The 144,179-nt window shown below is 42.9% G+C and overlaps 2 protein-coding genes across 5 annotated transcripts; both read left to right on the top strand.

Annotated features, from left to right (window-relative positions):
* The first annotated feature begins 12,076 nt into the window (after positions 1–12,076).
* fgf8a (fibroblast growth factor 8a) lies at positions 12,077–13,984 on the top strand. 2 transcript variants are annotated; one of them, XM_034195905.1, is made up of 3 exons: positions 12,077–12,693; positions 12,782–12,818; positions 13,423–13,984. In XM_034195905.1, exons 1-3 carry the CDS (start codon positions 12,662–12,664, stop codon positions 13,636–13,638), a joined length of 285 nt encoding a protein of 94 aa, XP_034051796.1. In that variant the 5' UTR covers positions 12,077–12,661; the 3' UTR covers positions 13,639–13,984. The 2 variants fall into 2 exon arrangements, with proteins under 2 accessions (XP_034051796.1, XP_034051789.1); XM_034195898.1 differs by having other exon boundaries at positions 13,390–13,984.
* A 10,917-nt stretch (positions 13,985–24,901) lies between these two features.
* fbxw4 (F-box and WD repeat domain containing 4) lies at positions 24,902–141,524 on the top strand. 3 transcript variants are annotated; one of them, XM_034195889.1, is made up of 9 exons: positions 24,902–25,098; positions 30,565–30,660; positions 31,133–31,318; positions 50,950–51,082; positions 51,341–51,426; positions 95,570–95,635; positions 128,525–128,665; positions 141,099–141,240; positions 141,332–141,524. In XM_034195889.1, the coding sequence occupies exons 1-9, from the start codon at positions 24,944–24,946 to the stop codon at positions 141,464–141,466; spliced, it is 1,140 nt and encodes a 379-aa protein (XP_034051780.1). In that variant the 5' UTR covers positions 24,902–24,943; the 3' UTR covers positions 141,467–141,524. The 3 variants fall into 3 exon arrangements, with proteins under 3 accessions (XP_034051780.1, XP_034051768.1, XP_034051775.1); XM_034195877.1 differs by having other exon boundaries at positions 24,917–25,199; XM_034195884.1 differs by lacking the exon at positions 95,570–95,635 and having other exon boundaries at positions 24,917–25,199.
* The last annotated feature ends 2,655 nt before the right edge of the window (positions 141,525–144,179 follow it).

Here is a 144,179-nt window from a genome sequence, read left to right as displayed (position 1 = left end):
ATTCCTGTCTATTCTTCGGACGAACTCAAAATAATGAGCATACCTCCACCCCTCGAGAGTTATCGCTGACTCAGCCATGTTTATGCAGCACTGCACGTGGAGATGTGGACGCGCAAGTCGCGCAGATTACGTACATATAAACCTACAAAGTACTGATATAGTAAATTAAATAATTATTTTTGTGTAGTTGTATATTGCAATAATAACGTATGGTTGTCACAAAATCCCACGGCACACCCGGACTTGCCTCACGGCACACCAGTGTGCCGCGGCACACCGTTTGGGAACCACTGCTCTACGCCTTTCCACCGCTGCGTCTTATTCCCCCACTCCTGGAGGGGGTGAGACGAGAACAGTTGTCGGTCATTCTGGTAGCCCCAGGTCGCCGCTCGGCGCCGTGGTACACAGAAGTGACACAAATGATGGTGGGCCAGCCCTGGACAGTTCCTCATTTCTGGGGGCGCTGTCTCAGGAATCCGCTATCCAGGCAGCAAGAGCGGGATCCACCACAGCCTGTTACAGGACGAAGTGGTTGGGATTCCTACAGTTACTGGAACTGGTGCAGCCGGGCGATTGGTTCACAACCGTCGACCTGAAGGACGCTTACTTTCATGTCAAAATTGCTAGGAAGTATTTGCGTTTTGCCTTCCAGGGGATACGAGTACAACAGATTACCGTTCGGCTACTCCCTGTCCCCACACACTTTCAGCAAATGTGTGGCCACAGCGCTTCAGCCTCTTCGCGACCATGGCATGAGGGTTTTATTTTATCTCAATGACCTCATAGTCATGGCCAGGTCCAGGGAATGGACAGAGGTTCCACACAGCCCAATTTATCTTACATCTAACCAAGTTGGGGGTTTGCGGTCAATTGGAAGAAGAGCAGTCCCATACCTCACCAGCAGGTGGGGTATCTGGGGATTTTGCTCGATGCAGCTCCCATGAGAGCGAGGGGTACGCCCTCATCGAGAGCGAGGTGTAGCCCCAATCGAGAGAGAGGTGTACGCCCCATCGAGAAGGAGGGCAGGCTACGTATCACTCTGTCAGAGAACAGACAGACGTCCCTGCTTCAGGCAGTTTGCAGACTGAACGTTGGTTCGAGGAAAGGAGTCTAGAGCCTCTGTCCGGTACATTGGGCTCTATTCTATCCTATCTACAGCTACTGGTGGACAAGGGGCTTGCTCATGCCACAGTCAAGGTGTATGCAGCAGCCATCTCGTCCTGTCATGAGGGATTTGGTGGCAGACCAGTCTTTAGCCAACCGCTTATGAAGCGTTTTTTGCAGGGGATCAGGAGACAGTGCCCAGTGGTGCATGTCTCCACCCCGCAATGAGAACTGCCATTGGTGCTTGAGGCTTTGGTTACAGAACCGTTTGAGCCTCTGGAGCTCTCCTCCCTGAAGGGTTATACAGCTAGACGGCTTTAGTCTTCCATCCCATAGAGGGGTGGAGGGCTTCCCCATTGGGGTTCGTGCACACTCTAAACGTGGTGTGGCTGTGTCGACAGCCTTGTTCGACGCCGTGAGTGTGGAGGACATATGTACGGCGGCGTCTTGGTCTACGCCAAGCCCGTTCATAAGGTTCTATCTCTTGGACATGTCTGGCTCCTTCTCATCATCTGTGCTTGCTGGGGCAACACATGACTGGTGAAAAGAGGGGGGCTGTGGGTCAGTAAGCTGTATCTGACCCCCTGGGACATAATACACTTATGTTTTCCCATGCTCCTTAGGGACCTGGGAAACGTGGTGCACAGTGTGTTGTCACTTGCGCTGACACTTGCAGGGTTGAGCTATGGGCTTATTCAGACCAATTAGGCTCTACCCAGCCGGTGGCTGTCAACCGAAGGCCGGTCAGGAGCAGTGTGGTGGGGCGACACGGCGTTTATCCATCGGGGTACCCACTTCTGTACCCATAGAGTCCAGTAGAGGGCAGAGCCTGTGTTTATAGAATGGTAGGTTACGTATTGTAACCCTAGTTCTATAAACACAGGCGGAGCCCTCTACCTAGGGGCCCTGTCTTTCCTATGCCGCTCGCTGAAGAGGGTGTAGGATGACAGTCAGGAGGTGTAGCTGCCTTATATACTGTGCGGCCTGCGCGCATTCAGGTAGGCTCGCCGTGATGGCTACGTTTATGCAAATTCAGTGTGTGGACGCTCGCGTATCATTGATGAAGAGTAGTACCCATAGAGTCCAGGAGAGCAGGGGTTCTCAAACTTTTTGTTTATGCGGACCACTATTTATTATCAAGGATTTTCGCGGACCACCTCATATGCAAACCGTAAAAATAAGTACATATATAAACGTAGTGTTAAAACGCAGATATTTTTTTATAGTTAATTATAGACAATCAAAAGTAAATTGAAGCCTATCTGATACTTTTGTGTGACGTGTGACCGGTGTCTGTCTGCGTTTTGTATTTTTCTCAAAGAGGACGGCGGACGGTATTTTACACTGAACAAAAATATAAACGCAACATTTTTGTTTTTGCTCCCATTTTTCATGAGATGAACTCAAAGATCTAAAACATTTTCTATATACACAAAATAACCATTTCTCTCAAATATTGTTCAAAAATCTGAAAAAATCTGTGATAGTGAGCACTTCTCCTTTGCCGAGATAATCCATCCCACCTCACAGGTGTGGCATATCAAGATGCTGATTAGACAGCATGATTATTGCACAGGTGTGCCTTAGGCTGGCCACAATAAAAGGCCACTATGAAACGTGCAGTTTTGCTTTATTGGGGGGGTCTGGGGGGGTCCGAAAACCAGGCAGTATCTGGTGTGAGGGGTAGGGGTAGGGTTGGGGTTAGGGGTAGGGTTAGGGTAATGTTGTGAATCGAGTGGCCTGTGTTCGTCGTCCATACCATACGCCTGCCCATACCATAACCCCACCACCACCATGGGCCACTCGATTCACAACATTACCCTAACCCTAACCCTAACCCTACCCCTACCCCTCACACCAGATACTGACCGGTTTTCAGACCCCCACAGACCCCCCCAATAAAGCAAAACTGCACGTTTCAGAGTGGCCTTTTATTGTGGCCAGCCTAAGGCACACCTGTGCAATAATCATGCTGTCTAATCAGCATCTTGATATGCCACACCTGTGAGGTGGGATGGATTATCTCGGCAAAGGAGAAGTGCTTACTATCACAGATTTTTTCAGATTTGTGAACAATATTTGAGAGAAATGGTTATTTTGTGTATATAAATATGTTTTAGATCTTTGAGTTCATCTCATGAAAAATGGGAGCAAAAACAAAAGTGTTGCGTTTATATTTTTGTTCAGTGTAATTAGGTCATCCCAAACAATGCCACAAGTGCGCACGCGCGCAGTGCACTCACAAAACGGGCAGACAGGTCTACAAAAAACTACCGGTATGCTTTAGTTACTGTACTGCAACAAAAAAAAAGCAGACGGCGCTGCGCTCAACACACACGCAGTCATATCAATCAATGTTAACTTGGAAATCCACAATATTGATATTTTAACTCAATAACATTAGGTGACATTATTGTGGCACAACAGTAGACATAATTGAATGCATTTTAACTGAACAATAACTGAATTAGTTTGTTTCACTCTTAGACCAGGGGTATCAAATGTATGCAGACTGCTGCAATAAGTACATTAATTAACTGTCTCATCGATGTTTGTCTGAATTCATATGATAATATTAACAATCATATTATTCCTATCAGCTGTCAATCACTGTTATGACGCGGCGATTACCATTCTGTTCAGCAAAACGCCTCACAAACGTATTAAGATCCAAAGCTTTAGTGCGTAGCGTTAGGGTTAGGGTTAATGCTGAGTACATTCAAACTTGACTGTCTCTTCTCTGTCATTGTAGACCGTAAATACCTCGTTCATTCCGTCTACAGTATTGGGTCCGGATATTTCTCGTTTTGCGCCGTCCCGTTCAAATGAAATCGCCGCTAATCATATTTCCACGCTCGCGCCAGGGAGGGGTTACAAGGTTCGTGTCTTGTGGTGCATTCACTTGCACTCTGACATTAGAGATGTTCTCTCATAAATGTCCGATGAGCCCAACGACCACTACCCCACTGCCTGATATCATTAGAAACAGTGGTGTAGTGGGCGTTGGACGGGTACCCCCCACTTATTTGGAGCATGATCTTTTTTTTAATAGTCTAATAAATATAAAATCATTGCCAGTGTTATCAGTTGCAAGTGTGTATTTGTTGTAATAATGACAAAAGCATAATACATTTCACAGTAATTATAATACAAAATAAAAACGATTTCCTTAAAAAAATATGATTCGTCATCACGCTCATGACCCCGCAGCGAGCTGGGGGTGTGTCAGAGCCAGCTCGCCGCCCGCTGATTTTTTCGGCAGCTCTTTCCCTCAAGAATGCTAATGAAAAAGCTCTATAATGGCAGGCTAACATGTTTTACTTGACTTCTTGTCACGAACTTGGATACACAAGGGAAAAAAGGACTCAAATGCACGACCCGGGAGCCAGAGATAAAGTACAAGTAATATACTTTATTTGCCAAAAATGATATTAAAAAAAGATAACGGCACTCTTAACGAGGCGAACAAAAATAGGTTTCACAAAGGCACAACAAAAAATCACTCACAACGTGAGGAACACACTTACAATAAGTTTCAGGAGCATGAATAAGGCCTGTAACAAAAATAGCAACCGTTGATGAGCAGAGTTCTGGCATGAGGACAGGACAAGACGAACTGACACTGAACACTGGGAGACTGGGGAATTTAAACACTCGACAACAAGACACAGGTGAAAACAATCAGGGGCGGGGCTGACGCTGATGAGCGCGGGAGAACACATTTAGGAAAGGGAGTCAAGGAACCTGAAATGAGACGTGACAAAACAAAACGAGAAGTGAAAAACAATACAAAAATAACAACATGAAACATGACTGACTAACACTTTTGGCGGTGCACAACACAACACTAAAAAGAATATAATTCACAAGAAGAAAGAGGCTAGCAGCACTGAAGCTACAAGTGAAGCTGCTACTAGTACTACATCATCAGAAGAGCTGCCTAAAGACGTGGATAATGCTAGCACTAACGTTAACGTTAGCTGCGCTAGCAACGTTCCCCTGGCTAGCTCAAGCTCACCTTTCCCAGATGCATGGACGGAGGAGATGTGGCGGAGGAAACAAGAGGCATACCCGTGGATACACTGCAAAGCTGGGAAACTGGGCTGCAAAGTTTGTTTATCAGTCTTCAAAACCCAAGGTGTGTGTGTGTGTGTGTGTGTGTGTGTGTGTGTGTGTGTGTGTGTGTGTGTGTGTGTGTGTGTGTGTGTGTGTGTGTGTGTGTGTGTGTGTGTGTGTGTGTGTGTGTGTGTGTGTGTGTGTGTGTGTGTGTGTGTGTGTGTGTGTGTGTGTGTGTGTGTGTCAGAGATGTCACACATGCTGCTCCACTCAGCATCAGGCCCATTTGCTGCTGTAAGGAATGTGGAGACTGCTCACTAATGTCATTGTCATGGCATGTCATTGTAAGGTATGGGATATGTCTGTATCAGCACAATATAAGTTACGATACGATATACTTTATTGTCCCCGTAAGGAAATTTGTTCTGGACTCCGTCCTGCAGTTCCGCATACATGTACATATACAAACATAGTGGACATGTCATTAAGAGACATACACCGTTTGAACAAACACAATTCCAAGTTCACCTTCATATTATGTATCTCTAAGCCTGTACAAATATATCCAAAACGATCTTCCTTTGTCTATGAGCTGTGTGTTGCACTTTTATCAATGACAGCCCTGGATGACATTAGTAATATGTTTTTATATGAAATTCACAGTCTGTTATTCCAGGGGTAGCAGACGGAAGCTAAGAATGCTCCTTCTGTGTCTTCTCTCTTTGTGGCCCCATGGATGTGATGTTTTCAAAGAACACTGGGATCTGATTCCCATCCCTTTTAACTGGTCAGTTGGTTGACCTGTTTCAATGTTGCAGACCGAAATGAAGCTAGGAAAGATTGGACATCATGTGTGTGAGCTGATTTGTGTGATGTCAGCACTGACGTGATGTTGGAGGTGAACTCGCTCCTGGACACTCCCATCATTAGTGTACTGCTCATACAAAGATGTAGTCTCCGTCCTTCAGTATGACATCAGGGTGACTCTTCAGAAGGGAGTGATGGCATACACAGTTAACATTCATGTGTTTTAGTTCTATATTGCATCTTATAACAATAATAAAATGAAATATCGGAGTGCACATCAAATTGTGGATATATTTATTATTTATTAGTGCAGAGTGTTTGCGTTCTCTCTGGTTTCATATCTCCTTGAAATGCTGTGCACCTTTTTCCTAAAATTAAGACACCACCCGATAACATCATCCAGGTTCCCTTCTACATTCAAGTTTACACTTTATATATTAGTTTGTCATCTTGATTCTCTTTACTGTATGTGTCGTATGATGTGCATATTTAAAAGCCCCTTTAGAGTTCTGATTTTAGTCATATAAATAACAGATTTATGAACTCAATAAAATCGCACTGAAAATAAGAAAACAAGCTGAAACAAAGCAGCTGGAAGCAAGAACGGAAACATGGTTACAAAAAGTTTAATTAACGTGAAGTTTTGTCATTTTATTGCTGTCTTCCATAATAAGAGGACAGAATGGATGCAGGCTAACCTTCTACATCTTCTCATCTAATGAAGAAGTTGGTGGAGAGCACAGCTAGCATCATGGAGCGTGTGTGTGTGTGTGTGTGTGTGTGTGTGTGTGTGTGTGTGTGTGTGTGTGTGTGTGTGTGTGTGTGTGTGTGTGTGTGTGTGTGTGTGTGTGTGTGTGTGTGTGTGTGTGTGTGTGTGTTGTTCCTGTCAGGTTGTCTGCTTCTCTTCGTATAGAACCAGCTCCAGTCACGGAACACATGTGAGGCTCTTCAGAGACTCTCGACCTCTGCACCAAAAAAGCGAGCCTGTGCCACCAGGTCAGAGTCAAAGTCCAGCTCTGTTAACACTGTGTGTGTGGGGGGGGGGCATTGTGCAGGTCTGGGTGTGTAATTAGATGAGTGTGTGTGTCTGAGTCACTATGGGGGTCCTATTGCCTCCAACCATGACACCCACTGACTGGAAGAGCATCACAAACACTTACACATGCATTTTTTTTCATGAATAAGTAAGTGAGTGCGTGAATTTGATTTACCTCAAAATAAATGATCCCCATATTTACAGATGTCTCTTTCCCGATGTCTTTTTATAACCATGTATCTATAAACTGAAAAAACTGAAATGTTGACTTTAATTAAATGTATTATATTTTTATATTTCTTTCAGTGTAGACGTGGATAAGCCGATTTTAACACATTACATGCTCTTTTGCGGTATGTGTCTTTATTATCTTTCAGTGCATTCATATGAAGCCCCCTCCTAAAATAACTGGTTTAAATCATTGTAAAGCACACTTTGAAGGCCTTTATGTCATAAGTGATTTTCTGATAACTTTCATCATACTATGTGATATAGTTTGAAAGGATTTCATTTGAAAGCTAATAATCTCTTCTTTCTAACTGTTTATACAACTCATAAAGGGTGTGGCGCAGTGGGCATTGTGTTGATCCTCAGGTCAGGGGGGCTGGGGAACACCAGCTCCAATCCTGCCTTGACCGCACTGCAGTCAACATGCCGTTGTGTCTAATTTGTTCCTGTGGGTATTGTGCACAGTATTGATGTATTACATGTTGATGTAAAGCGCTTTGAGCACTTGGAAAAGCGCTAAATAAATGTAATGAATTATTCGTATTATTATAATTATAGGATGTGTTGTGTAGAGCAGGTCACATATATATATATATACATAATGAGTACCACTAGCCAAGCAGCTGTGGGTCACCTACTGTCCGTTCAGCCAGCTACACCTTCCTGGCTCCTCAAAGTGATAGTCGTCTCCTTCCATGCTGTATGTACACTTCCATGTGATACAGCAGCTCATCCAAGGGGAGCAGAAAAACTGAAGAAACTGAAGTGCATTTCTTCATCTAAAGCAGGGGTTCCCAACCTTTTTTCCCAAGAGCCCCCCCAAATGACTCCTGTTGGAAGTTCCCCCCCCCCCACACACATACAAGGGGGGGGGGCGCAACAGCGGTAATTACAATTTAAAAGTCTCAAAAATGCTACAAACTGGATGAATGTGAAGTATGTTGTTAAAGGAGGATGAAAGCGTAATTAAGGAGCACTATTGGAGTGACTTTGATGGTTATTGGACTCAGGATTAATTCATTTGGATTCCCGCTGTATGAAGAAATGAAAGGACGGCGGAAGTGGAAACAATTCACAAAGGGATTAAACTGTTTAAAATACATGCTCAAAGTAAGCCGGATTTTGCCGATGTGTTTATGTGGATTCAAAAGTCGTAAATAATCTACAAAATGGAGGAGACCGATCTGATCGGAGCAACTGTGACGAATAATCCAACTGAAACCGGCATGGACAATGACTGTGTTTTAAAAATGCGCTTATCCAGACAAGACTGTTTTTTTAAAGAAAAAATTATACATCTCTGTCTTTTTATGCCTTTAGCTACTAACTTGAATTTTTATTCAAATTAATTAATCAATTATTTTTTATACTTGATTGTAATGTAGAGACAAGGTTTTTAGTGACAATCATGTATTGCGTTACAATTATATGTACAAAAAAAAAAAGTCTAAATATGATATTTGGCCTCAAATCATCTAAGGCCTGGTGCCCCCCGTGTGATCTTTGGCGCCCCCCCCCCCAAGGGGCTCCCCCCCAGGTTGGGAACCACTGATCTAAAGCATGACTCACACTTACAATACTTGTTGCATGTAAGGGAGGGACAGACCATCTCCTCCTTATAACGTTTGTAATTTACGCTGTACACAGGCCCATTCTGTCTTAACACTTATGCGCCCCTGAGTACTACGCAGAGGAAGTCCGGTTAGCATGCAGTCCTCCTGCATTCTGGGTACACACTGCTAAATGAATGTGGTTATATGCGCCTCATAACATATCTTGTTGTGTTTATTAAATACTTAAAACATGTAATGAATGAACAAAAGTGTTTTATTATAATAATAATAATTATAATAACATTATTTTAAAAACTATATATTTTCAAATTATTTGCTTTCAAGGCATATTAGCAAGCACTGAAGGATACTTGTCTTCCATTCTAGTGGAGTTTACCCTTCAGAGAAGCATCAATTGAATGCACACCCTGGACCCTCCACTTCTGTCTGCAAACATCCCCACTGAAGAATGGAGATTCATTGCCATTATGTAACAGCCCAGACCAAGGACAACACGAAGCAGGACAGAAAGAAAGAAAGATAAGGATGATGATGATGAGGAGGAGGAGGAGGAGGAGGAGGAGGAGGAGGAGGAGGAGGAGGAGGAGGAGGAGGAGGAGGAGGAGGAGGAGGAGGAGGAGGAGGAGGTATACCTCCAAGAAGAGAGTGGCTGCCACTGTGCCCGGTTAGCCTGCCGTTCTGGGGACAGTGTAAGGAAGCAGGATCAGCTGATTCACCAGTGTGGACATTCACAACAAAAGCTCTTTGAAGCGGTGCTACAAACTAGTTCATATGAAGCATACTGACACACTAAAGCCCACCGAGGTAAAGGGAAGAGAGAGAGGTGATGGAGAGAGGAGGATGGGGGAGGCAGATGGCTGCACGTTGGAATGCAGAGCATGACTGATGGAGAGAGTGGTGTAACCAAGGTATGAGGGGAAGGAACATGGGGGGGGGGGCTATTAAATAAATAGCAATGGACCAAATTGTGAACAAAGCTCTTCAGAAGTAATAGTTCCAATGGTTTCCCATGCGTCGTGTGCTTTATCCAGAGTGACATGGACAGAAATGCTGTTGAGCTTCCAATGTCATCTTTCAATACTGTGGGCACCACAAAGTCAACTCCACTTGCCAGTATGTGAGGGGTTATTAGCTCACCACTGTGTACAAGTAATGTAACACATCACAGTCAACATTATGGCAGCTTTTCAGTTACACAACCATAAAGTCCCCTTTAATACCCGCAAGGTGATTTCAAAATATATAATAAAATAAATGTGACAAATATCATGTAGAGCATAAATAGTTGCTCCAAATGCTGTTTGGGAATATCATTGAGGAGAAAGCACGGAAATACTGCATCTTGTTTAGCGTAAATATGTTCAAATACTATTTATGTGGTGGTGCTCTGGTTATGGGTGAAGATAGAGGGAGAGTGGGAGCAGAAGGGGAGGGGTGTGTGCCCCCCGCAGGGCTGCTGATGGATGCAGGGTTCCTGGGGAGCAGGGGGGGCGGGGGGGCAGCCGGGCCCTGGGCCAGGAGAGAGTGGCAGAGACAGTACAATGTTCTGTTGCATCTTGTAGAACACACACAGCAGATGCACGTGAGAGCGGCTCCCAGTGCAGCTCCCTCTGGTGGCTGGGTCCTGCAGGACAGGGGGGGGGCTTTGTGATGGCCTGTTAGAGTTCAACAGTTGGGATTTTTCCCTCAAAAGAGTCTTAGACCCCGGCCACACGAGGACGAAAACGGCTAAACGCATTGGATTAACGCAAACGCAATCACAAACAAGCTTCCGTCCACACGCAATAGTTATCCGGATAGTGTCTGCCCACACGAGTCAGCTCCGTTTAGCTCCAACCGCTGGAAAAGCTGCAGTACATATGCAGGAGCCTGTACGTGGCGCTGTAACTTCCTCCACAAAAGCAGCGAAGAAGCATGGTTGTCATGGTTGCCCTTCTGTTTATTCTCCACGGTGGGGGCCGAGGGAACCGGGCAGAGTTTTTCGCCAGTCAACGTGTATTAAAGTTTAAACCTTCCGATAAAATTATAAAAGTGCCGGTCAAATGTCTTCTTTGTTATTTATTGAGCTTTAAAACAAATGAATAACGACTCTATATATTATAATAATAAAATACACGGAGCCTCTCTTTTTCCTCCCTCTCTTCGGACAGCGCGCCAGTGTCTGTTTCATGCAGCAGCTGATCCAGTAATGAGTGACTCGGCCGACAGTAAAAATAAACATATTTATAATTAGTTTAGGTAGTTTGAGAGGTAATAAATAAAATAGCTAAGGGTGATGATCTGACTTGAAGTGTGTGTTTTACTCCGTTCACCGCCGCATCACAGCGGGAGGAGCTGCAGGTGAGCAGAGCTGCGTGTCTCCGTCCTGTCAGATTAGACTTCACTCGCGTTTATGTCCATATTGAGAGAAAGATAAATAATCTGAATTCAGTGTGCAGTTTACTTTGACGCGGGGGTGAGCAGCAGAGGTGGGGAGAGGCGGGGCTATTGCCTCATCATTATCAGAAAATTATCGTATAGGGCGTACACACGGAGCCGTTGGACCCCCCAGAGCTTTGCGTATGCCGTTCTATCCACCTTGTGACCCATTATCGTTTCCTCAGTCGTTTAGTGCCGTATTCGGTCGTCCTCGTGTGGCCGAATGGTCTATATGACACTAAACAGTAACGCAAACGGCCGTTTTCGTCCTCGTGTGGCCGGGGCATTAGATGTTTCAAGTCAACAGACCGTATTAAGATCTGCAGCCCTCTGAATAAACGTTGATGTGCTCCTTGAGTAATGTCTAACCAGGGAGACTGCTCCTTCACAACAGGCCAGCCTCTCCGCTCAGATTATGACCTTTATGAATCACACCGCGCTGGGTTTCTGTTTCCCTGATGGGGCCGATACTGAGTTCTATAATTAATGGTCAAACAATCAATAAAGTCTAACTGATAATGGTTCTTCTTTATTAAAGGGCGCGGTTAGCGGATAATGAATGTGCAGCTCTCCTGTCAGAAACAGAGGTGTGAATGTCCCAAACTATCCATCAGCATGTTTCAGCGTTGCTTTATACACATTTTCTTTTAAGTCTTTAAAGCCTGTTTGTCTCTGCACTTCACTTAAACCCTTCTCTTTATCAAATGACGGGAGGGGGGGGGGGGCGTAAAAACGCTAATCGCCTGTAATCCTTTTAATATGTCTCACACTTTGCTCCGTCAATACACAAAGCTGCAGGGTAGGGAGGAGGTGATCTCTAACTGTATCCTCCTCACTCATCTTTAGACTCCCAGAAAGCTGCTGCTGCAGCCGGCTCCTCCTCACCCTCTCCCCCTGCAGTGTGCGCGCTCCTCAGGTAGAGATGTTTTAAATCAATGGGAGGGAGGGGGTAGCGGGTCAGGGGCTGGACGCTTTTGTTCCTCAGAAAAGGGGGCTTGTTCTTAGCAGATCAGCCTGCCAGCTTTAACCGGGGGTGTGTAGGATTGACAGTGGAGCGGTGTGGGATGAACTGAGAGAGGAGCCTGCAATCCTGCCACAACCCAGCGGAGCAGCATCTATCTACAGCCTGCTCTACAGCGAGAGCACACACACCTGAGGGCCGTAGAGCAGCGAGGATCCGCCGCACAGCCCGGACCAACTGCCCGCAGCTCCCCCCCAAACTTAACCGCGCAGCTCCGCTCCTGCAAGTGCACCCAGCCTGCAGCGCGGAGCCTCTCATGGACATTTATCCTCTGAGGGATGTGTCCTCTCCGTCAGCACCTCTGACCTAACTGTGGACTTCGGAGTCTCGGGTCTCGAGAGTTTGATCAGTGACGAAAGGAGCTCTGAGAGGATCCTGGTGAGAATATACTGGAAGAGCTTTTCACCTCCATCCATCATGAGAGCCCTCCCATCCGGACTGAGCTACCTGTGAGTGCCTCTCCTCCCGCAGCTCCACACTTCACGTTTGTTCTGTTAATGGTGCGAACTAACTTGTATTTTGTCTTCTTATTTTCAGATGTCTACACTTATTTGCATTGTGCTACTATGCTCAGGTATGTTACTTCATTTTCTTTTCATATGCATGTTTTACAATCTTCCTTTTTTTAGGGCAATTTTTATAGGGGTTAGACTCTGAAATATTTAAAGCGAGGATTGATATCAGCACAATATATGATACAGAGTAGTATGCTGGCAGGTTGCTGCTGAACACACCGGGCCTGGCACGATGCGCGCGGCACAGACGGGCCAGGGAAATGTTTGCGAATCCAGTGAGAAATGTCGTGGGGCTTAGAGTCACCAGAGCCAATGTTTCCGTCAGCAACAGTCCTCTCACCGCAGCGCAGAGACCCACATCCACACGGTGGGCTCTGCGGCGGACGCGCAGCCTGTAATCAGCGCGCGGGCCTCCAGAAGCTGTCCATTGTGTTTGGCAGAGGCCTCAGGAACTTGTTACATTTGTCACGCGGGGAAAACAACAACATCCTCCCTGTGTGTCAACCGGCAGACTCTCACTATCATAGCTTAGTTTATTTCCATCTCAGTTTAGTGTCATGTCGTATGGAATACATTCATAAGGCTCGTGTACACATACTGATTACTGTGATGACATCTAATTTCTGACAGGTAACCAATCAGTCCCCGCCTAATTTCACGCAGCATGTAAGCGAGCAGAGCAAAGTGACGGACCGCGTGAGCCGCCGGCTGATCCGGATCTACCAGCTGTACAGCCGCACGAGCGGCAAGCACGTGCAGGTCCTGCCCAACAAGAAGATCAACGCCATGGCGGAGGATGGAGACGTACACGGTAAGAGTTCAACTGGATCACTTTTTATTTTAAAAATGTGTTCTTTAAAAAATATTTGTATAGGCTAGTTAAGCAAAATACGTTTTTTGAAATATTCCAAAAATGCAAAAAGTATTATTGTTCTCTTTTACCTCCACTCCACTGAATAACATCTCTTTAATTGTCCTCTCATCGCGACACTTCAGGCTCAAGGGTTTATACATTTCGCCTGTGGACTGCAATTGTATAGTACTTAACAAAAACATTTCTTTGTTAAAAACAATACTGATGGGTTTACAGGACTAATGTGTCGGTTACTTCTACACTTCCTTTTTTTCTATGTTATCCATGTTTGACTTTTACTGTTTTGATTCACTTTTACTTTTTACTACTGACATTTCAGTGTCTGTGTGTGTGTGTGTGTGTGTGTGTGTGTGTGTGTGTGTGTGTAAATTGGGGGGGTGGTGGGTGTGTGGTGTGGGTGTGTGGTGTGTGTGTTTCATCTTCCTCCTTTCACAGCTTCATTCTGATTGGACAATCACACTTGACTGTGTGTGTGTGTGTGTGTGTGTGTGTGTGTGTGTGTGGTGTGTGTGTGTGTGTGTGTGTGTGTGTGTGTGTGCGTGCGTGCGTGCATGTGCGTGCGTGCGTGAGTGAGTGTTTGACAGTTGGAATTGGTTTTGTTTTAAGCACAGTGACAACCATGATATAATGAATAGGCTTCTGAGTAGATTCAGGACTTTGATAAGATATACTAGTTTGTTCGTGACAAACCAGCTCATCTAAACATAACATAGGTCAGAAAAGATTGGTCAGGGAAAACATTTCCGCTAACAATTATTTATATTTTCAATAAATCTGTTGATTATTTTTGCAGTTCATTTATTAAGTATTGGGTCTCTATAACATAAAAAACAAGCTTGATATAAACCCCAAAGATATTTAGTTCGCTATCTTAAAGGAGTAAAACACACTATACTGCATGGTCGCCCTTATAGCTCATCAGTCGTCAAGTAAATCCAATAGAGTATCTTAATAATAATGAATTATCTTTTTATAATACAAATCTTGTGTGACCTTGCACTTGCTGACAATTCCTTCACTAGTAATTCTTGACCTGAAAAGCAGGGCAACCCACAGCCAAGAATGAAAGGTCTTGACAAAAGTTGACATTAATCTCCTTAACTCCTTCCACATTGGATTAACAGAGGGATCTGTCCCCTAGGACTCCCCACGCTCACTAGCATCCACTCAATGAGTGAAAGCCATCTCCCTGTGATAACTCACTGATGTAATACAACAGTACTGATGACATGCAGCAGTATGGTGGCACATGACTCCGTGAGTTTATGGTGTTGTTGCGGAGCCTCTGTAAGGCAAGTGGACTTTGTGTAAATGGATTCAATTAGCCCCCCCCACACCTCCTCCGGTGTCTGTAAAGTTAGAGTGAACCTCAGTGAACTGACTTGTGGGAAAAATCACACCTTCTGTGTCGCCAATGCTGCCATGCAAATGTGGAGCAATTCCAGTGCTGAAGAACGGGGGTAACATTGCTTTCATCCATTTTATTGAGCCACAACCATCATTCTTAACCCCGGATAAACAAACAGAGCTACCTTCTTCATTTGCTTAGGGAGCAATTTAACCCCTGCCTCGCCCCCCCCCCCCCCCCCCCCCTGTGGAGGCTGTAGAATAGCAGGGGTGAACAGAGAACACGACCCTGCCTCCCTAAGCAGCCCGAAACAAGCCACTACAGAAGCTGGCCCCATCAAAAAGCACTTACAACCTCTAGCCACATACGCTCGGAAACATTTAGGGAGAAGAGTCTATTCCCAGGAAGCACACTGCAGAGTCATGCAAAAATAATAATCTGAATTTCTTCAAGAACCTCATTCAGGAATATCACTTGATCGTCAGGCATGAAGATACCTCCAAAGCTGTTGTTTTTTTAGTACATTTGAATCCACTGTTGACAATTCAGTAATAACAAAGAATATGATAGATTACTAGGTTTTATGGAGTAAACAAGTAAGTTCAAGTCGATCTACTGCTTCAGAAAAACGTGTCATTGAAAGATAATGAGCTGGTGTCAAGGGAAAGAAATTAAAAATGTTCCCCTTAAATATATATGACAGCTAGTTGGATGGTCTTTCCATCCTGAATTTCAGTTTCTAAACTTCGTCAATCCAATCTAAGTGACCATATTGTTTTATCTGCAAAAATGTATTCCTGACAGTCTGGGAAACGAAAACGGAACAACAATTAAACCATCATGCATCAGAGAAACATTGCAGGCTACTCGAATGCATTGCAGCCTATACTCACTAAATATTAATGTTACATACACAGCTTTACTGTTTGGTAAAGTGTTGAGACAGTTGTAGGAAATGATGGACAGACGTTACAAATAAGAGCCATTTAGTCTTATATGGTTATTCTATGTTTCTGTCATCACACACCATATGCTTTTATTGAGTAGAACTACTTGACTACAATCACTATGTAATAAGAGATTTTATACGGTACTGTTTTGAGCTAGTCTTAGGATCAGAAATGACAGGCAGGCCCATTAAATCCAAGCCCCCATTCAGCAGTGCTAACAAAAGCCACCAGTCCGACCAGGCTAGATAATTGAAACGCAAACAACTGATCAAAGTGAAGCTCCAGCTCGACAGTTTCATTGTTTATGTACGGGCCTTATGCGAGACCTGTTGACTCTTCCAATTGGAGCTGTAAACTTTTGTTTGTCCATGCATTTCCAAGACTGATTGTCAGTCTGATCTGAACAATTACTGGCTAAATGTGTTTGCCAGCTCAGGCAGAGCCCCCCTCCCTTTTTGCTGCCCTAAAAACATCAAAAGGGAAGACCCCCCTCCCTTCCATAGCCCCTTAAAACACCCCCACTGCAACCCCCAAATCTCGCCTCCACTCCCGTAACCCTCCTCCCAACCTCTTCATTTCCTTTTACTCATGACAGTTCAGCTGGAAAGCCAACCATAAATGATTTTTTTCGACGGCCCAGTGTTTGGGACATGGCCTTTTAGAAAGCACAGCATTCAACAACGGGACATGTCTTGAAAAACGATCTGCATATTTCAATTATGTGCGGTTGTGCTCAGCTGATCAAAGAGCTACAGGGATGCCACTCCTCACTGCAGGCTTGAGGACCCTCATGATGTGAATGAGCACAAATTGATGCTACTGATGCTAAACGGTTAAGCGCCTAACAAAATGTCCTAAGGTCAATCAACTTTTAGTAGTCATTTGACCGTAACACAACCTTGGCAGTTGTAGTGACTAAACAGGGCCCTACTGAGCTAGACTAACTTTCCTTTTACTGCACAATGTCTGAATAAATCATACGCTGATACATACGGTATGTGTGCCAGGGAATACATTTTAATTAGCTCTAATGTCCTAATCTGCTGAAAGGATTCACACGATTATCATTCGTTGAGTAATCGGTGAATGAAACTGGAATTCAGAGAAGTCAACAAAACTGACTGAATGTTGTTTCTGAGCAAGAAGGATACCACAAGTGCAGTCCGGTAATAACCTAATAAGTGTATTTTGGAAAAAGATAGTTCTGATAGAACTTTTTTTCTGAATCTGAAAGCATCAAATCTACAACTGAAATAAAACCCTCAAATAACAAAATATATTTTTAAATGAAATATACAAAAATAAATCATTCAAAATCATTTCTAAATTAAATCAAAAATAATATTCTGAATACTGTATTGTAATTTGCAAAGTGCAGGAATACAACTTTCGAATGAATCTTATCGTTTTAATGATCAACACTTTTGTCCAGGACCAGGAGGACTGAGCTCCATGGGTGTTACGATTATTGTGTTATGTCACGTTTTCTATGTCTTGTTTTGGGTGTTTTGCTGTTCTCCCTGTCATGTTTTCCTCTTGGTATATTGTCTGGTCCTTTTCCCTGTGTTTTTCCTCCTGTCGTTAGTTTCCCTGGTGTGTCTAGTTGTCTGATTGTTTTCACCTGTGGCCCTTGTGTTTCTCCTCCCCTGCCCGGCTGTGTCTCGTCTTGTGATTACCCCTCCCTGTATTTAGTCTTGTCTCTTCCTGTGTTCAGTGTCGGTTCGTCTTGTGTAATGACTTGGTCTGCGGTGAGTGTTCTGTTCTGTCTCTGTATATTATAGCCTTGAAATAAAGGAATTATTTTTGTCACTTAAATCTGCATTTGGGTCCTGCTTCCTGCACACCGTAACATTACGAACCGACCAATAATGGACCCAGCGGATTCAGCTTTTTTGATGCTACAGGCGGCTGCTAAGAGAAGGAGGCGCAAAGCCAAGCTAGCAGCCATGCCTCCATGCTCCAGTACCGGCCCACGCAGTTTTGCGTCCATACTGGATTACCTGGCTTACACAGCCAGGGTCCAGGCTTCTGCTCCGGACCCAACAGCCATGGTTCCGGCTCCAGTGCCGGTCCCGGCAGCCATGGTCCCTGCTCCAGAACCGGACCTTACAGCCATGTTTCCGGCTTCAGAACCGGACCTTACAGCCATGATTCTGGCTTCAATTCCGGCTCCAGAGCCGGCCCATTCAGCCATGTTTCCGGCTCCAGAACCGGACCTTACAGCCATGTTTCCGGCTTCAGAACTGGATCATACAGCCATGTTTCCGGCTTCAGAACTGGATCATACAGCCATGTTTCCAGCTTCAGAACTGGATCAGACAGCCATGTTTCCGGCTTCAGAACTGGATCATACAGCCAGGTTTCCGGCTTCAGAACCGGACCTTACAGCCATGTTTCCGGCTTCTGAACCGGACCTTACAGCCAGGATTCTGGCTTAAATTCCGGCCCCAGTCCCGGCCCCAGCAGCCTTGGTTCCAGACCCAGATCTGGCCCCAGCTGCTCTAGTCCCTTCTCTAGTCCCATCTCTAGTCCCATCTCCAGTCCCTCCTTTAGTCACTTCTCTTGTCCCATCTCAAGTCCCAACTCTAGTCCCATCTCGAGTTCCCTCTTTTAGTCCCTCCTCTAGTCCCCTCTCGAGTTCCCTTCTCTAGTCCTTTCCCTAGTCCCATCTCCAGTTCCCTCTCGAGTCCCCTCTCCAGTTCGCTCTCCAGTTCCCTCTAGTCCCTCCTCGAGTCCCCTCTCCAGATCCCCTCTCAAGTCCCCTCTCGAGTTCCCTCCTCTAGTCCCCTCTGGAGTCCCCTCTCTAGTTCCCCTCTCTAGTTCCCCTCTCGAGTCTCCTCTCGAGTCCCCTCTCGAGTTCCCCTCTCGAGACTCCTCTCGAGTCCCTACTTGAGTCACGTCTCAAGTCCCTACCCAAGGTCCTGGTCCGTTGGAGGTTCCGCTGGGGGTCCTGCCAACTCCAAGTACTGTCCCGTTGGAGGCCCCCGTCGACTACTCCTCTGCCGGGGGTCCTACCAATCCATGTACTGTCCCGTTGGAGGTCCCGCCGACTACTCTCCTGCCGGGGGTCCTGCCAACCCTTTGTCCTGTGCCGTTGGAGGCCCCGCCGACTACTCTCCTGCCGGGGGTCCTGCCAACCCTTTGTCCTGTCTCGTTGGGGGCCCTGTCGATTACTCCCCTGCCGGGGGTCCTGCCAGCTCCTTGTCCTGTCTCGTTGGAGGCCCCGCCGACTACGCTCCTGCCGGGGGTCCTGCCGGGGGTCCTGCCGGGGGTCCTGCCGGGGGTCCTGCCGGGGGTCCTGCCAACCCTTTGTCCTGTCCCGTTGGAGGTCCCGCCATCTACTCTCCTGCCGGGGGTCCTGCCAGCTCCTTGTCCTGTCCCGTTGGGGGTCCCGCCGACTGCCCTCCTGCCGGGGGTCCTGCCAATCCTGTGTCCTGGTCCTCTTCTGTGGGGGATCCTGCCGAGGTCTGTCCCACCAGCTCCGGTTCCTGTCCGGCCGACACCGGGTCCTGCCCGGCCTCCGGCGCTGTCCCGTCAGCGCCTTCCTGCCCGGCCTCCGGAGCTGTCTAGTCTTCACCCTCGATCCCGGCCCCCTGAGAGCCACGGCCTTCGCCCTCGAGCCCGGCCCCCTGACTTTCCCGGCCGCGGTCCTCGCCCTCATGCTCGGCCCCCTGAGTTAGCCCACGGTGGCCTTCGCCCCTCCATAACCCCCACCTTGGACTCTGTCTTGCCCCCGGGCCGTCCGCCCGAGTCCCCCTTCTCGGCTTCTGCCTTGCCCCCGGGTCGTCCGCCCGAGATCCCTTCCGGGTCCTCCGCGGTGCTCCTGGGTTGTCAGCCCAAACCCGTCCTCCTGACCCCCTCCACCCACCCTGGTGGCCCTAGTTTTATTTTGGAAAAAGATAGTTCTGATAGAACTTTTTTTTCTGAATCTGAAAGCATCAAATCTACAACTGAAATAAAACCCTCAAATAACAAAATATATTTTTAAATGAAATATACAAAAATAAATCATTCAAAATCATTTCTAAATTAAATCAAAAATAATATTCTGAATACTGTATTGTAATTTGCAAAGTGCAGGAATACAAATTTCGAATGAATCTTATCGTTTTAATGATCAACACTTTTGTCCAGGACCAGGAGGACTGAGCTCCATGGGTGTTACGATTATTGTGTTATGTCACGTTTTCTATGTCTTGGTTTGGGTGTTTTGCTGTTCTCCCTGTCATGTTTTCCGCTGGGTATATTGTCTGGTCCTTTTCCCTGTGTTTTTCCTCCTGTCGTTAGTTTCCCTGGTGTGTCTAGTTGTCTGATTGTTTTCACCTGTGGCCCTTGTGTTTCTCCTCCCCTGCCCGGCTGTGTCTCGTCTTGTGATTACCCCGCCCTGTATTTAGTCTTGTCTCTTCCTGTGTTCAGTGTCGGTTCGTCTTGTGTAATGACTTGGTCTGCGGTGAGTGTTCTGTTCTGTCTCTGTATATTATAGCCTTGAAATAAAGGAATTATTTTTGTCACTTAAATCTGCATTTGGGTCCTGCTTCCTGCACACCGTAACAATGGGTCCGTGCTGAGACGCAGCCTGGCTCCCCGGCAGGCAGTCCTCACTGTCCGGACATCAAAGCGCTATTCAGCTGCCGCACACTACCAACATCATCAGCTGCTGTCAGTGACGCCGGTGGCGTCTGTCACTACCATGGATGTATAATAACAACTGGGTTGCATTACAAGTCCATTTAGCTTAGGAACCTTCCTAACGGAGTTAAATGACCCGGAAGTACGTCACTGGCAGCCATGATAAGTGCCGTTCCAATTCTCCAAATGAAAGGAAAGGAGGTTTCAAACTTCCTTTATAACGTCCTTTAGCTTAGGAACCACTGGACCTCCCTAACCGAAAGGAGAGGAGAAAATGCTGCCCCACAATACATTGCAGCCGCAGCATTTGCCGTCACAACAGTCGGCCGTTCACGGAAACAACCGATTATGACGGAGAAATGATATCATGAAAGTTACGGTGCTTATTAAGCATTTTAAAACGTATAGGTAAGTTGCCAAAGTGCTTTTTTCTGAACGTTCATCAGTATTATAATCAAAAAGAGAAATATGAACGTTAGTTTTTACTGAAATGATCAAATAAAGTCAACATCTCACAGTCTTTACTGAGCTGTGTGGGTTTTGTTCAACTTTTAAAAGATGTTTGAATGGTGATATACACAGTGATAGGTGTTAAGGACTAACGTTTATAATAAATACATTTGTATTGATTTTAAGATATTTTCATACAATCATACGTATTGGGATCATTTGTATTAATGTGAACCGGAGGGAGAGGGTGACGAGCATAAGTTTCACTTTCCTTTTTTATTTCAATTCCAACTTTGGTCATGAAGAATATGTTTCTCTGTTGTCCACGTTCATAAAGCAACAGCATCAGAGCACGGTGCAGAGTCTCTAGGTGAGTCCCTCGTTCTTATTAAACATCCATGTTGTAGTCCGCTGTAAAGAAAACTGTAGTTTCCATAGTTTCCCCACAGCAGCAGACGCACATTCATGACGTCCGCTGGCGCATCATAAACACGTCGGATAGTGAAAGTGCATTCGGATTCTCTAGTACCACAGTCTCTTCTCCTAAATCCTTTTGAATTATACTATCCACTATCCCTTAACCCCATGACGTTTCACTCAGAGGTCAAGGAATAGGAGATAGGGTTAGAATTTAGGAGCTGATGTTTGGATTATCGGAACGCAACCCAGGATACAGCGTGGGAGGCGGGGCCTCATTCATTCCTATGAGAGTTGCTCATTAGCGCATGATGACAAAATGGCCCAACTTTTGAGAGAGCGAAACGTCACAGATTACCCGGCATGCCTGAGAAGTACCCGTATGTGCGCTCATAGCGCATGCGCAACTTTAACCACCCAGCCAAAAGGCTAGTTCACATTAAGCACGTGAATTTGCGTACACGTAACAGCACCGCGCGTTCATGACAGCATGGTACTGGATTTATATTAACGAGGCGGCAGTTAGCAGCTAGCGGCTAGCTAGTAAATTATGCTAAGTTACACATCAATCGTTATGTACTTTTATATTACGCTGACATCAGGATCTAGTGATATCTAAGCAACAGAGCTTCATTTAGCATGATACTTGTGTTGGTTGTACATGAAACCACTTGGTAATATATAAAAATGTATGTTGAAGCCTGTTATGATCAATTGTGAGTTAAAACTTTATCTAAAAAGTAAAGCTGATGATGGATTACTGTGGTGGAGTTAAAATAACAATAGCCTATTTCTTTTTGAAATGTGATGGAGTAAAAGGATAGTAACTGTGATTATTCATGTTAAGTAGCCCACAAGTAACTAAAACAATTGCAAGTGCAATAAGAAGCTACAGGAACGTTAATCTACGTCGGTAATATTAACTTTATTTAATACAACATTTACGGTACAAGATTTACATCATACAGCCCATGTAGTATAATATTTTACAAATGATGAATTACAGCAAACATGTGCAATATATCCATTATTACAGCTCCGTGGGCTGGCAGTAAGGCGATATGGTCCGTTGTTATTGTGCATCCATGGGTAAAGAGAAACTCATATAGTACTGAACACGTAACTTGAATGTGCCAGGCAGCGCGGTCCCGTGGGTTAGATGCGCGTTCATAATGCCGAGGGAAATAACTCTCAGAATAACGTTATTAGCACATTTTTACAAATTGAGGAACGAATGTTTTTAATAAGGGCTATACAAACGTTCATACTGGGTAGTTTATTTAGTTTAAAAAAAAAAAAATCCAACGAGTTACAGACCACTCTTTCTCCATGTAAGTCAATGGGAAAAAGTGTTTCCGGGCCCAGCAACCTAAAGGAAGTGTAGTACCGCCGTTTGACCAGCACGAATATTCTCATCAGACTCCGGCGCACTTCCTGGGGGCTTGGTCACTACCCGATCCGTCCCCCTGCCCGATCGGTACTGCACAACTCCGGACGGCAACCCAAGATGGACACTTGACACAGTGGCTTTTAGCAAAGCTCAAAAATAAAACTCGAGAGAGATGAGTTATTGTTATTACAGCCATATGCCATACATTTTTGCATACATTCACAGTAAATATTTATTCAGTATGATAGCTGTCTAACAGAAGTTAAATCCATTTCTCACTTATTCTGACAATGTACTTAACCCCAAATAAAAGAACCCAATAAAAAGAGTTGTTAAATAATAGTGAAGTCACGTTGTAATAAAAATAACTCATCTCTCTTGAGTTTTATTTTTGAGCTTTGCAAAAAGCCACTGTGTCAAGTGTCCTTCTTGGGTTGCCGTCCGGAGTTGTCCAATATGGCGGACCACCTCGCACATGCGCAGTACAGATCGGGCAGGGGGACGGATCGGGTAGTGACTGTCACTACCCGATCTGCAGCATCGGGTAGTGACAGTGACAGCGTCTATCGTTTTTCCAACCCAGTTTAGATTTAACCACGCCCACTTCCGCATTACGCAAGGATTGACGTAGCTTTACGCGATAGCGTCATAGACGCGGCACACCCGCGAAATCTGAATCTGACAAGCGAAATACCATCCTTTTAAACGCCGCATATTAATATACAATATAATAGTGCTTCTTTGTCAATATGACTGACGACCACACTTATGCAGTGCTGAGGTAATGTTAATTCATCATTTATGATGGATATAAGAGGGATACATTAGCAAAACCTATCTGTATAGATAGCCTATATATAATGTTTCGTTTTTTGTTTGTCAAACATATTAACGTTTTGACCTTCTGTTTAGGATGTAAAGGTATCTATTTAATATTTTATTTAAAGATAGACATTTATAATATGTTATAAATGTCTATTTTGTTATATAATACAACATATAACATTTGACATTAATAACAGGCATGATTATTACACAGTCAACCCTTATTCAGAGTGCCTAATAAATGTATATATTTTTTTACAGTGCAGATTTTGGCTTTTTTGGGACCATCGCACATGTGTGTGTAAGTAACAAGTATGCTGTATAATTACATTACATTACATTGCATTTAGCTGACACTTTTATCCAAAGCGACTTACAATAAGTGCGTTCGACCAACAAAATACAAACTTGAAGAAAACAGAATCATATAAGTACATCAGGCTTCATAGAGCAAAAACAATTCAAGTGCTACTCAACTGGCTTTAGATAAGCCAGCCCTATAATCTGCAACAACTGTCAGGTGGTGTTATTGATTATCTTTGCAAAAGAGCCCCCACCGATATTGATTTTGAAAAATATCTTTTAATTGAAATATGGGAGCAAAAACAAAAGGGTAGAATTGATCATACCATATTATGTTATTATTATTATTGCAACTCTTTTATATTGTGTTGTTTTGTTTATATATATATATATATAATATATATGTGTGTGTGTACAAATTCATTAATATAAAGTGTATATATGTGAGCGTGTGTATACATGAATGAATACATCTGTGTGTATACATGAATAAATACATATAAGTGTGTGTTTATATATATATATGTTTATAAATGAATACATGTGTGTGTATATATATATATATATATATAAAATAGTATCATTAAATAATGCTGTCAGATAAATGAAGTACACGGTAATAGTCAAGGTTATATTCAATATTCTGCACTTACACCAGCTGATAAGATATTTAAAACGTCTTTTGTTTGTCCTGAAAACGACATTTGAGGATACACACAGGCTATATATAGATGATAAAACACCAGTAATACAATCTCAGGACTCTTCGATATGGCTGTGATTACAGGATCGTTTACTTTCAGTCGACACATCCTTTGGAAAGACTAAAAACAACTATTCAATATCCTGCTTTACCGCGACCGCTATAACTGCCGAAGAAGAAGTCTATGACGCTATCGCGTAGAGCTACGTCGATCCTTGCGTAATGCGGAAGTAGGCGTGGTTAAATCTAAACTGGGTTGGAAAAACGATAGACGCGTCCCGGTGCCGCTTCCTGTATGCAGGTTCTTATTATACATCCATGGTATGCAGAGACCAGACCGACATGCAGCGCTGCCCGCACAGAATGCTGCTGCTGTCCCAGCTTCCGGAGGACGTTCTCTACCATATATTGTCCTATTTGGACTGCACATCCCTCAGTCGCCTCTCTCAAGTTTGTAAAAGTATTTACCGCTTTGTGAGCCGAGACGAAGTGTGGAGGAAGATTGCTAAAGAATGTTTAAACACTGGAATTACTCGAAATGGAACGGACATGTAAGATAACAGTCGCACACTGATGACATCCCTGATGTGTGTGTGTGTGTGTGTGTGTGTGTGTGTGTGTGTGTGTGTGTGTGTAGCTTAGCATTAGCTTGGGCTGTGTTATGAGCAACACACACAAACACACACACACACACACACACACACACACACACACACACACACACACACACGCTAGCTACTCCTGATTCTCCTAAGAGAGATCCTGAGTCAGCCCTCCTGTAGTCGGGGAGCTGGTCTCACAGAAGCAGGCCATCCTGAGTAGACCGTCCCCCCCAGACATGGGCTCTCTCATCACATGTGAATGCATTTAATACTGAGCTATATGAGCACACACACACAATAACTGCCTTGGTATCATTTTCTCAGAAAAGTATTCCTAAGTGAGCAGAAGTAAATCCTTACATGTCAGGCTGTTATCCTCAAACAACTCCCCGATTCTGTATGATGCACAGGGAGTTATCTGTTTTACCTCAAATAGAATAGAAAGCCTTTATTGTCATTGTAGCCTACAAAAATGTACACATTTAAACAGTCATACAGAGTATTGCACTTAATAATAACAATGCATTACATTTATATAGCGCTTTTCCTGGTGCTCAAAGCGCTTTACAAGCAACTAAAGAAGAAACAAAATAACAACTTAATTTAGGAGTGTAAGTTTAACAGCCTTGGGGTAGGGCTGCTCGATTATGGCAAAAATCATAATCTCGATTATTTGGGTCAATAGCCTAATTGTAATTGCGATTATTAAATGTGATTATTCATTGACTTTGAAAACATCCATTTATTGGAGAAATAAATGTGAACAGTATGTTTTTAACAGTTGATTACCCTGAACCTAAGTATAATTCAACTGAAAAACCAAAAAAAAAAAGTAATAATAATTTAAAAAAAATCTTTTTATTTCGATTACGTTGTTTTCGTAATCGTTGGAAGCCATAATTGTAATCGCGATTAAAATACGATTAATAAAGCACCCCTACCTTGGGGCCCATGAGTTGAAACTGTTTGTCTGTGTTTTAACCTTTTACATAAGCTGTGTCTATGTCTCTTGAGCCATACAAAACAAATTGATAAGATACTGTGTTATTTTTCTAATGAGTTTTTTTCATTACTGTGAGCAGTACAAATGAATTTCACCTCCATTGCATTTTAAGGTAGAAATCTCACGGATGGATATATCTCCACCTCAGACCAGAGGCCTGTACTACGAAGCCATCTCAACATAACCAGGGCCCAAGAGTTCAACGCTTTTAATCTCAATCAGATCCGATCAGATTTTGAAATCCCATTTTTTTAGATCCAGGATCAGACAAGTCGGCCACATTTTGTCCCTGGAGTTCAAAGCAATTCAGGATAGGATCAGTCTGATCCAGATTACGATTTTTCAAGATGACTAGATCCTGAATATCAGTGCTTTAATCCTACCGATCGCCATCTAGTGGATATGCAAAATAATACAAGGAAGACAAGAGACCACATTGCAGAGACATCTATAATGTTTAATTATATTTTTAAATACATAAAGGACATCAAATCATAATGAAATTGTAATTAAAAAAAATACTCCCACTAGGGTAACAACAATAAAGCATTCATTGAAAGGCAGCTGGATCATCCAGGCGTGCTTTGAGGAGCTGAATTCTCAGTGAGGTTTCAGTTTGCTGAAGCCGGCACAGCTGTATTTGTTCTTCGGGCAGACGGATCTGCATCTCTGCCCTCTCCGTTTCACGGCTCAGCAGAGTCTCGTAGGCATCATCCTTCTGCTCTGGTTTTCTGGTGCGCTTGCATTTTCTCTTTAGAGGTGGCTCTTGCAGTGTGTCATCAGGCCTGGCTGAAGGTCCAGCTTCTGGATCCACATGGGTCAGGAGGACCTCGTCTTCAATGGTGTGTGTCACATCAGGTGCATTGACGACCTGAAATGAAAGTTTATCAATATACTTTATACCCCTTAATAAGATGATCACAAGCATGCAACCTGTAAAATTGTAGTACTAGGATGCTATGTAAGACATATAGCCATTGTAGTTCTATGAAAATAACAATTATACAAGATAATAATTGTAGTTCTATACGAACAAGGATAAAATCACACATACCTGCGACTCACCATCCAGTACAACGTTTGGTATTCCATGTAAAGATTGTGACTGCTGACCACCAATGATATCAAGTACCACATCTGTGTATTGTCCCCTTTTATGTGGTTTGTTACCCGTCTGTGGGTTTTTAGCCTGGCTGTGCTCTTTGGTAGCTTGCTGCTTCCAATTCTTCCACCTCAACCTCACTTGGTCCACCGTCCTCTTGTGTCCAGATCCTGTGGCATTCACATTGTCTGTAACTTCCATCCATATTCCGCTCTTTACTTTAGTCGCTCCACCCTCTCTGTTAAAGCTACCAACTCGAGTCATAATTGTTCCTTACACCCAGCAGCAGTGCATGGGTCTCAGCAGATGTAAAATTAGGCCCCTTTTTGTCCATCTTTCCAACTCAATGGTTTGGTCAGGTCAGCAATTAGTTTTATAGGTCTGGCCTTGCTATTAATTACATAATTAACCACAGGCCCTAACCAATCTGGACATTCATTCCAGGTGTGTATTTGCAATTAGTTGTTATTCAGAGACTGATGTAGGCCTACTGACTGAAACAACAGTCAGAACACAGTCATGGCAGGGATTGTTCACATCTTCCATGCTGGGAGGAGAGGTTACCGCCAAAGGGTACACACCGAGCGCCCCAAACCTCTCCAACAGTACACAACAGAAGAACTGTACAATCGTTTTCGATTTGGACTTGATGACATCAACTACATTGCTGATCTGGTCAGGCCACAACTGCAGTGCAGAACCTTGCGGAGTCATGCTCTGACTGTAGAGGAACAGGCCCTCATTGCCCTGCGCTTTTACGCATGTGGAACATTCTATGAGGTCATAGCTGACAGCATGGGAGTCCACAGGACAACAGTGGGTGAAGTGGTGACAGCTGTGTCTGATGCACTGGCTCGCCTGCTGGATCACTTTGTGACTTTTCCCACTGATGGTCAGATTGCCAAAGTGAAGCAGAAGTTTTTTCTTCTGGGAGACATGCCCAACACCATTGGGGTGATCGACTGCACCCATGTACATATTCAAGCACCTCGTCAGAGGGAGTGGGAATATGTCAACAGGAAAGGGAGGCACAGCATCAATGTGCAACTTGTGGGAGATGCTGACCTTGCCATCACCAACTGTGTTGTGAGATGGCCTGGGTCAGTCCACGATGCACGTATCTTCAGAGAGAGCCGGTTGTTCACTGAATTCCAAACCAACAGGCCGGATGGAGTTATATTAGCCGACAGTGCCTACCCACTCCTACCATGGGTGATGACACCTTTTCCCACGGCCAACACTCCCTCACAGATGCGCTACAACAATGCCCATGGAAGAACAAGGTGTGCCATTGAGCGCTTGAATGGAGTACTGAAGAGGCGTTTTGCATGCCTCAACTATCTGAGAGTGGAACCCCAAGGAGCATGCCAAATAACACTGGCTTGTATTGTGCTACACAATATCGCTGTCCATCGCAGAGTCCCCCTCTCTGACATCGATGATCCCCCAGAGCCCCTCGCACCTGCTGATGATCAGGCCCACCTATGGATTTCCCTCTAAATGAGAGACTGAGTGGTGGTGCAATGCGAGATGCTATTGTTTGCAATTACTTTTGAAAGGTGATGACAGATGGACTTTTTTTGTTGAAGATATTTTTAATTTAATCTAAATTACATTTGTGATTGACAATCTTTGCTGTGATACTTTTATGAGCATAAACATTTATGTCATCAACATTTGGTTGAAAACAAAATAGGCCACCACAAACGTGAGCAAAAAATGGAAAAATAAAATGTATTTCCCATGAAGGCTAAAAATGGTGTATTATTTCAGTTAACAAACTTTGCCATCTAATTTAAATTGAAACATATTTTAAAATAAATGGTACAGTACATTTTGCTCTGGTAATCCACTGGAAATCCACCCCTCTGGTGGGATCAGGATAATCCAGTTTTTTGGGATCAAACTGATCCCAATCCTGTGTTGTCGGTTTGAACTACCCGTTTTGAAGATTTTATCCAGATTAAAGCTTGGATTGGATTTCCTGATCTGATCGGATATCAAAGTGATCCTAATCCTGTTTTTTGGTTTAGAACTCCCCAAAAGATAAATTTTGATCTGATCAGATAGGGATTAAAAGTTTTGAACTCTTGGGCCCTGGATATGTTTGAGTTAGCTGGCTTACCTAATCCAAAACAAACGCTCTCTCGCTAAGCGGTCCTACGACGCTGGTTATCAACTTGTTAACTCAAGCCAGCTTTGTCCTATCTAGTTATGTGCGCGTTCACATAAAAGGGGCGGGGTTAGCAACATTTGACCAATCACAAACATGGAGAAGCGTACTGACAGTGCAGTGTCATACTTCCTGAATGAAAAGTGAACTATAATATTAGACAAATATGAAGAAGTTAAACTTTAAACATCCATGACTTAAACACTTGATCCAGGATAAAAGCCTGCAAGGTGAATACAGCTGGTAACAGAACAAGTGTTTGGATACGTACATTTAACAGGTTTATGATATCACTAAGACACGATCTGACTTTAATTACATTTGTCTCGAGTGTTTCGTCAACTTAATGTGTTGCTTAAAATAATACTTCTGCATACAGTATGTGACACTGTGAGTGCCAGATACGGCTCAAGAAGCTGACTCAGATAAGGAGATATATGATAGTGATATGATGTGATATGAATGATAATGGGACACATCGACGTCTGCACTCAGTGTACTTATGTTGTGGCAGATATTTAAGTAAGATTTCTTAACGCTAATGTTATAATAGTCAGATTGCTCTGAAGATGGAGGTGATATTCTATTAATGTTCACGTTCACACAGTTGGTGATTTTTGCCGGCCGTCTTTCCTGCGACGGCAGCTTTTCTGTATTTCCTTTCTCCTGTAATATGACTTGATCGCTTTAAACTCCGCACACTGAGCTCTGATTGGTCAGCAGGCGGTGCATTCACTGAGTTGATCTCTTATCCTGGAACCTAACCTGCTCCGGAGCAGGTTAGCCGTTCAGCATCAGTTACCATGGAGATCTAGCCTGCTAAAAAGAGAACCAGCGTCGTAGGACCGGAAACCCAGAGTTTTCCCTAAAGTTAGATCGCTAAGCGAAAATCCGTCTTCGTAGTACAGGCCTCAGAACTGACTGAAAACATGACATAAATATGTAGATATTTTTACATGTAATTAAAAAAAATACTTGAATGAATCCTAAAGGCAGTGTTCAGTATGTCACTAACACACAGTCCCTGTCCCTGCAGCTATCCTGACCTCCAGCTGAAGGAGAGAGTGAAGGTTGCTCACAACTGGTTGGACGGGCTCTGCAAAAGAACAATTCCTCTCAAATGGAAAACAAAGTAAGTATTTGAGAATTTTTCTATAAACGGTGTAAAGGCTTGACTTAAAAAAAATCTCCATATAAAAAAAAAAATACCCCAGGTAAAAAAACAAAACAAGTATGGTCCGGAGGCCGATACTATCTGGGGGTCTCCAGGTGGTTGTGGAGAAAAAGACGGTTTTGTTTCAACCGTCAAGTCTCTTTAATTTTTTATAATTACTATTACTTATTTACTCAGCTAGAGAGAAATAGTCACAAAATGCATCAACCATTCACAGAGCAAGAGGCACATTAGACATCTGCTGATTAAAGCTGTCTTCACACACAAAGCATTCTTTATTTACATTTATTAAAAGTGGTTTTCCTGTCCGCCTGTGGCTTGCATTGAAAGTTCTATATACAACCAAGAAAAGCGCACAGGCTCATACCCTCCTCTCGGCTTCAGAACCTTTTGACATGCATCCCTCTTAAAGCACATATCTTGTCTTTAGGCTGTTGCCATGGCTGCAGCTGGATGGGGACATGCTGTATCTGTCTCAGGCTGCTGATATTGGAGCATTCCATCTGTGCCGAGAGTCTGGGAGGCTCCAGCGTCACCCGTCTGAAATCTTCTCGGGTCACAAGGGTGATGTGTGTCGCTTTGTTCTGACGGACTCTCACCTGGTCAGCGGGGGAAGGTACATCATGCTACATCTGTTTTCCCGAAAAACCACATGCATTAGTCATTATGTAACAGTACTTAGGTAACAATAAATACCTTTCGAGAGATTTTAATCATGCCTTGATATTAGCTGTTTTTAACACTCCTAACAAAAATGCCGGGGTGTCAAGGCTGTGCTTGAAACAAACATCTGTGTATAACGTGTCATTCAAACATGCTTCTAGCTGTTGAAGGTGGGGGTCATTAAACATTTTACAGTGGGCTCATGGACCGGTTACTAAAACTTAAAGCTGGGCCATATGAAGAAAATCAAATGTGATATTTTTGACCAAATCCCATGATATCAATATTGTGAGGCCATTGCACAGTTGACATTTGATGCTTTTAAAACATGGCTACACAATGAGAACTTTGATAAATAATTATTTCTTAAGTGGTTTCATTGACTTGCTGGATAAAGGCAAATAATATAATTGCTATAACAGTCTGGTAAATTCAGAAAATGATTTGGTTTACTGCTTTACAGGCTTTAAAACATTAAGACAACACTCCTATTATTAGGATATCCTAAATCTCAGACGATATCAATTTTTCTAAGGACATTGGTATAATATGGACAAATATGTCACGATCTGTCACACCAGTTTCCTGTTTTGTTTTGAAAATTCTTCACCCCCGCGTCATGTCTGTTTTTTGTTTTTTTAAACAATATGGTTATACATTTTTCGTTCTTTTAAACAACAAGACACGCCATACCTTACACAAACTTGCACACAAAAAAGTGAAAAACAGAGGCAAAGACAAGAAAGGACATAATTTAAAAAAAAGAAAAAATTGAAATATATAATACAAATAAAAGACATGAAATTAAATACAAATAAAACAAAAACAATTGGGCAGTAGCAACATTATCCTAAAAAGTGTACTTAGTCACAGCAGTTTAAGAAGTACTTTACTTTTCCTTTCAACCAGATCGCTCTCATGGTATCCCAATGTTATTGATACATTAACATCACCTAACAGTTGAGTAAACGGGCCCTAAACCCTATCAAAGGTTTCATTTTTCCTTTTCAGAATATACGTTATCTTTTCCACTGAACAGCAATTACTCATTTTCCTCAGCCCACCTGTGGCCTCTGAGTGTTCTTCCATGACAAGGCAATCGAGCGTTTTGCTTTGAGTAAACACATGTTTATGAGATTATTTTTATTCTTTGTTATGACTGGGGCGGAAAATCCCCAAAATAAACAATTTAGGATCAAGAGGTATCTTAACATCTAGCATTTTGTGAATAATTGTATTATTTACTACTCGTATTCACAGTTTGTCTATGTGCCTCTGCACATATCACACCCCAGTCATCCAAGGAAATATCCTCCTGTATATCTCCCTTCCAAGGAGGAGGTGAAGGAGTTCAAGTATCTCGGGGTCTTGTTCTCGAGTGAGGGAACAATGGAGCGTGATATGGGCCGGAGAATCGGAGCAGCGGGAGCGGTACTGCAGTCGCTTTACCGCACCGTTGTGACGAAAAGGGAGCTGAGCCAGAAGGCAAAGCTCTCTGTCTACCGGGCCATTTTCGTTCCTACCCTCACCTATGGTCATGAAGGATGGGTCATGACCGAAAGAACGAGATCGCAGATACAAGCGGCCGAGATGGGTTTTCTCCGCAGGGTGGCTGGTGTCTCCCTTAGGGATAAGGTGAGAAGTTCGGTCATCCGGGAGGGACTCAGAGTTGAACCGCTCCTCCTTCACGTCGAAAGGAGCCAGTTGAGGTGGTTCGGGCACCTAGTTAGGATGCCACCTGGGCGCCTCCCTAGAGAGGTGTTCCAGGCACGTCCAGCTGGGAAGAGACCAAGGGGTAGACCTAGGACCAGGTGGAGGGATTATATCTCTTCGCTGGCCTGGGAGCGCCTTGGGATCCCCCAGTCAGAGCTGGTTGAAGTCGCCAGGGAAAAGAAAGTTTGGGGCTCTCTGCTGGAACTGCTACCCCCGCGAGCCGACCACGGATAAGCGGGAGTGGATGGATGGATGGACTCCTCTGGCATGTGAACTATAGGAGGCTGAAAACACTTGGCCTTGCCATCTTTTTTTTACTTTAGACAAATCACACTGCATCATATGAGATTCCTGCAGGAAAATTATATGAGTGTTTTTGTTTCAATCTACTAAGTACCTGCTTCACTTTAGTTAATTTACCCAAGCCCCTGCAATTCTAAGATGTAACCTTCATAGATTTAGACATACCTCAATCGAACATATATTGTGTTATGTAGGTTGTTCCGTGACTGTACAGTAGTGAGTGGATAAACGATGCTACCCTAAGTAAAAATACATATTCTAACACGTAAGTACACATAAAACCCCAACCCTCTAACATACATTTTCCCCTGAGATCTACAGAAACATCTCCCCTCCCTCTTACCACCTCCGACATGACCAACCTACCACCAGACCTGCACACTGTAGTGGGCTGTCCTTTGTCCCCCCCTTTACCCTCCCCCTGCAACGTGTTACAGATTCCCCCTAAGTTAACACTTTCAGAACAAATACATCCCCCCCATCTCTTTCCCAAACACCAAAAGAGCCTTTTGTTATATTATTATTATTATTATATTATTTGTTATAATATTTTTTCTTTGGCAAGAACAAATATTGTAAACGTTAAACATTAAGGTCCACAGTAACCAGCTTGAATTCAAATAAGAATTATATTCGAACCAATGGAAGGGGGGGGCATCGCTTTTTGCTGTCCACTTAACTCCCTAAGCAAAGAGAGAGAAGCATTGAAAAAAAGGGAAAACATTTAGCGTCCCAACAAATTGCCATGTAAACTGTCAATCGTAAAAATATAAATTATTATCTGCTCCGAAACTCACATATTTAAGCGGTGTTCATCTGGTTAATTTCAAACTCGGTTTAGACAACACAGCCAAAACAATTAGTTATCAGGAAAGAAATATAGGTAAGCTTGGCAACTTGTTCTTCTAGGCTCACGGCTCTCCTCTGCAGGGAGACGACGTCATCTTCGGCGTTCGATATTCGCTCCTCCGTCTCGGATATTCTCTTCTGACATCTGGTCAGCTCACTTTTAACGCTGTTGACGGCTGAAAGTAGCCCATCCAGTTTAGATGAAAACTCTGTCTTCAGGCCATTCATTTCTTATAGGATAGCATTGTCGGTGTTGTCAGTGGTGATAGCGTAGTAGCGTGGCCTTACTTGCTCCGTCTTCTGTTGAGCTTTTCGTCTTTTTTTTAATTTTTTTTACGTTTTCTGTGGCATAATGAATGTTGTGGGGGTTTGGAAGCAAACACCATGCAGTTTTAGGTGGGTTCTGAGTAGTTAGAATAGGATTTTAGTAGGAATTGCAACTGTGCTGGGGAGTGTCAGCCTCTCAGCTCAGTGCCATAAGCGTCATGTCTGTTTTTACTTCCTGTCTGTGTTTTCCCTCCCTTTGATTACCTGATTCTGTTCACCTGGTGTTTTTCCTTCCCTCCCCAGCTGTGTCTTGTCCTTGTGATTAGTCTATATTTATTTTGGTTTTAGTTTTCTGTTGGTAATTGTCAGATCCTTGTGTGTCTTATGTGGGAGTGGGTAATATAAAGTTTTGTTAATTTTGTTTCGCCTAGCCTTGCCTGAATAAAGGTATTTTTCATTTGGACAGTTGTCTGTATGATTTTGGGTCCGCTCTGCTCTAAACCCTGACAATATTGCCTAACCTTACTCACACTGGTACAATTAGCAACACACATTCAGGGCTATCTGGAACAAACTAAAGCTTTAACATTCCTCAGCTAAGGTGGACAAGGGCATGTCCAACATCCTAACAGGCGTTTTTTTGGGTAGTCATGAGTAAAGTGCCAACAACCCATTGGATAAAATAATCTCACATTCACTCTTAACAAGCCTGTTTTCTAGGTCCCAGGCTCGAAAATGACATTCCCAGAACAAATGACTATAACTTCACTTCTAAAAGGGGTACATTAATAATCTTTTTCTCAAAGCAATGATAAACCTGTGAGTTGGATGTAGAAAAGTCAGAATCATCATGAACATCAATTATAGTGTCCGTACAAAAAAACCCACATTACTTATAGTGAAAACCACCCTTGAATGATGGGATGGTAGACTAAAAGCTTTAGAAATCCAAACAATAACATATAATAAGTACCCTGTATCAAGATTGATGCAAAACAAGTGACATTTGACCTTTTTAAAATAGGTTTAGCAAAAGAAAAACACTTCTCGGTCATTTGGGTGGATTTTCCATATTTTAGGCCCCTCTCGGTCGATTTTGATGATTGACACCTCTTTTTAACCATTAGAGCCAATAGAATCGACGGGAAGTTCCTAAAAATCTAAACATTACCCATTGGTGAATGAGTGATGCATAGCCAGAATACCCAAAACCGGAAGCTGTAATACACTCTGGTAGCTATCATAGCAGTTATATATGAAAACTCCGTTATTGACATAAAAATGGAATGATGGATTATCAGTAATCATTTCAAAGTGACCCAGACTCATTGAATTAACCTTCAGCCACGTTTTTCTCGTTGTAATGCCATTGAACACAACTCAGTGATAGGGGTGTAACGGTTCACAGAATTCACGGTTCGGTACGGACCTCGGTTTGGGGGTCACGGTTCGGGTTCGGTACAACAAGGAAAAGCTAAAAAAAAGTCCCAAATGCATAATTCCAGGTTTGTTGTTATTTATTTTTGAACAATAGTGCAAGTTTCAGTTTAAAAATAAGGAACTCTAACATTTTGAATAATTAACTGTATTACACCGTTAAAAACAAACCACAAACAGTACCACAAACACTCAGATGGCCATATTATCTATAATGGCTGATGTCAAACAAAAAGGTTCAATAAGCTGTAAAACTAAAAAGAATGTCTTGAAAATATTACATCATAAATAATAAGAAATTGTTTCAAGAGCGCATAGCCGTTGAAATATATATGCCAATAGCTTCCGTTATTTATTTTGGTCTCACGGCTTTCATGTCTATTGGCTATGGAGTCAGATTTGGGTCAATATTCTAGCGCGCAAAACAAGCTACTCACGAGCGGAAAATGTGCTTTTACACGCGCATGAAATGACCCTCGCGCGCAGATTAAACCCCCGCGAGACATCCCTCTTGCTCGCTCGCGGAGTCTGTCTGCGCGCACGTGAAAAGTTTCTGACACTTTGGGGCGGAGCCACTGGACTTTGATTGACAGCTGCAAGGAAGCCCGGAGTTGCCAGGTTTGATACATGCCTGAACTAAGAAGGAGTGACAGCTGCAAGATCAGTTGGACGAGAATGAATGGTAAAGTTGTCCATAAAAAAACATTATATTCGTAAAGTGTATATACACTGAACAAAAATATAAATGCAACACTTTTGTTTTTGCTCCCATTTTTCATGAGATGAACTCAAAGATCTAAAACATTTTCTATATACACAAAATAACCATTTCTCTCATATTGTTCACAAATCTGAAAAAATCTGTGATAGTGAGCACTTCTCCTTTGCCGAGATAATCCATCCCACCTCACAGGTGTGGCATATCAAGATGCTGATTAGACAGCATGATTATTGCACAGGTGTGCCTTAGGCTGGCCACAATAAAAGGCCACTCTGAAACGTGCAGTTTTGCTTTATTGGGGGGGGTCTGGTGGGGGGGTCCGAAAACCAGTCAGTATCTGGTGTGACCACCATTTGCCTCACGCAGTGCAACACATCTCCTTTCGCATAGAGTTGATCAGGTTGTTGATTGTGGCCTGTGGAATGTTGGTCCAACTCTTCAATGGCTGTGCGAAGTTGCTGGATATTGGCAGGAACTGGAACATGCTGTCGTATACGCCGATCCAGAGCATCCCAAACATGCTCAATGGGTGACATGTCCGGTGAGTATGCTGGCCATGCAAGAACTGGGATGTTTTCAGCCTCCAGGAATTGTGTACAGATCCTTGCAACATGGGGCCGTGCATTATCATGCTGCAACATGAGGTGATGGTCGTGGATGAATGGCACAACAATGGGCCTCAGGATCTCGTCACGGTATCTCTGTGCATTCACAATGCCATCAATAAAATGCACCTGTGTTCGTCGTCCATAACATACGCCTGCCCATACCATAACCCCACCACCACCATGGGCCACTCGATTCACAACATTACCCTAACCCTAACCCTACCCCTCACACCAGATACTGACTGGTTTTCGGACCCCCCCAATAAAGCAAAAATGCACGTTTCAGAGTGGCCTTTTATTGTGGCCAGCCTAAGGCACACCTGTGCAATAATCATGCTGTCTAATCAGCATCTTGATATGCCACACCTGTGAGGTGGGATGGATTATCTCGGCAAAGGAGAAGTGCTCACTATCACAAATTTTTTCAGATTTGTGAACAATATTTGAGAGAAATGGTTATTTTGTGTATATAGAAAATGTTTTAGATCTTTGAGTTCATCTCATGAAAAATGGGAGCAAAAACAAAAGTGTTGCATTTATATTTGTGTTCAGTGTATATACAGGAGTATAGGAGTGTTCTATAGTGTGTTTAAAAAACAACTACAGAAACACTATATATTATACTATAGTTATACTATTTAAAATAATATAGGAATACTACAAAGGTCTAGATACATAGTATTACTGTTGAAATATTATAGGGCTACTATAGCTAATAAAATGGCACTACAGAAAAAACTATAGCAATACAATAGCTGGTGAAAAATACTACAGAACACTACAAACTTACTATAGGACACTATACAACTCTTATAGTGTACTATAGTAATACTATAGTTCATTTATAGTGCATTTCGTAAGGGAGGTGCATACAGCAGACAGTAGCTAGCAGTTTCCGACGGATACAGCCCACTCAAAAATATATTGTTTTATATATATTAGGGCTGTCAAATGATTAACATTTTTAATCAGATTAATCACAGCTTAAAAATGTATTAATCATGATTAATCACCATTCGAACTATGTCCAAAATATGTCATTTCTTTATGTATATTGTTGTGGGAATGGAAAGATAAATGAAAGAAGGCGGATATATCCATTTAACATGTTTATTGTAACATTTTTATGTGTGTCAAAATGAAAGAGAGCACCTATCAATCATCAAACCGTGGGGTCTTAATTAATTACGTGTTGATTTCTATCAACGGGGGAGTACTTCAGGAAAGTCGACGGGGGGGGACGGGGGGGGTGCTAGTGGAGTACTTCGTGACCACAGAGTGTGACCGTTGTGATCAGCTGTTTAAGCGCAGTTCTCCAGTGAAGGGGGGGAGTCTCCTTCCGCAGCCGGTTGGCGTAGTTTTGGCACAATTCCGTTGTGCAGGCCGACGTTAACAGCAGCCCTGTCTGTGCACACGGAGACCGAGGTTGCGTTCCAATAGTCCATTTAGCTTAGGAACCTTCCTAACGTCCGCTGGCGCATCATAAACACGTCGGATAGTGAAAGTGCATTCGGATTCTCTAAAGTACCGCAGTCTCTTCTCCTAAATCCTTTTGAATTCTCCTATCCACTATCCCTTAACCCCGTGACGTTTCACTCAGAGATCAAGGAATAGGAGATAGGGTTAGAATTTAGGAGCTGATTTTTGGATTATCGGAACGCAACCCGACTCTGTCGTCCGGTGATCTAACCGCCTTCTGGAAAAGCTTCACAAGTATGTCGGTACACAAATGCGCTTTGTGACACAAGTGACGGTACGCATTTCAGATTACGCACATAACCTGCGTACCAGTTATGTGTTACCTGTACTACAGCAAAAGTATTCTCCGTCAGGACTTCCTGCAACAACACCACGCCGTTATCTTGATTCTGATTGGCCAGAAGACATTATCAAAGATGTTCTATTGAGAAGACGATCACTACGTGACAAAAGTTTTCAAAACCGTTTCTGGTCTTTGGTATTTCCAGACAAGTGGCTACTGAAATCAATCTTACTAACTGCTGTCTGTTCAATTTTCGGCACGAGTTGGCGGACTTTATTTTGCTTACTTTAACATCATTTTTCAAGGTGGGGCTAAGCCATTTCTTGGTATGGGTGTAGCCTACCCCAGCCATACCCTGGCGCTGCCACTGGTGGGATGTATGGGGCGGGCCATTCTGCACATGCGTTAAATGCGTTAAATATTTTAATGCAATTAATTCAAAAAATGAATTACCGCCGTTAACGCGATAATTTTGACAGCATTAATATATATATATATATATTAGCTGTACACTTAACGAATATAATAGTTTTTAACTTTACCATTCAATCTCGTCCAACTGATCTTGCAGCTGTCTTGCAGCTGTCACTCCTCGGCTCTTGGTAGTTCAGGCATTTATCAAACCTGGCAACTCCGGGCTTCCTTGCAGCTGTCAATCAAAGTCCAGTGGCTCCGCCCCAAAGTGTCAGAAACTTTTCACGCGCGCGCAGACAGACTCCGCGAGCGAGTGAGGCTGACACTCCCGCGAGCGAGCAAGAGGGATGTCTCGCATAGCCGCTCGCGGGGGTTTAATCTGCGCGTGTGTTACCATTAGCATACCGCAGCGCTGTCTAACAACGCCGACACACCGTCCTCGTCCGATCCACCACTCGCACTCCATCGTTATTGTAGTCCACAGGGAACCCAAAATGTTCCCACACAGCTGATTTAAAAGAAGCAGGTGGGTTCTAGCTCCTGCGTGTTACCTGAAATCGCCAGAGTGGCGAAGTCCCGCCCATCTACCCATCCATGGGACCTTATTTCGGAAAAATAATGTATTGAAATCAATGGAGAGGGAAAACGTATCTTTCGATCCCGTTTGAATTGTGCCATGAATTACACATATGATGTTTGTCAATCTTAAAAAATAATTTCCATGTAAAAAAAGTCACAGTCAGAGTTTGTCGTAAAACTGTTGAAATATAAGACTATGAAAAATACGCAACTAGAAAGACTACAAATCCCAGAGTCGCGTAAGTGATGTCACAATTGTTTTCCTCCACTAAGAGATAGCTAAGATCAGCGCCATATAGATAGAATCTATCTATATGTGGCTGGCTAAGATAAGATAACTTTAACAAGATGCCTGTGTCCTTAGTACCAGGTTGTTATCATACCAGCAATGGGTCTTGCTCGTTCTTTCGCTTCCCGTCTGATGAAAGGACCAGGAGTGGCTGGATCAAGTTAGCTACCTAGCTAGTAGCTAGCACGTTAGTTAGCATTACAGCCTTGTCATTTTTATTAGCCTTAATATGAAGTAACATTAAGTAACCCAAAATGTTAAACAGTAAGAGTAGTAGTCATATTGCGTGAACCCTTTGAAGAGTACTGTCACCGGTGTGATCATTCTATAAGACACCATTTAAGCCCGGGGGAGAAATGCTAACGCTAGCATCGGTGATCGCCGATCTTTTCTATTTCACGCTATCTGCACAAATGGTTGACATTAAATATTAAAAAGACCAGGCAGTTCAGAGAGAATCAAAGGAAGGCAGGCAGCTTTGCATGACATTCTTCTGGACGTGTTTCATTGTGGTGATTGTGAGGGTAGGCAATCGTTTTGTTGACAAGACAGTAGTGACTAGTGCTGCGTACCTGGACTCACATTCAGGTTCAGGTCCGGACTCAAGTCCAGAGGTTCAGGTTCAGGTCCGGACTTATAAGTCCGGACCTGAACCCATGGCTTGTGTCAAGTTGTGTGAGTAACTAAAGTGAACTTATTGTGAGCTAATTATCAATTGAAAATTAACTCATCAACTCAAATTCAAACTCGTCAGGTTTATTGTGCTCCCTTCCAACTTGTGTCTACATTTCTCTACAAAGTACAAATGTAAAAAAAACACTTTTTGCCACTTAGTCTACAAATGACTTATGACAGCAACTACAGTGAACTACTACAAAGTTCAAACATGTCTTTCATTTAGCAAACTAAAGTAACCAAACAGTCCCTGAGCTGACTGAGCCTAAATCCCTAAAACGTTGCTGAAATGTAGAGTGTAGAGTAGACTATACACATTACACTGTTACACACCTACTGTACAGTATACACACTGTAGTGACTGTACAGTCAGAGTGTACTGTCTGTACACCATGTCTTTTCTACAACTGTAGAATAATGTGTACATTATACAGTACATATACATAGTGATGTACATACATACTGTTAGAAATTAAAATCAATGTTGATATGGCGTAATTTTGAATTAAATACACTATTTAATTTAAATCAGTTTTATTCTGAAAAAACCGGAAGTTCACACTATTAACTTAATCCTTTTATTCTGAAAATTATTCACTTCCGGTTAGCATTAGCATGTGGCGAAATGCTATGTTTTCAAACCGTGAATCGAAGGTGAAATGACATGTGATGTTGTACATTGAGCACACTGGGATTAGCACTCATTTATTGACGGTGAATAACGTTTATCAGGGAATGTTTAAATAACCACAGACACCAGAATATACGTAAATGCTAGTTTTTTTGCGAGTCCAAGTACCGGTTCCCGACGTTCCGGTTTTAACCGTACTTGAACCGAAACTTTTTACAAGTCCAGTACCGGTTCGGCGTACCGGTACGCAGCACTAGTAGTGACGGTCATCTTGGTGACGTGTGATGCCACATTCAGGACATTCAGTGTCCTTTTTTTAACAGAAGACTGTTGCTAGAAGCTGCAACTGCAGAAGCATTATTTTTTTGTTTTTGAGGATGGAACAACTTCACACACGGAGGCTAGACCTATACAATTCATTTATTTTGGTTTATAAATTAATGTCAAGACATTTATGTTATTGATTTCTGAAGCACTTTCTAAATAATAAAAAGAGAGTTCATATGTATTTACTGCATGTATGCATTGATGAAAAATAAGCCATGTGCAGTAATATAGAAAATTGAGGATGCAACGCATTGGTATGAATCGCGATGCATCGTGATATCGAATTGAATCGAATCGTTGACAGGATAATCGTAATCGAATCGTGAGACCAGTGAAGATGCACAGCCCTAATGGATACTGCCCTGAATGACAGACTTTTTTCCCACTTGTAAAAAAAAGGCGTATTCGTCGTATGACTGCATCTGCCGAACCGTGACGTCCGAACCGTGATGGTACGGGACGAATACGGATACCGTTACACCCCTACTCAGTGATGATACCTATATTTCGCCGGCGGGGGCATGGGGCTTTTACTCCAAGGACGAGTAGTTAGATCAAATCATCTTTACTCAAGGTCTACTTACTAAGTATTTTTGGCCCTTAACCGCATCAAGGATTAGTCTTTAGTAAATTGAGTTTCCACAGTTGTCATAGAGTTGGTTTACTTGTCATAATGTCAATCTAGAATAGGATAGTGGACATCTAGTTACGATTATGTTGGCACATTTTGACTATACTTAAATGCTAGGAAATGGAAAACCATTCTTGGCCCATCGTATAAATAAAGCATTTTCCATCATAGCTGGTGTAAAAAGTACACATATTGTAAATTGTACATTTCCCCTCTGTGGGACAAATAAAGGTATTCTGAATCGTCAGCACACAGGGACTTGTTGATGAGATAAGATTTGGTGAAGGAAGTCAGAAGAAGAGGAGCAGTGTTATGGAGATATTTCAGGGTCATAAGTTTTGATCATTCAAAAAAATACAATTTATTTGAAAGTTCAAGTTATTATTACATTACATTGCATTTAGCTGACGCTTTTATCCAAAGCGACTTACAATAAGTACATTCGACCAGGAAGACACAACCTTGAAGAAAACAGAATCATATAAGTACATCAGGTTTCATAGAGCCAAACATTTCAAGTGCTACTCAACTGGCTTTAGGTAAGCCAGTCCTTTATTAGTATAAAAGTGCTTCGTTAATAGTTCTAACGCTCGAAGTGGAGTCGAAAGAGATGAGTTTTCAGTTTGCGCCGGAAGATGTGCAAGCTATCTGCCGTCCTGATGTCAATGGGGAGCTCATTCCACCATCTTGGAGCCAGGACAGCAAACCCACGTGTTTTCGCCAATGGGAACTTGGGTCCCCCTCGCAGCGAGGGCGCAACGAGTCGTTTGGCTGATGCAGAGCGTAGTGCACGCGCTGGGGTGTACGGTTTAACCATGTCCTGGATGTAGGAAGGGCCAGATCCATTCGCAGCATGGTAAGCAAGTACCAGTGTCTTGAAGTGGATTCTAGCAGTTACCGGAAGCCAGTGAAGGGAGCGGAGGAGTGGTGTGGGAGAATTTAGGAAGGTAGAAAACCAGACGAGCCGCTGCATTCTGGATGAGCTGCAGAGGTCGGATGGCACATGCAGGTAGACCAGCCAGGAGGGAGTTGCAGTAGTCTAGGCGTGAGATGACGAGAGCCTGGACCAGAACCTGAGTCGCTTTCTGAGTCAGCTGGGGACGTATCTTCCTGATGTTGTAAAGCGTGTATCTGCAGCAACGGGTTGTAGCAGCGATGTTTGCAGTGAAGGACAGGTTGTTATCTAGGGTCACACCCAGATTCCTTGCAGTCTAAGTCGGGGAAACAACTGAGGTGCCGATGTTGATTGTCAGGTCAAGAGTTGGACAATCTTTTCCCGGGAGGAAGAGCAGCTCAGTCTTGTCAAGGTTGAGCTTCAGGTGGTGAGCAGACATCCACTGAGAGATGTCAGCTAGACAAGCAGAGATGCGTGCGACGACCTGGGTCTCTGAGCGGGGAAAGGACAGAATTAATTGGGTGTCGTCAGCGTAGCAGTGGTAAGAAAAACCATGCGGGCTAATGACTGATCCGAGCGAGTTTGTGTACAGGGAGAAGAGGAGGGGACCAAGAACAGAGCCCTGAGGGACCCCCGTAGTTAATTGACAATGGTCGGACTCAGACCCTCTCCAAGTCACCCTGTAGGTACGGTCTTTCAGGTATGAGGTGAGGAGGGAAAGTGCAGAGCCTGAAACTCCAAGTTTTTGGAGAGTGCGAAGGAGGATCTGATGATTCACCGTGTCGAATGCAGCAGACAGGTCCAACAGGATGATGACAGAGGAGAGGGATGCAGTTTTGGCAGTGTGCAGTTCCTCCGTGACAGCAATGAGAGCAGTTTCTGTGGAGTGACCTGCCTTGAAACCAGACTGGTGCGGATCCAGAAGGTTGTTCTGATTGAGATAACAGGAGAGTTGTTTAAAGACAGCGCGTTCAAGTGATTTAGACAGGAACGGGAGGAGAGATACAGGCCTGTAGTTTATAACATCAGACGGGTTGAGAGTGGGTTTCTTTAGGAGAGGGTTTACTCTTGCCTCCTTGAGACTGTTTGGAAAGTGACCAGAAGTTAGAGAAGTGTTGATGAAATGGGTGAGAAACGGTAGAATATCAGGAGCGATAGTCTGAAGGAGGTTTGAAGGGATAGGGTCCAGAGGACAGGTGGTAGGGCGGGCAGAGGTAATGAGGGTAAGAACCTCACTTGGAGAGAGAGGGGAAAAGGAGGTTAGTGTGTTGGTGGAAGGAAGGTCTGGTGACCCAGCGGTGAGTAAAGGTGAGTCAGAAAAAGAAGAGCGAATATCATTAACCTTTTTTTCAAAGTGGGTAACAAAGTCGCTTGACAGAAGTGAGGAGGGGGGAGGGGCTTTGGGAGGGTCCAAGAGGGTGGAGAAGATGGAAAATAGTTTTTTAGGATTGGAATAGGAAGATTGGATCTTATCTTGAAAGAAAGTGCTTTTTGCCTGAGAGATTGAAGCAGAGAAAGAGGAGAGGAGAGCTTGATAGGTTAGGAGGTCGTCACGGTGTTTGGATTTCCACCATTTCCGCTCTGCTGCCCTAAGGACGGTTCTATTAGCACGCAGTGCATCATTTAGCCAGGGAGCCGGAGGGGACTGACGAGCCTGCCGAGATGTCAGAGGACAGAGCGAGTCCAGAGTGGATGAGAGAGTAGAGAGGAGAGTTTCTGCAGCAGAGTTTGGAGGCAGTAGTTGGAACGAATCAGAGGAAGGGAGGGCTGAGAGCACCGACGAGGCAAAGGTAGAGGGAGAGAGGGAGCGAAGGTTACGGCGGACAAGTGTAGGATGGGAAGAGATTAGTTTGTTATGTTTGGAAAGGGATAGAGAGAATGAAATGAAGAAGTGATCGGATGTGTGGAGCGGGTTTACAGAGAGGTTAGAAGTAGCGCAGTTCCTTGAGAATATGAGATCAAGGACATTGCCAGCTTTATGAGTCGGTGGGGACGGAGACAGTGAGAAAGCAAAGGCGGTTAACAGAGATGTTAGTTCGTCTATCTTCCCCATCTGGAGGTTGAAGTCTCCGAGAAGTACAGCGGGAGGGCCAGTTTCAGGGATGTGTGAGAGGAGATGATCTAATTCCTCCAAGAAGTCCCCCAAGGCGCCTGGTGGACGGTAGAGAACAACAATGGTTAACTGTATAGGATGGGTTACTGTGACGGCATGGAACTCAAAGGTGGAAGGAGTGAAGATAGGTAGCTTGAAGAGGGAAAAGCTCCATTTGGGAGAGAGCAGGAGACCAGTGCCACCTCCTCTGCCAGTGGGTCTGGGTGTATGGGAGAAGGAATATGCAGTGGAGAGAGCTGCTGGGGTGGATGTGTTGGATGGAGTAATCCAGGTCTCAGTGAGAGCAAGGAAATCCAGAGACTGCAGGGAGGCGTAGCCAGAGATGAAGTCAGCCTTAGGAACAGCTGACTGGCAGTTCCACAGGCCACCTGAAACTAGATGTTGGATCTCAGTGGAGCACGTGGGATAGACGAGAGCAGGCCGGTTATATCGATTACGAGATACACGGGGCCAGTGATAATTGCGAGAAGACACATGAACAGGAATGGAGAAAATACACATGATTATAGCATGAGGGGCTAAACAACAAAATTAAAAACACCAACGATACTTAGCTCAATCAAAGTAGGATTTGCCTCCTCTTTGCCTCCCTCGTGACTCCTGTAGGACTCTAATGTCTTTGTCAGTCTTACTCCTGTAGGACTCTAATGTCTTTGTCAGTCTTACTCCTGTAGGACTCTAATGTCTTTGTCAGTCTTAGCCTGTCTGACGCTGAAGCTGACGCTCCAGGAAAGTGATACCTAAAATGGACGCCTGATTGCTCAGTTCTCACAGCTGTAGTTAATTAGTTAATTATCTACAGCTGATGGGCGACAATAGACTGGCCCTGCCTATGTTAATAATGCAGGCTTGAGTGCTGAGACCTGTAAAGCAGGTTTCGCCTGAGCAGATCTGAGATTTAAAATCTCTCAAAAGCGATTTAGCCGTTTAAGCTACAGTAACAATTATACAGAGTCGAATAAATGAAACCGAGAAGTCTAATTAAACAAGAATATAACTTACAGTGGTTGCTGCGTCAATAGGTAATGTCGTCACCAGGTCCAGATGCACACTGCGATTCAGATTCAGTTTTATCCTGAACTTTGAAAAATACAATGATGTATTCAAAATAAAAATAAGTATTTGAAATCATTTTTCAGGTTGAATATTATTTTGATTCAGTTCAGCAAATTTTTGGAATAAAATATTTCTTTTCAGATTTCACTTTTATACATATTTTGATATTTGAATCCTTATTTTTTTCAGTTGCAGATTTTTCGTTTTCAGATTCAAAACAATAATTTTTTCAGTTTCAAATTTTGTTTTTCCAGGTTTCACATTGCTTTTCACCTTCAGATCGTTTTTCACTTTCAGATAGTTTTTTCTGCTTTCAGATCTTTTCTTTTTCGCTTTCAGACTTTTGGCCCTGATGTTGCTTGGGGGGGTGGGGCTTAGCAAAGAGTAGTTGGGCATCCTGAGTGGCAGGGCTCCCTCTGTCATTTTGCCTTCATGGATGTTAGGTAGCGCGAGAAATATAACTCAATACTTTCTATACACAATATTTCCGTGATTGGTGGGAAACTGATACCAGCGTCAAAGTTCCGTTTAGCGAGCTGTTGAGCATCGTAGTTGGCAACAATCAAGGTATAAGAGCAATAAACTGTGCTGAAACTGAAATTACGTATCTGCAATCAAGCATTGTCCTTCCCCACTTCCACGTAGCTCCATGTGACGAAGGTAACTTCAGGCGGATGATTGTGTGCACCTGGTGTCCTGTGTTGTCTCCTCCCCCCTCACCTGTGTCTTGTTGTGCTGATTAGAGTGGGTGTATTTAGGGTCTGTTGCCCTGTCTGTTTTGGAGGCTGGTAGGGTGTGTGAGATCCTTGTGGCTGCAGGATGTGTGCAAGGAGAACAGCAGGATTGAGGCTGTGAACTTTGTGCACATGATTTTAATAAATGCCAACGTCGGGTTATATTTTTGGACGTTCTGCCTCTGCCTCCTTGCTTGGTCTGGGCCGCTCAACGGTCAGCTTCACAATTGGTGTCAGAAGTGGGATTTGACCAAGTAAGGAGGTGAAAATTACGAGAGGAAAGAAGAGGGACCAAAGAGAGGAACCGCGGCTGGGGGTGGCTATGCCTGGAACGGACCAGGGGGCCACGGCTGTTGAGGCAGCAGGAGACGAGAGACAAGCAGCAGGAGACGAGAGACAAGCAGGAGGAGGCGGCGTTGAAACCGGGTGGCTGACTGGTTGTCCCGAAGCCGAGACTGTAAAGACGCTGTGCTTCCTGGGGAGAGGGGGAAGGAAATGTGACGAAGGTAACTTCGTCACTATGGACTGACGGCTTCAGGCTGATGATTGTGTGCACCTGGTGTCCTGTGTTGTCTCCTCCCCCCCTCACTTGTGCTGATTAGAGTGGGTGTATTTAGGGTCTGTTGCCCTGTCTGTTTTGGAGGCTGGTAGGGTGTGTGAGATCCTTGTGGCTGCAGGATGTGTGCAAGGAGAACAGCAGGATTGAGGCTGTGAACTTTGTGCACATGATTTTAATAAATGCCCACGTCGGGTTATATTTTTGGACGTTCTGCCTCTGCCTCCTTGCTTGGTCTGGGCCGCTCAACGGTCAGCTTCACACTCCATGAACGCAGCATAGTATTGGCTTGGTTTTTGCGATCAGAATCAGAATACCTTTATTAGTCCCACAGGGGATACATTTACATTGTTACAGCAGAGAAGAGCCAAAGACAGCTTAATGTTACCTAAAGCATGCATACAAAAAGTATTAATGATTAAAAAAAGAAATGATATGTTTTTTTAAAGTTACACATTTTACATAATACACACCATGTAACAGTTATGCGGATTTAGCAGCCAGGTATATATTGCACAGTTTTTAACGGCATATATATATTGCACATATTGCAAATATTGCACATAGTTGTTATTTATCAACAAGAGGTGTTACGGTCAGTACTCAAGTTGTAAAAAAAAATCAGGGGGGATGGTGGATTTTATCATATGGGGACATAATTTGTGCTGATAACCCGCCGAGGATGGGAGACCAACCAGCATAAAGATCATTATTATACTCCTAAAACAACATGCATGTTATGGATGTTCAGATACTCCTTTCATTGCTCTTGACCAAGGCAACTCAGAATTAGAGTCGGTCCCGGGCTGCCATGGCACCACTAACATTTAGGGTCAAATGCAGAGGACAGTTAGTGCAAAATCTTTTTTTCACTTTAATTTAAAGGGGGGGAGGGGATACAAAAATGTGGTTATAATGGAAGTCTATGGTACACATTTTGTAGGTTAACAGTCCCTCATTTATTATTCAGATGGATCAACTGATTATACTAATAATAAAGTCAAAATAGTTTTTAGAATATTGAATTATAGTGTATTTTTTCAAAAAAGCAGTTACTGGTATACGATCAAAACTGGTATCTAAAGGGTTACATTTGTATTGTTATTCATTAAATCATTATGTAAATTAAACACTTCATGAAAAAATTGAGAAAAATATTGATCCGTCATCATTTTATTGCAGTTCAAATACAAATATTTTAGGTTAACATTCCCAATGTTACTTTTTTTAACAGGGCATTAAGTACAAATTGAAATTGTTTACAAAATATGAAAATATATTAAAAGATTATACAGATAATACAAAATAGGACCAAAGTTGTCAATGGCTGCCTACTCCACTCTCCCCCATCTCATAAAAGTTTCCAAAGATTTTCATAATCATGCTTTTTGGTCTAAATTGTTCTGGCTCTTGCTTTCGGATTGTTAGCTAAGCAATGGCTTTGAAGCCAAGTCTTGACATATACCTCTGGTCTGAACTTGTTCAGTGGAGGGCCAACACACTTGATGAAAAGCAAGGCTGACATGCTTTTTACCTCTAGGGAGCTTCTAGTTGTGGTTAAAATGTTCATCTGACTAAACCCACGTTCACACTCAGCTGTGGAGATGACCAAAGTGTTCACTGCTTGAAGGAGGGGTTTCAGCTCTTCTGGTGCTGGTGGTATCATTTCATCAACAGTTTTGAGTCTTACCAGCTAGCTAACACGAGAGAAACACGTATAACTCCAAACTAAGTTGTTATTGCTGCTTATGTCCATAGATTCCACCTTTGGTGAGTAAAGTAATGAGTAATGACTAAGATTACTGACTCTTGACTTACCTGAAATGTTATTTTTAGTATTTTTAAATATGAAGTCCCTCAGATCGCGTTGTCCTCCTGGTCGCTTGGCCATTGTGATGACCGTTACTTGCGCTTCTGGCATCAATCAAATAGGTGCATCACGGCGCTCTGGCGCCCTCTAGGGCACTCGCATAGCATAGCGTCAGTGACTTGGTAAAAATGTGTGTGTGTGCGTGCTCCCTCGCCCACAGTATTTTACTCAAAATGCGCAAAATGAATATTGAAATAGCAGTAATACCAGTGCCACGTTCATTGATAAAATTACATAAGGGATGGAAAGGGGGAATGGCAGTTTTAGAAGGGGGATGATTTTGACCGTTTTTATTTCAGGGGGGATGCCATCCCCCCCTCATCCCCCCTCAACTCGAGTACTGGTTATAGTCTGTGCTGTTTTGTGCGGGGTCTAGGGGCTGTGCTGGTTGTATAGTCTGACCGCTGCAGGAAGGAAGGACCTGCTGTATCTCTCCGTGAGACAGCGGGGGATGGCGTCAGGTCCACCAGAACATTCTAGCACAGTTTATTGCAATTATACCTTGATTGTTGCCGACTACGATGCTCAACAGCTCGCTTAACGGAACTTTGACGCTGGTATCAGTTTTATTTCCCACCAATCACGGGAGTATTGTGTATAGAAAGTATTGAGTTATATTTCTCGCGCTACCTAACATCCATGAAGGCAACATGACAGAGGGAGGCCTGTCACTCAGGAAGCCAAACTACTCTTTGCCAAGCCCCGCCCCCCAAGCAACATCAGGGCCAAAAGTCTGAAAGCGAAAAAAAACTTTCTGAAAGTGAAAAACGATCTGAAGGTGAAAAGCAATGTGAAACCTGAAAAAACAAGATTTGAAACTGAACAAATTATTGTTTTGAATCTGAAAATGAAAAATCTGCAACTGAAAAAAATAAGGATTCAAATATCAAAATATGTATAAAAGTGAAATCTGAAAAGAAATATTTTATTCCAAAAAATTGCTGAACTGAATCAAAATAATATTCAACCTGAAAAATGATTTCAAATACTTATTTTTATTTCGAATACATCATTGTATTTTTCAAAGTTCAGCATAAAAACCTGAACTTTCAAATAAATTGTATTTTTTTGAATGATCAAAACTTATGACCCTGAAATAGCTCCATACAGTGTCTTCATGCTCCTGATATTCTCCTGAAACATCTTTGTTACAGTGAAGGCAGGATCCTGGTTCACAGCCGGGCCCGGGACACGTGTCTGGAGTTATCAGGTCACAACCAGGAGGTCAACTGCCTGGATGCTAAAGGGGGACTCATCGTCAGCGGATCCAGAGACCGAACCGCCCGGGTCAGATGTGTTTGATTTGCTCATTATGTGACGTCTATATTCCATAACTGTTACAGCAAGAGGAAGACTGAAGGACAGAAACCTCATTGCTTTATAAGAGTGACTGTACAATTCCTCAGATTTCATTTATCAATATTAATTCTGCTGTATATGTGCAACACATAACATGACCCCGGTCAGATAAGGTATGGATAACACAATATGTCTGGTGATGTATGCACGACTCAATGTGCTTACTGAAAACGTTTGTTTCTCTAGATGTGGACTTTGACTTCTAGCCACCCCAGAGACACCTTCCCCATGTCTGACAGAGTGTGGTCTGTTGCCATCAGTCCCACATTGAGGTTAGTCTTTCGTTGACACCCCGAACAAGAGTTTTATTGTCAGGAGCCTTAAAGAGGTTGCTAAATGTGTGTGTGGAGGTAGTGAAATGTTTTTTAAATGTAACTGTTAATTACATGTTTATATTAGGGCTGTCAGTCGATTCAAATATGTAATCGCGATTAATCGCATGATGTCCATAGTTAATCGCAAATTAATCGCACATTTCTTATCTGTTCTAAATGTACCTTAGAGAAATATTTTTCAAGTTTTGAATACTCTTATCAACATATGAGTGGACAAATATGCTTTATGCTAATGTTTGTTTATTATCATTGGAACAATGACAAATATTCTCCTGAATATTCTGCGACACAAGCAACCTGGAACCGAGAAGCAGAGAGCTGAGAGAGAGATGATTGCGGAATGTATAGTTCTCTCTCGATCGATACTAATATCTCTCTCTACTCTCTCTCTCTACTAATCTTTCTCTCTCTCTCTACTCTCTCTCTCTCGAATCGTCTCTCGGCGTCCTCTCTCTCTCTCTCTCTCTCTCTCTCTCTCTCTCACTGTCAGGGACCAAGCAGTAAGGCAACAGAACACAGGAGTGGTTTAAATAAACTAGGGTTTTTATTTACCCAAAAGTCCACAGAAAACATCATACAATAACTAGGCCTATAAAAGAGGTCAACAGAAAATACCTCAAAGAACATAACAGGTGTTAACTCAAACAAAACTGACCTGCTACAATGAAAAACCAAGGAAGCTATATAGTGGCTTGGCCAAACCAAGTTGAACCCAAGGGATAATTAATAGTCACAAAGGACACAGACAAAACCTTATCTCAGCCAATGACAGCTCTGCATGCATCCCCTGGATATTATTTTATTAACTGCTTTCATCTCAACGCGATGTTTACAGTGAGAACAGCTGTGAGGTCCGTGCAGAAAGCAGAGCAGTGTGTAAAATATATATCACTCAGTATAACAGGCCTACTCTCTTTATTTGCTGTAGTTTAGTAGATAACTACAAACAAAGAGTCGATATTTTTCCAAGACCATTTAGTGCTTCACATAATAAAATACACAACGGCTGTAGCCTGATTATGCTTTAGGAGCTGTAGGTGTGTGTGTGGTACAGTGTGTAGGTGTGTGTTGTACAGTGTGTAGGTGTGTGTGTTGTACAGTGCGTAGATGCGGCGGACAGATGGGTCTCAGTTGGTTTGGTGTCCTATGCTTACTTTTAATACTTGTAAATACAACTTTTGGCCCGTAATTTCAATTCCCCATTTCAGCGACCAGAGAGAGGGGGGGGGATATATCCAGTCTCTGATTGTGTTACGTTATTATGAGAGTGCTCTCATACTTTAAATTGTATATATTTATATAAATATATGTGTGTGTGTGTGTGTCCGCATCTGTAGCCTGTTATTGTCTCATTATACCGCACTCTCAATGAATTCAAAGTAAATATGTGGGGGAACAATGTTCAGCTGATCTAACAGAGATACAGCGCTATGACAAAACACTCGACAGCTGATGCAGCTGTTGCCACGTAATAATGAACGGACGTCTCTTTAAAATGACCGCTCAGAGGAGAGGAGTTCTCATTTCTCTAACCGCCTGCTGCTTCCCCTCCTCGGTCCTCCGCTCGCATCTCCTGTGGGCGGGACTAAGTCTCGAGGAGGGGAGTCGAGGAAGGGAGTCGAGGAGGGGAAATTTAAGAATTGAGAAGCCTCTACGGTAACTCAAGAGACAAAGAAAGTAATTAATCCAAACAAATACTTGTGTTAGCTGTGCTAAAATGTTTGAAGTAATTACAAGATTACAATTAAATAAAGAGTTTACCATTTAAAGCAAATGTGTGGTGTTAATTGGCATGTTTTATTGTAGCTGCACTGAAGCAAACTACTGAAGATGAGGATGCAGTGTAGTTAGTTTACCCTGTGTGGCTGTGGCCATCACACTTACACTCTCTCCCAACCCTGTGTACTTCTTTGCACTGACCCAGTTGTTCAAACAAACAGACAAGCCTGTTTACAGTTGTCGGCGAAATGCCGCTCCTCTGTCTTCATAACAGTCAAAGCATGAGACTGAAGTTCCCACTGGGGTCAAAATAATGCGCTGTGATGTGCAGTCGACACGTTGGATGCGATCCGAATGATCTAACGCAGCCCCTCGTCCTCCACAGTGTTAAGCTGTAGCCACCCATTTAGCTATCGCTGTTAAAAGCTTGCTGCTTGTAGAAGTGTCCAGGCCTCTCCCCGACAAACTTTCAAGCGAGGTCTGCCGCAAGCGAGCGGCAGGAGCGGGGCTGTCAGCATCAGCTGTGTGCTTGGCTTGCTGTTTAAAACACCTTTTTTTGTATCCATATCTCTCGCTAGAATCTCCCACCATCCTAACAACAACAACAACGTCAAGGCTTTGAGCTCTGAAACTACGGGGCGGGCCGAGGACACATACACATGCATTAATTGCACGTTAAAATAATTAGTGGCGTTAAAAAATGTTTGCGTTATTAACGCGTTAACTTGACAGCCCTAGCTTATACTTTACTTTTTTTATTTGTATTCTTATTTTGCCAGTATATATTCCATGTGTACTATCTGTGGTACTTGTTATTCTGTTGCTGCTATGACACGTGAATTTCCCTACAGGGATTAATAAAGGTCCATCTTATCATCTTGTCCTCTCTGAGAAGAGCAGGCAGACTCCTGACTGTAAGATATGACACCAGCACCACAATGTATAACTGTAAGCTCAATTACACCCTGTTTTAGATGGTGCTTATCAGACAAACGTAAGCTGGATGTGGGACCTGTCTGTTGAGCAGTGTTTGTGGGGGGTCTGTGGTTGAGATGAAGGCTGGGTGAACGCTAGCTCTGCCTCCCCAGCTGTGTATCCTCAGGTTGTTGCTCTGTGCTGCTCTGAACGCTGTGAGGCGGCTCACAGCTCAGTCCCCTCAGAGTCCGCTCAGTTACCGGATGATGAGGTACATGTTGTCCTCACTCTGAAATATGTGGGCTTTGCTTTGCGTTCTTTAGCTGGTCTGCTCTACTTCTTCAAGGGTTGATTTTCATTATGCTGTCTTTCTGGCTGTTGGGTTTAAGATATGTGAGTTTTTATTATTGAATTATTAGATGTTCATTATATGTTATTGGTAACTGAGGTTTTTAAGTAGTTGGTTTGCCATTTCCTATTAATTTCAATGTTATGTTTTTCATTTAGTGAATAAATTAAATCATATTAACAATGACTTTACGTTTGTTTATCTAACTTAGTAAAATGTGAAGGTCATAGCAATAACTTTACTCCAATCCAACAGAATAGACGTAACGAGAGAATGCAATTCCTGAAGAAATTGCTAGTGGGAATGCTTTATGCTGAAAATCTGACACTAAATTGCTATGCTGAAATGTAATGTGTAAGAAGAAAGTGAAGGATTGAAATGATACATGAACACTGGGGGCTTGAATGTGTGATGAGAGAAAAAAAGAAAGTAAAAAGGCTTGGAAAAGCAGCAGAATATTTGAACCGCAAACTTCTGAACTAAGTTGATGGCGAATGATCTGTCGCCATGGCAACGGCATTTGATGACACCCCATAATACGCTTAGATGCGTTGATGGCTGCATCGTTACCAAACCTGTGAAGTTTTGGGGCGTTTGGAGCAGTTTCACTGAAGTTATGAGAACACCGTGTTTCATGGTGAGCATTGTGTTGCCAAGGCAACGGCAATTGAAGAAATCTCAAAACTTTCCCGTAGATGTCTTCACGGCTTTACTGTTAGCACACGTGAAGTTTGAGCACTTTTTGAACATTTTCATTGGAGTTAATGTATAGCGACATCGTCTTTTATGGCGAGGGATGCGTTTCCATGGAAACGGCATATGATGACACCCCATAATTGACTGCTGTGGTGGGGAAAGGTGAGGCTGAATTTACAATGGGCTTTAATGGAGACATGTTGAACGTTTTTGTCACTTCATGCCCTCAAGAGGCATTTTGCTTAATTTTTTTTATCTTTCAAGTTACGAGATGTTTTCCTACGTTTGTCATGAACAATTATGTCTCAAGAATGTAGGGTTTGGGAATTATGGCAGGTTTAAAAGAAAATATGCAAAATTAAATCTGTCCTCCACTCTAGCTGTGACATCACACACTCTAAAATCTGAAGAAGGCCTCTTTACCAAGGTCTGAACAATGTCTATCTATCTATCTATCTATCTGCAGTACGAATCAGATTTAAAAGTTGTTTAATATGAATAATGTCAGAAAGATGTGTAACATTTTAAAGTTGGAATGAGGTTTCTGAGTGAAAGTATGAAGGAGCAGTTAGCAGTTGAAGAAGGAGCAGTTAGCAGTTGAAGTTGCATGAAGATTGTTGAAGTCTGAAGAGTTTCTCCATTGACTTCCATGTTAAATGTGATGAATTATGGGATGTATCTCTGGAATTATGAAAGTTATGAATGAGAAAAGTAATAGCCATTGATTCCCGACCGAGCTGAACGTTTTGATGTTTGAACGGAGTTTCTGCGATGTGGAATGTGGGAGAAAAGCAGAGCAAAAATAATCCCGCGGAATAATAAAGAATTTCGTGCGTAGCATAACAGATAATAGTTAAATAATAGTTTAACATTTTGGGAAATGCTCATTTTCCTTCTCTCAGTGAATCAGTCAGTATGTGTCACATGGCTCTGCACTGATGGAGTCCTTCTGACCTGAGGCGGGCGTTCAGTTGCATCTTTCGAGTCGGAAACACCTTTTCCTGATTATTCCAACACAACACAATACAATAATGTTCTTACCATAATAATACTAATGTTCGATAAATCCATGAAGGTACTGACTGAAATTGACTTAAGAGCAGAATTTTTTTTTTTTTGTGGTAGTTTTGAGGGGCCTTAGGTTTGTTAGCTGTGTTTATGTGGATGCAGAGCACTGTAACATGATCCTGCAGGTCTAAAGAGCACAGAGCACTCTGAATCAGCCTGCTCTTTACACAGCTTCAGGATTCATTCAAACCAAGCACGCTATCAATGCCTTTGGCCCTCCGTCTCTGTTCTTTTCAGTAGATTCATTACAAACTAGTGAAGAGTTGTTTTGGTTTATTGAAAACACTTTTAAAAAACTTGGATAATATGAGCAGTTTGAGCACTATAGTCTATTTACCTGCTTATAGAGTCCTATTGTGAACCTGGAAATGTTGAGTACCTTTAAGTTTTATGTTAGAAATGTATAGTACGGGTCCCCATCACACAGAAACTGCCAGATGCTAACCTGCAGAAACTCCGTTCAAACATCAAAACGTTCAGCTCGGTCGGGAATCAATGGCTATTACTTTTCTCATTCATAACTTTCATAATTCCAGAGATACATCCCATAAGCATCTAGCTCTCCTGCTTACAAACTTTTAGCCATCCCTGCTTATACAAGTAGTAGTTTTAGTTGTCTGCGAACTGTGGAGGCCTACTCCCACCTGTCGAGTGCGGCTGTACTGAGGTGTTTTTCCTCCGGAGACGTCGCGAAGAGACGGAGCGGCTCCACCTGTTGCTGCATGCGATCTGCGATTTACGGAGGCCTGCTCGTCGCGAAGAGACGGAGCGGCTACACCTGTTTGCTGCCTGCGATCTGCGATCTACGGAGGCCTACTCCCACCTGTAGAATACGGCTGTACTGGAGAGGTTTTTACCCCGGAGTCGTCGTGGAGAGACGGAGTGGATCCACGCTTCGGGCTTGGCCTGCTTCCACCGGGCGTGTGCTGCTGTGCGGAGGAGGATTTTACCACCGCTGGGGCCTGCTTTCCACCTGTCCTGGTTCTGCTGTTGCAGAGGCCTGCTTTCACCCCGGGGATACCACGGAGGGACCGGAGCGCTTCCACGCTGCTGTTTTCGCCTGTCCTGATTTTGCTCCAGGAACATCGCGGATACTGTGTGCTGGTCTGGGAAAATGGCCCATATCGGGATTCTGCTGTGCCTGTTAACTGTTTTGGACTATGAGAAGATCTCTAGTCATTCTGAGAAGACTACTGGATTCAGGTCTGTTCTGCCACCCGCAGTGGGCATCCCCTGCAAAGGTTCGGATGTGTTGCTCAAACAATTACCGGTTGCTTTGTCACAGTCAATCTGCTCGACAAAATATGTTTGTCTCTTTTATTTTCCTGCGATGATGGTTCTTCAGGACTGCTTCTTAAGCTCTAATCACCCTCTCGCAGACTTTTACGGTGTTTCTAAATTAGATGACAATGTATTTGTGTCGTTTAAGAGGAAAAGATGCCTGTTTTTGTTGTTGTTATTACTGTCAGGAAATGTACAACCTAACCCTGGTCCGCCCAGTAGTAGTAGTCAGATCGCTACTCCTGCTGATTTTAAAGCTAGGTCTGGGTTGGGTTTCATCCACTTGAATGTGCGCAGTCTGTTAGGTAAACTAGATTTTGTCCGTATCTGGGCAAAATCGACTGACGCTGACGTCATTGTCTTATCAGAAACATGGCTAAACAAATCTATTTTGGCCTCTGACATTGCCTTAAATGGTTTTAATGTGTATCGTACCGACCGGCCTAATAAAGGTGGTGGCGTTGCCATTTATGTTAAGAATAAGTTCAGTGTAATCTCATTAGTTTCCAAATCGATCAGTAAGCAATTTGAATTTTTAGCCATAAATATAGAAGTGGCAAAGGGTCAACAGGTCATGGTAGTGAGTTGTTACAGACCCCCCTCAGCTGTCAAAGATTCCTTGTCTTCACTAGCAAATCTTTTATCGCAACTAGACTACAAGGAAATAGTGCTACTTGGAGATTTTAACTGGGACTGGTTAACTGCAGTGTCAGAGGATTTTAAAAACCTTTGTATCTCTTTGAATGTTACTCAGATTGTTGACAGTCCTACTCGCCCAAATATTAAGTCCCCTAATAAATCCTCCCTAATTGATCTCATTTTAACTAATGTTCCCCATAAATATTCATCTGTGGGAGTATTTGCAAATGATCTGAGCGATCACTGTGTTGTAGCCACAATTAGGGACACTAAGGTCCAAAAGGTTAAACCTCGCATTATCATTAAGAGAGACAAAAAACATTTTGTGGAGCAGGGTTTGGTTCATGATCTGTTTGATTTTGATTGGGGTAAAATCAATCTGTGTGCTGATGTGGAAACCGCATGGTCTTATTTTTATCTTGGTTTTATGGAGATCATTGATAGACATGCACCCCTGCGTACATTTAGAGTAAAGGGACGAGACAATCCTTGGTTTTCTGCTGAGCTGTCTAGTCTCCTTCATGAGAGAAACAAGGCCTGGGCAAAGGCTAGGCAATCAGGCTCAGAGGTAGAGTGGCTGTGTTTTAGGCAGCTAAGGAATAGCTTCACTTCAAATGTCAAAAGTGCAAAGTCGAAGTACTATTTGTCAGTTACCACAGAAAACCTAAATAATCCTAGGAAATTTTGGAAAGCAATAAAATCGATATCCACCGGTGAGATCCGTAATGAGCTACCTCCGTGCCTTACCACAGCATCTGGCACTATATTGGACAGGGCTACTATGCTAAATTGCTTTAATGAGCATTTTGTGTCCTTCGGTTCTCTATTTGATTCTGTGACTAACTCTGCTTCTGTGAACACCCCAATCCGTGACTCTGAACAATGTGGTCTGGAAAACCCTTTCAGTTTTACTCCTTTTACTGTCAATGTTGTTCATGAAGCCTTATCTAAGCTAGATCCTAAGAAACCGGCTGGCCCGGACAACGTAGAACCTTTCTTTTGAAAGATAGCTGCAGATTTTATTGCTCTTCCTCTTACTACTCTTTTTAACCTCTCCCTCAGCACAAATGCAATTCCAAAAGTATGGAAGTCAGCTTATGTCTTGCCTTTACTAAAAGGAGGGGAGGCAACTATTTCAAATAACTATAGGCCAATCTCTAAATTGTCAGTTCTGGCTAAGGTTCTTGAACGCCTAGTGAGTGAACAGGTAAAGGAGTTTTTATGTAAAAATGATATCCTGTCTAAACATCAGTCAGGCTTCAGAAAACAACATAGCACCATCACTGCCACAATGAAAGTGGTGAATGACATTACGAGTATTTTAGACAATAAGCAGAGTTGTGCAGCTCTATTTATTGACCTTTCCAAAGCGTTTGATACCGTCGATCATCACATCTTAAAGCAGAGGCTACTCAGTATAGGCATGTCCAGCCATGCAGTGGGTTGGTTTGTGAACTACCTCTCTGAAAGGTCCCAATGTGTTCACTTTGATGGGCTGTCTTCTGAGTGGTTAAACATTGCTAATGGTGTTCCTCAAGGTTCTGTTTTAGGTCCACTTTCATTCTCCATATATATCAACAGTTTAGGTGAAAATGTGGATGAAGCTACTTTACATTTTTATGCGGATGATACCGTTATGTACTGTGCAGGTCCCTCCATTAAGGAGGCTGGTGTTAAATTACAGGCTGTTTTTAACATTATTCAGACTCAGCTTGCTGAACTAAAGCTTATTTTAAATGTTGATAAAACCAAGGTAATGCTATTTTCAAAAGCTAAAAAGACACCAGAGCCTATTTTGGATATTGTTACTATGCAAGGACAAGTACTTGAAGTGGTTACCAGTTATAAATACCTAGGTATCTGGCTTGATGATTGTCTTACTTTTAAACTTCATGTCAATAACCTGCTTAAAAAGCTGAGGGTTAGACTAGGTTTCTTTTTCAGAAACAAGTCCTGTTTCTCTTTTGAAGCCAGGAAAAGGCTCTGTGACCTTTTGACCTGTGCTGGACTATGGTGATTTGTTGTATATGAATGCACCTGCCTATTGCCTGAACAAGTTAGATGCCGCCTATCACAGCGCACTGAGATTTGTCACAAATTGTAAAGCACTTACTCATCACTGTACCCTGTATGCCAGGGGTCCCCAAACTTTTTCCTGTGAGGGCCACATAACTTTTCCCTTCTCTGATGGGGGCCGGGTCAGTTTGTAACAGAAAAAGTGTGACGATCGCATGGGTGTCTAAACGTAAACATTTATTGTTTTCTAGAAAGCCACACATAACCAAATATTAATAACCCTTTCCGGGATCTTCACAGAAAAAAAGTCAGGAAATAAATAATAACACTATTAATGAAATAAATAACACTATTTATGAAATAAATAATAACCAAATAACCCTCTCTGGGTTCTTCACAGAAAAAAAGTCCATTGAAAATTACTGTAACTTTCTGTTGTGCCGTGCACAATCTTAACAGGTAAAAGTTTAGCTTAGTTGTCAGAGCAGAATCTCTCAAAATAAACGTGGATTTACGTAAAAAAACCTCTTTTTTCAGGGTCCGGGTGTTTTGTTTGATTTTAAACAAACAAAGTCTTGGCTTTCAGAATATGAAATTTTTATTTCCTATTTATTTCTCACTCGCAATCTGCTCTTCCGCAGCGCCGTCCCCCCCTCACTCCGCTGAAATTATGAATGTAAGAGTATAGTAATCATAGATAACACTGCAGGGTCCGTTACAGTTTGTTTTCATCTGATTTCAATTAAACAAAGTCTTGGCTTTCAGAATATTAAACTTGTTTCGGCAAATTCAGATGATAAATACAACTTTGAAGCTTCGGCATAATTACAAGCAGAGAACGGCAGGCATAACAACAGCCGAGTGTTTTCCCCGGGAAACAAACACAATACACACAAATGCAAAATTACACAAGCACACACACTCACACGTATACACACACACTCACGAGCTTCCCCTCCAAACGAAAATATCTTCCCTCGGTAGTATTTTGATAATTTGCTCCGCTAATAATCAATCAGATCGATGGATTCCAGAGAAGAGACAACTTTGAAGGCCTTTTTCTCAAAATGATGACTCGGTGACAGTCATTATATAATGTGACATATTTCGCTTAATATTTGAAGTACAAAAACAATCCTGATATCATTAGAAAGCTAGGAATATCCTCTTTCCAACTGTGTATACAACTCAAAAGGTGTCTTCGGGTCAATGTGACTGATTTCGATAGAGCAGGTCACAACATTTTGACAGGGGCTAGTCTAGGATTCGCGTGGCCAGACTGAAAAAATAAAATAAAAAAATCATAATGCGTCTCTGGTATTGTTCAGGGGGCCGGGCAAAATGTGGAGGCGGGCCGTACCCGGCCCGCGGGCCTTAGTTTGGGGACCACTGCTGTATGCCAAGGCAGGTCTGCCATCACTTACTGTAAAGAGGCTCAGTCATTGGTACACGTTTATTTATAAAGCTTTGTTGGGTAAACTCCCATATTATATCTGCTCTCTGATAACACAGAGAGTTGCAAGCAGCTATTGTCTGAGATCGCATGATGTAGTATTGTTAGATGTGCCAAGAGCAAGGACTGTCTTAGGTAAGACAGCTTTTATGTGCGCAGCTCCATTTGCTTGGAACAGTCTTCAGCAAGAATTGAAACTGAGCAATCTCATTCCTCTGCATGTTTTTAAAGCTAGGCTAAATGAAATGCTTGTTGATAATATGGGCACTTGTAAATGTCTATAACTATGTAAATGTATCCTGTAAATATAATGTATAATGTCCTTTATTGTTTTATGTTTCATGTGGAACCTATATGCTGCAGGTCTCCCTTGAAAAAGAGATCTATGATCTCAATGGGACCAATCTGGTTAAATAAAGGTTTGAAATGAAATGAAATGAAATATGTTGGGCAATTTGCCAATTACAATATGTAAGAAACGGGTAGGCCGATTTAGACAATATCTGGAGGGATTTAGGGGGTTATTGAGGATGCTGAATCAATTTCTGACATCTTCGGGATCAAAGATGCCAGTTTTAACCAGAAATTGGCCATATTTGTACTCTCGGTGGGCTGAATATTTGGTCGATTTGAAAATGTTGAGAACTCAAAACTGCCATTTTTTATCCTTTTAAATGTCAGCAATTGATCCTCAATACACCTCACAAACAACACCAACATTGTCCAAATCGGCCAAGCCATTTTTTAAGCTATTTTCTGCAAATGCAATATAATGGCTCCACGACAGAGAAGTATATCAGAGCATGCTCCTCACACATGCCTGGTGCCCCTGTGTGTGGGATCCCTGCCTCACAGCCTCGCTCAGATGTGAGGCACATTATCCACATCATTAATTCTCCAATTTGCTGGCTGAAATAGCAGACTGTGCCTCAGCCCCCTCCTGATGGAAACTACCTCTCACTGACCAATGACCTGCTTAATTAAAACTCTTCTGGAAAAAGGTGTCACTGATAAACCTCACCCTGCTGTCTGTTTAAGCACAAGCCTCACTAAAAGTCACACAGGACAGAACAAATCGAAGGGTTGAGAGTGTGCTGTACTGCATGTGTCTGATGGCCACTGTTCAGGGATATAATAGTCTTAATCCTTTTTTTACATTTTTACACGGGCTGTCAATCGATTAAATATTTAATCGCAATTACTGTAACAGCATGATATCCATAGTTAACTCGCGATTGATCCAAAAGTAATCACACATATAAAGGTCACCTATTGTGTAAAATCCACTTTTTCATGTATTTTATACATAAACATGTGTCCCCTCTGTGTAAAGAGATTCTGAAATGTTCAGGAACCAACCTCTTTTTGTCCCGACACATTTATATAGAAGCCTGTCTGAAAATGAGCTGATCAGATTTTGACCATTTTATGATGGCATAACGATTTTTTGGCTTGTGTAACCATTGGCCAATCACCAACCAAAGTAACAGCCTGTAGAAAACGGCTTATGCCAAAATAGGATAGCAACAACAAGTAGTCAAGATATTCAGTTTAGCTTCGGTTGCTATGCTAACATCACCCATTTTATACCAGAGAAACTTTAATAAACAGCGTTGTGATGCCAAACAGCGTAAATTCAGACTGACACACATTCACTTAAGGGGAACTGGGGATATGTATCAGCTGCTTGTGTGACAGTCAGACAGTGAATACTGTCGGTAAATGCAGCTGAAACACATTAATAAACAATGAACCATGGCACTCTGGAGAAAAGTATAAGGTTGGAGAAGTCGTTATTTAATTTAATCTGGCTTCGTATGATTAAAAGCAACACAATCATCGACCCGACACAGTCACCCGTTGTTGTAGTCGTGAGGCGCTGTAAGCGACGTAAACGGTGACGTCATGACGCAGCCGCGGCAGCACCAGTCGGGCTCTGGGCGTTGTGAACAAAACAGGGGCTGAAAAGAAAAACCGGTTACGAACCAGAAAAGCTCTAGCACGGAGCTAGAACGGGAATCGCGTTGGTGTGAAAGCCTTATCAGAGGGGCGTGGGGAGTGGCTCCTTATCCCAAACTAAGGCCCCGCGGGCCGGGTACGGCCCGCCTCCACATTTGGCCCGGCCCCCTGAACAATACCAGAGACGCATTATGATTTTTTTTTTTATTATTAATTTATTATTATTATTTTTTTTCAGTCTGGCCACGCGAATCCTAGAGTAGCCCCAGTCAAAATGTTGTGACCTGCTCTATCGAAATCAGTCGCATTGACCCGAAGACACCTTTTGAGTTGTATACACAGTTGGAAAGAGGATATTCCTAGCTTTCTAATGATATCAGGATTGTTTTTGTACTTCAAATATTAAGCGAAATATGTCACATTATATAATGACTGTCACCGAGTCATCATTTTGAGAAAAAGGCCTTCAAAGTTGTCTCTTCTCTGGAATCCATCGATCTGATTGATTATTAGCGGAGCAAATGATCAAAATACTACCGAGGGAAGATATTTTCGTTTGGAGGGGAAGCTCGCGAGTGTGTGTGTATACGTGTGAGTGTGTGTGCTTGTGTAATTTTGCATTTGTGTGTATTGTGTTTGTTTCCCGGGGAAAACACTCGGCTGTTGTTATGCCTGCCGTTCTCCGCTTGTAATTATGCCGAAGCTTCAAAGTTGTATTTATCATCTGAATTTGCCGAAACAAGTTTAATATTCTGAAAGCCAAGACTTTGTTTAATTGAAATCAGATGAAAACAAACTGTAACGGACCCTGCAGTGTTATCTATGATTACTATACTCTTACATTCATAATTTCAGCGGAGTGAGGGGGGGGGGGCGGCGCTGCGGAAGAGCAGATTGCGAGTGAGAAATAAATCGGAAATAAAAGTTTCATATTCTGAAAGCCAAGACTTTGTTTGTTTAAAATCAAACAAAACACCCGAACCCTGAAAAAAGAGTTTTTTTTACGTAAATCCACGTTTATTTTTGAGAGATTCTGCTCTGACAACTAAGCTAAACTTTTACCTGTTAAGATTGTGCACGGCACAACAGAAAGTTACAGTAATTTTCAATGGACTTTTTTTCTGTGAAGAACCCAGATAGGGTTATTTGGTTATTATTTATTTCATAAATAGTGTTATTTATTTCATTAATAGTGTTATTATTTATTTCCTGACTTTTTTTCTGTGAAGATCCCGGAAAGGGTTATTAATATTTGGTTATGTGTGGCTTTCTAGAAAACAATAAATGTTTACGTTTAGACACCCATGCGATCGTCACACTTTTTCTGTTACAAACTGACCCGGCCCCCATCAGAGAAGGGAAAAGTTATGTGGCCCTCACAGGAAAAAGTTTGGGGACCCCTGATCTAAAGTAACAGACTGAGGCTGCAGTCGAATAGTCCAAAAATCAGCCCCTATCGTCTATTCCTTGACCTCTGAGTGAAACGTCACGGGGTTAAGGAATAGTGGATAGGAGAATTCAAAAGGACTTAGGAGAAGAGACTGCGGTACTTTAGAGAATCCGACTGCACTTTCACTATCTGACGTGTTTATGATGCACCAGCGGACGTCATGAATGTGCGTCTGCTGCTGTGGGGAAACTATGGAAACTACAGGTTTCTATACAGCGGACTACATGGATGTATAATAAGAAGGGCGGACTACTGTAAATCTAGATACTCTGCACCGTGCTCTGATGGTGCTGTTTTAGGCTTTATGGACGTGGAGTGAAACTTATGCTCCGGTCCACATTAATACAAATGATCCCAATACGTATGATCGTATGAAAATATCTTAAAATAAATACAAATGTATTTATTATAAACGTTAGTCCTTAACATCTATCTCTGTGTATATCACCATTCAAACATCTTTTAAAAGTTTAAGAAACCCCACACAGCTCAGTCCGGCAGTGGCTCAGTCAGTAGGGGATTGGACTGTGAGCCGTAGGGTCGCCGGTTCAAGTCCCCAACCAGACCTAAATATGGAGTGTGGACTGGTACTTGGAGAGGTCCCAGTTCACCTCCTGCCCTGCCGTGGTGCCCTTGAGCAAGGCACCGGACACCCCCCCACTCCCATTGCTCCCCGGGCGCTGTACAATAGCTGCCCACTGCTCCTAGTACTAGACTCCTGGTACTAGGATGGGTTAAATGCAGAGGCCAAATTGCACAGTGTGTGCTGTGTGCTCTGCATGTGTGACCATTAAAGAGGGTTTCATCCCTCGATTATATTCTATTCTAAACACTGTGAAATGTTGACTTTATTTGATCATTTCAGTAAAAAAGTAACGTTCATATTTCGCCTTTTGATTATTATAGTGTTGAACGTTCAAAACAAAGCACTTTGGCAACTTACCATATAAGTTGTAAAATGCTTAAAAAGTATAATCGGTTGTTTCCGTGAACGGCCGAATGTTGTGTCACAGTAAATGTTGCAGCCGCAAGGTATTGTGGGACAGAATTGTCTCCTTTCCTTTCGTAAAGGAAGGTCCAGTGTTTCCTAAGCTAAAGGAGGTTATAAAGGAAGTTTGAAACCTCCTTTCCTTTCATCTAGAGAATTCGAACGGCTCTTATCATGGTGGCCACTGAGGTACTTCCAATTCATTTCACTCCGTTAGGAAGGTTCCTAAGCTAAACTGACAATTCGACTGTAGCCAGAGAATCAACACTTTTGAAACAGGGCTGAAACAGAGGGGTTTAAGGGATGCTCCAATGCATGATCTGTTTGGTATTTCAATCCAAACACTTCAGAGACATGTTTTTTATATATCAGACCTATAATATATTGTTGAAAATTAGTATAATAGGGGACCTTTTAAAATCTGTTTTTACCTTAAAGGGATTTTTTTTTCAATACTCATGTCTTCAACATGGAAGTGGACAAATATGATTGCTTTATACAAAATTTATTTTTATTGCAACAATGCAAAACAAAGATATATTTAAGTTAATTTAAGGTGATTAGTCAACAAACTAAGCTAAGTGCATGTTCTCAAGTACTGCACTTCTTCTGTCTGGAGGTACTTGTACTTAAGCTGAGTATTTTCATTTCATGCCATTTATACTTCTACTCTACTCCACTTCATTTTATAAGCCAATGCTGCAGTACACAAGTCGGAGAGCTTTAGTTGATTTACAAATTCAGATGAATAGGTAATGCAAAATGTAAATCTAATCTAATAAAAAACCTCAACATATTATTGTAGGCTACGACATCCAGCAGAATATAAAGTAATGGAGAAGCTCTGAAAAAAACCTTATAAATACCTTATATATAACATATACAGTGTATATACAGAACGCTATATGTGTGTATATACTGTATGTACACATATATGTGTATGTGCATATTTGTTTGTATATGTACACCAAATCAGGTGTACTTGTAGCTATCATACAGCAGTGGAGCAGATTGTGCATGGCTGTGATCTCCTCTGTTTCCATCCACATGTTGTTCCACTGGACATCATCCCAAGGTCTGTTAGCGGGGGTTATTGTGACTGTGGTGAGATGCCAAGGCTAGTGCAGGACTGCTGACCCCCCGCTCTTTGGAAAATAAATTGATCTCATCAGTGGCTATGAGCCTTTTTTTTTTTTTTTAAATGTTACACCAATTGTATAATATGTTTAGCCCACATCATATTGTAACCTCACACTCATGACCCACTGATGAAGCTGATTTTGGACAGGTTTAATGAAATGTGGAATATGAGGAGGATGCAGAGGTAAAATAGGGTAACATTTGTTATATCTCTCACAGGCTCCGCCCTCTACTGGACTCTATGGGTACCACTACTTTATCATGCAAGCATTCACCTACTGAGACTTCTATAGAAGTAGCCGGCCCCGGGGCGGGCCTACCTGAATGCGCGCGAATCTCACCGTATAAAAGGAGGCCTCACCTCCAGACTGTCATCCCTTTCTCTTCAGCGAGCGGAAGTGAACACTGAGCAAGATGTGAAAGAGATTGAAAACAGCATGGAACCACTCCTCGGACACCGAACCTGCCCGACATGCCCTGGCCTGATCGTGGGGCTGACACGCACCGCCTGTGCTTCCAGTGCCTGGGGCCGAACCACACCGAGGAGGGCCTAAACCAGTCGCAGGCCCGTTCGAAGTTCGGCCCGCAGGTGGAGGATCAGGTCCTCGAGGTGGTCGAGATGGATGAACATGATGAGGTGCCATTCGAGTTCACCCTCCCGAGGGGCCGGGTGGCCGCGTTCGCGGAGGGGGAGGACGACGAGGACGACACCTTCGGCTCCAGCGGCCAGGAGGGTCCAGCACACAGGTTTGCGCGTCTCGACTTTCTGGCGGTGATGACCCTGGTGGCGGTGAGTGTGGGCTTACTGCTCCCCCCACCACTGCCACCGAGGCCTGTAAGCCGCTTTCGGCAGGGGTTTTACGACCCAATGCTTCCGGCGCAGCCGGCCTTCGTCTCGCCCCCCTGTTGCCAGATATCTGGCAGTGTGTGGAGGCGACGTGGCGGCGGCCATTGAAGACGAAGGCCCCATTAGCAGCCATGACGGGTATCATCAGGGTGCATGGCCGCTCGGACACGGCTTGTCCCGGCGTGCCCCCCCTCGAAAGAAACCTTTGCCCCTGCTGCCGGGGGACCGAGACTCCCTGGAGTATTTGGACAAAATGTTCAGGCTCGGAGCACAGATGGCAGCTGCGGCCAATAATCTCGGCGTGTTGGGCGTCTCCTTGATTACCCCTCAAGCAGACAAGCAGACGCGCCCCGCCCTCCCGCCTCAGGACGGAAGCGATTATCCGGACCGCTGCATCGGTCAGATGAACAATCTGATCCATGGAGTGGCCGCCGCAGAGGGGCGGGTGATGTCCTTGGCCACAGTGGCGTCACGCGTGGCTAGGACTAACCGCCCTATCCAAGAAGAAACAGAAACATGGCACAGCAACCTCCTAGAGCAGGGATGGGCAACTTGGATGGTGGTGGGGGCCACATAATTTATAACATAATATACTAAGTCTGACTTCTTCATTGACATTTTACAATCTTTCAGGGAACATCCTCTAATAAGCTCACTAAACAAATATCAGTTCACATAAATGTTATTTAATTTGGCATGTTTGTATTGAACAGGTTATTAAACAGTGGAATACAACTATTTTAAACTATTGGAAAGCACGGAAAATGTGTGTGCATTGAGATTAACCATTAAGATGACATAAACATGAAGTCATGAACACTAACCCAGACATTAGTTGTCTAACTTGAACCTAAGACACTTGTAGACAGTCTCTGCATTCCCCTTATTCCACAATAAGGGGAATGTCAACACAGACACCTGTCAACCCGCACTCTGCTGTTCCTCAGCGCCGCTCTCCCTCCCTCCCGCTGAAATTATGAATGTAAAGCGTATAGTAATCATAGATAACACGGCAGGGTCCGTGACAGTTTGTTTTCATCTGATTTCAAATAAACGTAGTCTTGGTTTTTAGAATATTAAACTTTCGCCAAATTCAGATGATAAATACAACTTTGAAGCTTGTAACGGCATAATTACAAGCGGCACCTTAACGTCACAGCAGGCATAACAACAGCCGGTGTTTCTTGTGAGGGTTTCCCCGGGAAACAAACACAATACACACAAACACGTCACAGATTATTTTGCGGTATTTGGATGCCGAATGAAATCATGTACGCAGCTCTCAACGTATCTAGGAGTCTAGTGGACGGTATCAGTACTACAAGTAAAACATTTTTTTAAATTAATTACGTTTTTTATAAATTAATCTGAGGGCTGTAAAAAGAGGAGGCCCCCGAGGCGCCATTTGCCCATCCCTGTCCTAGAGCTACGGGCAGTAGTGTTGATCCTCCAGCATTTCAAGCCCCTAATTCAGGGGAGACATGTACTGGTCAGGGCGCCATTTGCGATTTGCCCAAACTGTGGTTATGGGCTTGAGAGGTGGTGTTATCTCTGAGAGCCCTCCACATCCCGGGATTGGCGAACAGGGGGGCCGGCCTCATGTCGAGGGGCGGTCCCCTGCCAGGCAAGTGGGTGCTTCACCCGGAGGTGGTGAAGCAGGTCTGAGCCCAGTCCGGGAGAGCAGAGGTGGACCTGTTCGCAAGTCGGCGCAACAGCCACCGTGCCCTGTGGTTCTCCATGGCTCTGAACGACGACCCGCCCTTGTGCATTCGCACACGAGCCATGGCCAAGAAATCTGCTCTACGCATTTCCACCGCAGTGTCTCATTCTCCTTCTCCTGGGGAGAGTGAGGCGAGAACGTCTGTCAGTCATCCTAGTAGCTCCGGATCGCGTTGGGGCACCGTGGTACTCAGAGATGACACAGATGAAGGTGGGCCAGCCCTGGCCGGTCAGGGACAGTGAGGTGGAACGGTGTTGTTGGACGACAGTGCGTGTATACATTGGGGCTCCGCCCACTGTACCCATAGAGTTCAGTAGAGGCCGGAGCCTGTGAGAGATATAATGAGGGGTTACGTATGGTAACCCTTGTTATATAAGCACAGGCGGAGCCCTCTACTCGGGGCACTGTCTGTCCTATACAGCTCGCTGAAGAGAGGTGTAGGATGACAGTCAGGAGGCGAGGCCTCCTTTTACACGGTGAGATGCGCTCGCATTCAGGTAGGCCCGTCCCGGGGCCGGCTACGTCTATAGAAGTCTCAGTAGGTGAATGCTTGCATGATAAGGTAGTACACTTATGGCGTGTTTCCACTGCAGGCCTCGCTCGGCCTCGCTCGGTTTGGTTAGGCCTTATTAGGCCCGGCTCACTTTAATGCTGCGCTTCCATTACAGTTTAGGAACTGGGGTAGTTACTATAGTAACGCAGTGTAGGCGGAGCCGTGACGTCATCTTCAATGAGAGCCCCAGAAAAACAACACAGCCGTTAGCTCTTAGCACTCAGAGCTCACAGCTCTTGATATCTGTTCAGAAACTAGACAAATGCATGGGCGGCGCCAGGATTTTTTTGCAGCAGTAGCTTAGCAGTTGCTATATGACAGCACGGCGTTGCTAGTTAATTTTCAAAATAAACAAACAATACCAGTGGGCCAAGCACGAGCCTGTTCATATTGTAGCGTTCACCGCTATTCAAGATCACTCAAGCCTTCAATGTCGAAAACGTTCTCTTTATTTACAGAACCAATCAATAGTGTAACACTCATGACTTTCACGTGACACACACCGGAAAACGCACACACATACGTGGAAGGGGCGGTCTCTCCCTAACTCCCTGCTACACACTGTCATATAGCAACTGCTAAGCTACTGCAGCAAAAAAATCCTGGCGCCGCCCATGTCCTTGACCATATTTGACATCAGCTCAATTAGCTCATCTTGTATGTCGTGGTGTGTGTACTTTGCTTTTCTCGGTTTATCGGATATTTTTTTTGCCACAGTTTTGTCAAACTTGCCAATCAGGTCTAAAAGTTCGATGAAGTTTCCCCTGTTGTTTGATGATGCTTCACTCTCCCTATGCCCTCGTTGTGCAATGGTTTGACACGCAGTGTAACGCAATGCTTCCACAACTGCCCGCATATATTCCCTGTTTTCACATACAGTTTTTGAATGTCCCTCGCTAAGTGCGTTGCTGATTTTTGAGCCACTCTCTTTCCTTAATTTAAATTCAGACCATGCATCCATGGCACATTTATGTCCACTGCTCACATCATGAGTAATGAATGACTGCGTAGCTTTCACCCAGGTGCTAAATCCGTCATGGGTAAAGGCGGTTTCTTTATGGAACCGGCGTCCTTCATGAGCAAAATGCCTGCAGGCAAAACACAATACACTGTCCATAGTCATTGAGTACTCTAGCCAAGTATATTGCTCGTACCATCGGCGATTGAATGACCGCATTTGTAGTCCGTACTTCTTTGACGGGTATTTTCTCAGCATAGGACGTCTTGGTCCATCACAGGCTGACTGGCTGATGTCAATTACGGTGCGGAGAGGAGCAGCGCTAGTTCCACTAGTTCCACTGCAGCTCGTGGTAGCAGATAGCTGGTCCTGCTGCTGCGGGTGCAGCGGGTCAGTTGGCGGGGGCACCTGTTCTTCGTGATCCCAATCCTCCCGGTTTTCATCGGGATCCTTGTGGATAGCAGGGTTGTCCGGCTGGAACGGCTCCGTTGGAGATCGCGGTCGTTTACGCTGACTTGTGACTGTGAGAAATGTTTCCATTTTCGATCTACTGAGAATTAGCCAAGTAACAGTTCACGCAGTAAATTACAACGACCCGCCCCTGATAGATCCCGCGAAAATGTATCATATTTATACACATTCTCGCAGGCTGCGAGAATGTGTATAAATATGATACATTTTCATATCAAAACAATGGGGTTGCTAAGCCGTTGCTAGACCAATTGTTGGAGTTGCTATAGCAACTCCAAGATACCCCCTGGCGCCGCCCCTGGACAAATGTTAAACAAGTACAAACCACAGACTGCCTGTGTCATGGCGAATACAGTCGCTGCTTTATTTATGTCTGTATAGGCCGTTGTTGTGAGTGTGGACGGTCGGAGCATATACAACGTTAGCTTAGCCAAGCTCCATTTAGAAAATACGCATTTTAAAAAGTTTTTTCGCCTGCCGTCTGTCTGCAGACTTGTCAAAGCATTAATTCATGGTTTTTACTAACCGGTATCAGTATGTTGTTACTTCGGCATCATTTTGAAACGTGTATTACAATTAAATCACGGTCAAATATGTTTATCTTGTTGTAGTTGTAGCCCCCTTGCCAGCGATTCTCTCTCTAGTTTAGCATACTCAGCCCGACTCAGCCTGGTTGTTCCTGGCCCTAGAACCACGATTTAGTCGGGCCAGAAAAAAGGTGAAAAAGTAGCGGACCCCGCACGGCTCGGCACGCTTAAAGCGAGCTACCCGCTGCAGTGGAAATGCGCCAGTAGAGGGCTCCGCCTGTGCTTATATAACAAGGGTTACCATATGTAACCCCTCGTTATTGTCATTGTTATCCTGTTTGGAGGATAACTTCTCTACTGTTCATGGTTTTCAGTGGTTGAAACTTGATTCAAGTGACAGGGCATTCGAAATATGTTTGAGCTATAAGAGCCCCCGATAATTTTTTCATGCATTTTGCACACGCCTTATATCGGCACTGATACGTCACACACTGCAGCCCACACTTTTATTTACCAATACACATTCTCTCTCTCTATAGAAATATTGATTGATTGATTGATAGGTAGGTAGATTGATAGATAGATAGATGGATAGAGAGATAGATAGATACAGTAGATACATTGATTGATTGAAAGTATAGACCATCATGTGCTATTGTAAACAATTCAATCAAAAACCCATTTTAAGTATATGACTGATCATAACCCAGAATAAAGCCCGCCCCCTCAAACAGATCATGCATTTTAGTCATTCCTCATAACTATGGAATCAGGTTTGTGCCATTCAAATCAAGCAAAACTTTCTCAGAATCAAGCAAAACTAAGAGTTTAAGAGAGCTAAATAAATGTCATTTCAAAAGTAAAACTAAACTTGCAAACAAATAATTTGTGTAATCATGTAAACTATTGGTGTTTTTTCTTTTTATAACATATATTTAGTTTGCAGTTCTCGTTGCTTCTTTCTCAATGATCAGACTTTTGCTCTCGCTGCAGCTCTCTTGTTTGCGCTCCGTCATTTTTTGTTGCGATTCTGACACTAACATCTCATGTGGGCGGGACTTTCAGGGTTTTTTGGGTGACAGCCCAGTACTCCGGCGATTGTACAGTGCAACTCACGGGCAAACTCCAGAGACCACTCGGCCACGTTTGTGTTGGTGCCTCCTGGGGAGTTTTTCATGAAAATATCTGACTTATTTTATGGATTGCTGCGAATTATACTTGTGTTGTTTATACTTTATTCCAACTTTTAATTATTTTAATACTTGAACACACTGCTACTGTAACAAAATCATCTCCCAATTTGGGATCGATAAAGTGTCTGTCTGTCTATCTATTTATTTTATAGATGAAAAAAACATCTAAGTATTTTTAAGCTAAAGGTGATGCACAATATAAACGGTATACTGTTATTTTTTCAAAGACTTGTTACATTTCAAAAGCATATATGGCAATGTTAAGCTATGGTTAGGACAAACAATTAAAGACTCCTTTAATTTAAAGGTCACCTATTATACTATTTTTAGGCATATATTATAGGTCTCAGATATATAAAAAACATGTCTATGAAGTAGGGGTGTAACGGTATTCGTACCGAAATTATTCGGTATGGGTCCTTCGAATATAACGTTAAACGTAAAAAATTGAGAACGTGAACAACTTTTTGGAAGTAATCTCAGGTGCTGCGTCGCAGCGTTCAGTGTAATTTGTTCACATTGGGTTCAACGCGTCATAGAGCGACCAAGTCATTTCATTGGACGAGAGGCATACTATGAGAGCTGGTCACAGGGATGCGTTCAAATGTAGTCAGTAATTTGAGGAAATGGCGAACGCAGATAAAGTTGAGCTCGAAAATCCTCCAGCATCATTGAAGTCTCCGGTTTGGGAACATTTTGGTTTCGCAGTTACGTACAAGGATGACGGACAAAGACAGGTGGACCGAACCAAAGTTGTTTGTCGGCATTGTTCAACTAAAATTGGTTACGCGGCTGGCAATACATCAAACTTGCACACTCATCACACCCCGAACGTGTATATCACCGGTACCAAAAGAAAAAAGACTGAAGTGCAAACTCAACTCCCACTAGCATGTAAGCCTCCACCACTCGCAAAAAGTTCAGACCGAGCCAAAGCTATTACAAACACCAAATATCCTTATATGTTGCCATGTTAGCAAAGCGCTACCTGGCTGTACCTGTGTTCTCCACAGTAGGAGACATTGTTAGTGCCAGCAGATCTGCCCTTTCGGCAAGCAATGTGGACAAGTTCATCTTTCTTTAAAAAAACATGAAAATACAATGACAAGCAAGTCCTAATGTCAAGCTGGCTGCTTAGATACAAATACAGATTATTTCAGTTCATCGAAATGCTGCACCTTAATGTTTATTTTATTATATTTTGTATTTAATTGAGTGAATACATTATTCACAGTTTAATAATAATTTTAAAAAAACAACAAATATTTTATGTTTTGTGATCATTTGTTCTGCTGTACCGAAAACGTACCGAACCGTGACCTAAAAACCGAGGTACGTACCGAACCGAAATGTTTGTGAACCGTTACACCCCTACTATGAAGTGATCACCCATTCTAGCCATGCGTCATACCCCTCTATTTCAGCCCTGTTAGAGAAGTGCTGATTCCGGTCCGTAGCTTTAAAAAAAAAAAAAATACAAAATAAAAGCCGAGACGAGACCTCATGCAAGAGAATTGTACCCAGGTACTCAGCGAAACGCTGGAAGAGAGGCACAACGCAACTACGTACATGCTTGATGTTCCAAACCACATCAAGCATTATTTCTGAAACAGTATGGAGCTCAAACGCTTTCTCTCTTGCGGGTTTACCACAAGGACAGAACCTTTTATATCTGGCTTCTTTACACATATTCTCTCCAGTACAGCATTAGCTCTGAGTGTTAGCGATGCTTGCTAATGTAAACACAGACCATAATACTTCCAGAACGTCATTATGATACAGTGACGTTTCTGATAGGGTCATGGGCATAAAGCCAGCCCACATTTCTGATATTACGTCATGACCGCAGGAAATCTCGTCAGCTCCATTGTACCCCCGTTTTTAGAGATGTGGGTAGAGAGAGGGTTTTATTTTCTGACGCTGCGTGAGTTCCCTGACACACCAAGGACACATATTTACATATAAAATAAATAAAAAAGTGCATTTTTAATTGATAGGAGACCTTTAAGTTGCAATGACGTAATATGGACACTGTGCAAACCTGTCAATCTGCCTGCTATTTTAGCCCTAGTCATTGGTTATATTGACGATTGGCCAAAAAAAAGTTTGCGACAACAAAAAAGAAGTTGACTGCAGGCCAGGCCGACCCACAGGTCACCAGAAAATCTCCCAGAGCTTCCGATGGCCAGCCGCCACTTTCCCTAGTTATGGTTGCCTTGAATTCCTCCTAAAAAATCTGAGTGGATCTGACCCTGTGAAATGTCATGTCATGCTGGGACAGCCTTGTACATTTTGTGCAGTCCATGTAAACATTTATAAAAAAAACACATACTTTTAAAAGACTTAAAATAGTCAAAACTTAAGAAATTGTGTTTATCAAGGATGGTACAGTGGTGGTATGAATTTGGCTTTCTGTCAAACACCTGGATAGCTCTCTTGTACAGCTGTTCTATGGGTTTCAGGTTTGTGGCACAAGCAAACGACCAGTTTGTAAAACAGTATTCAATATGGGATAGAATCATACAGGGGAACAGTGGCGGCTGGTGGAAAATATTTTTGGTGGGGCTGTTGATATAGTGAGTAAAACATTTTTTTTTGGGAGAAATGACCCCTTAAATTAGGACATGTAATGGCGCGTTTCCAGTGCAGCGCAGAGCTCGCTTTAATGCTGCGTTCAGACCGGACGCAATGCGAATATTCGCTTCGCTCTAAACGCTCCTATCGCATCGCATCGCTCCTATCGCATCGCTCCTATCGCATCGCTCCTATCGCATCGCTCTAGTCGCTCGAGTTTCACCGCGGCTGCCAGCTGTGTTTACTCGCATCATTCAAACAAGACGCGCTGGCTCGGGAGCTACAACTACAACAAAATGAACATATTTTACCGTGATTAAATTGTAATACACGTTTCTAAATGATGCCGACGTAACAACATACTGATACCGGTTAGTAAAAACCATGAATTAATGCTTTGACAAGTCTGCAGACAGACGGCAGGCGAAAAACCTTTTAGAATGCTTGTTTTCTGAATGGAGATTGGGTCGACCAGGCTAAGCTAACGTTGTATATGCTCACTCCACACTCATAACAACGGCCTACAGACATAAATAAACCAGCGACTGTATTCGCCATGACACAGACAGTGCCGAGCAGTGCGGGGCCCGTTTTTGGTTGCGTTTCCACTTGGCCTAGTACCGGCTAGCGGGTCCTAATTCACAGTTTTTCTGGCCCCATAAAATCGTGGTTCTAGGGCCAGGAACAACCAGGCTGAGTCGGGCTGAGCATGCTAAACTAGAGAGAGAATCGCTGGCAAGGGGGCTACAACTACAACAAGATGAACATATTTTACCGTGATTTAATTGTAATACACATTTCAAAATGATGCCGAATTAACAACATACTGATACCGGTTAGTAAAAACCATGAATTAATGCTTTGACAAGTCTGCAGACAGACGGCAGGCGAAATACCCTTTTAAAATGCGTGTTTTCTAAATGGAGCTTGGCTAAGCTAACGTTATATATGCTCCGACCGTCCACACTCACAACAACGGCCTATACAGACATAAATAAACCAGCGACTGTATTCTCCATGACACAGACAGTCTGTGGTTTGTACTTGTTTAACTTTTGTCTAGTTTCTGAACAGATCGTATCTGTCCCCGGCTGTTTGAAGAGCAAGCATGGGAAACAAAAGACAGCATTTACCTGTTTGCATCCAGCTAGCCATGCCTTTCTGGTGTACCAGCTACGTGAGAAGCCTCGTTGATATGTTTTGTCTTTTTCACGAGCTAGCTGCGATATATACAAATCGGGTTGGTCCGGTCCAAGGTCTTTAAGTATCAATTTATCTCCCAAACTTCTCCTTTTGAAAGGATTGGAGAGTAGCTCTTGCACGGAATTGGGTGCGGACCGAGGTCCGGCGACTCCACCTGTACACGAAGCCATTCTCATCCAACTACTGCGTCACCTTGGTCACTCACGAGTCTAAAAAACAACTCACGTCAACGCACATAAGCAACGTGAGCGCCAATGTGAGCGCCCTCGTGACCAAAATATTTGACGGCGCTGATTGGCTGAAATTATGTTTCGGCGGCACAGTTTACTATTGAGACTTTTGCAACGTGCTGGTCAACACACTCTCACTCCCTAAGCGTCCAGGAGCGACGTTTGGTCAGTGTCCGTGGCGTCCAGTTGTGACGCTCCTAGGCTCCTTCAGCGTCATAAAGGGACGCAAATAGCTTTCAACTGATTGCAATGTATTCCCATCTGCGGCGGGATTTGACGCTCATGGAAACACGGCATTCGTTTGTGTCGGCTGCCCTTAAAGGCAATGTGAGCGTCCATTCCCATTGGATAACGGAGAATTGTACACCCGGAAGTAAGTATTCTCCTTACTGTCGATTGATTTTACAGTGATATCTGCACTACTCATCGACTAAAAAACAACAGATTATCCTTGTTAATTACACAACATTGATTGGTTTAAATTGTGTGCAATGCTTTTGTATTTTTCCCCTTCGATTCGAAGAAACAAATATTTTTTCAGAGTAAAGGATGGCAGAAGACACTACACTACCCAGAATCCCCAGCTATCGTTTGGACTACACCATGTGCTCTGTTTGACAAACCCCGTTTTTTTTCACCATTCATTCCAATGGCTGGCGTCTATGTCACGTGATCTTCAAATTTCTCCCTGCAGAAAAAGAAAACATGGCCGAACTTCGTTTTATTCTCGGTGGAAAATGCCTATTTTAAAGTTAGTTTGGCCATTAAAATGCGTTTTGATGTCATTTGATGCGAGAAATATTAGTTGTTATTTCAGATTATGTGTGCAGTGGATGTACATGATCTTTAGTTTTCTAGTTATTACGAAGATTACTTCAGGAAATCGCGACGTTTTCATTGTTACCAAGGTGGTTGCTAGGGACGCTGCTATCGATATTATTTCTGTTATGTTGTGTAACTGTTTAATGGTGTTATCTTTATTGCTACCCCCTTCTCCGTCAATCAATGTATAGTGTTGGTCCACAGCGCAAACATATTAGTTTAACAAAATCGGCATCTAAAGATAGCCTACGTTATTTTCCCCTGTGCAATTCCAGTCTCACATCTCACAGCACATCGTCATTAACAAATACCGGAAACAGACCGAAAACATTTTTAAAAAATAAAATAATACTTTATTCCGAGTGTGCTTGCTTTTCTCTTTGAAAGTCATCACATAACGGCATTGTAATACACGGTTCGGCTGCATTAAATATGACATATCTGCCGTAGTTCTGTATTTATAGAGCCCTGATGAGAAGACTTCTAGACAAACATGAGGAACTGAAAACGTGACGTGGATCATAAATATATCAGCCATTAAACAACATCTTACATTTCTTTTCACACAATACGTCTCCTTGCAGTATCAACACTAATTCGGCTGACTTTTATATTTGATCCAATTGGTAGATAGGCTGTATTTACACCATAAAGGTGCACAGCTGATATAAAGGGACACCTAGTGGTTAAAGCATGTTATTGAATTTCATTATTTTTATTATTAGATATGAATAGGATCCCTATAAAGTATATTCATTACTCGTTATTCTCTACTAATAGTTAATTAAAGACTGTATATAATGACTATTTTGCACATCCCTTTTCAAGATTTCAACTATGGTGTAGTTCTGCATTGAATGAAAAACTTGGGTCGCAGGTTCCTCAATAGTGCATTACAAGACATCTATCAATATTTGTGCATACCTCCAGCAATGTTAACTATGTTGAAGCACTTATTTTAACTGATATTATACATATGTATTATACTCTTATAAGATGTATGTAGATATTTCATCTCCGACCTTGTCAGGTATTGAACAATCAATCAATAAAGAACACAGAATTGTTAAATATAAAACACAGAATTTGTGTGATTATACTAAATGATTTACAAATAAACACCACTGCATATTTACAACTGTTACACATGCTGATGTAACGCAAATGTTCCAACTTGGGATCAATAAAGTATATCTTATCTTAAGCTGATCGATGGCTACTGCCATATTTGCAAAATTTGCCTCTGAACCTTGACAAGTGCATGTTTCAGGCTTATCAATTCATATAATGTAATGTTATCAATTAACAACAGGGGTCACAAACATAAGACCAGCTGTTAAATAAAGCTCTTCTGACCTTAGCTGGCATGTGTGTATATATATTAATGCTGCCCATTATGGGCACAAGCAATTTTCACCCATTTATTAATTATATGTTTTAAATTTGAGTGTTTCCTATCCCCTAAATGTACACAGTTTAATACCGGCAACTTCTTATTATGGGAAATACGAAAACGTCTTTTAAAACTACAACTCCCAGTAGAGACGTGCCATAGATAGAGAACATGTTGCGAAACAGAATAGCCAGCATGTGTAGTTCTGGGGACGGGGTGGGGGAGGGGGGGACGCGGTGGACCCGTTCAAATCCAGTTTTGGACAGTCTGCCGTGGTTCCATCCCATTTCAAGTGCTGTTCGAGAATCGGCGTAACCCTCGGAGCACACTCTCCAATCACAGAGCTTGAGGACTATCACGAGGTTGGTCAAACAGAGCACATGGTGTAGTCCAAACGATAGCTGGGGATTCTGGGTAGTGTAGTGTCTTCTGCCATCCTTTACTCAGAAAAAATATTTGTTTCTCCGAATCGAATGGGAAAAATACAAAAGCATTGCACACAATTTAAACCAATCAATGTTGTGTAATTATCAAGGATAATCTGGTATTTTTTAGTCGATGAGTAGTGCACACATCACTGTAAAATCAATCGACAGTAAGAGGAATACTTACTTCCGGGTGTACAATTCTCCGTTATCCAATGGGAATGGACGCACACATTGCCTTTAAGGGCAGCCGACACAAACGAATGCCGTGCTTCCATGAGCGTCAAATCCCGCCTCATATGGGAATACATTGCAATCAGTTGAAAGCTATTTGCGTCCCTTTATGACGCTGAAGGAGCCTAGGAGCGTCACAACTGGACGCCACGGACACTGACCAAACGTCGCTCCTGGACGCTTAGGGAGTGAGAGTGTGTTGTGCTGGTTGCTGCTGTTTGGCTCGGGGGCTCCTTGCACGGCGCCCGGTAATGATAAACTAATGCCACGGGCAAGGCCAGGCAGGAAACATGTGACTTATCAGTAACTTTAGACATCGTAACACAATTTTAAACGAGATTTTATTGTAGATTATACATTTTACTGATACCAATTGTATGATATTACCTTGTTCATTAAAAATAAAAATATAAAATATATATATATATTTTTTTATTTATTTTTTGTGGGAAGAGGTGGGGCGGTGGGGCGCCCCTAGCGCCCCTATGGGCCGGCCGCCACTGCAAGGGAGGTATGACTTTGCAGCATTGAGCAAAGGTCTAATTTGTTTAACATTTTGTAAGTTGAATGTAATGGTATTGGATACTTTCTTAATATGTTTCTTAAAAGTCAAGTTCGAATCCAAGATACTTGAAGTGGGAGACTAGTTCTATTTCTGCTCCGTTTAAAAACACATTGGATCCTTCGATTTTGACTGGTCGTTTACTGAACATCATGCATACTGTTTTTTTTACGTTTAACTGGAAGCAAATGTTTTTCAGCCAGTGTTGAACCTTGTCCAAAGCTTTTGAGAGACAACATGAGATCATTTCAGTGTTCTTCCCGTGTACAAAGATGACCGCGTCATCGGCATACATTTGCACATTCAACTCAGGACATACATTAGGCAAGTCATTAATGTACAGTGAAAACAGTAATGGTCCAAGAATGGAACCTTGTGGAACCCCAACAGGGTTCACAAGGTAGGGGGATTTGGCTCCGTTGACCAAAACACACTGTTTTCTGTTCGATAAGTAAGACTTAACCCACTGTATTGAATCTGCCGAAAAATTGAAATACGTCAGCTTTGTAAGGAGCACTTGGTGGTTAACAGTCAAAAGCCTTCCTGAGATCAAGGAAGACAGCACCTACATATGGGCTCATGTCCAACATACATTTAACCTTTTCCACAAAGACACAGTTAGCTGTCTCAGTGGAGTGGTGAGCACGAAAACCAAACTGCATTTATCTAAGTGTTTGGTGATTAGTTTTGACACCCATTTCTCAGCTACCTTAGAGACACAGGGGAGGATGCTGATTGGTCTGTAATTGGACATCATTGCCTTATCCCCAGATTTAAATATCGGTGTCACCGTGGCCACCTTCCAGGATGATGGAACTTCCCTCGTGCTGATAGATTGATTTACTAACATAGTAATTGGTTGTATTAGACGATCGATATGTGTTTTTATAAAGTTGGTGTTGAAATCATCTGCATTGCTAGCCTTAGAACCTCTTAACCCTGAGATTATATGTTTTACCTCAACCTCTGTGATTTCCTCCAGGTCAAAAACGGGGTGTGTATCCACAGTCGGGCTAGGTGAGACCTCAGATGGCGGGAAGAGCTTTGTGATGTCCAGAGCACTATTGATGAAATACTCATTGAGAGAGCTGGCCAACACTGCATGGTCTTTTATCAGGGCATCATTGATTTTTTATTCTAGAGCATTCTTTTCCTGTTTAGTATGTTTACCTAATAGTTTATTTAAGATTTGCCAAACTGTTTGACCTTTACCTTTTGCACCTTCAATTATGTTGATGAAGAAGTTTGCTTTGGCCTGTCTTATTGTTTGTGTTACTTTGTTACCAGCATGAGTGAATTTCTGTCTATCAGTGGATAGTCCGGATTTCAAGCTCTGCTTTAATAGTTGGTCTCTAGATTTCATTAAATTCGTGCATTGTAGATTCAGCCAGGGAAGATGATGTTCCTTCCTGTCCCTAAGGCACCCTCTTCTTGAGAAGGAAGACATTGTATCATTAATTTTAGATATAAACAGATCACTGTTTTCACCAATATATTCAGAGGACAGAGTGTCCCCCCATGAGTTTTACCTGGTCATAGAAATCCACCTTAGCTGTGGGTGGTCGATATATAGGAAAATCATGGTGAGGGACATTTCCTCAGAAAGTGTGATTTCCACACCAACACAATATTAGCTGGAAGAGCAATCTCCCTATAAGTAATGGTATTCCTCACATAAAGCAACACACCCCCTCCTTTTCCCTTTAGTCTGTCCTTCCTAAACACATTATATCCTGACATAGATACAATAGAAGATGGTGACGACTGTTTTAGCCAAGATTCAGATATTCCCAAACAGTCAATATTGGAGATGTTCTAGCTGTTCATGTGTATTGCAAATACTGCGGAAATTTAAATGTCCACTGAATAGTCCCTTCGGCTTGCACCGAAGATCCCACACTATTTTTGCTTGATTCACTGTTGGAAATTTTGAAACGGTGTTTTTTTAAATACCGGATTTCTAGGCTTTACCTCGGTGCAGTTGTTGACAGTGGAGCAGACAGAGCTAGCTGTTGGTTTGTGGCATGCCCGGCGCCGTGGGAGGGCCAGGAAGGGCCAGGCCCTCCCATTTGACATTCCTGCCCTCCCCCAATAAACACGTTTTTTATTATTTATAAAAAATATATATATATATTTTATTTTTTTAATTATAAATAAACTGTGAACTTTTATGCTACGATGTATGTGATGTCAGAACAAAACAAAAAAAATCGCAGGCTACGTCAAATAAATGCTTGTGTCTGTTGTGATTTGTGATTCGTCCCCATTTAGACCAATCACAGCGTCACACTCTGCCGCCTATTCTGGATTTGTTTATTGTTTATTGTGCATTCTGTAGACTCCCATTTCTGTTTGAATTACAAAATGGACATCAGAAATCGGCTCAAAAGGTCTAAGGATTTATTCAAACGAAATAGCGATGAAAGAACTGCAGCCGATGCAGCTGCTGGCGACCCTGCACCTGCCGTTGCAGCAGCACGCCTTAATGTCACAAGCTTGACCTCGGCAAACCCCGGGGCTGAGTTAGCGAGCCCAAGCCTTGACTCATCAAGGCGGCCGCCACCAACGCTGTCCTCCGAGGCACAGCTCCTTGTGCCCCTACCGTCACCACCTGCGTTGCCACACCCTGTACCACACCCGCCAGCATCCTCCTCCTCCTGCTCCGTGCCGGTGCCTCCACTACAGACGCTACCTTGCAGCACATCAACAGGTTCTATTGGGCCAGCAACCGCTCAAAGATCAACAGCCCCAGATGATCTTGGGGTTAATAAACCCAAGCAGGTGAAGCTGGATCGTTATCCAGGGAGATTGTTTTCAGGAAAGAAGCGCACTTTTGCCGCTGCATGGTACACAACAGACCATGGCTTGAAGATTCGTTAAAAGCAGACGCAGCCTTTTGTTTCCCCTGTAGACAGTTTAAAGTAAATACGTCTTCATCTGATGCGGCTTTTACTGTCAAAGGTTTTTGCGACTGGAAACACGCATTACAGACTGATAAAGGACTGCTAAGGTATGCCGCATCAAAAGAACACATTTCATGTGAGAGTGTGTGGAAAGAGAGAGAGATACGCGAGGAAACAAATAAGGAAATGAGTACTTTGGTGCAGATCAGCTGGCACGGAACCGTTATTACGTGTCAGCTGTCGTTGATATTATAGCTTTTTTAGCTGTCAACCAACTCCCTCTCAGAGGTGACTCGATTCACTCCACAGCATGTCCGAGTGCAGTGCATCGGAGAATAAACCATGCCCAAAGCGGGCTAAACAGCTCATCGTCTCCGTCTCTACTATTTCTCTCCGAGTGCAGCGATGAGGAAGCTGCCATCCTTAACCAGTGTGCCTTGCTCGTGATTTACCAGTGTCTGTGCTGCCACGCACACAATGTTTCAAAGTGGTTGCTATGTTGCCCTTTATTTGTGTATGTTTGCGATAAGTGTGCGTCTTTACGCAATGCCGTTGGCCTTGCTGTTTGATATTGTGCCGCAGGCCCGCAGCACGTGGCGGTTTTGTGTGCCCTCCCATGAAAATCATATGCCCTCCCTTTAGATTTGTTCTGGCGCCGGGTCTGGTTTGTGGTTCTCTGTTGCTAGGCTGCTAGCCATCGGCGTGGACCCACAGTCCTCTGGCAGAGCTAGCTGTTCAGCTAGCTCGCCTCGTCTGAAGCCAGCCGGCGATGCGTGGATCTCCGCTGCTAGCCCCCGGCACGGACCCACAGTTCTCCGATGGTGTGGGAGCTATCTGGCCTCTTCTGAAGTTAGATGGTTGTGTGTGGGTCTCTGCTACTCGGCTACCAGCCCGCGGCATGGACCCGCAGTCCTCCAACGGTGTGGGTAGAGGTCCTGCTGCTAGGTCGGCAGCCGTCAGCGCGAGACCGCAGAGACCCGCTGGTGGTGCTAGCTGTTCAGCTAGCCAGTCTCTTCGGAAACCGGCCGGCAGCGTGTGGAGCTCAGCGGCCGGGCCGCCAGCTGTCATGTCGATGGAAACGACACCGGGACCCGGACACGGGTGGATATCTCCCCAGAGCAAGAGACACAGCAGAGCCAATAGCCCAATATTCTCCTTTTTTTGTTTGTGTCCCTTTTTTGTGTTGGAGAGTCTGCCAGGAGTGCCAGATGAATGTACTGTAGATTACATGCCGACCATGGCCGAAGTGCTTGATATTCAGCCATGTTGCTGGTGCAAATAATGATGTACCCCCCGTGTGTTGTTTTACCAAGGGGGCAAGATCAAGCAGAACAACCACGCACAGATAGACCGCTGCCACTGCGCCCGAACTGCCCGCCGCCATCTTGATTCTACACATGAAGGGCATCCATGACCATGTCTGTTGTCAAACAAGACTCAACAGGTGTGTGCTGGGCGGTTGCAGATGTGTAGCACTGAGTCACGGCTGATAGAGACTTGGCTTTGAAGTGAGAGCTCTCATTAGCTTGTATGTTTACATAATTAATATTGCAGTTCTGGTACTGACCCTAGATTTCCAGTAGCTTGTATGATTACTTGAACATTATTGCAGTTGTTTTAAGTTAGGTTGCTTTTTAAATCATTTGAAACAACACTTGGACAGGTCTGGATGATATTCACTATCGCAAAGTACTGAGAGAGGAGTAACATTTTACATTAGTTACCTGCCCCACTGAGGTACACTTTCAAATTTAACAGATCATTTACAAGGGTTGTCATGATTTTGGACTTACTGTTCTACATTCCAAAATCATATGGTTCTTTACCGTGAACGTTTTTAAAAGAAGAATTGATGTCTTATGAATTATGACTTTCACTTTCTCTTTTTAACTCCAGGATTGACATTCATAGCAGAATAAGTGTTCTCAATACAACATTTAAATCAAATAGTTTCCTTAAAATCAAACATAAAAGTGGATTTGGTTCTATATTTGTTTTACGATGACTGTCCTGTGAAACAAGAACACACTGAAACGCTTCTCACGATAAGAGAAGGCGTGGCAGGCTGCTGGTCACTCAGGAGCAGAGCCAGTAATGTCTAACACTGCGCGCTGCCAATTTCCTCCCAGACTAGGCGGGTATCCTCACTTGGAGAGGGGGTGGGGTTTTGCGTGGGGGGTACGCTACACTGACCACTAGAGTAGAGAAGGGGGGTGGGCAGAAGCCAGTGAAGGGAGAAGCTACCCTGAAGAGAGGTGAGAACAGGGAGGGGGTTCCAATTGTTTTGTCTAGAATTCCTCAAGCACAACTACAAAGATGTTGTAGGGGCCAAAAGCGCTTTGGAAAGATTCCAAAAGAAGAAAATGATTGTTGGATAAACCGTCCCCAATTCGCCACTTTCTCACCACCACCGGGGGAGGACGACCTCTGACCTCCGATATCAAAGTACATGGTGACGCCACAGCAGCCACCCAGCCAGCCAGAGCCCGCCCTCTCCGACAATACCCCCCCACCACTGCCACCAGCAACCAACCTCACACACTCCAATTTCACCCCCACTGCTCTGCCCCACTCAACCGCAAGAAAAAGCCAGAAATTCATGTCTCTCCCTTTGGTCTCTCTCGAGCCGTCCCTGTGGCTCAGGAGTCAAGAATTCAATTAGTTAAAAAAAGAGAAGAAAAGAGCGAGGCTGCAACAATGCAGCGATAAGGGGCAGAATGTGCGTTCCCACACGCTAAATACAGGCCGCTCTCCCTGGGGCCCACAGAGCTAGAAGACCCGCACCACAGGAGACGAGAATAATCACAGCTCCCTCCGAACCCCCTCATTACACACACACACACACACACACACACACACACACACACACACACACACACACACACACACACACACACACACACACACACACCTGCTTCATGCAGACACGTATTACAGGCAGAATGTCCCTTGAAACGAGACACACCTTGCAGACGCCCCACACTTAGTACACAAATAAAGACCCACACACTCACGCGCACACACACCTCTGCACATACAGACCTCTCATTACATGCTGGCCTCATACAGGTGTTCTCCGGTGTCAGGTTTACTCGGCCTGATGTAAGACATGATAAAAACACACAAGCAGCTGTCTGTTTCAATATGTCCTAAACATCTCATGCGTTAAAGATAATGAATGATATGTATTCTTGTATTTTCTGAACACATGCAGCATATCCTTCAAAGATCAACAGAACATGTCTGTTTTTTGTACCTGTATAATGACTAAGTAAAGCCTACTGTTTCAGCTCATGAAAGTTATATTAGCTACACCTGCATTATGATATTCCCAGGGAGTGCTTTTTATTAAAGTGAATACATCGTTAGTATCATCAGTATCAGTTCATCTCTCTGAACTGAATGCAAACAACTGTTCCATGTTTTTATGCATTATAGGAGACATCATATTATTACAACTTAACACAGAAGTAATATAGGTTAGAGTCATTCAAAAAGTCTTCTCGGGAGAAGTTGTAATTGGAAGTATGTGTTTAATTATTACTAACCGATAACTATATTTGTAAATGTATATATATATTGTGGCATCTTTGGAGCAGTGTCTTTAAACCTACAGTGTTCTCTTCACAGTGGAGCATGTTTTTTATCTTAAATGATCACATTGTTAAAGATTACATTTCTGATGGATAGTGTAATAAATTAATGTTTCTGTTCTTTAGTGAATTTTGGTTACCAGATTGAAATACAAGGTTGAGGATGATGAGTTAAAGCAGCCAGTCAGATGAGTTTTTCTATGGAATTATGTATAGTTATTTTTATTTGTAGACCTTGTTTAACATTAAGAAATGTGTATAAAAGTCCTAGTAGCAAGTGTTAAAGTATAGGTGTGTGTATTGAAGCATGCAGCGTGAAGCCCTGACAGCATGGGAGTGTGTGATGTGTGTCATCCATACAGCACATTATCCTAATGAGCATCACTCCCACCACGTTTGGAGCCAGAGAAAGCTCTGTGATCACTGGACCTCTGCGTTTACTGGATCCTCATATAAAAGTAGTCAGTCGCGCTCCCTGCTGACCTTCCACAGAGACCTGCTGTCACTGACTCACACTGACCTGTCCCCAAATCATTGTGACGGCTTCTCGCTTGTACGAATGCTGAACACATCCATTCATCGAGACAGTTGTGTTGGGAGTCATAGGGACAGAGCTCAGTGTTTCCTCTCCATATATACATATATATATATATATGTTTATGTTGGGAAAATACTGAATGTGCTCTTCCAATATCAGAGTAGCGCATGTATGATGACCTAGAAGAGCGTCAGGACACACTGTTTTAGGCATATGACAGCTGTGACAATGATTAACATGATTCAATCTCTATGGAGATAGACATATGACTGTCATGTTTATTGCTTACGCAGGCCTTAGCTAATCTGAACTAAACATTGAATACTGCTTGGAACCGGTATTCTCCATCTTGTGACTATAACAATCTCTTGTATATAAGCATGTCAAGGACTCTGTTCAGGGAACTATTTGTCCCACGCAGCTCTGTGTGTGATGACTACTTCCATTCCATGTATTGTCATGTATTTAGTTATCATTTAAAAACCAAACAAAAGAATCCTTGGTGTGTCTATATCTATCTATCTATCTATCTATTTATATATATAGGAGTTGGGGTTTAGGGTGATGACCAGTCCGAAATATAATATAATATTGTTAGGTCAAAACAAATAAAAGAACAACTCACATTATGGATGATCTTGTCCTTCAAAATACCTGATCATCTAAATATCCCAAAGTAACATGTTTTCTTTTATATAAATCCCCATAATTTGTATGTTGTCATTTATATAGTCCATGTTAGGATTTTATTGTGCTGCTTCTGTACATCCATTATCTATTGAACGTGTACTGGGGGAGGGATCCTCCTCTGTCTCTCGGGGGTTGCTCCCCGTTAACTGAGGGGTTTCATGGGAGTTTTCCCTGTGCGCTGCAGGGTGTAAGGACAGAGGGTGGGGTGTGCTGCACTAAAGCATTGTAAAGCATTGTGTGATGTTTAAGGTGTGTGGCGCAGTGGACTAGTACGTTGGTGTTGGGATCAGGGGGTCACAGGTTCAAACCCCACTGCAGTCAGCATGTCGTTGTGTCCCTGAGACACCCCAAAGTGCTCCTGTGGGGATTGCCCACAGTATTGAATGTATGCAAGTCGCTTTGGATAAAAGCGTCTAACAAGTGACGTGTAATGTAATGTTTGATAACTGAAATCCATTGATTCATTGATTATATTTCACAGCACTAAGAGGGGTAGCTAGCCAGCATTAGCATGTTGTTGTGTCTGGTGGGCCCGGTGCTAGGTTTCAGCCGGTTCCAGCCGGGTGCACAGAGCTGAGGGGCCGCTGAGGAATGTCCTGGTGACCCTACACACGGGAGACACAAACAGAAGCCAAAAGGGCCACAGGGGGGTGGGGATGGGACAACAGGTTGCTGTGTGAGTGTGTGTGTGCCCATGCATAACACTGTGAATTTTTGAGAGAAAGTGCATGTTTATATGTGCATGCATACGTTTGCCCATGCATTTTGGTGTGTGTGTGTGTGTGTGTGTGTGTGTGTGTGTGTGTGTGTGTGTGTGTGTGTGTGTGTGTGTGTGTGTGTGTGTGTGTGGTGTGTGTGTGTGTGTGTGTGTGTGTGTGTGTGTGTGTGTGTGTGTGTGTGTGTGTGTGTGTGTGTGTGTGTGTGTGTGTGTGTGTGTGTGTGTGTGTGTGTGTGTGTGTGTGTGTGTGTGTGTGTGTGTGTGTGTGTGTGTGTGTGTCTCAGTGGGGGTCAACACTTGTACCCTTTGCCATTGTCTCCCTCCCTGACCGATATAAAAGCATCATAACCCTTTGAGCTCGGACATATTTAGAAAGCAGATAAAAGCACTTTTTACAAACTAGATACACGTCAGGCACAAAGCCCGGGGTCAAGCGCAACGAATTAACAACCCTCTTTCTGACGGGGGTGGGGGTGGGGGGTGACAGGGCAAAGCTAAAGCGCCTGCTGAGTCCATAGCCAAATGCCTTCACATTCCCAGAGCGGGATGTGGGCTGTCCTCCTGCATTCATGTGTAATTGCTCCTCAGGCCAGAGGCTGAGATAAATACTGACTTACTTTTTGTGTTTGTATTATGTCCCCTAATAGAGGACTTGTTTGGAATTCCCTAATTCCAATTAAAGTCAAGACGGACATTCTGGAAGTATTTAAATCATTTGTCACTCAGGGTCACGAGCGCACATCAGCCGGGTTAACATTCAAACCCAAACCTTTCAAAGGTCATCTCTTTTTGGAAGCTTTTAAATACTGCAAATATAAGACATACTTACACTAAACATTTTTTTTTTAAATCTGCTTCTTAGGCTCAAAGTTTATTTTATCATTTAAGCTAGGTCCCAGTCCACACCATAAATAAAATAAACCTTTAATATTCTCTGTAGGGAATGCTAGGGGTCAGCGGGTAAACAGGAGAGACAGGTAAGAGAACACTCAGGTATAATAAGAATAAAACATGTCAGTAACAGAATGAATTAAAATAGGTAACACTGTTTACATATATGAATAATTCTGAATACTATATATATATTTATAAACGTGTGCGAGTCCCGAGTAGGAACATACAGTCCAAGTCGTGTGTCCCACAGGCTGTGAAGAATAGCTGGTGTTCAGGCTCTGAGTCAGCTCAAACTCGCCTTTTTGCAGTTGTTTCTCTTCAACAGGGTTCCACTTCATGCTGACACCAATAGTTTAATAGTTAAATGATGGAAGACATCAATGGATACTACTTTGATGAATCGTCGTAGTATCAAGTATCAGGCAAATAAAACATTTGCTGTCAAGCTTGTTACATCATTGTAAATCCAATGGGGCTGGTAGGTTCACTCCAATGTGTGTGTGTGTGTGTGTGTGTGTGTGTGTGTGTGTGTGTGTGTGTGTGTGTGTGTGTGTGTGTGTGTGTGTGTGTGTGTGTGTGTGTGTGTGTGTGTGTGTGTGTGTGTGTGTGTGTGTGTGTGTGTGTGTGTGTGTGTGTGTGTGTGGTGTGTGTGTGTGTGTGTGTGTGTGTGTGTGTGTGTGTGTGTGTGTGTGTTAAATGCTTGTATTTGTGTCTCTTCATATCTTTAATTGTGTGTGCGGCTAGCTGATGAGGTTACCCAAACGGCCCAGCATGCTGCTAATGATGAGAGGAGGAGTGGGGGGGCACAGATCAGGACTCTGTTTGCTCAGAGATGTGACTGTGTGTGTGCATTTGTGTGTGTTTAGGGGGGACACCTGCCCCACATGAGGCGAGAGAGTCTGTGACCCTAGCAGCTATAATATCAGTGCAAGCTCTGACCCCAGGTTGGGCCCGTTTGGCCCTTCAGCAGGGGGACAGAGCTGGGGGGCGCAGAGGGGGAGTCCTGCCCTCATTATACGGCTGCTGTCCTCTGCCGGGGCCGTAGCCCACTGAGGGGGAAGTAATGTGAGTAATGGAGAGTAATAGGGTCCAGATAGTGAGTTTGGCTGTAACCCTATTGTATCCTGTGTTAGCAGGGTCAAAGGTCACCCACCAGCACAGTGGACCCAGCCCCACCCGACCCATTTGGGCCATAAATGAGTTTACCCAACACTAATTACTGAGGGCCCGCCAATTGGCAGCACTGCTTAACGGATCTGACAGCTGCCCCCTTCACCCCCCCAACACATCCCAACCCTCACTAGTACATGTGAGCTCTGCTCCTCGTGGACTGTGGCTGTTCTCCAGAAGGTTCTGAGTGAACCACAGTCTGCATCTGCTCAGCAGCGTGGTTCTTCATGGTGGCTCTTCTGGAAAATAACACACTATAATGACAACTGTTGAGGAGCGCCCGGTGGCATGGGGGCTTAAGGGGGCTTAACCTGCAAACCAGGTCATGTCAGAAGTGCAGCCTCCCTGTTACTGCGCTCTGCTCTTGTTTCCTGTTAGCTCTTGACTTTCCACTGGTCGGCACATCTTCTGTGTTGTCGATAGCTGGAATCCTCACAAGGTCTCCAATCGGCAACAGATTGTCTCTGTGTAGTGTTTTCAGCTTCCCTTTCCCACTCTGAGGTTTCAGCTTATAGACAGGCAGGTTTGGCATCTTCTCTGCTACAACATAGAGAACCTCACACCAACGGTTTCCACGGTTTGTCTAAGAAACAATTAAAATCCCATTTATTTCGACTTGGGAGGGATTTACGTGAGCAACATCAGTTCCTGGCGAGAGTAGAAGGTTGTTGCAGAAGCAGTGACGCTGGGATTGCACAGTAGCTGGAACACGACCGCACAAAACACATTTATTACCTCAAGTAATAGGAGAGAAACTTCAGATCATACAACCCTCTATTTACAGCGCCATGCGGCCAAACATTGTCAGGTAAAACTAAAATAAATGTATAAAAGGAATATGCATCAAGGGTGGAAAAGCAAACTGGTTCTTAAGTTGTTTGCAGGTTGAACCAACATAGCCCCAGCCTGAAAGCAGAACAGACGTCATTTCAGTGGAAGAGGGGGAATAGCTAATACAAGCCCTCCAGACTGTTCTGTTCTGATGTTCTCCTCCCTGATGAGGGCCGCCAGTCTAAGATGACCACAGAAACATTTCAGACATTACAGGAACAAAGCCTGAGCAATTGTGAACCTAGCTTTTGAGTTTTCCAATCGACCTCTCGTCACTTCTCAGTTTCTCTTTACTTGCAGATTAAATATCCCTCTTACTGATATCTTTGGCACAGTCCACAAAAAGAGGACAAAGACACTGTGGAAGGCCGCACTGGTTGTCTTGTTTAAATGAAGGCAGGCTTGCTGCCAGTGTTTCTGACCTGTGCTCCAACACAGCTGGAGCTAATAGCTTCCTTCCTTTCTCTGTGGTTTACTGGCTGGGAGTTAACCTTGGGGTCAACATAAATGAAAATGCACTTAGAATATAGCCTACTTACAGTGCCTGAAACAATCTCTGGGACTTTCTCATTCCCGTACATATCTACATCTTTATCTGCAGGCTGCAAATGATTAGTTGGCAGTGTTCTATCCTCAAGCATAACAAAGGGGTTCATGCGTCACAGTTTAAGATCTACAGATACATATTTCAGTGTAGTCATTGTGGAAGGCCAATTAATCATTCAATCAATCACTTGGATCCCCAGTATTTAAAAATAGTTTTGAACTGAAATGTTTGATAGTGAGGGAGGTCTTTATGATCTCATGCAACCTTAGGTGTATTACCGCTGACTAGATGTGTTTAGTTGGATGACAACAATGATACTGTATTTCAGATTTTGGGATTATAATGAAAGTTATGTATTCTGAGGTGTGATCGTCTGTAGCTGCAGTCACCACAACCTTCCCCCCCACCCTCACCGCAACTTCATCCCCCACCCCAACAGGAATTCAACAGAAATCCTTTCACGTAGTGATTTCTCTTCACGAGGCTACAGAAATGTGTTATAGATAGATAGATACTTTATTTATCGCATACTGGTAAATCATTTTGTCACAGTAGCAGTGTTGACAAGCATTAGACGAATTAAACATGTTTTATAGATACAATAAGATACAAATATAATACAATTAAAATTAACAAATATTTATAATAAAAATTAACATTAGCATCAAGAAATTCACAATAGAAAGGACATATTGTGCTTAAATAATACAAAATATAACGAAAGTATTGAATAAATTGAATGATCTACAATATACAATCTCACTGAGCTGAAGAAATATATAGAAATACATACAGACACATATCTCTATCTGCGTCTGTCTCCTCCATCTACAGTATTGTCATCTAACCAACAGCACTTCAGTAACTATCTGTGTGAGTAAAAGGTGGGCCTCCCCCCTGTCCGTCAACCCTGTAGGAGGGCCCTAAGCCATGAGACTGGCCCGGCCCAACAGAAGCCCCCCCACCACCAGCACCCCTGGTCACCACCCGCCCTCTACATAGCTTCTAACAGCCAGACACACCCTGTCAGCCCGCTCCCACAGCGCTCCTCCCTCTCCTTTCTCTGCCCCCCCCCCCCTCTCCACAGGCCTGGTATTCACTGTGCATACCTAGCTGCTAATTCCAACCTGCCACTCCAATCAAAGGATCACCACTGTGTTCTTCTGCTGGGAAAGTGTGTGTGTGTGTGTGTGTGTGTGTGTGTGTGTGTGTGTGTGTGTGTGTGTGTGTGTGTGTGTGTGTGTGTGTGTGTGTGTGTGTGTGTGTGTGTGTGTGTGTGTGTGTGTGTGTGTGTGTGTGTGTGTGTGTGTGTGTGTGTGTGTGTGTGTGTGTGTGTGTGTGTGTGTGTGTGTGTGTGTGTGTGTGTGTGTGTGTGTGTGTGTGTGTGTGTGTGTGTGTGTGTGTGTGTGTGTGTGTGACTTTGTGTGTGTGTGTGTGTGTGTGTTGTGTGTGTGTGACTAGGGCCCACTCCTTAAGTCAAGTGGGTAATGAGTAATAAATAAATAATACATCCCCAAAACTAAAGGGGAAAATGTAAGGTCCCTCTGACTAAATTACCAGCAACGTGGACGTAGACATTTTATAACAACAAAAGAAAGGAAACCATTGAGGTAGTAATGTCAGCCACCGGTGTACTTTAATTATCTTCTGAAGTCGCTCAGTATATCTATACAAATGAATAACTTTACCATGAGAAGAAAGATTATTGAAATAGATCAAATAGGGGAACACATGCCATGTTATTAACAAGAGTTGACATGCTACGTCCCGTAGCCAATCTACTAATAGAAATATATCTACAAATATGGAGAATGTCCCTTGTTTTAATGGTTTTCTCTGCCAAAATAAATGTTTGTATTTCTCATGTCACTCTTTATTTAAACACTGAAAGGTTTCCAGTGTAAACCTTTCAGTGTTCACATGGAATGCAATTAAAACGAAAGTGTAGCATAACACTAAAGCCTGTTTTAACTGAGAAATGAATAGAAGCTAGCATAAAAGAGGAGAAAGGATTGTCCTCTTCTGATACCAGAAAAAGAGAGACATTAAAGGAACTTAGGGGAACAAAGGAGCAGGCGTAGCCATGTCTTGAGCTCATGTTCATAGAGCAGATGGACAAACAAAGATCCACCATGGACTCACAATGACGACCTGGAAAATAAAAAATGTTTCTCTGTTTGCTGGGCCATCAGACTTATTGCTGTTGCAGTGGTCTCTTTAGTTGTCCTTTTTTTCAATATAGCAGAGGAAATCTGCACGATTTTTTAGGATCATTAAATGATATCAAATGTTTCGAGTTTTGCCATGTGTGACGACTTTGGTGGTGTTGGGGAAATATTTTCCTGGGCCCATAACTTTGACCCAGTTCATCAGTTTGTACAATGAGCACCTGCAACCTTGGGCTGTTGTGCTCTCAGTGTTTTGTCTCCCTGTCCCTGCCTGTTGGCTACAGCAGATAGAGGTTATAGTGCTTTGCCTGTTTTATCTTGGTATGCAGCATGTTGATTATTCTCTCAGAACCAGCTAAATACATGGGACTGGGTCAGATATCTTCAGAATAGTTTGGCAGCAGCTGTGTCACCTCATGGCACACGACATGTCTTGTGAATTCTCCGGCTGAAGCTCCAAATAAACCATCAATGTTTGCCATCAAAATTCCAGCTCTCTCTTGTCTCTCTGAGTCCTGTCTGCATTGCTTCAGAAGTTTCCATCACAGGTGGCATCAACACTTTTTCCTGAGTTGAGTTGATCTGTTGAAGTGGTTTTGATGACACTAATCATGGTCTGTGTGTGTCGCTCGTCTGTGTGCAGATCCTTTGTAACAGGCACCGCATGCTGTGAGAACACGTCGCCTCTTCGCGTCTGGGATGTTGAACGGTAAGTCCTGTGCACTGCTAAAATAACTAGAGAATGCAATTCCTTGCTTTATGCTGAAAAGCTGACGCTGAACTGCTATGCTGGCTTTAATGTGTAAGAAGAAAGTGTAGAAGCAGAAATATTTGGATAACAGGGAATGGGTTTCATACAAATGAGCGTCATAGAAAAAGTAAAATAATACACACTATATTAAAAAGTTTCACGAAACTCCCAATGTACGAAAAATGTATAAGATTTAAGGTGTCAGTGAGCTACACTGAACAAAAATATAAACGCAACACTTTTGTTTTTGCTCCCATTTTTCATGAGATGAACTCAAAGATCTAAAACATTTTCTATATACACAAAATAACCATTTCTCTCAAATATTGTTCACAAATCTGAAAAAATCTGTGATAGTGAGCACTTCTCCTTTGCCGAGATAATCCATCCCACCTCACAGGTGTGGCATATCAAGATGCTGATTAGACAGCATGATTATTGCACAGGTGTGCCTTAGGCTGGCCACAATAAAAGGCCACTGTGAAACGTGCAGTTTTGCTTTATTGGGGGGGTCTGGGGGGGTCCGAAAACCAGTCAGTATCTGGTGTGACCACCATTTGCCTCACGCAGTGCAACACATCTCCTTGGCATAGAGTTGATCAGGTTGTTGATTGTGGCCTGTGGAATGTTGGTCCACTCCTCTTCAATGGCTGTGCCAAGTTGCTGGATATTGGCAGGAACTGGAACACGCTGTCGTATACGCCGATCCAGAGCATCCCAAACATGCTCAATGGGTGACATGTCCGGTGAGTATGCTGGCCATGCAAGAACTGGGATGTTTTCAGCCTCCAGGAATTGTGTACAGATCCTTGCAACATGGGGCCGTGCATTATCATGCTGCAACATGAGGTGATGGTCGTGGATGAATGGCACAACAATGGGCCTCAGGATCTCGTCACGGTATCTCTGGGCATTCACAATGCCATCAATAAAATGCACCTGTGTTCGTCGTCCATAACATACACCTGCCCATACCATAACCCCACCACCACCATGGGCCACTCGATTCACAACATTGACATCAGAAAACCGCTCACCCACACAACGCCACACACGCTGTCTGCCATCTGCCCTGAACAGTGAAAACCGGGATTCATCCGTGAAGAGAACACCTCTCCAACGTACCAGACGCCATCGAATGTGAGCATTTGCCCACTCAAGTCGGTTACGACGACGAACCGGAGTCAGGTCGAGACCCCGATGAGGACGACGAGCATGCAGATGAGCTTCCCTGAGACGGTTTCTGACAGTTTGTGCAGAAATTCTTTGGTTATGCAAACCGATTGTTGCAGCAGCTGTCCGAGTGGCTGGTCTCAGACGATCTTGGAGGTGAACATGCTGGATGTGGAGGTCCTGGGCTGGTGTGGTTACATGTGGTCTGCGGTTGTGAGGCCGGTTGGATGTACTGCCAAATTCTCTGAAATGCCTTTGGAGACGGCTTATGGTAGAGAAATGAACATTCAATTCACGGGCAACAGCTCTGGTGGATATTCCTGCTGTCAGCATGCCAATTGCACGCTCCCTCAAAACTTGCGACATCTGTGGCATTGTGCTGTGTGATAAAACTGAACATTTTAGAGTGGCCTTTTATTGTGGCCAGCCTAAGGCACACCTGTGCAATAATCATGCTGTCTAATCAGCATCTTGATATGCCACACCTGTGAGGTGGGATGGATTATCTCGGCAAAGGAGAAGTGCTCACTATCACAGATTTTTTCAGATTTGTGAACAATATTTGAGATAAATGGTTATTTTGTGTATATAGAAAATGTTTTAGATCTTTGAGTTCATCTCATGAAAAATGGCAGCAAAAACAAAAGTGTTGCGTTTATATTTTTGTTCAGTGTATAATCAAACCAGCAACCGGCAGTGGCTCAGTGTTCATTTTGGCAGCTGTTTTTGATTTATCTAAGACGAAAATGCTTATTAGTTTTAGTCACATTTGAGTCCTTTTTATCCTTCATAGTTTTAGTCTAGTTTTAGTCGACGACAACTCAAAACGTTTTAGTCCAGTTTTAGTCGATGAAAAATCATTACATTTTAGTCACCTTTTAGTCAAAGTGTTTTCTCTCTTTAAACTAATTCAGTTAGGCAAATACAGGTATCTGACATTGGCTTTTGTGTTATCGGCTGAATCTTTATTTATTGATTAGATCACGTTACTCTGATGATAGTGTTCAAGACAACTGTCAAAATGTCTGAACTCGATCCTTAGAGTAATGTGTTACGGAGCCTTCTCTTCAATATTGTTTCCACATAACGAGCATTTTGCGCTGCTCTTTTCCAATGTGGAAGCAGAATGTGTGAAAGCATACAGCACGATGCAGGGTGTGTCTCTGGACATCTCTAGACTGGAATAGCCGGGCCCAGTACGTGAACTCGCCTCGCAGGTCGCAATTTCTACAGGCTCGCACTACCTGTTAGCATCTGGCATCTGTTAGCATCTAGCTCTCCTGCTTACAAACATTTAGCCATCCCTGCTTATACAAGTAGTAGTTTTAGTTGTCTGCGATCTGCGGAGGCCTACTCCCACCTGTCGAGTACGGCTGTACTGAGGTGTTTTTTCCCCGGAGACGTTGCGAAGAGACGGAGCGGCTCCACCTGTTGCTGCCTGCGATCTGCGATCTACAGAGGCCTGCTCATCGCAAATAGACGGAGCGGCTCCACCTGTTGCTACTTGCGTTCTAGGATCTACGGAGGCCTGCTCGTCGCGAAGAGACGGTGCGGCTCCACCTGTTGCTACTTGCGATCTGCGATCTACGGAGGCCTGCTCATCGCGAAGAGACGGAGCGGCTCCACCTGTTGCTGCCTGCGATCTGCGATCTACGAAGGCCTGCTCGTCGCGAAGAGACGGAGCGGCTCCACCTGTTGCTGCCTGCGAACTACGGAGGCCTGTTCCCACCTGTAGAGTACGGCTGTACTGGAGAGGTTTTTACCCCGGAGTCGTCGCGGAGAGACGGAGTGGATCCACGCTTCGGGCTTGGCCTGCTTCCACCGGGCGTGTGCTGCTGTGCGGAGGAGGATTTTACCACGGCTGGGGCCTGCTTTCCACCTGTCCTGGTTCTGCTGTTGCAGAGGCCTGCTTTCACCCCGGGGATACCACGGAGGGACCGGAGCGCTTCCACACTGCTGCTTTCGCCTGTCCTTTGCTGCTGTGCTGATTTTGCTCCAGGAACATCGCGGATACTGTGTGCTGGTCTGGGAAAATTGCCCATATCGGGATTCTGCTGTGCCTGTTAACTGTTTTGGACTATGAGAAGATCTCTAGTCTTTCTGAGAAATCTACTGGATTCAGGTCTGTTCTGCCACCCACAGTGGGCATCCCCTGCAAAGGTTCGGATGTGTTACACAAACAATTACCGGTTGTCTTGTCACAGACAATCTGCTCGACAAAATATGTTAGTCTTTTTTGTTTTCCTGCGATGATGGTTCTTCAGGACTGCTTCTTAAGCTCAATCACACTCTCGCAGACTTTTTCGGTGTTTCTAAAGTAGATGACAATATATGTGTGTCGTTTAAGAGGAAAAGATGCCTGTTTGTGTTGTTGTTATTACTGTCAGGAAATGTAAAACCTAACCCTGGTCCGCCCAGTAGTAGTAGTCAGATCGCTACTCCTGCTGATTTTAAAGCTAGGTCTGGGTTGGGTTTCATCTACTTGAATGTGCGCAGTCTGTTAGGTAAACTAGATTTTGTCCGCATTTGGGTGAGCTTGACTGACGCTGACGTCATTGTTTTATCAGAAACATGGCTAAACAAATCTATTTTGGCCTCTGACATTGCCTTAAATGGTTATAATGTGTATCGTTCCGACCGGCCTAATAAAGGTGGTGGCGTTGCCATTTATGTTAACAATAAGTTCAGTGTAACCACATTAGTTTCCAAATCTATCAGTAAGCAATTCCAATTTTTAGCCTTAAATATAGAAGTGGCAAAGGGTCAACAGGTCATGGTGGTGGGCTGTTACAGACCCCCCTCAGCTGGCAAGGACTCCTTGTCTTCACTAGCAAATCTTTTATCACAACTAGACTACAAGGAAATAGTGCTACTTGGAGATTTTAACTGGGACTGGTTAACTGCAGTGTCAGAGGATTTTAAAAACCTTTGTATCTCTTTGAATGTTACTCAGATTGTTGACAGTCCTACTCGCCCTAACATTAAGTCCCCAAATAAATCCTCCCTAATTGATCTCATTTTAACTAATGCTCCCTATAAATACTTATCTGTGGGAGTATTTGCGAATGATCTGAGTGATCACTGTGTTGTAGCCACAATTAGGGACACTAAGGTTCAAAAGGTTAAACCTTGTATTATTATTAAGAGAGACATACAACATTTTGTGAAGCAGGGTTTTGTTCATGATCTGTTTGGGTTTGATTGGGGAAAATCGATCTGTGTGCTGATGTAGAAACCGCATGGTCTTATTTTTGTCTTGGTTTTATGGAGATCATTGATAGACATGCACCCCTGCGTAAATTTAGAGTAAAGGGACGAGACAATCCTTGGTTTTCTGCTGAACTGTCTAGTCTCCTGCATGAGAGAAACAAGGCCTGGGCAAAGGCTAGGCAATCAGGCTCAGAGGTAGAGTGGCTGCGTTTTAGGCATCTAAGGAATAGCTTCACTTCACATGTCAAAAGTGCTAAGTCGAAGTACTATTTGTCAGTTACCACAGAAAACCTAAATAATCCTAGGAAATGTTGGAAAGCCATAAAATCAATATCCACCGGTGAGATTCGTAATGAGCTACCTCCGTGCCTTACCACAGCATCTGGCACTATATTGGACAGGGCTACTATGCTAAATTGCTTTAATAAGCATTTTGTGTCCTGTGGCTCTCTGTTTGATTCTGTTTCTAACTCTGCTTCTGTGAACACCCCAATCCGTGACTCTGAACAATGTGGTCTGGAAAACCCTTTCAGTTTGACTCCTTTTACTGTTAATGTTGTTCATGAAGCCTTATCTAAGCTAGATCCTAAGAAACCGGCTGGCCCGGACAACGTAGAACCTTTCTTTTGAAAGATAGCTGCAGATTTTATTGCTCTTCCTCTTACTACTCTTTTTAACCTCTCCCTCAGCACAAATGCAATTCCAAAAGTATGGAAGTCAGCTTATGTCTTGCCTTTGCTAAAAGGAGGGGAGGCAACTATTTTAAATAACTATAGGCCAATCTCTAAATTGTCAGTTCTGGCGAAGGTGCTCGAACGCCTAGTGAGTGAACAGGTAAAGGAGTTTTTATGTAAAAATGATATTCTGTCTAAACATCAGTCAGGCTTCAGAAAGCAACATAGCACCATCACTGCCACAATGAAAGTGGTGAATGACATTACGAGTATTTTAGATAATAAGCAGAGTTGTGCAGCTCTATTTATTGACCTTTCCAAAGCGTTTGACACCGTTGATTAGGGATGTAACGATACCAAAAACTCACGGTACGATAATATCGCGATAACAAGTCCACGGTACGGTATTTATCGCGATATTGAATAATAAAGAAAACAAAAATTCCATTTTTTTTTTCAATAAAACATTTTTTTACTTGGAAAATGTTTATTTATTAAATAATAAATCTGATTTGTACAGCATTTTAGTAGGATAGCAGTATTTTAAAGTGTAAACAAAGTGACAGTAACAGACTGGAACAAGAAAACCAGTGTTTTTGTACCTATAGTACTACCAAACAAAGTAGGCATTTTCTTTGTGCCACTGCATCTCACAAATAAACAAGGACATTTAATAATCAGACCCTGCAATAAAATAAATCAAGTTTCACTTTAGTTTTTCAAGTAACTCAACTCAAACTCACTAGTCACTCACTCAGCATCATCAGACAGGTTTTTAGGAATATGAGAATGTCCACATTTCCAGGTATTTATAAGCTGGGATGTTTGGGCATTTACAATATCCGCTGCTCTGGAAAGAACTCTCTCGCTTGGTACTGATGTTGCTGGGACAGCAGTGGTCGCGTTAACCGAATATTTTATTTATCAATGACGGAAAAATCTGAAAGCAGTCTGTCATTTTGACAGATTAGAACAAACTCGGAACAGCACCAACGTTTCCCCGCAGCGAGGCTCTGGTGTTATGCCGTGTTATGCCCTCCAAAAGGAAATGATATAGTTTCCAAACCGTACTTTGCCTACAGATCAACACATGTCTGGGAGGTTTTGCTTTACGCTGTGTGCGCTCCCGCGAGGTGCATGCACACACGGCATAACACCGCCCCCCCCCCCCCCCCCGTTGACAGTTCACGAGCGTGCTCTCTTGTGAACTGTTCAGACCCGACGGGTAATAAGGGATTATGACGGACATTTTACGATCCTGTCTGTCAAAATGACGGACAGCGAAAAAGTCTAACGCCACCTCAGTGGGACGGAGAGATATGCTTTGGCCATGGGTGACAGCAGTGGGTCAAACTGTGCATTGTCTCTCCATCACTTCAAAAACAATACAGTTTTTGCCAAGAAGGCGAGGCTTATTGACAGGGCGAGATATAAATATACTGTTGGTACTTGTCAATGTCTCTAGGTGTGTAAATGTAGCCCTGTAAATACGATGTCCTTTTGTGTTCTGTTGTTTTATGTTCATGTTGTAACCTACTTGCTGCCATGTTGGACAGGTCTCTCTTGAAAAAGAGATCGATGGTCTCAATGGGACCAGCTGGTTAAATAAAGGTTTAAAACAAAAAAAAAGTGTTTTTTAAAAAAAAAATTCTTTAAAAAAAAATCGCGGTACATTTTGTCAGTCTCACGACGGTATTGGCACGTTTATTTACCACGATACCGCGATATTCGGTATATCGTTACATCCCTACCGTTGATCATCGCATCTTAAAGCAGAGGCTACTCAGTATAGGCATATGTGGGTTGGTTTGTGAACTACCTCTCTGAAAGGTCCCAATGTGTTCACTTTGATTGGCTGTCTTCTGAGTGGTTAAACATTGCTAATAGTGTTCCTCAAGGTTCTGTTTTAGGTCCACTTTTATTCTCCATATATATCAACAGTTTAGGTCAAAATGTGGATGAAGCTACTTTACATTTCTATGCGGATGATACCGTGATGTACTGTGCAGGTCCCTCCATTAAGGAGGCTGGTGTTAAATTACAGGCTGTTTTTAACATTATTCAGACTCAGCTCTCTGAGCTTAAGCTTCTTTTAAATGTTGATAAAACCAAGGTAATGCTCTTTTCTAAAGCTAAAAAGACTACAGACACTGCTTTGGATATTGTTACTATGTAAGGACAAGTACTTGAAGTGGTTACCTGTTATAAATACCTAGGTATCTGGCTTGATGATTGTCTTACTTTTAAACTTCAGGTCATTAATCTGCTTAAAAAGCTGAGGGTTAGACTAGGTTTCTTTTTCAGAAACAAGTCCTGTTTCTCTTTTGAAGCCAGGAAAAGGCTCTGTGACCTTTTGACCTGTGCTGGACTATGGTGATTTGATCTATATGAATGCACCTGCCCATTGCCTGGAAAAGTTAGATGCCGCCTATCACAGTGCCCTGAGATTTGTTACTAACTGTAAAGCACTTACTCATCACTGTACCCTGTATGCCAAGGCAGGTCTGCCTTCACTAACTGTACGGAGGCTCAGTCATTGGTACATGTTCATTTACAAAGCCATGTTGGGTAAACTACCTTTTTATATCTGCTCTCTGATCTCTCGACGAATTGAAAGTACTTATTGCCTGAGATCTCATGATGTTGTTTTATTAAATGTGCCAAGTGCTAGGACTGTCTTAGGGAAGAAAGCTTTGAGTTGTGCAGCTCCACTAAATTGGAACAGTCTGCAAACATGTTTCAAACTGAGCACTTTGGTTCCCCTGCATCATTTTAAAACTCAGCTGGGTGACATGCTGTTTGATACTCATGGTACCTGTCTCTGTAAATAGAGTTTGTAAACTGTACCCTGTACATTATGTTGTATGTCATCCTTATTGTTGTTCTGTTGTTTTTATGTTACATGTGTAACTAATGTCCTGCAGGTCACCCTTGAAAAAGAGATCTTTTGATCTCAAGGGGCTTTCACCTGGTTAAATAAAGGCTACAAACAAACAAAGCAGGTGCACACGCCAGGACAGAGTACATCTGACTCGAGACAAAACTTGCTCGAGTCCAAGTCGGAGCGTCAATTTACAAGTCAAGTCTGAGTCATCGTGGGTGAAAAATGTACCAGTCAGTCATCGTGGGCTAAAAGTTCACGAGTCAGTGTCATTGTGCGCGAGAATTCACGAGTCCGAGTCGAGTCTGCGTCAATCAGTGTGCGAGTCAGAGTCGAGTCCCATGTCCCGAAAAAAGTACAAGGTTGGAGAAGTCGTTCTTTAATTTAATCTGGCTTTGTATGATTAAAAGCAACACGATCATCAACTTGTTTTTGTTTTTAGTTTTTTTGTTGTGTCTTACGTAAACTTTATGTAAAAAAACACGAGTTTGTATTCTGAGCAAAGTACATCTGTTAATGAACTATGTCAACGAATAAAAAGTATTAAAGCAATTCAAATGGGGGTGAGTGCTCATAATACTTAATCAAATACCTGGCACTAATTCATTTGTCTTCAGTAAAGTGAGATTGAGTGCCCCAGTTCTGCTTAGCCCAGTGCGTTATGGGTAAACGCACTGTAATGTCTATAATTTACCAGGTTAATAGTCCCACATGGCTTCTGTTGCCATGTACAGTGTTACTGCATCAGTGCATGGAGGCAGCAACAGTGTGTCCCCAGGTCTCTATAGGACTATTATGAGCAAGGAGCAGTTCAAAATGAGGGGCCTCTGAAAATTCCTGCGTCTGAAAAGCAAGGCTTAAACCTGATACATCCCCTCCAAGGCTGCTGTAATACCCAGCTTTACCTGGGCCAATTACAACAGAGAAACACGACACAAAAAGCTGCTTCCTCCCGAATGGTGTGGAAATGTGAGGGGGGGGGGCAGGGTGTGCTGTCCTGGGATACAGGTGCTCAGGTATACGGACTAATTAAAAGTTGAAGCGGACCCAGAAAAGTCACAGAGATTTATTTCGATCACGAAAAGCTACAAACAAATACGATGGCTAATATTTGAAATGAAGCTTGAGGGCATTTGAATATTTGACTGATTTGGGGTCAAAATGTTAGAATGACTCGTGTCATTATACAATTATTATTAAAACATTATCCAGGAGGCATTGCACTTCTTAATTAATTCCTGCTGCAAACTGGAAGTGTTTAATCACATTTTAGGAGCAATGATTGACATCCAACAAGTGTCCGACTGATATAGAGACAATGGTGCAAGTAAATGCAGAAATAAGTAAGTTTAACTACATGTAAAATAAAATACGTTAAAACTGAATATTAGAATAAATACTGTACTGGTATGGGGGTATATATTGCTAGCACATCTTGAGTTATAGTGTTCATGTATTATACAGAGACATTAACAAGCTAAAAATAAGATTTTCAAAATAAAGACCAATTAGAGTACATGTTTTAACGACAACTGCTGCCTTAGCTCCTTTTAAACATTCACAGATAAATGCTATTATAGTTTTCACAATCTCCTCAAACCCTACTAAAGCTGATAGAGATAAGTTTGTAAGAGGTTTTTTTTGTAGTCTTGAGAGGGAAAATAAGTCAGGATAAGGTCAAGTCTGTCTTGGAGCATATTTACTACATGATACATTAAGCAGATCCTGTGCAAGATATTGAGCTGTCTGTCTTCTTCTGGTGATTTATCTGACGTCCAGTGCTCTGTCTTGTAACCTCTTTTCCTTTCTCTTTCTTAGCAACGGTCATTATAGTCCTTGACAGTGGTCTGTACAACAACTGTATTAACAACGTGTCACATGTTCTGAATTGACCAATCAGTATTCAACTAAGCCGTGTAATAAACAACAATACATTTTTGTCATTTTTCTTTTGTTGAAATTATTATAATATTAGCTTTCTTATCAAAATGTCTATTATTTTCATAGTATTGTTTCGTCAAATTTCTATTGGAAACGTTTGGACATTGTTCATTAGTATTTACTCTAACCGTCTTTATTCTACACTTGCACCAGCATTTCGTCTCTGGTTGGCACATTTCATTCCAACACTTTCTCTTTGCTTCTGTTGCAATTAATTCTGTATTTTTTCATCTTGGCAGCACAAAGAGGTCCTATGATCAGCCATATAGAGGGGGGTCCCACAGGGCAGCGCCATTGGAGCAGCACCCCAACTTTTCCCAGTGTCTTGGCTCATGGCTAAACACAGAGGGGGAAGCATCAAAGAGACGGACTCGGACCCTCACTCCCCTCTGTTCCTTAAAAAAGGGACAATCAAATAGCCAGGCTAGGATTCCTCACATTCCTCACACTGAAAGAACTGAGTGAAATGTCTGCGCAGGGCTGGACACTCTGTTATACAAATTGCAGCAGTATTGTCTTTCCAGTGCACGTATGTATGTGACATTTGAAGGTGGTCCTTGTTGATCAGCCCACTCTGCACTCACACTCCCGCTGCCGGCTGCAGAGGTGTGTGTGTTTGTTTTACCAGTAAAAACCTCAGCAGGGCTTCTTTTCTCTACCTGTCTGAGGCTTTTGACGAGAGGGCCTGTTTCCCAGTCAGAGCTCAGCCTCCAGCCTCTTGTGTCACACAAACACACACACTGCTTTTCTTTGGCTGCCCCCACACTAAAGGTTAATGCCCCTAGCTTCTTCTATTTCTTTTTTTCTACATTGTCAATTCATTAATGAATCCTTTCACAACCTGTGTGTGTGTGGCCCCTAAAGCCAACCTGACTCCTGCAGTGAGAGCAGACAGGCTTAAATCAGGACTTAGACTCTGCATGTCACACAGCCTGCAGCCCCTTCATAACAATCAGTAAGCCCCCCCCCCCCCCGACCTACACAGCTTACACTGCGGTCCAAACTGCAAATGATTCTGTGATTTACATTTTACAATCGTTTTATAGGGTGCTCTCATTAGTCACGAGTAGTCTCTCTGTAGGGTGTTTCTCTTCTGGTTACTGTGTGATTACATCCAACATGAACAAGTGCAACTTCTCAGTATAAACTGCTTCATGATGTGTCTATTAAGGTGGTATCTGACTTCTGCGTCTTGTTCCATTTAGTAGGCATGGGAGTATTAGTAATGTTTAGTGTGCCTATGGTTATTAAGGTCCTATAACTAGGGGTGCACATAACTTGTATGCCCTGGTTCTCAAAGGAGCACCTGGAGATGTTGCTTGGTGCACATCCTTAAAATGAAATAAACCGGACCTTTTGAGGGGTACTTGACTTTATGAACGGGGGGAGGTGCGCTAGTGAGCACGCAGCAGGGTTACTGTGCGGAGCGCATAAAGCAGACCCTTCACGCGATAGCGAGGGGTAGAGCGAGGGATCGCAGATGCCGTCGTGCTCGCGGACGGATTAAAAAAATTAAACCTAAATAGCTTGCGAATTATACTTTGGCAGCCGTTAATATACCTGGGCGGCCCGCCTAATTAAAGTCTATGTGGGAAACCCTGCTATCTTACCAGTTCTTATGCAACTCGCAAAATATCTCTCTCTCTCTTCTCTATCTCTCTCTTCTCTCTTTTCTCTTCTCTCTCTCTCTCTCTCTCTCTCTCTCTCTCTCTCTCTCTCTCTCTCTCTCTCTCTCTCTCTCTCATCTCTATTTTCTCTCTCTCTCTCAATGTTGGAGCGCAAATGCGCTTTTTTTCAAATGATCCGGTGCTCCTTTTTTGGCGGGGGGTGCGCATGCGCACCAGTTATGTGCAGCCCTACCTATAACTAATTATCGGTAAAGTCACTGGGATTTGGCGGGGAAACTGTAATATTGCTAAATCTAAGTCTGTGTGGAGGGGAAATACAAAATAATCAACAATGTATTGTCTTTATCACTTTTTGTGAAGGTGAAAGTGAGCCCCACCTGTGAGGAAGGTGTGGGTGTAGTACATACTCCTGACCATGACCCTGATACTATTACCTCATTCACACCAACGGTGTTTCAGGGCCGGTTCGGAGCTGGAGCTTGAAAAGCACCGGGTTTTCCTGTTCACACCACAGCGGATCAGCCTCTTAATTCGGTTCGTTTCAAGCACCAAAAATGTTTCTGGCTAGAGCAAAAGCACCGCATACATCACGCTTACGTCGAGGCGGGGGCAAGGGGAATCGAAATCGTCGTTGAAGTTGATGATTACGATTGTAAAGAAGTTTTTAATGTAGCATGTAACGACTGTAAAGTTGGTAGTAAAGTCGTCCCATTACTTCCATTTTGTTTCGACAGAGCAAAACCAAAATGAGTAGTGCTTCAACACAATCGGCCATTGTTGTTGTTGTCGGTGTGAGCTGTGAGGGGTTTCCGCGCGGTTTGGCTTTATGAAGCAGGCACGCAAACGGTTATGTCATGACGCAAACGATGACGCAATGACGCAATGACGCAATGACGCAGCACCAGTCGGACTCTGGGCGGTGTGAAAAGAGCCGGAGCTAAACCGAAGAACCGGTTCTGAACCTGAAAATCTCTAGCACGGAGCTGGAACCGGAGTTGCGTTGGTGTGAATTAGGTATATGGGATGTCCATACGATTTTTAAACAGCAGCTAGTCACATCTTTAGCCTTTTTAACCCAGAATTAAAAGCTCTGTGTCTCTAATGCCCCTTTTCCACCAAACCGGATCCGGTTCAAGAACCGTTCTTTTGCTTTTCTGGTGCTGAACCGGTTCTTCTCTATAGCACCACTTGTGTTTCCACCGCTCAGAGCCCGAGTGGAGCTCGAGTGAAGCTGCGTCATCACGTAAACGTTTACGTGCCTTCTTATGACACCCACACTGCGCGAAAATCCCTCATATCGACAACAACAACAATGATCCCGGTAGTCTATCTTGATTTTTTTAGCTTGTTGCTTATTTGCTCCAGAGTCCGGTGGTATCCAGCGGGAGTTGGCCAACTCCCACTGCAGCTACTGGAAAATAGCTTTAGGCCGCGTTGTGCCGTCCAACTTCCTCTGTACCGTCCAACTTCCTCTGTACCTCTTGCGTTGACCAAAGCCCGAGGAGGTAATTTGTCTCTTCAGCGGTCCACTGCTGCTTACATTTACTGGCATCCATCCTGGTTCGTAGTTGTGTGTGTTGCTGAACAGAATTTGCGGCATTTTGTTGTTGTTGATCAGGTTAATCCCACCCCCTGCCTCCGACGTAAGCGTGAAGTATTGGTTCTTGCCGGCCGGTTGAGTGGGGCCGGCTAAGAACCGGTTTTCGGTGCTTAGAGCCGGCTCCGCTGAGGTGGAAACAGGAAGAACCAGAGCTTAATCAGGCTCTAGGGGCATGAGAATATAAGAAATATCAGTAATTTTCAGAGGTGGGAGGAGTACTCAGATCTGGTACTTGAGAAAAAGTAGAAGTACCAGAGTGTAGGAATACTCTGTTACAAGTAAAAGTCCTGCATTCAAAATGTTACTCAAGTAAAAGTAGAAAAGTATTCTCATCAAAATATAGTTAAAGTAGCGACAGTGAAAGTAGTCGTTGTGCAGATTGGTCCATTTCAGAATAATATATATGATATGTTTTATAATGATTGATCATGAAAGTGTTCTCAAAGCTGGTAAAGGTGCAGCTAGTTTGAATGACTTTGTATACTGCAGGGTAGCTGGTGGATTTACTCCAGGTGGAACTAAAGTCTGATTTAACACTTGGTTATATTTCACATCATTCATCCACATCTGTAAAGTAACTAAAGGTATTAAATACATGTAGTGGAGGAAAAGTACACCATTTACCTCTGAGCAGCAGTGGAGTAGAAATACAAAGTAGCAAACAATGGAAATACTCAAGTAAAGTACAAGTATCTCAAAATTGTACAAATTACAGTACAGTACTTTAGAACATCTACTTAACTACTTTCAACCACTGCTCATTGTATATCTAATAAAAGTTTGTTAAAGTAGTTAAGTGACTTTGACTATATCAGTCAGTGGGAGTTCTTTCCTGTTTCAGCCGACTGCTCTGCTGCTTCTGCTTCACACTTCCTCTCAGAGACCCCATTAACTGCGCTCTATGTTCCTGCGACTGCTACACATGACGGGCAACACTGTGACCAAAAGTCCTGAGTGATAATAAAGTTTAATTTATCCTTAACAGTGTGTCAGTGTGGAGTCTGTGGACTGCCTCAAATCCTCAATGTGGATTCATCCTCTGCGGAAAAAAGGTCCCGACCAATTGGTTGTTTCCTCTCCTTGTTTGTATGATTATGATTGACTGAGTCTTTAAAAGAAAATCAAACTATATAATATGAGATGTTATAGTATTTTGGAGCTGAGGGAAAGACTAACATGTTAGTTTTTATCTTTTTATAAGATTTGAGGACGAAACCAGAATAACAACTGCACCCTGAGAACTGATGCTCTATTTCAGTCACCAGGAATATGCTACACCCGTCTCAATGGACAGCTTTTTTTTATTTTATTCATGTCAACATTTGGTTTAGAGGCCTTTAAAACAGATGGAGCATTACAGACATATTTACATCTTACAATGACAACTGTAAATGAACTGAGCTTTAACCTGGGAAATTAGCTACATAAGGAATACAGCCCTACTTCTAGAATAGTCCACATGCAGCACTTCCACTGCATGTAACAGTGAGTGTAACAGTGAGTGTAACAGTGAGTGTAACAGTGAGTGTAACAGTGACCCAGCTAGACATTTTTGGTTCTAAAAACATTCTGAGAAGGGACGTTCTCTAAAAACATTCTTAAAATGCTTGGTAATAACCATTTTTAAATGTTTTTGATAACATTGTTAGAACATTATGCCCTACTATTCTTAAAACGTTTTCAGCTACAAGTTAGATTTGTTTATGTTGCCAGAATGTTATTATTTTAGAATAGGATAACGTGCTTTATCGTTCCGATTTATCAGAAGTCTTTTTTTTTTTTTTATAGATGCGACCAGCAGCTAGTACAAGTCACTGTTAGTGTCACATGTACTGGAGGGGACCCAGAATCAGACATTTGTTTATTAGAAAAGGGGAGCTGGGAGTGGAGGTTGGTTATGGCGGCAGTGGGAAACAGTTGTTCCAGGGTGGGTAGAGAGGCGTGGCTGGTCTTGGGAGTGTGGAAGGCCTTGGATTCCTCCTGGGAGAGACATACAAATGAGTGTGAGGCAAAAGCAGGCAAAGTTGTCAAAGAATATGCTGGTTAAAAGCTGGAGCGGCACCCAACAAACCGTTCACGGCAACAATCCGTTCACGGCAACAATCCGGCAGGGAATGAGTGCAGGCTGCAGGCTTTCATAGTGTGGCTGATGAGCAGGTTGCAGGTGTGGTTGATTGGAGGTTGCTCCCAGCCGTGTCGAGCAGACCAGCAGGCAGAGAGAGAGACACACAGTAGAAACAAACACATACAAACACTAACAGGGGTTTCAGGGACGGGCAGTGACAGTCGGTCCGTTCCTCTATATGTCTGTCGGTCTCAAATCTAACGGGCGCAATAACGATTTGTATCCAATATGCATAAACAGCTGACACTGTTTATACGCAGCCCTCACAAACCACACACGGACAGATAGCTTATCTAACAGTTAGAGCCTACATACGAGACACAACCTTTGTAGTCAGAAAAAAGTGTGATTAATTTTGGATATTTTACACAAATGATATTATGAATACTGTGGGCCTACATACCTTAGTGTGATTATAAGTGCATGTGAGTGAATATTGGCATGCATAAATTCGTTTTTATACGTCCTACTCATTGTCTCAATGCGCTCATACATCTTAAGAAAGTTATCACCAAAAATGTTAAGAATGTTTTTAGAGAACGTTATCCTACCTTTCAGAAGAACATTCTGGGAACCAAAATAAAACGTCCTGCTGAAAACATTTTAAGAACAGTAGCATAATGTTCTGACAATGTTATCAAAAACATCTTAAGAAGGTTATCAAAAACATCTTAAGAAGGTTATCAAAAACATCTTAAGAAGGTTATCACCAAACATTTCAAGAATATTTTTAAAGAACGTTATCCCACCTTTCAGAAGAATATTCTGGGAGCCAAACTACAACTTCCCGCTAAAAACATTCCTAGAACAATGAATGGTAACATTGTCAGAATGTTTTTAAAAGCAAACACTTCTAGCTGGGAACACATGCCACCGTAAACATGCAACATCTGCTTACAGCTTATCATGAATTACGTGCTTGTTTGTTTTTTTCAAAAGAAAAAAAAACCCATCCTTTTCAAACAAATGCAACAAGTTTTTTTTTTTTAAAGCGCTCTACAAATAAATCTGACGTTGACCATGACCGTGTTAATATTTGGCATCCAAGGAACATTTTATAAAAAAAAGAATAACCTCCTGAAAACGTTATCCGAATGTTGCTTTGAAAATGTTCTTCTTTTGTTATCATGTAACATTGAGGGAATGTTTTATAAAGAACATCTGTACTGTGTGTACGTGAACAACGTCCAAAAAACATCCTCAGAATGTTGCAGGCAAAACGTTCCACCTTTGTTAACATATCACATTAAAGGAACGTTTTATAAAAAATGTTATGTCATCTCAGGCCTCAATAACATCCTGAAAACATCCTCTGAATGTTGCAGTTAAAACGTTATGTCTTAGTTAACCTTAAACCTTATAGGAACATTATTTGAAATAATAAACATCCTAAAAAGGTTCTTTGAACATCAGATTAAAACATTTCTTTAAAAACATTATCAGTGTAACAGTCAGTAACAGTGAGTGTAACAGTGAGTGCAACAGTGAGTGTAACAGTGAGTGTAACAGTCAGTAACAGTGAGTGTAACAGTCAGTAACAGTGAGTGCAACAGTGAGTAACAGTGAGTGCAACAGTGAGTGTAACAGTGAGTGCAACAGTCAGTAACAGTGAGTGTAACAGTCAGTAACAGTGAGTGTAACAGTGAGTGCAACAGTGAGTGTAACAGTGAGTGCAACAGTCAGTAACAGTGAGTGTAACAGTCAGTAACAGTGAGTGTAACAGTGAGTGTAACAGTGAGTGCAACAGTGAGTGTAACAGTGAGTGTAACAGTCAGTAACAGTGAGTGTAACAGTCAGTAACAGTGAGTGTAACAGTGAGTGCAACAGTGAGTGCAACAGTGAGTGCAACAGTGAGTGTAACAGTGAGTAACAGTGAGTGCAACAGTGAGTGCAACAGTGAGTGTAACAGTGAGTGTAACAGTGAGTGTAACAGTGAGTGCAACAGTGAGTGTAACAGTGAGTGTAACAGTCAGTAACAGTGAGTGTAACAGTGAGTGTAACACTGAGTGTAACAGTCAGTAACAGTGAGTGTAACAGTCAGTGTAACACTGAGTGTAACAGTCAGTAACAGTGAGTGTAACAGTCAGTGTAACACTGAGTGTAACAGTCAGTAACAGTGAGTAACAGTGAGTGTAACAGTGAGTGTAACACTGAGTGTAACACTGAGTGTAACAGTCAGTAACAGTGAGTGTAACAGTGAGTGTAACAGTCAGTGTAACAGTGAGTGTAACACTGAGTGTAACAGTCAGTAACAGTGAGTGCAACAGTGAGTGTAACAGTGAGTGCAACAGTGAGTATAACACTGAGTGTAACAGTCAGTAACAGTGAGTGTAACAGTGATTGTAACAGTCAGTGTAACAGTGAGTGTAACACTGAGTGTAACAGTCAGTAACAGTGAGTGTAACAGTGAGTAACAGTGAGTGTAACACTGAGTGTAACAGTGAGTGTAACAGTCAGTGTAACACTGAGTGTAACAGTGAGTAACAGTGAGTGTAACACTGAGTAACAGTGAGTGTAACAGTCAGTAACAGTAAGTGTAACAGTGAGTGTAACAGTGAGTAACAGTGAGTGTAACAGTGAGTAACAGTGAGTGTAACAGTGAGTAACAGTGAGTGTAACAGTCAGTAACAGTGAGTGTAACAGTGAGTGTAACAGTCAGTAACAGTGAGTGTAACAGTGAGTGTAACAGTCAGTGTAACAGTGAGTGTAACACTGAGTGTAACAGTTAGTAACAGTGAGTGTAACAGTGAGTGTAACAGTGAGTAACAGTGATTGTAACACTGAGTGTAACAGTCAGTAACAGTGAGTGTAACAGTCAGTGTAACACTGAGTGTAACAGTGAGTAACAGTGAGTGTAACACTGAGTAACAGTGAGTGTAACAGTCAGTAACAGTGAGTGTAACAGTGAGTGTAACAGTGAGTAACAGTGAGTGTAACACTGAGTAACAGTGAGTGTAACAGTGAGTAACAGTGAGTGTAACAGTCAGTAACAGTGAGTGTAACACTGAGTGTAACAGTGAGTAACAGTGAGTGTAACACTGAGTGTAACAGTCAGTAACAGTGAGTGTAACAGTGAGTGTAACAGTGAGTAACAGTGAGTGTAACAGTGAGTAACAGTGAGTGTAACAGTCAGTAACAGTGAGTGTAACACTGAGTGTAACAGTCAGTAACAGTGAGTGTAACAGTCAGTAACAGTGAGTGTAACAGTCAGTAACAGTGAGTGTAACAGTGAGTAACAGTGAGTGCAACAGTCAGTAACAGTGAGTGTAACAGTCAGTAACAGTGAGTGTAACAGTGAGTAACATTGTGTTCTGAGTACTTCCCCTCTGAGGATCAGCCATGTGACAGCTCCAGGTAGAGAACATACTGGAGGCAGACAGCCAGGAGAAAGGATGCTCAGATCAGAGCGCTGTTCCGCCGCTCTGACAGATCCACTCTTTCTTACAGATGACATGCTCATGCCGGCATCCTGTAATCACACGGCCCATAAAGCTTGTGACCTACCAATTTGAGAGTCCCTGCTGTTTAGCTCTGTGCACCCGCTCATCGCAAAGTCCTATTATGGCTTTAAGATCCCTGTGCAGATGTCAGGTCCTTTTTATGGAAGCTTTATTTTCTTTCACATTTAGGGGTTTGTATGTATTTGGGAAAAAAAATTCAGAGCAGCATCACATTGTCCTCGTGTTTTTTGAAGGACTTCAGAGAGTAATGTTATGAATTGATGATCTCTCTTCAGTCCGAGTGCTCGTGCTGCGTTGGAGACATCATTATTTAGTAATGAATGAACAGGCTCGTATCCCTTTGGCTTGAATGCGTTCCTTTTTGTTTGACATGTGCTAAGCTCCTTGGTTTTAGTGGTAAGGTGAAAATGAGGGGTCACTACTCACACAGACACCAACTCAGCCTCATCACTGACTCCCCATTGGCCTGGGCTTAGTCATGAGACCCTGGCAATGAGAAAGCTCTCACCCAATAAGGTGCCCTGTGGGGAAAGCCCTGGTCCAATAAGAAGGCCCCCTGGGGTAAGGCTGGGGGATTACCAGACCCAGCCTGCAGATTGAGCCCCGGGCTTGGTGGGGTGGGGGGGTGGGCACGAGTCCATGCACAGGGCTACTTGGTCGCCAAGGCCAGCCACCCCCTTTAAATGGTTGCTACGGAGCAGGTATCAAACGTTCGAGAGTCGCACACAGTCACGGTCATGGAGGGTATTAAAGTGCAACAAAGAGACAGTTATTCTGCAATACTCAAGAGGCTGTGATCACAAGAGCCTGGTGCTACACACACACACACACACACACACACACACACACACACACACACACACACACACACACACACACACACACACACACACACACACACTGTTCCACGCTCACCGGCTCTGTAACACAGAGGCAACCAAACAATCAATCACAGGAGAGTTATCTCTAATATTAGACAAAAAATAAGACTTTAAAGTACCTACATGATTGAGGTTAAAACCAACATAGTGGCATTTTCAAAGATCAGGAAGAACAGATCTCTAAAGAACCTCTCTGAGCTGGGACACCGTAGCCGGGTACAACAGTCCAAATCTAGATCTTGACTTCACTATCCAGCTCCTGCAGCATAACTGATGAGCCTCTATATTAGATTAGATTCAACTTTATTGTCATTGCACAGAGTAATACGAAATGCAGTTTGCATTCAACCAGAATGAGCAAGTACAGTGCGTGAGTTTCAATGAATTCACACAACAGAACAGTGCTGGCTTCGGCTAGCTCTTTCAAAGTTTGGCTTTGTGAGTCTAGGGCAGGGCTTCTCAAACTCCGGACCAAGGTCCGGATCTGGACCGAACTGCAAATCAATCCGGACCGAACCCTGTGTCCTATTATTAAAAATTTTTTTTTTTTTTAGAAAAAACAAAAAAAAATTCAAAAAAAGACAATTCTGATTCTGATATAAATTAAAGTGGACCTATTATGTTATATTGGAAAAAATATATTGTAGGGTCTTAACTATACAAAACATGTCTGAAGTTTTTTGCTTAAAACACCAAACAGTTCACCCATTTAAGCCATACTGCTCATACCCCTCTTTTGCAGCCCTGTTAGAGAAACCCGAAACACCGGATGTTGGGTCCTTAGCTTGGAAAAAAAGAAAAGAGGAGGCGGAGCTAATGCCTGATCAGAATTCTACCGGAGATAAAGTTAAATTCTGTTGTGATAAAACGCCATCCTGTTCTAAACCACATCATGGATTATTTCTGAAACAGTATGGAGCTCAAATGCTTTTTCTCTTGCGGGTTTATCACAAGGTGAGTTCCTTTTTTGATTTCCTGCTTTTTAAACACATGTGCTCTCCAGTACAGGTTACTGAGTGTTAGCGAGGCTTGCTAATGTAAACAAAGACAAGATTACGTCCAAAACCCGTCAGCATTGTTTCTGATAGCAACTTTCTGTGGGTCCGCCGCCGAGTTGACGTCAGATCGGCAGCAAATCTGTATCCGCTCGTTGTAACCCTGTTTTTAAAAGATTTGGGTACGGAGGAAAAGAGAGAGGGTTTTATTTTCTGACGCTGCGTGAGTTCCCCGACACACCGGGGACACATATTTATGTATAAAAGACATAACAAAGTGCATTTTGCATGATCGGTCCCATTTAATGTATATTTTCTTGTGTCTGACGCGTTCTGAGAATGAACGTGCATATATTTACTTGTGTGGGCGAGTGTCACACGCATTTAAGTTAACCGCAAGTTTACCTTGACTTTCTAATGCTTCTAATGCCATTTTTGCCGAGGTTCAAGGCATTGGCTACAGACAAACAGTGCCATTTCTCCCACTAGTTCAAGCCATCACACTGTATGTATGTATTGAATGTCTGTGTGTATACAGGGGCGCCGTTTACCGACAGGCAAGTGCTTGGACCAGAAGGGGGCCCCCAAATAAAGTAGATTAATCCAATCCAATCCAACTTTATTTATATAGCACTTTAAAACCTCCTGACCAAAGTGCTGTACAGAGAGATACATACAATATAAAACCACACAGCTCAGCTCACAAAACATAAAATTAATTAATTAATTTAAAATAAAAGATACAAACACAAAACAAACCAGAATAAACGTAAACATTTAACAACAGCAACGACAACATGAAAGACACTTTAATTTACTGCAACGACATGTCGGGAAACCCCCTTAAAGGGGTCCCATGCATAGCACGCCAAAACTGCTTCTTAATTTCCTTTTACTGGCATTGATCCGGACCATTGACCTTGTATACAATTCACAAGTGGACCTTTAACAAAAAAGTTTGAGTACCCCTGGTCTAGGGATTTTAAACGTTGTTATCACTGCGTCATTCACTGTTTTCAGATCCGTTATCATCCCTCTCAATGTAGTGGTCAAATCTAAAATCTCTGTTTTGACTGACAGCTGTGAAGGGAGCGCTGCTATTGGCCACAGCATGGCACTGTTGTCCGCGATGCGTACAGACTCTCCGGCCTTCTGGTCGCTCTTTACAATGCTCTTTTTTGGGATTCTCCCACGGGTTTCCCTTCATCTTAGTTTTACAGAGATAAGATAACACCTTTAGTAAACGTCCTAAACTACACTTGTGTTGTTTTGTCTTTTTTTTATTAGAATCTGCTGGATAACCGGTGAGTGTGTCTTACCAGCTCATTGCTCATCCTGTGCTTTTCTAAAACGTTGTTCGTGTCTTAAAAATCACCCACTGCGTGCATAGAAGTATGTCACATGCAAAATAACACTCCATACAGTCTGCAGCACTATAGGTGCACTCTGTCATGTTGCACGGCCAATATCATATGATTCCTGCCTACTGCAATAACTCTGTATAACAAATCTCCTCTGGCCTCTGCTCCACAGCTTCTCTTTTGGACACACTGTACATTTTACATATATATTTAATTTTATATTCCATTCCCTACACTCTTAATGTAAACAATATCCTGCTTTATTTAGAGAGCCTTTTATTGTCATTATACACAGAGTATAACGAGATTCAGAGTGCAACTCTGTCCCGGTGTGCAAAAAATACAAACAAATACATAACACTAAAAAACACGGCAATAGGACAGACAACATACAATCATACGGGGGAATAAATAGATACAAATATTGATATAAAAAATAGTATATAAAGTGCATTAAAAGTGTGTGTATGTGTGAGAATGGTTACAGTTATTGCATTATGTGTGGTGGTTGAGCAGCCTGACGGCCCAGGGGTAGAAACTGTTTTTGAGTCTGTTTGTCCGTGACTTGAAGCTCCTGTATCTCCTCCCAGAAGGCAGGAGAGAGAACAGTCTGTGACCTGGGTGAGAGCTGTCCTTTATTATTTTGTTAGCTCTGCTGAGGCAGCGGGAGGTGGAGATGTGTTCTAGAGAGGGCAGGGGGCAGCAGATGGTTTTCTCTGCCATCCTGATCACTCTCTGCAGGGCTTTCTTGTCCGCAGCTGAGCATCCTGCATACCACCCCGAGATGGAGTATGACAGCACGCTCTCGATGGTCGCCCGGTAGAAGGACACCAGCAGCTTCTTGTTCAGTCGGTTTCTCCGAAGCACCCTCAGGAAGTGAAGTCGCTGCTGGGCCTTCTTAACTGCTGCAGTGGTGTGTGCTGTCCAGCTGAGGCTCTCCGAGATGTGAACCCCCAGGAACTTAAAGGTGGAGACCCTCTCCACTCTCTCTCCATTGAGGTGAAGGGGGCTGGGTTCTGGACAGTGCTTTCTGAAGTCTATGATGATTTATTTTGTTTTGCTTGTGTTCAGATACAGATTGTTTGCTGAACACCACACAGACAGCTTCAGGATCTCGTCTCTGTATGCCGACTCGTCGTCTCCCTTATATATTTGGCCGACCACAGTGGTGTCATCTGCACATTTGATAATGGAGTTGGAGGGGTGAATGGGAGAGCAGTCGTTTGTGTAGAGAGTGTAGAGTAGAGGGCTCAGCGCGCAGCCCTGCGGGGAGCCAGTGCTGAGGGTGCGGGTGGAGGAGCAATAAGGGCCTATTTTCACTGTCTGAGGACGGTCTGTTAGGAAATTATTAATCCAGGCGCATAAGATGGAGGGGAAACCTAGGCTTGACAGTTTTTCCACTAGTATGTCAGGTATGATGGTGTTAAAAGCTGAGCTAAAATCGACAAACAGCATCCTTATATAGTTGCCTGGGCCTTCTAGGTGGCTCACAGCTGTGTGAAGGACCGTGGCGATGGCATCATCCGTGGATCTGTTGGCTCTATAGGCGAACTGATGAGGGTCGAGGGAGGGTGGGAGGCTGGCTTTGATGTAGTCGGCTATCATTTAAACATTTAATCACCGCCGATGTTAGGGCTATGGGCCTGTAGTCGTTGAGCTCTCTGACTGGTGTCTTTTTGGGGACAGGAATGATGGTAGCCGTTTTCAGACAGGATGGAATGCAAGCTTGTGACAGGGACAGGTTGAATATCCTGGTCAGGACACCTGAAAGCTGGTCAGCACAAGCTTTGAGTACTTTTCCGAGTACTCCATCGGGTCCTGCGGCTTTTCCAGGATTCACAGACTTCAGCGTCTGCTTCACCTGATGTTCTTTGAGAGTGAGAGGTGGTATGGAGCTGGTAGTTTGCAGGAACAGAGGCAGAATAGAAAAGTGGGGGGATCTGCTAGCCTCAAAGCGGGCAAAGAAGTGGTTTAGTTCCTCTGCAAGGTGGGCGTCAGCTCTAGTAGTGCCAGATGTTTTGCCCTTATAGTTGGTTAGCTGTTGAAGGCCCTGCCAAACACACCGTGTGTTGTTATGAGCGAGATTCTCCTCCACTTTTCCCTTGTAGTCCTCCTTTGCAGCCTTGATGCCTCTCCTCAGATTCGCCCTTGCCAAGCTGTACTGGGCTGCATCCCCCGACGTGAAGGCTGTGTCACGGGAACTCAGGAGAGACCGCACCGCTCTTGTCATCCATGGTTTTTGGTTTGGGTAGACCCGAATGCGTTTTTCCACAGTTACAGTGTCTGTGCAGAACTTGATGTAGGATAAGACAGCCTCTGTGTGTTCCTCCAAGTCTGTCTGTTCAAATATGTCCCACGCTGTGTGTTCGAAGCAGTCTTGCAGTTGTGAGAGTGCCCCCTCGGGCCAGGTTCTAATATATTTGACCACCGGCTTGGTGTTACTTCTGAGGGGGGTGTAAGCTGGGATGAGAAGCAGTGAGAGGTGGTCAGATAGTCCTAAATGGGGGAGTGGGACCACTCTGTAAGCATGCTTCAGGTTAGAATACACCCGGTCCAGTGTGTTCTTTCCTCTGGTGGTACATCGTACATATTGTAGAAATTTGGGAAGCACATTTTTTAGACATGCATGCAACAATATGAACTCCGTCCGGATGGGACCTCTGTTGTTTATTTATTAAGCTCTGGAGGTGGTCAAGTGCAATGCTGGCGTTAGCATCAGGTGGGATATAAACAGTGTTAATTATCACCACCGTCAGCTCTCTAGGCAGGTAAAAGGGTCTGCACATGATGGACATTACTTCCAGGTCGGGAGAGCAATGTGTATGTGTGACCCTGCTGTCCATGCACCAGTCGTTGTGGATGTAAACACATAGACCACCCCCTCGGCTCTTACCGGAAGCGCTGTTCCTGTCGTAGCGGTGGGTAGAGCGGCCTGGTAGCTGCACTGCTGCGTCCGGAATCCGCGGGTGTAGCCAGGATTCTGTGATGATCATCACACAGCAGTCGCGTACGTTCGTGTTAGCAGCTAATATGTGCATCTGGACCCGGTGACGACATTACCTATTGACGCAGCAACCACTGTAAGTTATATTCTTGTTTAATTAGACTTCTCTGTTTCATTTATTCGACTCTGTATAAATTGTTATTGTAGCGTAAACGGCTAAATCGCGTTTGAGAGATTTTAAATCTCAGATCTGCTCAGGCGAAACCTGCTTTACAGGTCTCAGCACTCAAGCCTGCATTAATATAGGCACGGCCAGTCTATTGTCGCCCATCAGCTGTAGATAGTTAACTAATTAGAGGGCCGTGGCCCTACAGCTGTGAGAACTGAGCAATCAGGCGTCCATTTCGGGTAGCTCTTTCCTGGAGCGTCAGCTTCAGCGTCAGACAGCCGAAGACTGACAAAGACATTGGAGTCCTGCGGGAGTCAAAGACTGACAAAGACATTGGAGTCCTGCGGGAGTCACGAGGGAGGCAAAGAGGAGGCAAATCCTACTCTGATCGAGCTGGTGTCTTATTTCTCTTTTCTTTAGTTTTCTAGCCCCTCATGCTATAATCATGTATATTTTCTCCATTCCTGTTCATGTGTCTTCTCGCAATTATCACTGGCCCCGTGTATCTCCTAATCGATATAACCGGCCTGCTCTCGTCTATCCCACGTGCTCCACTGAGATCCAACATCTAGTTTCCGGTGGCCTGTGGAATTGCCAGTCAGCTGTTCCTAAGGCTGACTTCATCTCTGGCTACGCCTCCCTGCAGTCTCTGGATTTCCTTGCTCTCACTGAGACCTGGATTACTCCATCCAACACATCCACCCCAGCAGCTCTCTCCACTGCATATTCCTTCTCCCATACACCCAAACCAACTGGCAGAGGAGGTGGCACTGGTCTCCTGCTCTCTCCCAAATGGAGCTTTTCCCTCTTCAAGCTACCTAACTTCACTCCTTCCACCTTTGAATTCCATGCCGTCACAGTAACCCATCCTATACAGTTAACCATTGTTGTTCTCTACCGTCCACCAGGCGCCTTGGGGGACTTCTTGGAGGAATTAGATAATCTCCTCTCACACATCCCTGAAACTGGTCCTCCCGCTGTACTTCTCGGAGACTTCAACCTCCAGACGAGGAAGATAGACGAACTAACATCTCTGTTAACCGCCTTTGTTTTCTCACTGTCTCCGTCCCCACCGACTCATAAAGCTGGCAATGTCCTTGATCTCATATTCTCAAGGAACTGCGCTACTTCTAACCTCTCTGTAAACCCGCTCCACACATCCGATCACTTCTTCATTTCATTCTCTCTATCCCTTTCCAAACATAACAAACTAATCTCTTCTCATCCTGCACTTGTCCGCCGTAACCTTCGCTCCCTCTCCCCCTCTAGCTTTGCCTCGTCGGTGCTCTCAGCCCTCCCTTCCTCTGATTCGTTCCATCTCCTGCCTCCAAACTCTGCTGCAGAAACTCTCCTCTCTACTCTCTCATCCACTCTGTACTCGCTCTGTCCTCTCACATCTCGGTAGGCTCGTCAGTCCCCTCCTGCTCCCTGGCTAAATGATGCACTGCGTGCTAATAGAACCGTCCTTAGGGCAGCAGAGCGGAAATGGTGGAAATCCAAACACCGTGACGACCTCCTAACCTATCAGGCTCTCCTCTCCTCTTTCTCTGCTTCGATCTCTCAGGCAAAAAGCACTTTCTTTCAAGATAAGATCCAATCTTCCTATTCCAATCCTAAAAAACTATTTGCCATCTTCTCCACCCTCTTGGACCCTCCAAAAGCTCCTCCCCCCTCCTCACTTCTGTCAAGCGACTTTGTTACCCACTTTGTAAAAAAGGTTGATGATATTCGCTCTTCTTTTTCTGACTCACCTTTACTCACCGCTGGGTCACCAGACCCTCCTTCCACCAACACACTGACCTCCTTTTCCCCTCTCTCTCCAAGTGAGGTTCTTACCCTCATTACCTCTGCCCGCCCTACCACCTGTCCTCTGGACCCTATCCCTTCAAACCTCCTTCAGACTATCGCTCCTGATATTCTACCATTTCTCACTCATTTCATCAACACTTCTCTAACTTCTGGTCACTTTCCAAACAGTCTCAAGGAGGCAAGAGTAAACCCTCTCCTAAAGAAACCCACTCTCAACCCGTCTGATGTTATAAACTACAGGCCTGTCTCTCTCCTCCCGTTCCTGTCTAAATCACTTGAACGCGCTGTCTTTAAACAACTCTCCTGTTATCTCCATCAGAACAACCTTCTGGATCCGCACCAGTCTGGTTTCAAGGCAGGTCACTCCACAGAAACTGCTCTCATTGCTGTCACTGAGGAACTGCACACGGCCAAAACTGCATCCCTCTCCTCTGTCATCATCCTATTGGACCTGTCTGCTGCATTCGACACAGTGAATCATCAGATCCTCCTTCACACTCTCCAAAAACTTGGAGTTTCAGGCTCTGCACTTTCCCTCCTCACCTCATACCTGAAAGACCGTACCTACAGGGTGACTTGGAGAGGGTCTGAGTCCGACCCTTGTCAATTAACTACGGGGGTCCCTCAGGGCTCTGTTCTTGGTCCCCTCCTCTTCTCCCTGTACACAAACTCGCTCGGATCAGTCATTAGCCCGCATGGTTTTTCTTACCACTGCTACGCTGATGACACCCAATTAATTCTGTCCTTTCCCCGCTCAGAGACCCAGGTCGTCGCACGCATCTCTGCTTGTCTAGCTGACATCTCTCAGTGGATGTCTGCTCACCACCTCAAGCTCAACCTTGACAAGACTGAGCTGCTCTTCCTCCCGGGAAAAGATTGTCCCACTCTTGACCTAACAATCAACATCGGCACCTCAGTTGTTTCCCCGACTCAGACTGCAAGGAATCTGGGTGTGACCCTAGATAACAACCTGTCCTTCACTGCAAACATCGCTGCTACAACCCGTTGCTGCAGATACACGCTTTACAACATCAGGAAGATACGTCCCCAGCTGACTCAGAAAGCGACTCAGGTTCTGGTCCAGGCTCTCGTCATCTCACGCCTTGACTACTGCAACTCCCTCCTGGCTGGTCTGCCTGCATGTGCCATCCGACCTCTGCAGCTCATCCAGAATGCAGCGGCTCGTCTGGTCTTCAACCTTCCTAAATTCTCCCACACCACTCCGCTCCTCCGCTCCCTTCACTGGCTTCCGGTAACTGCTAGAATCCACTTCAAGACACTGGTACTTGCTTACCATGCTGCGAATGGATCTGGCCCTTCCTACATCCAGGACATGGTTAAACCGTACACCCCAGCGCGTGCACTACGCTCTGCATCAGCCAAACGACTCGTTGCGCCCTCGCTGCGAGGGGGACCCAAGTTCCCATCGGCGAAAACACGTGGGTTTGCTGTCCTGGCTCCAAGATGGTGGAATGAGCTCCCCATTGACATCAGGACGGCAGATAGCTTGCACATCTTCCGGCGCAAACTGAAAACTCATCTCTTTCGACTCCACTTCGAGCGTTAGAACTATTAAGGAAGCACTTTTATACTAATAAAGGACTGGCTTACCTAAAGCCAGTTGAGTAGCACTTGAAATGTTTGGCTCTATGAAACCTGATGTACTTATATGATTCTGTTTTCTTCAAGGTTGTGTCTTCCTGGTCGAATGTACTTATTGTAAGTCGCTTTGGATAAAAGCGTCAGCTAAATGCAATGTAATGTAATGTAATAGTACCTCCAATTTGTCAATTTTGTGGACGATGGACCTGGCATTTGCGAGGAAGAGGCTTGGTAGTGGTGGTCGGTGCGGCCGCTTCCTTAGCCTAGCAAGCAGGCCTGCACGGCAACCTCGCTTCTGCTTCCTCTCCCTCCGGCGCCTGCGTTGCTTCACAGGCCCGAAAACAATCCAGGGAGACCCGAGCGGTCTCGCTATGTCCTCCGGGATGTTGTTAGTCCGGTGGAAATCGGCTGTGATGTCAGAGCGACAACTCATCCCTATATCAAATAAGTCCATGCGACTGTATATGTAATTCGCCTGTTCTAGGGTGTTCACGCACATTAACAAAACAGAGAGCTGTGAGCCGCAGCGTCTGAGCACGCCGCCATACTAGCCATACTAGACATATTGTGTCTAAAGCCACAGTGTTTTATTGTCCGAGTTTATAGATTTTTTTATCTTCACGGTCTACTGTATTCTTTCTACTTTTTAATGCTGCTTTAATTCTACTATGCTGTTTAAATTCTAATATTGTTTATTTCTACTCTTTAATTTCTACTTATGTGCAATACCTTTTGTTGTTTTTTATGCTGCTGCAACGCAAACATTTCCCAATTTGGGATCAATAAAGTACCTCTTATCTTATTTTATGATGTGATATGAATACGTGCCACACATCAGGTGTGAGGTGCACTAAGATTACCGGACTATACGCAGTCTTCTAACTTTCCTATCTCCAGCTACTTATGTTATGAGTCAGTATAATATAATACAGTAAGCTTGTGCACTGTATTGCAAATGTTATAATAGTCCGATGGTTCTGTCGATGTGCAGTGATATTCTATTCATGTACATGTTCACACAGTCTGCCTTTTATTGCCAGCAGACGTTCCTGTGTGTCCTTTAGCCTGGAATACCACTTCATGGCCTTACGCAGCGTCCACACGGCGGCGTGCGTTGAAGCTTGCCGGCGGGCGTATCTGAAGCTCGACCAACAACCAATCACATGAATCTCCCGCCCCTGACACACAAGCACGCGGTTTGATTGGCTAGAGCTTGTAGTGGCATATGATTTGATTGGCTGACGCTTCCGTCGAAGCTTCAAAAGTTGAACATTGCTCTACTTTAGAAGCGAGCAACGCGAGCAAAGCGAAACGACGCTCCCACAATGCAGTTCGGCAAAGCGTGACGTCACCCCATTCAAAGTGAATGGGCAGAAGCGTTGAAGCTTCAACGCACGCCGCCGTGTGGACGGGCCGTTAAGGTGGCACCGAGCCATATGTCCTGCAGGTGGACTATGGCGAATTGTGCTTCACTCTAACCCAACTTCCACTTTCTTTAAGTGCGACTGAGCAACTTTTATAGGATGATCTGAGGCCCCGCCTCCAATGCTGTAACCAGTTCTCTTTAAGCATCCATGCAGTAAAGCTCCCAGGAAGTGCAGCAGACGTTCAAGCACATTTTCGTAGTGGTACTACAACTTCTGTGTCAGTCCATGACACCATTCAGCCCAAAAAAAGGCCTTTTCCCACTTACATTGGGAAATAGACATCTGTACATCAGCGGATAGTTTTCTGCGGCCTGAAAGTTGTAAAATACGTCAAAAGCTTCCATTGCTGTTTCCAGTTCTCTTCATACATCCAAAGATACCTGTATCGGGCTTTGGGAGCCAGCCCAGAGGTTTGACCCTGCCCGGAGATAACCCTGTCAGACTCAGTGATGGCGGTTCCTTTTCAACAAGGCTGAAGGGTCCGGAGCCTTAAAAAATGACCGGGGTTCCTCTGCTCCTCCAGCACAAATTGATGTCACGTTAACAGGATGCTTAAAGCTGCCTTCACATGATATGCAATTTGCTCTTTGCTCACAGTGAGGTTAGGCACAGAGCCTTGCAGTGAAAACAGCCACATAAGTTTTGTTTCTATGGTTACATACCCTGCTAGCTTGCGGCGCTTAGCAGAGTTTTCATCTGATTAGTTGCACTCCGAAAGGTCAGCAGTAGGTGACAGCAGTAGGTCAAAGTTTAAATAATTAGAACTTTGAGGGCAGAGCTCAATTTCAAGCGGTGTGCGGCGTGAGTCGGGCGGCGCTGTCTCCAAGGAAACACAACGCCAGCTTGTCGTGTGAATGCAGCTTTACGATGCCACATTTGCACAAAAAATGAGTGCACTTTTTTTTAGAAAGCAATGGCCAGACAGAATACTTTTACCTTGAAATTAAAAGAACATGTCATCAGCAGGGCCCAGTAGTTCAAAACTTTTAATCCCTATCTGATCGGATCAGATTTATCTTTTGGGGAGTTCAAAACCAAAAAACAGGATTAGGATCACTTTGATATCCGATCAGATCAGGAAATCAAATCCAAGCTTTAATCTGGATCAAATCTTCAAAACGGGTAGTTCAAACCGACAACACAGGATTGGGATCAGTTTGATCCCAAAAAACTGGATTATCCTGATCCCACCAGATGGGTGGATTTCCAGGGCCCAGGGCCCAAGAGTTCAAAGCTTTTAATCTCAATCAGATCCGATCAGATTTTGAAATCCCATTTTTTGTGATCCAGGATCAGACAAGTCGGCCACATTTTGTCCCTGGAGTTCAAAGCAATTCAGGATACGATCAGTCTGATCCAGATTACGATTTTTCAAGATGACTAGATCCTGAATATCAGTGCTTTAATCCTACCGAGCGCCATCTAGTGGATATGAAAAATTATACAAGGAAGACAAGAGACCACATTGCAGAGACATCTATTGTCTGCAATTACTTCTGAAAGGTGATGACAGATGATGAACTTTTTTTCTGTTGAAGATATTTTTAATTTAATCTAAATTACATTTGTGATTGACAATCTTTGTTGTGATACTTTTATGAGCATAAACATTTATGTCATCAACATTTGGTTGAAAACAAAATAGGCCACCACAAACGTGAGCAAAAAATGAAAAATACAATGTATTTTCCATGAAGGCTAAAAATTGTGTATTATTTCAGTTAACAAACTTTGCCATCTAATTTAAATTGAAACATATTTTAAAATAAATTGTACAGTACATTTTCCTCTGGTAATCCACTGGAAATCCACCCCTCTGGTGGGATCAGGATAATCCAGTTTTTTGGGATCAAAGTGATCCTAATCCTGTTTTTTGGTTTTGAACTCCCCAAAAGATAAATCTGATCTGATCAGATAGGGATTCAAAGTTTTGAACTCCTGGGTCCAGTGGATTACCAGAGCAAAATGTACTGTACAATTTATTTACAAATATGTTTCAATATAAATAAGATGGCAAAGTTTGTTAACTGAAATAATACACAATGTTTAGCCTTCATGGCAAATCAATTTTATTTTTCATTTTTTGCTCACGTTTGTGGTGGCCTACCAACCAACCAAATGTTGATGACATAAATGTTTATGCACATACAAGTGTATCACAACAAATATTGTCAAGCACAAATGTAATTTAGATTAAAGAAAAAATACCTTCAACAAAAAAAAAGTCCATCATCTGTCATCACCTTTCAAAAGTAATTGAGTAATATATTGACAATAGATGGTCTCTGCAATGTGGTCTCTGTCTTCCTTGTATTATTTTTCATATCCACTAGATGGAGATCGGTAGGATTAAAGCACTGATATTCAGGATCTAGTCATCTTGAAAAGTCTGAATCTGGATCAGGGTGATCCTATCCTGAATTGCTTTGAAATACTGGGACAAAATCTGGCCGAGTTGTCTGATCCTGGATGACAACAAATGGGATTTCAAAATCTGATCGGATCTGATTGAGATTAAAAGTTTTGAACTACTGGGCCCTGGCTATTCAAAAATGTAAGAGTGACACTCGTAGATTTGCGTTCGGACCAGCAAATGAATTGATGAGTTCACAAATGCTGATGGAAAGTTGTAAATGTTAGACTAACGCTTTTTATTTATTGGTAAATCTATTTAATATATTCACAGATATTTTTCATATTTTTTGTTTGTATATTTGCAGATTGATTTTGTAAATGAAATAGTTTTGGGGAGGTTAGAAATCGTTCTGCATTTGTGGAAGGTGTTTTTCATTTACAGATTAGCACTAAAATCATGGAGACATATCTATCTCCTAACCTAAGACAACATCGCTCCCCTCCCAAGATTGGAATATAGAGCATTTTATTTTTACATTTTCCCCCTTGTTTCTGAAATATTTGCAAAATTTGACATTGATTTCTCCTCTTTCCTCTCTGTCATCCACCAGAGCCCAGTGTGTTGGCAACCTGGGCCTGGGGTTCCGCCGCGGTGCCGGGGTGTTGGACATGCAGTTTGAGTCTCCGTCGCAGCTCTTCACCTGCGGCTACGACACCTTCATCCGACTGTGGGACCTGCGACTGAACCCAGGGTAATACAGGGCCCCAGGGGGTTGCGGTCTGTTTATTCATTAGTGAGCCCTACAATTAGACCCTCCAGAAAAACGCAGGCTAAAATCCTTGATTATGCGATCAAACATGCGGGGTTTTATGTGATTTTATGCGGTGAAATTGCGGTGAAATTGCGGTGAAATTGCGGGAAGTTGTGAAATATGCGGAAGTTGCGAAATATGCGGACATTTTTTATATTGGGCTGTCTTATTTATTTATTCTCTCTCACACACAACCTGCCACTAACGTTAAACCCCTTTACTATTCAATTAAACACATTCAATGTTTATTTATTGTAAAAGTAATTGCGCTATTTTAATCACACTCTCTCTCTCTCTCATACACACACACACTTTTCCGCCTCATTCTGTTTTAATTTACTCGTTCGTTATCTGACCAGCTTCAATCTTGTAGGCTACTCACCTCGCTTCTTGTAGCCCTCGAAAGGGTTTTGGAGGTCGATGCCTCGGTGAACGTGAGTTGTTTGGCTTTCTTGTCGGCAGCAGCAGAAAGCATTTTAGAATGTTTGAATGAATCAAAGTGGGTCGTCACCGTGGATTTTCTCTTATGCTCCAACACACAGTTAGTTTCACACAGTTAGTTTCCCCCCACTTTCGTGCAAGACATCGGGGTACTGCTTTGCCCGGTCTTTAGCAGAAATGTTCGTCGGTAAATGAGATGGATTCGATTTTTTCATCTTGGTGTTTTCTCTCTCGTGTGAGCTCCACACGTTCACTCTACGGCAGAGGTGGGACCAAGTCATTGTTTTGCAAGTCCGAGTCAAGTCTCAAGTCTTTGCGCTCAAGTCCGAGTCAAGTCTCAAGTCATTGTTTTGCAAGTCCAAGTCAAGTCTCAAGTCAGGATGGGCAAGTTCAAGTCAAGTCCAAGTCCTAAACTTTGACAAAACGAGTCATAAACAAGTCATTATGTGTTTTTCACCAAATGTAATGACATCGATCAACAGAATAATACTTAATAATCAAATTGCTCTTTATTAGTCACATTAATAATTTAATAATCCATTTTCTCTCTGCTGGTAAAGTAACGTGTGTTTTTCTAATTTAAGAGGGATCAGTAAGGTAAGGCTACCGTGACGGTTTGATTCAGAAGGAGTTTAATGTATAAGATCCCTGATGTTGAGGTAACCAGAATGTTTATTTCCACTGTGTACAACATGTTATAAGGGACCCACAATCTATCTTTATGCAAGGGATAATGTGCAGCGAGGCGGTCTCTATGGGGAAAAGAACACCTGCATCTAGATCCCTCTGCAGGTGGTACTTTAAGTATATATTGATGCTAATACTTTTGTACTTTTACTTGTAACATTTTGAATGCAGGACTTTTTATTGTACAGGGTTCCTGCAGGTTTCGCCAACTCAAATTTAAGACTTTTTAACACCTTTTTAAGACCACTTTGAATAGAATTTAAGACCTATTTCACAGCAATAAAGTATGAAGGAAAATGTATATAAAGAAGAAATACGTCCCATAATCACTTACAAAGTAAATGTAATTATTAATCATATTTTAATCGCAATTACGATTTTGGCCTGCCACAATTACGAAAACAACATAATCGGAAAAAACGATTATTTTGCTTTGCTAGGTTGTGACAGTGCACCACAACATATTTGATCTAATGATTTTTTTAGTAATGTATCATTATTTAATTAATTTTTGTATTGGTTTTTCAGTTGAATTATACGTTCAGGGTAATCAACAGTTAAAAATATACTGTTCAAATTATTATCTGTTTTAAAGTTCAATAAATGGATGTTTTCAAAGTCAATGAATAATCATATTTAATAATCGTGATATTAATTATTGACCAACATAATCTTGATTATTGCCATAATCGAGCAGCCCTAGTGTGTGTGTGTGTGTGTGTGTGTGTGTGTGTGTGTGTGTGTGTGTGTGTGTGTGTGTGTGTGTGTGTGTGTGTGTGTGTGTGTGTGGTGTGTGTGTGTGTGTGTGTGTGTGTGTGTGTGTGTTGGTGTGTGTGTGTGGTGTGTGTGTGTGTGTGTGTGTGTCTGAGAGAGAGTGACAAGAGCTATATTCAGACTGAGCTCTGCTGCCTTGGCTACACTATTTCATCGTTGCTGTTGTATGATTGGTGTTTAGCTACGGTATTTAGCGTCTACAGCACCTCCGCTTTTAGGGTTGACGTAGACCCGGGAGCTGCTGCACTAGCTAACGCTGCACTAGCTGCTGCTGCACTAGCTAACGCTGCACTAGCTAACGCTGCACTAGCTAACGCTACATTAGCTAACGCTGCACTAGCTGCTGCTGCACTAGCTAACGCTGCACTAGCTAACGCTACATTAGCTGCTGCTGCACTAGCTAACGCTCCACTAGCTAACGCTGCACTAGCTAACGCTCCACTAGCAAAACAAACACTAATTTATTTTGCAAAAGGTGCAGCGGGCTTCAAACACGTTCCCTCCACTGGTTTCAACCAAGCACTAAATTAGATGTTTTCCAACCAAATACGGTTGAACTTACACTTCCCCATATTTATTTGTAAGTAGATTCGAAGATAGGCTACATGAGCTGAAGCTTGGTTGCTAGGTTACTAGCTGGGTGTTCTCCAATAAGCGGCCGGGGGAAACAAAGTTAGTGATTACTGGTTCCATGTTGATTTAATTCAATACAAATTGTTGGGGGGAACTGAAAGGCTATTACCGTACTGGTTACTTTGCAGCCCGGACAAAACACATTTAGACGCTATCGCAACACAGAAGTACCTTTCAAATCCGATAATTTTTAAGACCTTCTAAATCATATTTAAGACCTTTTTAAGGCCTTACATTCTGATTATCAAATTTAAGACTTTTTAAGACTTGTTAAGACCCCGCGGGAACCCTGATTGTAACTTTGTTTAATTGTCTGAACTTCTCCCACCTCTGACAATAAATCCTGAGTGTTTACCCTGCTCTGAAGGTTATTTTCATTTTACAAATCCTGCACTCAGCTTTGCTTTCTCCAATATCATTGAAAAGCAGCCAGATGCTGCTTCTTTTTTCGGTTTTCGCTCATTTCTTGACTTTTTCCGACGCGCTTGCATTTAAATCCGTCTCCCCGTTGCTCTGTGCAGCTGGCCTGTACCACTACACATGATGTACCCCCCACCCTTCTTTCACATAATGGTATGATCCTAGTGTGTCCTCGCATATGATTGGCCGCATGGTGGCCCAGCTAAATAAAGACCCGCCCCTGCCTGCAAGGATTCTCAGCAAGAGTAGGAGCGGCTGAAGATTCTGCTTTCCCCGACGGGAGTCTGCTCTTCTAACGGCGGCTCGCGATCGGCGTGTTGGAGACCTCTGAATTAAAGTAGCAAGTCACCTCAAGTCAGAAGGCTCAAGTCCAAGTCAAGTCCCGAGTCATTGATGTTCAAGTCAAAGTCGAGTCGCAAGTCTTTTGTGATGTTGTCAAGTCGAGTCTCAAGTCATAAAATGTGTGACTCGAGTCTGACTCGAGTCCAAGTCATGTGACTCGAGTCCACACCTCTGCTCTACGGTGTTGTTTACCTTCTGTGATGCGTGAGCTGATGACGTTGCGTCATCATCATCGTCATCATCACTTCACGTCAAGACGAGTTAACTTTTTTTTTTCTCAACTTTGTGTGGAAAAATGCGGGGATTATGCGGCCTTTTGATAAATATGCGGCCTTTTAAAAATCTGCGCCATTTTGCTGATTATGCGGTAAATTCTGCGATCGCAGAATCGCGTTTTTCTGGAGGGTCTATACAATGTAGCCCCTGTACTGTGCGCCGCTGAGGACCCTGTCTGAGTTCACATCCTACAGCCACAAACATCAATATTAAAACTGGTTTAATGTGTCAATCAAGTGTAAGCATTTAAAGGGATTGTGATGTCACAAAAGCACTAGGCCCCCAATACCCCTTTTCCACCTAACCAGTTACAGTTCTAGCTCTGTGCTAGTGCTCTTCTGGTTCCGAACTGGTTCTTCTTTTTAGCCCCAGTTGTGTTTCTGCTGCTCAGTGCCCGACTGGTGCTGCGTCATGACATCACCGTTTACGTCGCTGTTTTTTCGTCGGGTCAATGATCGTGTTGCTTTTAATCATACGAAGCCAGATTAAATTAAAGAACGACTTCTCCAACCTTTTCTCCAGAGTGCCGTGGTTCATTGTTTATTCATGTGGTTCAGCGGCATTTACCGACCGCTGCAGTCCACCGGAGTTTAGTCTACCGTTAACTCACGGCAGAGTTTAGTCTACCGTTAACTCACGGCAGAGTTTAGTCTCCCGTTAACTCATGGCAGAGTTTATTCTCCCGTTAACTCACGGCAGCGGTGGCTGGAAAATATTCACTGTCTGTCTGTCCCACAAGCAGCTGATAAATATCCCCCCCCCCCAATAAGTGAATGTGTTTCAGTATAATTTGATGCTGTTCGGCATCACACCACTGTAAGAAAGTGTCTCTTGTATAAAATGGGTGATGTTAGCATAGCACCCGAAGCTAATCTGACTATCTTGACTACTTGTTGCTATCCTAATGTGGCATAAGCCGTTTTCTACAGGCACATTTTACTGGTGTATTTTTCATTATGATTCTATTTATAGATAGTCGGACATGACAACCTGTATTGATTCCATCCAATAGCTACTATAAATACAATACAACAGGAAAACGTCTGCCTGCTCTCCACAATGATCAATAACAGCAGACGGATGGTCAAAGTAAGGTCAAAATAAACAGAATCACACTAAGCCTGGTTAGTGTTTCCTGACGTTTCATAAGTTTGTCTTTAATGAGAGTGTGGGGATGCGTTGTAGTCACTTTGTTCAGCTTCCGACGTAAGCGTGACGTATTCGATTATTCAACCCAGTCTCACGGCATTTCGTGTTCACCAACACGATTTTTAATCTATTGATTCGTGTTCACCAACACGATTTGCCCCTTTTTTTCGTGTTGCACAGCACGATTTTAAAAGCAATGTATTTCTACTGCCGGTGTTACCGAACAAGATGTGGGCCGAACAACTGGTGATATTCTATAACGGTATAGGCAGATGTATCAGGGGCGTGGCCTTTGTCAAATAACCAGGAAATACACATTTTGATCGCTTCTTCTGTCGTTTACATAACTCTTTTGGTATATTTGGCTCCATAGGAACACTTTGATGCACTTTCAGTACCAGTGTGTGAGGTTGTGGTTGCGATGCCGATATGCGGACGCGTACAGCGAGGACTACAAAAAGACACACGAGGTGACTGGGGATGTGTGTTCAAAACATTGCAAGCTTGAACAAATAATTTAAACCATTTATTGTTGCCAGACTTATTACTGAATATCATTCTAAATGTGATACCAAGTCCATCTGAGACCTAGCTGTGTATACTTTCAGACAGCCTCCAAGTGAAGCGTGCATTGTTTACTCACAGTTTGAAAGCAGCGTGGAGAAGTCTTCAGCTGTGGAGAGCTCCGCCCAGGATAAACTGTGATACGACTTCTGTGGCTTGTTCTTGTTGTCAGTTTTATATTTGTATCATGTATCATTATTAATATGATGTCGAGTTGATTTGAGACCCGTTTATACTTTCATACCATCTGTTAGTGAAACATACAGTCTGTCTGAGTTGTTTACACGCAGCGTGGAGAGCTGTGGTAAACAGTGATCCGCTCAGATTAAACTGTGATACGACTTCTGTGGCTATCAACCAGCGATCATGTTTAATATTAAAGACTACACACATTGATCCCTTATCAAAATGGTATTCTGCACTTTGCCGCACTTATCCAGATCAAATTTGACTGTTTACTCGTTTTGCAAAGATAGAAGCAGAAATGTCATTGCTACATTTGCAGAGATATTTAGAATTTAAAATGCTGCTTGATCGTTAATTTTGTTCTAGGCAAACAATATTATGAATCCTCTATTCAAAAATATTATTCAGTGTCCATCGACATGAAAATAACTAAAAAGTTCATGCTGGACTCAAACCCGAGTCCCAATAGCAAAAATCCCTCGTGCCATGCGCGTTATGAGTGAGCCACGGATCAATACGATGAATGTTATCATCACAGGTTATTTTCTCACATTAATATTGTTAAAAGAGTCAGAGCAATTCAACCCGACCATCTTTTATAATGTGAGCGAATGTATGTACACTTTAAGCCATATAATATAAATATTATAGTCAGGCATTTGCTTTGAAATAGTATACTGACTGAGCATCATTAAGACCCACCGAGAGTTTATCAACCTGCGAGCCTACATTACGTTGTGATAAGTGGTCATTTTACGTATTATGTATTCTAGTGCACACATTAAGTTCACATATGCAAATCAGGCCATGTGTTTCGTTATGTAGTAGATATAATCATCACCTGTCATGGAAATACAACAATAACAAGGAATTCATATTAATATTACCAAGTTATACAGAAATAGATAAAACACATGAGAACAAAGACCACATAGATAAATGCATAAACGTTAATTTAGAAATTAAAACATGTTAACTGTGAAAAAGTATGAATATATGTGTTTCTAGTTCTCAACGTAGCCTATGTGAGTACCCTCGTCATTGGGTGTCGCTGTATCGAAATGTAACCAAGTCAACAGTCATCACATCTGATCTGGATAAGTGCGGCAAAGTGCAGAATACCGTTTTGATAAGGGATCAATGTGTGTAGTCTTTAATATTAAACATGATCGCTGGTTGATAGCCACAGAACTCGTATCACAGTTTAATCTGAGCGGATCACTGTTTACCACAGCTCTCCACGCTGCGTGTAAACAACTCAGACAGACTGTATGTTTCACTAACAGATGGTATGAAAGTATAAACGGGTCTCAAATCAACTCGACATCATATTAATAATGATACATGATACAAATATAAGACTGACAACAAGAACAAGCCACAGAAGTCGTATCACAGTTTATCCTGGGCGGAGCTCTCCACAGCTGAAGACTTCTCCACGCTGCTTTCAAACTGTGAGTAAACAATGCACGCTTCACTTGGAGACTGTCTGAAGGTGTACACAGCTAGGTCTCAGATGGACTTGGTATCACATTTAGAATGATATTCAGTAATAAGTCTGGCAAAAATAAATGGTTTTAAATTATTCATTCAAGCTTGCAATGTTTTGAACACACATCCCCAGTCACTAGTGTGTCTTTTTGTAGTCCTCGCTGTACGCGTCCGCATATCGGCATCGCAACCACAACCTCACACACTGGTACTGAAAGTGCATCAAAGTGTTCCTATGGAGCCAAATATACCAAAAGAGTTATGTAAACGACAGAAGAAGCGATCGAAATGTGTATTTCCTGGTTATTCGACAAAGGCCACACCCCTGATACATCTGCCTATACCGTTATAGAATATCACCAGTTGTTCGGGCCACATCTTGTTCGGTAACACCTGCAGCACGTCTTTTTCTCCGGTCGGGTCGAGGAAGACCGGAAGCTGTGTGGTTCATAAAAACATGTTCTTACTCAATATCAAGCCACAGTTATTGCTTTTATTTGAAATCGTATAATTTCGGACTTTTGTTGCCGTCTGTGAGGAAAATAAATGGGGCTCAGAGCCTCAGGATACTGAAATCTGTATTTTTAAATCTTTTTTTCCTTCTAATTTGTTATTCTTTTCAAAAATAACACACTGTTATTTACTCACCAATAACACACAATTATCCTTGCTTTTATTTATTGGTTTAATTCCATAATCTCTGGCTTTTTTGGCGTCCGTCAGGAACTGAATTTCAAAATAAAAATAACCGGAAACAGACGTAGGCATTTCGAGCGATTACCCAAGATCCTCAGCTATGGTTTTAAGCTCGTTTATTGGATGTTTTAGCCGCAATGCATGCTGGTATTTGGTGTTTATATGATATGAAATCCGGAAAACATTTTAAAATAATACTTAATTCCGAGCGCTCTTGCTTTTCTCTTTGAAAGTCATCACATAACGGCATTGTAATACACGGTTCGGCTGCATTGTATATTACAGATCTGCCGTAGTTCTTTATTTATAGAGCCCTGATGAGAAGACCTTTGGAAAAATTGAGAAAATGCCGCCGAAACTGAATACTTGACGTGGATCATAAATATATTCAACAATTAAACAACATCTTCAATTTCTCTTCACACAATACGTCTCCTTGCAGTATCAACACTAATTCGGCTGACTTTTACATTTGATCTAATTCACAGATAGGTTATATTTATACCATAACGGTGCACAGCTGATATAAAAGGACTGTAGTTTTTAAAGATATTACTGATTTTCTTTGAATGTAAGAATGTAAATACTGAGTCTGAAATAGTATAGCAATATGCTGTAAAATTATGTGAAAGCATGCATAAAACTACACATCTTCAGATGTTGTACGAAAACAAATGTGTCCTACACTAATAATACAAAGTTATTATGGCTGTGTGTACCTTGTGTGCACCGCCTAGTGGTTAAAGCACTTTATTGAATTATTGTGTTTTATTTGATTAAAAAAATATTAATAGTACATACTTTCATAGGGGGAAAGTATAAATATAGAATATAAAAAATCAAGAAGATACTATAAGTGATCTCTACAATAAAACAGTTTAGTGCAGAATGTACAAAGATATTAATAGGAGGAGGTGCAAAACAGAAAAACGAATTAACCTTTATTTAAACATTAAATAACAGATTAAGGTCTTCTTTTAAATAAGAAAAACACTTTGGGGGTATCTATCTACAGATAAATATTAAGCCTGACAAAGTACTTAACGTCTAATATATTGCTTTCCTGCAATGTTAACTATGTTGAAGCACTTATTTTAACTGATATTATACACATTAATTATACTCTTATGTATGTAGATAGTATAAGAAATGTGCAGAATATGACAGTTTAATGGTGGAGGTACACACATATTGATAGATGTCTTGTAATGCACTGTTGAGGAACCTGTGACCCAAGTGTTTCATTCATTGCATAACTACACCGTAGTTGTGTATATGATATGTCAATACACCTTTGAAAATCTTGAAAGGGATGTGCAAAATAGCCATAATATACAGTCTTTAATTAACTATTAGTAGAGAATAACGAGTAATGAATATACTTTATTACTCGTTTCCATTCATGTCAATTGCAGATAAATGTTTAGTCTTCTCAAGCACCAACTATCAAATATCTCTCCTGATTGTTGGCACTTGACAATCACCTTACCTGAATTTTACTCAGGTGTAACTAAAGTCTGATTTAAGGGTTGTTTATATTTCACATCATTAATCAGAATCTGAAAAGTAACTCAAATAAATGCAGTGGAGTAAAAATACCAGGTTAACCTCTGAATTGTAGTGGAGTAGAATTACAAAGTAACAATGAGCTGTCATGTGGGTATTAATGCTGCGCATTATGGACACAAGCGATTTTCACCCATTTATTAATTATATGTTTTACATTTGATAACACCAATGTGTTTAATACTGGCAACTTCTAATTGTGGGAAAAACGAAAAACGTTCAGTAGAGACGTCCCATAGAACATTTTGCGAAACACAATAGCCAGCATGTGTAGTTCTGGGGGGGCGTTCGATTCCAGTTTTGGATAATCTGGCGTGGTTTCGTTCCATTTCACACAGCTGTTTGACGCTCTGCGTAACCTTACGGGGACTGTAGTCCTAAACGATAGCTGGGGATTATGGGTAGTGTAGTGTCTTCGGCCATCCTAAACTCAGAAATGTTGACAATCGCAATGATGCTCGAAATGTCCCTTATAGGCCTACGTCTGTTTCCGGTTATTTTTATTTTGAAATTCAGTTCCTGACGAACGCCAAAAAAGCCCGAGATTATGGAATTAAACCAATAAAGAAAAGCAAGGATAATTGTGTGTTATTGGTGAGTAAATAACAGTGTGTTATTTTGAAAAGAATAACAAATTAGAAGGAAAAAAAGATTTAAAAAATACAGATTTCAGTATCCTGAGGCTCTGAGCCCCATTTATTTTCCTCACAGACGGCAACAAAAGTCAGAAATTATACGATTTCAAATAAAAGCAATAACTGTGGCTTGATATTGAGTAAGAACATGTTTTTTATGAACCACACAGCTTCCGGTCTTCCTCGACCCGACCGGAGAAAAAGACGTGCTGCAGGCAGTAGAAATACATTGCTTTTAAAATCGTGCTGTGCAACACGAAAAAAAAGGGGCAAATCGTGTTGGTGAACACGAATCAATAGATTAAAAATCGTGTTGGTGAACACGAAATGCCGTGAGACTGGGTTGGATTATTGGTGCTTGACTGGCAGTCGAGTGGGGCCGGATAATAACCGGTTTTCGGGGCCAGGAGCCTCTGGAGCTCTGAACTAGCCCTGGAGCTGCTTTGGTGGGAAAGGGGTAAAGGTCAGGTGAGGTGACTACACACATAGAACTACACTGAAAAAACTGAAACGTTGACTTTAATTAAATGTATGTCAACAGATTTCACATAACTGTATTAGGTTAGTTGAAAGCAATAATATCAAGTTTAAATACAAAATATTAGGTTCAACTTAATAGTATTGCTTTTAACTAACCTGATATTTGTTAATTTGTTGACGTATTACATTTAAATAAAGTCAATGTGTCAGTTATTTCAGTGTATGCAAAAAGTCCAAGAGGTATTTGAGGAGTAGGATCTGAAAGCAGCTAAAGTGTCCCTGATGCTCTGTCTAAGACATGAAAGTGGTTGATGTAGGTAGGTGAAATGTGAGTGTAATTGCAAAAGATAAAGTATTAAAAGTAAAAGAGGTGAAAGCACAAATCAGTTGAACTCTTGTACTTGTAAATGATGACTAATTCAGAATTTCCTTTGTAAGGTGAGCCCTAATAAATCATAATTGCAAATAATGATTACTCATGCTTTACCCTGAATAATAAAGCCACAATGCTAGGTGACTACTAACTTTAGCAGCGTACAGCAGACACCCCCCCCCCCCCTTTATTGTCGAAAGCGGGGGTTAGAGAGGTTTCAGGTTGTATTGGAGAGGGTGAATCAGTGAAGTAAGACAAATTAGATCTGATTGGCAGATTGCTCTGGGGACTGTGAGAGGGGTTGGGCTGGGGTGAGCGCTGGCAGAGGGGGGTCCCTCTTTAGATATCGATAATTCATACGCCCAAACCGTCTTCCAGGAGGTTCAGGTAGTCTGGAAGTCGGGGCTCACCCCTGAATAGAAATGCACTGTGACAGTAAAACAAGTGCACATCCTGCATGTTCCCATGCTGCAATAGAATATATGAAAATTCATCAGTATATGTTTTGATCTGACACATAAGATTTTGTAATTGCATTAAAGTACAACACATTTTATTATTTGAACATCAGTCAGCTTGGTTTGTTTGAGATTGTTTCCATCCATTTTATATTTGAGATAACAGCCTGTGTTACAGCTTTCTATTCACACAGAACAAATGAATTCACCTTCCTCAGTCTGCAGCTCTCATTCAATCACAGCTAGAGCGCAGCTCTTCAGGAGGACCATAAGTCACCTTCCCGTGTGTGTGTGTTGGTGCGTGTGCGTGTGTGTGTGTGTGTGTGTGTGTGTGTGTGTGTGTGTGTGTGGGTGGGTGTGTGTTCTGCTGCCCCTCTGTCTGCCCCTGGTGTCCCTCCCATCACTTATGGATGAGGCTGCACTAATGGTGGATCGATGTTTATTGGCAGAAAATACTTATGCCCAAAATACTTCCCCTCTCTGAACCACAGCCCCCTGGCTCTGACACTCACCCAGCCTCGAGCAGCACACACACACACACACACACACACACACACACACACACACACACACACACACACACACACACACACCACACGCACACCTTCAAGGCCTTATCAACAACACTATAGTTTCACTGTCTCCAAAACTCCACAACATCCACAGCTGCTCTGATGGTTTGAAAGTTCGATTTTCCATTTTCAGTGCTTTCAGCTGCAGCATTTTTGACTAGTATAATTTTTAAATTGTTTCCCCAACCGACCCAGACTCAGCAACACTCCTGGTGCTTATGTAATGCAGAACACTTAAATTGGATCAAATCTATTCACCTTAAATAAAAGTGACGCAACAATCACAACTGAATTAAAATAACTGTGACCGTTTCTCACACACTTCAGTCAGTCTTTGGGATCAGGATTCAATTTAATTTGACCCCTTTGTTCAATATATTTGTTCTGCCATGGAACTATCTATTCAAATGCATCAGGTTATGGTTAAAGCACATGCTTTGTGAAGACACTTTGGCAATAACAGACCAGGAAATCAGAATCAGAAACAGGTTTATTACCAGGTAGGTTTACACGTACGAGGAATTTGACTTGGTGTCGTAGACATTTTTATGCTCTACTTAGCCCTTCCACATATATCTTTGACATATTTGTAAGTGTGATGTGTGTAAACTGTCCCCTCGCTCCCAACAGGAAGTGTGTGATGGAGTGGGAGGAGCCTCATGACAGCGCTCTGTACTGCCTTCAGACAGACGGGAATCACATGATAGCCAGCGGCTCCTCGTACTACGGGGGGGTGCGTCTATGGGACAAACGTCAGGCTGCATGTCTGCAGGTAACCTGCTGTAAATCCTCAATGTCTGAGCAGATGTTACACAATACACTTATTGCTGTTGTTTCTTTATAATGTACCTTTTCGTGTGCAGTTCTTCCAACTGAGCTCCCGCCCGGTGAGCAGCCCTGTGTACTGCCTGAGGTTCAGCAGCTCTCACCTGCACGCTGCCCTCGCCTCCTCCCTGCACTCACTGGACTTCAGACAGAACAACGTCTACATCAGATGACACACACACACATATCGTTTTTAATTAATCTGTTCAATAAAGCTGTTTATTTTCAGAAGATATGTTTCATAAGGAAGTGCTTATTAAGATGAGTTAATAATTCATAATAGTCTAAATGTCAGTGGGATTTTAATGGTGACCTCTTAAATATATAAACCTTAAACAGTATCAGCCTGTATGGATGGGTGAAACAGCAGAGGCTGTACCTACTGATCAACAAGCACTAGAATAACCTCCACTTGTTCAAGATGTATTTGTTATTTATCTAATTCAGAACACTGTTTAAAGTAGGCTGTTGGTAAAAGACTCAAGCTACAATTTACCTGTATTTGATTGTGAGATATAGAAGAAAAAAAGAGGAAAATGAAAATAGATAGCCTCTCCCTGCTCTACCTACACCAACCCGGTATCACGGCAAGACGTGAACATGTGACTATTTACCATGCTGGGAGACGTGAAGATGTCACGATTTTGTCCCTTCAAATGTGACAGTTACACAGTATTGTTAACATGGCCCAAATACCCGGAAATGCCAAGCAAATGCTACCCCGATGGTCGGTTGTTATTGTCAATATTAATATAATAATGATTTATTTTTTCATAGTCACTCGATTTCGCCAATTTTCTTGTTGCCCCAGCTGGTCGACACCTCTTTTAGCAGAAACAAAGGCTACATTAATGTATTAAATCGATGTTAATCCATGCGTGTGGATGTGGAATTAACGGACGTGACGTTGTGCGATTGCGTTGCCAGGCAACAACTTGGCTTCATGTTAATTTACAAACTCTTCAACAACAACCGTAGTTATATTTAAAAACATGTTAGAAGGCCTCACGAAATACTTTAATGTAAATGTGAAGGACTGTGTGTATAACAAAATACATCCGTCATTAACAATACCGGAAACAGACAGACAAGATCCTCAGCTCGGTGATTTTGTGGTTTAGCCGCAATGCACGTTGGGAAATGGTGTTTATGTGATGTGAAAACCCGAAAACATTTTTTTTTTAAATAAAATAATACTTTATTCCGAGTGTGCTTGCTTTTCTCTTTGAAAGTCATCACATAACGGCATTGTAATACACGGTTCGGCTGCATTAAATATTATATATCTGCCGTAGTTCTGTATTTATAGAGCCCTGATGAGAAGACTTCTAGACAAACAGGAGAACTGAAAATGTGACGTGGATCATAAATATATCAGCAATTAAACAGCATCTTACATTTCTTTTCACACAATGCGTCTCCTTGCAGTATCAACACTAATTCTGCTGACTTTTATATTTGATCCAATTGGTAGATAGGTTGTATTTACACCATAAGGGTGCACAGCTGATATAAAGGGACACCTGGGGGGGCATACTAGGAAGCAGGATTTTCGCTTAGCCGGCTAACTTCAGCGAAAACTCGGGGTTTCCGGTCCTACGAAGCTGGTTCTCTTTTTAGCAGGCTAGATCTCCATGGTAACTTATGCTGTGCTAAGAGCTCAACTCAGTGAAAGCACTGCCTGCTGACCAATCAGAGCTCAGTGTGCGGAGTTTAAAGCGATCAAGTCATATTACAGGAGAAAGGAAATACAGAAAAGCTGCCGTTGCAGGAAAGACGGCCGGCAAAAATCACCGACTGTGTGAACGTGAACATTAATAGAATATCACCTCCATCTTCAGAGCAATCTGACTATTATAACATTAGCTTTAAGAAAGCTTACTGAAATATCTGCCACAACATAAGTAACCGGATCAGAGTAACATTAAGTACAGTCCGCGGCATATCACTTCATAATGTATCATATATTTTCTTATCTGAGTCAGCTGAGCCGTATCTGGCCGTGCAACACTCACAGTGTCACATACTGTATGCAGAAGTATTATTTTAAGCAACACATTAAGTTGACGAAACACTCGAGACAAATGTAATGAAAGTCAGATCGTGTTTTAGACGGGGCAGTGATATCATAAACCTGTTAATGTACGCATTCAAACACTTTTTCTTTTACCAACTGTATTCACCTTGCAGGTGCAGCTCTGTGGCTTTGATCCTGGATCAAGTGTTTGAGTCATGGATGTTTAAAGTTTAACTTCTTCATATTTGTCTAATATTATAGTTGACTTTTCATTCAGGAAGTATGACGCTGCGCTGTCAGTACGCTTCTCCATGTCTGTGATTGGTCGAATGCTCCAGATACCACCCGTTTCATGTGAACGTGCACCTAACTAGATAGGACACGGCTGGCTTGAGCGATCCACTTGATAACCCGCGTCGTAGTACAGTTTAGCGAGAGCGCGTATGTTTTGGATTAGGCCAACCGGCTAACTCAAACATATCCAGGTTAGGTTGAACCAGCTTCGTAGTACAGGCCCCTGGTGGTTAAAGCATGTTATTGAATTCCATTATTTTTATTATTAGATATTAATAGGATCTCTATAAAGTATATTCATTACTCGTTATTCTCTACTAATAGTTCATTAAAGACTGTATATAATGACTATTTTGCACATCCCTTTCAAGATTTCAAGATTTTCTAAGGTTTATTGACATATCATATAGGCCTACACAACTACGGTGTAGTTATGCAATGAATGAAACACTTGGGTCACAGGTTCCTCAACAGTGCATTACAAGACATCTATCAATATGTGTGTACCTCCACCATTAAACTGTCATATTCTGCACATTTCTTATTCTATCTACATACATAAGAGTATAATTAAT

This window comes from Gymnodraco acuticeps, unplaced genomic scaffold, assembly GCF_902827175.1.
Source record: "Gymnodraco acuticeps unplaced genomic scaffold, fGymAcu1.1, whole genome shotgun sequence".
In the NCBI taxonomy this organism is placed as follows: Eukaryota; Metazoa; Chordata; class Actinopteri; order Perciformes; family Bathydraconidae; genus Gymnodraco; species Gymnodraco acuticeps.
The sequence above is the reverse complement of the archived record's forward strand: the minus strand, read 5'-3'. Positions and strand labels throughout refer to the sequence as shown.

What these genes read in the sequence shown, in the direction of transcription:
- fgf8a (XM_034195898.1), top strand. Translation starts at nt 12,662, where the DNA reads ATGAGAGCCCTCCCATCCGGACTGAGCTACCT. An exon ending in CCATCCGGACTGAGCTACCT is followed by an intron (nt 12,694 to 12,781) that starts GTGAGTGCCTCT and finishes TCTTATTTTCAG; the next exon opens with ATGTCTACACTTATTTGCAT. An exon ending in CATTGTGCTACTATGCTCAG is followed by an intron (nt 12,819 to 13,389) that starts GTATGTTACTTC and finishes AATTTCTGACAG; the next exon opens with GTAACCAATCAGTCCCCGCC.
- fbxw4 (XM_034195877.1), top strand. Translation starts at nt 24,967, where the DNA reads ATGGTATGCAGAGACCAGACCGACATGCAGCGCTGCCCGCACAGAATG. An exon ending in CCAGAGACCGAACCGCCCGG is followed by an intron (nt 51,083 to 51,340) that starts GTCAGATGTGTT and finishes TTGTTTCTCTAG; the next exon opens with ATGTGGACTTTGACTTCTAG. An exon ending in CGCGTCTGGGATGTTGAACG is followed by an intron (nt 95,636 to 128,524) that starts GTAAGTCCTGTG and finishes GTCATCCACCAG; the next exon opens with AGCCCAGTGTGTTGGCAACC.